Consider the following 144,179-nt stretch of genomic DNA (forward strand, 5'->3'; position numbering starts at 1 on the left):
CCGGAGTAGGTTGGCGTCTTTTATTACAAGGGTCTTTTAGTTGTCGGAGTAGATCACTAAAGGAAAGTAATAAAAAGGTAGATTGGACGTAGGCACTTTAGTATTTGCCGAACCAATTCAAAAACTCGTGTTCATTGTTTATCTCTTTAATTCCGCTGCCTTCTTTCTTTGTTTGTTTGTTTTGTTTCGCTCAAACTTAGAAGTAACAGTTCATCATACTGTCGTATTTGGTCTGCAGTAATACTCCACAAACTGAGACAAATAGATACAGTCAGAACGATTGTTGCTTTCATACTTCAGCAAACATTCATTGTGATACTTGTTCAATCTTTCAATATTATTCAAAGTATCTTCTAATCTCTTTTGTTCACTTAACTTACTTTAATCCAATAAAGTTGAAGTTAAAATTTTAAAAAGAGTACCTAATTCACCCCCTCCCCCTCTTAGGTACTTGAATCCATAAACTCAACAATTGGTATCAGAGCCTCGTGCTCTTGATCGAGGCTAACCGCCTTAGAGTTTGATTCGTGGGTAATGGATTCCGAGAAACACTCCAAGATCCCGGTCTTTACCGGTTCGAATTTTGGATGGTGGAAACTCAAAATGGAACATTACATCAAAAGTATCGATTATCAATGTTGGAACATCATCCAAAATGGACCTCTCGTCATTGAGGAAACCGATATTCTTAACGGTTTCACCAAGACAAAAGAGGAAAGAAATTACAATGAGAACGACTTCAAGCTTGCCGAAAAGAATTCCAAAGCAATGTCGATTCTTCAACGTTGTGTTGGTGAGGGGGAAGTTAGTCGAATCTCCGGGTGTCCTACGGCAAAATCCATTTGGGATTCCCTTGTACTTGCATATGAAGGGACGTCCCAAGTAAGAAAACACCGTATTGACCTTCTCATGCAACAATATGAAATGTTTAGAATGTCAAAGGACGAGTCTTTAAATAATTTTTCTTCTCGTTTTTCTTGTATAATTAATGAGCTTCAAAGTCTTGGAAGGAATTTCGAGTCCGAGGACATCATTCGAAAAATCCTTCGTAGTCTAACCCCTAAATGGCAACCTAAAGTCACCGCCATAGAGGAAGCTAAAGATTTGTCAACCCTATCTCTTCATGAACTAATGGGATCACTAATGGCTCACGAGTTTAATCTCGATAAGCATTCTAGTGAGTCATCAAAGGGAAAGAGTCTCGCCCTCACATCTTCTCCAAGTGATGAAGAAGATGAGGAGGAAGACGAGTTTGCTATGTTCACAAGAAACTTAGCCGGGTTGGTAAATGGACAAGGTAACAAAAAGTTCACTAATAATTACTCGAAAAAACGCTTTCCTAAGAAACGACCTACTTCCACCGTGGGATGCTTTAAATGTGGTGACAAAACTCATCAAATTAAAGAATGTCCCAAGTGGGAGGAAATCAAATCTAAGGAAAGAAGAGAAAAGGTTAAAAAAGACTATAAACATAGAGTCATGAGTGCTATATGGGGAATGTCCGACTCCGAGGAAGATGAGGAACTCATCGAGGAGGAACTTGAGGCTAAAATGTGTCTTGCAAATCATGGTAAAGAAAAAGTCTCAAAAAACCCAAAACTTGAACACTTAAGATGTCTCATGGCTAACCCCGACGATTCCGACTCCGATTCCGACAACGAGGTAAACAATCTAAAGGCCAAGGCTAGAACTTACTCCAAAGAGAAAGTATGTAAGCTTCTTGATCAACTTTTTGATAAGTGTCGGTCTCAAACTAATAAGCTTGACATTATGCAAAATGAGATTGAGGAAATTGCTCAAGAGAACTTTAATCTGAAAAATGAATTAAAAGCAACAGACTGCGTTACTGTCACTTCTGAGGCATATAATGAAGTCAAAAGAGTCAACAAGCTAAACAAACATTTGACTAAAGAACTAGAGCGTCTTAGGTTGACCCCCACGGACATCTCTGACCTTGAAAATGTCAACACAACTTTGGTGATGCAAGTTTCCCAACTAACCAAGGAACGTGATGACATTTTGAAGGACAAAGATGCTCTTGAAAATGAGATCTATGACCTTGTAGTTGAAGTTGTAGACTTAAGAGAAACAGTCTCTAAGACTGTTGCTTCTGACCACGATTTAGACAAGTTTAAAAGAAAAAGTGAATGGTTGGAAAATGAAAATGAGTGTCTTAAAAGTGAGGTTGTTTGTCTCAAGAACGAAATAGAAGATCTCCATGATAGGCTTACCTTCTTTCAAAAGGGTATGCCCGAATGTAGCACTTCTAGCTCTTCTCCTCATCATAGATCCGATGAAATCGTTGATCTAAACCAAAGACTTGACAAGATGACATCTAAGTATGAAGAGTCCAAAGAAAGAATCATTTATCTTGTGTCTAAACTCAACAATCACACCCATGACTTCATTGTTGAGAAAAGATTGTCCATAGAAAGTGCTAAAAATGATGAACTTAAAAGAGAAAAGGAAAAGAATTTGCATCTTCTCTCACGTGTCCATGACTTGACCATTGAACTTGTTAATGCTAAGAACATCACTGAAAAATGGGAAGGAAGTCAAACCGTGTTAAACTTCCTCACGAATCAAACCGAGAAATGTGAGAAATCTGCTGGTTTGGGGTTCAAATGGAACAGTCGACCGATCAATTGTTGCATCCAGAAGCCTAAAAACGATTTTAGAGGAAGGAAGTATGTAGGTCTTCCCGAATATATCATTTGCAATTATTGTGGTGACAATGGTCATGTTTTTAATGGTTGTACAAAACGTTTTGATGACATTGATAAGAACACCAAAGCATTAAAAGAAATGGACATAAAGAAAGACACCACAAGTTATGTTGATCACAAAAAGGGACCCAAATTCATTTGGGTTCCTAAACTCAAAAACTAATCTTGTGTAGGGCTTGGTGAGAGGCGGCCGCAATTGGTACTTGGATAGTGGATGCTCTCGTCACATGACGGGTGATAGAAGCCAATTCCTCTCACTTAAAGCGTATAATGGTGGCACGGTAAGGTTTGGTGACAACAAGAAAGGTGAAGTAATTGGTATTGGAAAAGTTGGTAAGTCATCCTTACTTTGTGTCGACAATGTGCGGCTTGTCAAAGGTTTGAAACATAATCTACTTAGTATTTCTCAACTTTGTGATAAGGGTAATGTTGTTGAATTTCATGCTAATGTGTGTCGAATTTTTGATGCCACTACTAATGAACTAATACTCGAAGGTAGACGTGTCAAAGATGTTTACTTGACTAATTTGAACTCTCTATCCGGTCACACCATGTCTTGCATGAGTGTAATGAACAATGATCCTTGGTTATGGCATAAAAGGTTTGGTCATGTTAGTACAAAAACTCTTAATACCCTTAAAAGACTTGATTTGGTTGAAGGCATTCCTAATATAAAATTTGAAATTGATAAAGTATGTGATGAATGTGCTAGAGGTAAACATGTTAAAAGTTCCTTCAAATCCAAAAGAATTATGAGTACATCTCAACCTTTGCAACTTTTACATATCGACTTGTGTGGACCAATGAGAACAAGAAGTAGAGGTGGTAGTCGTTATGTGTGTGTCATTGTTGATGATTACTCTAGGTTTGTTTGGGCACTCTTCCTAAGCTCTAAGGATGAGACATTTGATGAGTTTCTAATTTGGTTAAAGAAGATTCAAAATAAACTTGGTTTAAAACTTGTTTCAATGAGAACCGATCATGGAACCGAATTCGAAAACTCATCATTTGGTGCTTATTGTGATGACAATGGTGTAGACCATAACTTCTCGGCTCCTAGAACCCCACAACAAAATGGTGTGGTTGAAAGGATGAATAGAACCCTTGAAGGAATGGCTAGAACAATGTTATTAACTAGTAAGTTGCCTAAGAACTTTTGGGCCGAAGCGGTAAATACCGCTTGCTACATTTATAATCGTGTCATGATAAGGAGTATTTTAAATAAAACTCCCTATGAATCATTGCGTGGAAGAAAACCCAACATTTCATATTTTAGATGTTTTGGAAGCAAATGTTTTGTTCACAACAATGGTAAAAACAACTTGGGTAAGTTCGATCCACGTAGTGATGAAGGAGTATTTATCGGATACTCCGATCATAGCAAGGCCTATAAAGTTTACAATAAACGAACCTTGTCAATTGAAGAAAGCATCCATGTCATTTTTGATGAATCTAGTGTGCTTGGACAGGTACAAAACATGGATGATGATGATGAGGACGAGGATGATGAGTTTGAGATTGGTCTTGTTCGAAAAGACTTCGTGTTCACGGATGAAGAAGTTCCCAGCACTGAATTGCAACAGACACAGAGACTGTCACCTTCAAAGGAGAGCAGAACTCGGGGGAACACGTGATACTTCTGATTCCTCTCTGGAAGCAACAGACCCAACGATCGTTGCATCCACCTCCCGAATCAAGTAGCCCAAAACAGTGAGGATGAAGAACCTTCCAGGCCAATAGTAATGTGATCCATTGTGGATCGATACAGCTGAGGGGGAACAAGAAACCATTGTTCCAAAGAAGTGGAAACATCAAAGCTCTCATCCACTCACTAATCTCACAAGTGATCTCAACTCGGGAATTCGAACAAGATCATCCGTCAACCATCTCGCTCACCTCAATGAGTATTGTGCCCATAATGCCTTCCTATCTCAAATTGAGCCTTCAAATGTAACAGTCGCCCTGACTGATGCAGATTGGGTGCTTGCCATGCAAGATGAGCTCAATCAATTCAAAAGAAATGAGGTATGGCACCTAGTCCCTAGACCGCCTAATCGTACCGTCATTGGTACTAGGTGGGTCTTTCGCAACAAGCTTGATGACTCGGGAGAAATTGTAAGGAACAAGGCTAGACTAGTGGTGCAAGGTTATAACCAACAAGAGGGTATTGATTATGATGAAACCTATGCACCGGTAGCTAGACTTGAGGCCATACGATTACTTATAGCTTTTGCGGCTCACAAAGGCATTAAACTCTTCCAAATGGATGTCAAAACCGCTTTCTTAAATGGATATTTGGAAGAAGATGTCTTTGTAGAGCAACCACCGGGTTTTGAGAACAATGATTTGCCTAACCATGTTTTCAAATTAGACAAAGCTCTTTATGGTTTAAAACAAGCACCAAGATGTTGGTATGATAGATTGTCTAAATTTCTTATTGAAAATGGTTTTAAAAGAGGCTCCGTTGACAAAACATTGTTCTTGAAGCAACAGTCAGACGAACTGTTGGTTGTACAAGTATATGTTGATGACATTATATTTGGTGCAACAAATGAACTCCTTTACTTATATTTTTCGGAACTAATGAAATCGGAGTTTGAAATGAGCATGATGGGTGAGCTAGGATTCTTCCTTGGGCTCCAAATTAAGCAATCTAATGAAGGAATCATGATCCATCAACAAAAGTATATTAAGGAAATGCTTAAGAAATTTGGGATGACTAATGGTAAGCCTCATGATACACCTATGGTAGCCGGGTCCAAATTGGACAAAGATGAACTCGGTAAGAATGTTAGTGATAAGGTGTATAGAGGTATGATAGGCTCACTTCTTTACTTGACCGCAAGTCGTCCCGACATTCTCTTTAGTGTTTGTTTATGTGCTAGGTTCCAAGCAAATCCGAAAGAATCACATTTCAAAGCCGTTAAACGAATTCTTCGGTATTTGATTGGAACACAAAATCTTTACCTATGGTACCCCTTATATTGTCCTTTTGATCTTATAGGCTTTTCGGATGCGGACTATGCGGGGTGCACGGTGGATAGAAAGAGTACCTCCGGAATTGCAACGTTCTTGGGTCCTTGCTTGACTTCTTGGGCCTCAAAGAAACAAAACACGGTAGCTCTTTCTACGGCCGAAAGTGAGTACGTTAGTGCGGCACATTGTTGTTCTCAACTCCTTTGGGTAAAACAACAACTCTTGGATTTTGGTATTATTTTTGACTCCATTCCTTTAATGTGTGATAATACGAGTGCAATAAATATTTCCAAAAATCCTATTCAACACTCTAAAACCAAGCATATTGATATTCGTCACCATTTTATTCATGACCATGTGGAAAAAGGACATATTAAACTTATCTTTTGCAAGACCGAAAATCAAATTGCCGATATTTTTACCAAACCACTTGCAAGAGAACATTTTGAGAAATTTAGACTTGAAATTGGGTTAATTAATAGTTTGTGATTTTTAGTGTGAACTTTACAAAATTCCTTAATTGATTAAATTAAATTGGGATATATGTTATTAAGTGTTCTAAGTGCATTGACATCATGTTTGGACCAAAATTGACACCGTATTTGTGAGTCGGTAATCACTCAACCTCATATCTAAATTTACGTTTATTATATGCTACCTTGCGTTTTTATTTCGAGTGATTAAATTTGTCTAGATGGGCCAACTACCTCACTTGCCTCATTAAATGGGCCATTAACTACCCCAAACACTCCTACCTATCCCTACCCGTCCAAACTGCCTAAACCCATTAACCCTTCATCTCCCAAATCCACAACTCCCTCATATCACCTACCCTAACCCACCATGGTAAAAACATCATTTAACACACCCATCAAACCCACAAAAATTACCTCCCCTGTCACATCCAACCCGCCTACATCCAACCCGCCTACATCACCAACTCCAATCATGCCTCCTGTCAAAACTTCTTACGCCTTTCCTCCACAAACCTCAAACCCGACTTCGACAAACCCAGATCCACCTAGCCCTCAACCATCACCAAAACCCACTGACCCTCCATCATCCGACGACATACCCATCTCCACAATGGTAGGACGACGCACTCGTGGTGGTCGGAAGAAAAGCTCCACTGTTCCGAGCTCCTCCTCTGAACCGGTTACTGTTTTGGTTGAAGATGTTGAAGATGAAACCGAATTTGATTTGAACGAAAATCCGTCGAAATCCGGCGAGTCTGACTCAACTCCGGCGAAGAAGAATAACAAAAGAAAAGAAAAAGCCTCCTCCTCTCAATTACCCCCAATATCAGAAACTCTCGAGCAAAGTAATGTTGATAACCCGATTATTGATACCCCAATTGAAAATCCCAGTGAACCTCCTCACAAAAAATCGAAACCATTGAAGAAAAAGCTTGTATATCTTGCTCCCTCCGACCCGGTATCCCTTACCTCGAAGTGGGATCTAGCCATTGTTTGGGCTCACCTTGAGAGTCTCGACCTTCCTACTTCTATTTACAAAAACTGTGAAAGGTTGATGAACATCAAAGCAATTCACTCTCCTCGAGTGTATAATCAAAACTGGTTCGAGCCGCCGGCTTTCCACTCTGTCCGCGACATGGTTTTAGCTCAAGGTTGGGAGAAGTTGTTGGAAATGCGTGAGCCGGTATTTGTGAGCGAAGTGATTCAATTTTTTGCAACGGTACGGGTTGATAAGTCGGGTGAATTTGTTACAGCTAAGGTGAACGGTAAGCCTCTAAAACTGACTCAATCTGATTTCGCTACTGCTCTTAATATTCCAGTTGGAGGCTATGACAAACTCCCCTCTGAAACTTGGGTAGCCTTACCATATGCCTCCCCTCTTAGCTTTGCTCAAACCGTTTGTCCCAAAACTGTCTCCCCCGGACCCGTAAGCAACACCCAAATCCCACCTCCTCTTCGAATTATTTTCAATATGCTTTGTAGGTCAATTTACCCTTCGGGTGATAGAGGAAAACTCACCATTGCTTTACAATATTTAATCTATCACATTGCTACCCATAAGAAGGTGAACCTAGTTGGGCTAATGTTTAAACGCTTCAATCTTATCTCGACCAAGCTTCGTCGACCTTCTTCTAGCTTGATTCATTTACCCTATGGAATGTGGTTATCGGTTGTGCTCAAGGCACACGGGGTTTTAGTGAATACTAGCTTGGGTTCGTTGGATATGTGTGATACCATGAGTGATGGGCAAATGGGGAAGATGTTGCTCAAAATTGAGAATGATGAGTTAATTCTTTGTGAAAATTAAGAAGGACCCTAAGTTGGGTCATCTAGTCAAGGGAACACGGGTAATATGCGGGATGTGCTTAATGCCGTGGCTGAGTTAGGTGCGTGGATTAGGGAAGATGCTCGCCAAAAAGACTTGGCTATTTCAGCTCTTGCGTCTTCTTTGGACCTTATCCGTGGAGAGGTGGATATTATTTCCACCCTTGTGTCAACTAAAGAGATTGGTGAAGATGCTAATGTGGATGATGATCCATTGGGTAGTGGCTCGGATGGTGAACAAGCCTCCTCTCCTTAGCCTTTCCATTTCCTCTCGGCCTATTAACCCTCACCCGTGCCCCTTTATTTTGTTCCACCTTGGTTGTGCCTTTCTAAGACTTGTTTTCTTGCTTGTTATTGTGAACATTTGGTGGTGTATGTTAAACTCTATTTAGCTTTGTTGAACTTTGATTAGCATATGCTTAATCCTTGTTGATGTTGACCTTGTTACCTTGTCACATTTACATGTGTCTTTTTGTGTTTTCTTATGACTATTTGCACTCTAATGCTTGTGACATCTCTATCCTTTTGATGATGTCAAGAGGGGGAAAAGGTAAACTCATGCTTTGAATCTCTTTGCTTATTGATTAAACTAATGGCTTGTCTAACCTTCTTAGCTTGATTCTTGTTTGGGGCAATGTAAAATTGTCTTGATAGTTTGATTCTAGCTTTTGCCCTTGGTAAGGTAATATTGTCCCTTCTCTATCATTTGATCTTGCTTGTTAAAAATCTTGAATCAAGGTGTTTACATTGCTTATACATTCGTTTGGGGCTTGTCATCATCAAAGGGGGAATTTGTTGGGTTCCTTATGTTGATGATAACATGCCCATTTGATTTGTGTACTCTTAGTTTACCTTTTCAGGATTAATGATGCAATCAAGCTTGGATTAAGAAATGTTGAAGTTGTTATTAATCCCATTGTAATTAATCGTGTGTCATCTAATGTACAAGTGAGAAAGTTAAGTATATTAGAGTAATAGAAACAGTCCAGACGACTGTTGCTTTTACACGCAAACAGCTGTTTGGATTATGCCACATCTCGAGAAACTTGAAGTCTCTTTTATCTTTCAAAAGCTTTCACGTGATTATCATTTTACAAAGATAAAAATCAGATTTTTATAAGGAGGTAGTATCCAATGAAGAGTGGTTTGAATTATTCAAAATGTTTCCTCTTTGTGCAAATTCAATCCCTTGGTTTTTAAGAAAACAAAAGTTGCTTTTTGCCATTTTGGTGTTAACTTGTCTTTGTGTGACTTGTCTCACATCCTTTGTTTTCTGAAATTACATGAGCATTTAAGGTTGTCTTTCAAACCTTCTTTCTCTATTCTCACCTTTGCAAAAGACTCCTCTTTGGTGCAAGTGTTTGGGTGGCTACTATTGCTCCTCACATGCAAAGCCTTTGACCCTTCAAAACCCTAGCAATCCCTTCACTCACCTCCTCTATAAATACCGAGTCCCTCCTTCATTAATTCTCCAAGACTTTCTGAATTAATTCTTTCATGTTTTGCAAAGTGTTTCAAAGATTTAAATCGTGTCTCTTGCAAAATCCTTTTAAAAGTCTTCAAGTGTCTTTCAGTTTCTACAGTCGTGGCCACTGTTGCTTTTCTATACTAAACTCTCTTGCTTAAAAGTGTTGATCTTGTAAAAGTTGTCCACCTCTATTCTTTGTTAAGAATGTGTTAGTGGAAACTTGATCCCTTACATTTTAAGTGTGTTAGTAGAGTTTAGGACGGAGTAGTCTTTAACTCTTGACAACCGGAGTAGGTTGTGAGTTGGCAATCGGAGTAGATTGCGAGTTAGCTTGTCATAGAACGGAGTAGTTCTTGTACTAGCTTTGCAACCGGAGTAGGTTGGCGTCTTTTATTACAAGGGTCTTTTAGTTGTCGGAGTAGATCACTAAAGGAAAGTAATAAAAAGGTAGATTGGACGTAGGCACTTTAGTATTTGCCGAACCAATTCAAAAACTCGTGTTCATTGTTTATCTCTTTAATTCCGCTGCCTTCTTTCTTTGTTTGTTTGTTTTGTTTCGCTCAAACTTAGAAGTAACAGTTCATCATACTGTCGTATTTGGTCTGCAGTAATACTCCACAAACTGAGACAAATAGATACAGTCAGAACGATTGTTGCTTTCATACTTCAGCAAACATTCATTGTGATACTTGTTCAATCTTTCAATATTATTCAAAGTATCTTCTAATCTCTTTTGTTCACTTAACTTACTTTAATCCAATAAAGTTGAAGTTAAAATTTTAAAAAGGAGTACCTAATTCACCCCCTCCCCCTCTTAGGTACTTGAATCCATAAACTCAACAAAGCCACCCGTGCTGTGTAGGGTAGGGACACGGTGGAATGGACCACTGCATAGGCCACATCTGAGGTGGTCCAGTGGGGACCCAGGTTTGCTGAGGAGCACCGCGACCACTGCCGGAGTTACCACCACCGCGCTGGTTGTTATTCCATCCGCCGCCCTTTCCTTTCCCTTTATAATTGGATTTCTTCTGCCCGGTATTGTTGTTCCGATATGAAGAATTATTTGAACCCGAGGCAGACCCATCGCCCCAATTGGATTGAGTGGGAGGAGAGACTGCCGGTGCTGCAAGTGCGGTGGCCGGAGCAGATTCCGGTCGCTGTTGCCTGTGTTCTTCTAATTGGAGCATACCGCGGGCATTTTCGAAAGTGGGTAGGGTTTGATTAATGTAGGCACCAACTGTATCATACTTTTTCGGAAGTCCGCGAACCATTTGTAAGACCAATCGCTGATCGTCGACGGTGCTCCCTACATCAGTGAGTTGGGAGCCAATGTCTTTTAATTTTTGACAATACTCATCGAGCGACGAGCACTTCGCAAGCGACATATTAGTGAATTCGTGCTCCAACGCCGCTGCCCGAGCCCCTTTATTATTTTGGAAATGATTTTTGAGACGAAGCCAAGCCTCATGAGCAGTGGACTCCGTTTCAAGAACACGAATCAGGAGGTCCTCGGAGATGGAGCCGTAGATCCATTGGAGGACATGTGCGTCAATTTCGCACCATTCAGCATAGTCGGGGTCGGTCGTGGCAGGAGGACGGGTGCCGTCGATGTGATGAGACACCTTATAACCCTTTGCGTGAAGGGAGAAGAGCTTCACCCACGCTGAGTAGGTGATTTTAACACCGTCGAGCATACGCACCTTGTGCAAGATATTTGTGACGGAGTATACAGGATGAAGAACGGGCTTACCGTTCCCCGATGATTCTGGGATTGCACCATCCTTCGTCATGGCCGTGGCACAAGAGGGAAGAACGAAGGATAGGGTGAAGCCGCAGGTGAAGAAAGGAGAAAAAAATGTTTTGAAAAACCTAAGACAATGATACCATGTAAATGATTGAATTCCCTGAGGATTCTCCTTTCATTAGAAATATATATATACTGTTTTACATCGGATCGGTTACAGTGTGAACGTAATATAAATATATACGATATACAATAAAATCTACGACAAATAATATCTACGTGATACCTAAATATTTACACAATATTTAATCACTAATAAAATTATCAACTCGAAAAATGTAAACTATAGTTTAAAAAATAGAGGGAATAACGAAAAAAAATTAAAAAGTTCATTGTGGTCCTTATTAGCTCTCTTATTTGACAATTGACCACTAGATATACCACCTCTCCAGGGCGAGGTTAGGATTTATAATTGGGGAGTGAAAATATTTTAGTGGGATAAAGAAGTAAACTATGATACTTAAAAAAAAATCGTAAATTTCTAAATTTTATAGAATTTTATTATTTAGGTAAACGGGTGTTTTTATAGTTGAATTGTATATGAACAAATGGTAGTTAAAATTCTCTATAGAGCGTAGCTGATATGTAGAAATCACTATTTAATTAAGGCTCCTCGTACTGTCGCCTGTCTTTGTACATATGCTTCTTCAAGAAAGACTTGTAAGTTGTAACATGCACTAAAACTCTACGCAAGTCTATCTATTTTATCACTTAGGTATAACATCACCAATAATATATATAGCGTATATTATACAAATCGTATGAACAAAACATTACCCTCCTTATTAATAAATGTATTCTTGTACTAATGTTGGATTAGCAAATGAGTCATTGTCACAAAAGTTAATCGTATAATCATGTATATGTTAGCTAGTTTAGCTGATAAAGTCATGAAAAATAGTGCATTCAGAACTTAGGTTAGTTTCCATTAGCATTGAATTTATCCTTGTAGCTCCCGTTACGTTAAAAAAAAAAAAAACAATGTTATTGTTTTATCAAAATTAACCGAAAATATAAAAGTAATTAGGATATTAAGTACTCCCTTCATCTCGGTCAGTAGTATGCATTTGCTTTATTTTCCCCTCACAAAATAAAGTTAAAGTAAGGGTAAACTATTCACTGGGATAAAGGGGGTAGGAAAACTTTTACTCCATATTCACTATATTCTTCTCCTTTCCTTTTTACACAAGAATTAAGAAAATGAATTTGGACCACACAAAATACATTAACCCACATGTAATTTAATTTGTACCACACAAATCAACCCAAAAAAGAAAATATAGAAGAAAACCCGAATAAGGAAATAAGGAAGAATATAGTGAATACGAGGGAGTATAAAATAATGTAACTACGGATCTATCTTCTTTCTTCTCGACCTCGAATGAGTTCTCTCTCCAATTTCACAAAATCTCATTATAGACGAGAGATATCCGTCTATAGTTATAGGCGGATCAAATATTCACCCACTTAAAGCATAAGAGTTAAGACAAGCAACAAGTTGCATGGTGAGGCTCAAAAATGTTACCACTTTAAGCATATTTGACCCGTCTTTCATTTTAGACAAATATATCCGTCTAGAGTAAGACTAATTGCTCCAATTTTCAAGTACATAATTGTATATTACTTTCTGAGTCCTATTGATTTGTGTACCATGTATATTTTAATTAAACGTAAATAAATAATCGGTTTCCATTTATGGACGTTTTACTCATTACTAAGTAGTAAGTAGGGTTAATTCTTGACCCAAAAAAAAGTAGGGTTAATAAGTCTAATAAACTACAGAATAAGAACGCAAAAAGTGAGAAAAGTATAGCTTTAAAGCCTTCAATTGGAACTTTTTATAAGCGTTTAAACCTGATTGACTTGTGTTCTCTTTACCCTTTATATATACGCAAATTCTTATTTTAGAAAGGTTATTTTCCGACTAAAATAAGACGTATTAAATGTAGTCATTTTATGATAAAATGTTATCATAATTTTCTGGTAAAAAGTGACAACTTTAATTATATCATTTTGCCATTAAATGATTACATTCGATTAAAAAAATGGTAATATTTAATCCGTTTTATTTCAGACAGTCTAAAACAAGACTTATTGTTATAATATACTATATTACTCCGTATTAGTATAACTACTCGTAATAAAGTAGCAAAGTGATTCGAAAGCTGTAGCTAAAGGTGCAAAGCAAAAATAAAGTGACAAGAATTGACAAAGTTATGATCGATTTTGGTACCATAAAAGATGCAAAAACTTCCCATTGAAGATGTAACCAAATCCTTCAGAGACATTTGAAAAAATTGGAACGATACAGAGAAAATGTAACCAAAGTCCATATCCTTGGTTGATAAGGGACTTACATCTTCGTTAATTTAATTTGTACTAACGAATATGGGTATACAGCTTCTCTTTTGTAGTAATTAAGACGGTTATCTATTACTCGTACCATATGGAGCAGAAGTACTCCGTAATTATTATTGTTATCATTTAAATAAACTGTATAACATGACATATTGTTATTATGCAACACAAAATCTCATTTGTGACGGCACGTATCCGTCACTTTGGAGTGACGGATACCATTTTCCCTCACAAATGACCCAAATAGAGGAGAGGGGGAAGCACATGGGGTGCCCCACCTTGTCCCCCCTATCCGTTTTGTGAGTGGCATTATCCGTCACTTCCTCCGACCCATCTTCAACAAGACTAATTGATTATGCAATATGCATTATATAATAGTCACACCAAAGTTGGCTGGTGTGAGTGGTAAGGGCTCTTTCTCTTAAACAAGTGGCTAGGAATTCGATTCCGCATCAGCCATCAATATGGATACTCCTAGTCAACACACACACAAAAAAAAAATTACAAAATCGTACTAAGTGTAATTGGGGAAAACTAAAAAGGATGATATAGTAGCTATCAATATGATATTTTGAATTTTTGATTGTTATTACTATTAGGTTGATCCAAATATGGCCACCCCACCACCATGTGATATTGAGGCATCTTGTAATTGAATGGTTGCCCATGTCATAAGAAGTTCTATTTTGGCCTAGCATAGATAAGGATGATATTTTTCTTAAACCGAGGGCGTTCACCCTGACGGGTCGTATATTATATATATTCCTCTTATTTAAGAGTGTGATTTATAAATAGATATTCCTAAATTGTTGATTAAAAGTAAATAGTTAGTGATCGAACCTTCTAATCTCAGGTTATGAGTGGTTTTGCTCATAACTTTATCAGGTAAGCTAATTAGATTTACTTCTAAATATTTTGTAAACGACAATAATTACATAGGTATTTGGAAGGTATACCAACCTTAAAAAATCGGTTGCAACGTAAGAGAACATGGAAGTGTATGGGTAAAACATACTTTTCAATCATAAAAACATTTGATGGGCAAAAACATAGTTTTATATCATGCATTATCTAAAATCTAAGAAGATGACAAATTACAAAATTAAGGATAATGACTCAAGTCATAATGATTAATTAGCTTTTTTGTAATTAAATATAATAATAATAAAATAATTGGATTTGCTCTCTCTAATTGACACAATTAACATCAATTTATGTCCTACTTGAAAGTGATTTCAAAGAGCTAACTTTTCTATTATCACAATTATCCTCACTTTTGTGTTAAGTGTATCTTCGTGAACCACGAAAGTATACGTAGTAATTGACCCCCATAACTTTGTCTAATAGTGAGATTAAGTCCCTCAAGTTTCAATCTTATCTTTATTAATTCAGAAGACAATACTCAATCCAGAGCGTGCCACGTCATTAATTCAGCCCTTTTTTTTTTGGAAATACATGTTATAGTGGGACCCGTTAGTGTGCAATGTATTTAATTCTTCCGAATTCCGGCTATACAAACATGCGACAGATTCCGTCTTAGAACAAATACTATGAAATAATACTACTATGAAATAATTTTATACATTCCGAATAAATGAAATTAATGGCATATAAGCGGAATGAATTACAAATCAGAATAAATGAAACTAATTACAAATAAATGAATTACATAATTTATAAAAAAATAATAATAATAAAATTACATAATTACGAGAAGGAATTACATTTAAGTACGGGATTGAATTACATATAATGCGAATAAATTACATGCATAATTTTTAAAAACTAGATAGTACGATATATTTTTTTTTTTAAAAAAAATATCCTTTGTTATTTTCTCTTAAACCATTGCATGTGAACACGTATTTGTAACAAGTTTAAATATTAATTATGTAGATCGCTGATTTAGACCAACTAGATAAGTATAATAGAAATGCAAAAAAAAAAAAAAAAAAAATACATCCAAAAACATTAATACCAGCCCAAATACATACCCGTGCAATTTTGCACGAGTTTAAAACTAGTTGGAGTGATTAGGCTCCTTAACTTATATGCAAAGTGAAAATCAACCCCTTACTCAAAATCTCATGAGAAATTGATATCTCATACCACAAATATTTTTGATATCTCATACCACAAATATTTAACTTACTACATAATCAAATTACAAAAAATAATACAAATAACAGAATTATAATATATTCTTGTAGAAAAAAAAATATATTTGGGAAAAATGCTAAAAATTTAGAAAGTAAATGAAAATTTTAAAACTCCTGAAAAAACTCTCTATATATTTTTTGCATGTTATTTATGTTTCATACCGTTAACTTTTTTTTATATATAAATTTTTGATAGAAAGATCGCTATTTTTTGCCAAAATAACTAAACCAAGAAATAAACACTTTTGTAGTCGAAATAAAGTCTATTATAAGGAATTTCTCAAGTTTTTGGCAAATTTATTTTTTTCCCCGTTTTTTTTTTTACAATTTTTGAGAAATGATAAAAAAAAATTAGAAGAAAAACTCAGAAAGACATTTTTTAAGAATTAGATTTTTAAATTTTTTATAAAAAATCCTATGTTGTGAATTAGTTTCAAAATATATATTTTTACATTATTTTTTTCTTAGTTATCAATTTTTAAATTAAAAATATATATATATATATATTTCCCAAAATCTAATTATATTTAAGGTTAAATATTTATTTAAGGTTAAATATTTGTTTTGTAGTATGAGAAATTCAATTTCTCATGATATTTAGGATAAGGGTTTGAATTACACTTTTGTCAAACTAATAGGGCTTAATTACACTTTTTGTCAAACTAATGGAGCTTAATTACCCCATTTAAAACTTAAGGGGCTTAATCTCACGATTAGACGAAGTAATGAGGGTCAATTACTACTTTCGCGCTTCTCGAACAAATAACTTGATTAGCTAACGTTCGGGTTAAGTAAGTACGGGCAGGGTCATTTTCGATTTTGCAAGAATTTAGGTCAGAACGAGTCGAGTTTTCGGGTTCAGGTCATTTTTAGGTCTATTACTACCATTTATCAAGTTCTTTCTAGATAATGGTCAGTTTGCCGCAATAAACATCTGGTCGTGTTATATTGTTTCGAGTCAATTCAAGTTACGGGTCATGCTCGGGTTCTCAATTTAGATGTCTAGTCGGCTATGGTCAGGCTATTCTGATCAAGTCAATTTTGCCAGGTCTATAAGTGCAAGAGCGCCTAAATTCGCCCGCCCGGTGTTGTGAGATTGCCTTTGACACTTAGGGTCCGTTTGGATACAATTTTAGGAGGGAAAGGGAGAGGAAGGGGAGTGAGGGGAGGTGAAGGGAGGGGAGAGAAGGGGAGGGCAAATGGAATGTGGTGTTTGGATAACAAAAATTATGAAGGGAAATGGAAGTGGAGGAAGGAGGGAGATGAAGAATGGATGGAGGATTGAAGGATGGTGGTGGTATAATTAGAGTCCAAATAATGTTTTCTTTCCAAATCTTGCCACTCTTGGAAAGATTATAATTTGTTCTATAGGAGGGAAAATAAGTCCTCTCATTTCTCTCCCCTTCCATTTCCTTTCTCCCATATTTTTTATCCTAACAAAGGAAATTAAATTCCTCCCTTTCCCTCCCCTCCCCTTCTCTCCAATTCCTTCAATCCAAACGGACGGTGTGTTTGGATAGTAAAAGTGGAGGGAAAGGGAAGGGAGGGGAATGTTGGGGAGGGAAAGGGAGAGAAGGGAAGGGGAGGGAGAATGGAGAGGTGGAGTTTTCCCTCCAAATCTTGCCTATGTTGGAGGGGAAACATTTTGGCTTGGAGGAAGGAAATGGAGGGATCCATTATACCTCCCCTCAAAATCCCTCCACCCCTATTTCGCTATCCAAATAATGGATATTGCCTCCTTCCAAATCCCTCCCCTTCCTTTCCTTCCAAATCCTTCCATCCAAACTAAGGCCTTAGGTGTGATTCATCACATGTTTTCTGTAGTTGGGAGAGACCACAAATAGACTGTGTATAAGGTAACTTTAAGGATGTAACAAAAGCAATGAGACTAATGACACCACTAAGTAAATAAAGGATGAAGTATGAATATAGAAAAGAAGGCATAAAGTAAAGTAATGGAAAGAAGACTAGTCCGTGATGCTTAGGTGATTAAGCTTCTTAACCAACAACTTGGCCGACCTTAATTATATTCGAGTATATTTTTACATTATTTAAACAAGTTTTGATTGTATAACTAATGCGTCATGCCTACGTATGAGGTATTTCAGATTGCCCTGATTCATTTTTCACCTACAAGGTTAGTATTCTAGATCTGGGAAATTGGGCCAGTTAAGTCGAGTTATTTTCAGATTAACAATTATCAACTCATTTTCTGATCAAGTCTTTTTTTAGGTGGGATCACTCCAAGTCGGGCCGTTTTGGATATATCGGGTCGGGATTTTACCTTAAATTTCTCATTTCAACTCATTAGCATCTACTCCCTCTGTCCCCGGTCATTTGTTGTTCTTTTCCATTTTTGGGTGTCTCAGTCATTTGTTATCCTTTCTATTTTAAGAATAAATTTAATGAGTAATTTGATCATTCACACTCAATTTATTCCACTTGTCATTTAGTAATTGGCCTCCTCCCCTTTCCTTGGTCTTTGTGTCAAAACCAAAGGACAACAAATGACCGGAACGAACCAGTAAGGATCCTATGTCCCACTTTTGTGTCACATTCTGTGTCCCACTCCATTTATCTTCTGACACATCACTTGATTCAAGAATAAAATATGCAATATATAGTATAATTAGTTGATGTATCAGAATATGTATGGAGTAGGATACAGAATGAGACACCAAATGGGACAAATGATCCTTACTGGGAACGGAAGGAGTATAAGAAGTCATTAAGTTTTTTTTTTTTTTTTTTTTTGAAAGAGAAAAAAGAGAGCCTACCGCATCCCAAAGTTACATAACAAGCTACTTCATTAAGTAAACACTAGAAGCCCGATTAGCAAATCTAGTGCTACAAAGCCAAACTTAAAGACTACATTAATATTTTTTGAAATTAAAATTACAACAGTAAGACAAACTGGAGCAACGTAAGCGTGATGATGAATAAGATTTAAGACATGAACTACTGTTTTAGCACATGTTTATCAAATGAAGACATGATGTCTACAACAAAGCATTAGGCAAGTAAAAAAAAAAAAAAAAAAAAAAAACTTTCTAAGAAATTTCTATTACAGAAGCTACTTAAGAGTCTTATACACCAGGGATGGATTAAAAAGAATTCGAGTTTTGGATTTCTAAGACTTCATGAATCGACACCAGCTTTGAATCCTGCGTGCTGCGTGTTTGGGGTTCACGAGTAGGGATGGCAATGGCTGACGGGTCAGATCTGGATGACAGCTTGTTGGATCAAATCAGAATCCAAATTCAACCCACAGATTTTGGGTCCAAAGATCTCATATCCATACACGGAGTCACGGACCCCTCAGTATCGGGTCCAGGTGTCCAACAGTTTCAGGTCACACCCAGAGATTTTGGGTCCAAAGATCTCATATCCATACATGGACCCCTCAGTATCGGGTCCAGGTGTCCAACAGTTTCAGATCACACCCATAAAAACCGACTTATTTGGATGAATCAGTATCTCAACTACGAGAAATGGATTCAAATTTTGATCCACCGGCCCAACAAAGTTAGATTTGGATCCGGATACACATAATCGGTATTGGACCAACGTGGGATATAACCTGGATCTATTGCCATCCTCGAGTCCTCGACTCACTAGGTTGTTGTAAATGAGATTAGCCATCAAACTTTAGTCGGGTCGCTGCAGCTTCGTGTCCACCAGCTCAATAGTCTGCACATGAGCCAATAAATCGACACCATAACCAACCTATGTTCACCCATCTGAGTAACATCGACAGCCCAAACATAGTCGACAAATTTCACATCAAACCGGAGTTTCACTATCCGTCACTCTCCCCAGCAACATCTTACAGTTCTAAAAGGTTTTAGGTTTACAATGGTAAATTGGCAACAGGGTTTTATTTCAGGGGAAAAATTAGAAATTTACGTTACGACTGTCAATCAATCACTTTTAGCTTGGCCGCTGTAAAAATTAGCAAGTTCCACATACTGGCAGGTCAAAGAAATTACTACCGGATGGTAATTCTTTCCTAAGGTCACATAGAAAGAGTATGTAGGGATGAAAAGTTACCAAGCTAAGAAATTTACTTCAAAGTGTGAGGACGAAAGGCGGAGCATCTTTTCTCGGTCCAGCCACCGAACGATAGACATAAACTTTATCGGCATGACAGTCAATGCATTCATCAGTACTTTCATCATTGATAACCTCGACATTCAACCTAGGCATTTCCTTAGCCAATAGTTCGCATGCACTCATTGTTACATTGCATGCCGACATCCAGAGAGATCTCATCGACTCATATCTTTCTAATCCTGAAAGAAGGGCAGAATTACCGAATGGGCAGTCCCTTATCTCCAACCGTCTCAACTTAGGACAACCCGAAAGAACACATTGCATTGCTCGGTCACTACTTCCAGCAAAAGCAACTGAGAGAGTCTCAAGGTTCTTTGCATACTTCCCAATGTATTCAAAGGTCAAGTCGGTTAACAAACCAGAAACGGCTAGTCTTCTGAGCTTCTTACAACCTTTGACAACAGACCCGAAAGCCTCGTCCATCGGCTCATTGGTTAAGTGGTCGGGTTGACCCGGGTTCATGATGCACAGGCGAAAATGAGTGAATTCCGGGCAGTTTTTCACAATGGTTGCTACAGCAGCATTTGTCATTTGCCGGCAGAAATAGAGAACACATTTGAGTTTAGGGCATCCATATGAAACGGAAACAAAACCCGACTCAGTAACCCCGTGATCAATTTCCGCTTCAAAGGGACTTGCGGGAAAAACTCGTAGTTCTTCTAGTAACGGGCAGTTAGATCCAACGGTTTCCAAACCTTTATCTCCCACAGTATCCAGCACCTAACAAAAGTTAACAAAATTAGACCCAAGAACATTCGATACGATAAACTATATTAACACTTTAAACATCCCAGGACCAACATACATCGAAACAGAACTGCCTCAAAGCTAATGGACAAGTGGCAATAAATCGTAAGGAACCAAGGATTTACTAGAGATGACCGTGGAAAATCAACATGATCAGAAATATACAAAGTTACAAACTAAAAGGGTCATCGCCACACAAGGAAAGAGTCTTCATCATAGGTAGAGGTCATTCTGAACAGCTTGTTAATAGGTTTCTAGAACGTTAAGGCGGAAGGAGAAAAAAGTATCCTATTAACTTTATCCGGTGGGAATGGTCATATATCACTTACACGGCGCTCAAAGCCACCAGTTACCATTATTTAGTATTTCCTCTTTTTCAAAAATACACCATTTATTATCCAGGATAAAAGCGAGTTCAAAATCTAGGGAGTCAAATTCCCATTTTAAGAGTTATCTCAACTTGAAAGTAAGAAACCTACCCAAAGTCGGCGAAGATTCGGACAATGAGCAAGAAGTTGAGCAAGTTCATCGCATTGCAGAGCTGCATCGCTCAGATTCAAAAATGTCAGCATTGAGCATGCAGGATAAATAACAGGCAGATAGACTGAATTGGCATCCCACAATCCAGAGATAGTTTGAAGATTCCGGAAGTTATTAAATACACTCTCCAGGCTCGCATATTGGGAAAGGTGGAGCTCCTGTGAGAAGGAACCCGTCCCAAGCTGTGCCAACCACGGAGTATGGACAAGTAACCTTTGTAACTGCTCCAAGGTAATATTTTTGTTGACCTTCAAAGTCCTTAAAGATTTGCACCTAGCAACAAGTCTTTCAAGGGACGCAAAGCTTACTTCAGAGTTGAGATTGGAAAAGTTTAATATTTCCAGTGACGTGAAGTTTTCCGGAAAACAACTCAACCAGCTGCCACTACGGTCATCAATCCCATTTTCCTGAATGTCCAGCTCAACCAAGTTCCTGGTACATAAAATCAAATGTTTCAGCAAAGAAGTCTCTTAAACGTCAGATTCAGAACACATACACATAACAACTTAACAGCAATGTTGCGGTTCTTTCTAATGGAAATTAACAGTTATTCAACACAGTTCTCGATGCAATATTCGTGTCATTCAGAAAAAAACTGTTTGTATTGTTAACACAATTATAAGGTTTTGTACATCTGACACCCTCCTATCCCGCAATTTGCGAGAGCCCTTTAGGCATTGAGGTAATGCTATTGATGATGTATATCCTTCCCAATAGAAAAATCAAGTCACTTGTGAGCAATGAATTATTTGATATATTTTACGTCCAAGCTTCAAGAATATCATACCAAACTTGCCTATAAAAGAAGTACGAACAATATATAGGACATCCCAAATAAATAAAAATAAGGGTACAAAATTTAAGAAATTCGGAGTAAACATGTATGGTATTTTTGTCGTTTACAATTTACATCATCTATCCAAAACAAGAAGTTGAGTACTTGGCAACAAGTTTGAAATGACAACATTTTCATCATGATGAGTTCGTTGAACTCGCAATCAGGAGACAATTCAAACAAATGTTGAAAATCCAACGTTATCCACAATTTCGACACAACCTTGTCATAGGTGAAGTTAACTCAACAGACAAGAATGACAGGATGTTGTCATGAGTGAGACAACTTCCTAAAAACAAAATTTCTCACTCAAATTAGAGAAGTGGCCGATTAATCTAACCCGTGTCGTCTTTTGTCAAATACTATCCTTTTGAGTCTTTTGCAATCACTTAAGCACAAATGAAACAAATAGACAAAGTGACCAAATAATTCTGGCATAAAACACAAATGTGTAACTTTCCAAAGCTAACATTTTAGGGGAGGGTTGGTTTAGGATAATACAATACCATTTCGGCTAGATTACATGCGGAATTAAGTTGGGAATACCTAACCACATTAAGGTGGATACCGACATTTAAGGGGATAACTACAGAACTTATAATCACAGATTAAGGCAAAAGTCCAACCAATAAAGATAGGGAGGAAAGAAAGAAGAACCGAAAAGGAAACACATACTAGTCTACATCTTACTAATGATGTAAAAAGAGGATGAATGCCAAATAAAGAAGGATAAGTCCATCCTTTTCGGGTACGACATTTACTAAACTGCATTCATACACTCCACAGCTACATTAACCAAACAAGTACGGAGTACTCCGAAGTAAATATCAATGATCAAACTACAGTTAGTCTTGCTTGTAACGGTTGTAAATTATAACGAAGGGATGGAAAACATCATCACCCTAAAAAAAGGTGTTGGTTTGGGTGGATTTATACTCTCGTTGTAAATTATTCTTGTTTACAACGGTTGTAAACAAGAATGTGTGAAATCCCAACTCAATCAACTGCACAGATCTATACTATACAGCACAATTAAACCATAAATCAGTAAAACAGAATCAAATACTCGTAAATTTATCGACAAAATCACGTATTCAAGCATTGGAGAAAAGGGGCAGTAAGAAGATCATACTTGCAATGAGTGGCAACAGCAGCAAGACCATCAGTACTGAATCCATCACAGCTAAGAAGAGAAATCCTCTTAAACAAAGGAAAAGACATAGCTAAAAACTCCAAACTTTCATCACAAATACTCATTCTTTTCAATCTAAGTTCCTCAAGAAATGGGTAAACTTTATGAAAACAAACAAGCCAAGGATGAATATCAGCACCCCAATTATCAGGAACTAAATTAAAATCAGAAAACCTAGGTTTTCCTTTTAAAATAACACTCCTAATATTTGGGAATCTTCTAGCAACAATTTCAGGTGTAACAGCATAACAATTACCAATAAACACATGTGTTCTACTCCATCTTTCAGCATTATACCAATCTTTACAAACTAATGAAACTGAACTTCTATCTTTGTTTGATTCCAACATTCCTAAAACATTTTCCAATACTTCATCAGGAAATGATGATATTCTTTGACTATTTTCATCTAAATCATATGATTTTTTTATTTTTTTTGAATCTAACATCTTTAAATTTGCTTAAATTAACAACCCCACTTAAATAAATCTTAAAAAATAACTAAATTTAACAACTTTATTGATAAAAACTTACAAATTTTAGGATAACAAACAAAATTAAGGGAGCTTTTTGACTATTTTCATCTAAATCAAATGATTTTTTGAGCTTTTTTGAATCTACCATCTTAATTTTTGCTCAAAACAAACCACCCCACTTACATAAATCTTAAAAAAACAACAAAACACAAGATTTAGGAAAACAAACAAAATTAAGGGGTTTTTTTGCTCTTTTTTGAATCTACCATCTTCAATTTTTGCACAAACAAACCACCCCACTTACATAAATCTTATAAAAACAACTAAATTAACAACTTTATAGAGATAAACACGCAAAATTTAGGAAAAGAAAGAAAATTAAGGGATTTTTTTTTCAAAGGATGAAGAGGGATTTAGATTAGATGAGGCTAATAATAATGAAAAGTTGGAAAATTTGTCAAAAATAATTAAAAAAGGATGAAAAGTAAGGGATATTAGGGTATGGACCCTACAAAAGAAGAAGTAGAAGCAGTGGTTGTACCTAAAGCACTAAGTGCTTTGTACTTAGGGGTTGAAAAAATGAAAATCTCTTCAATAAATTGAAAAACTATGATAAACCCAGTAATTATTTTCTTGAAACAATTATTGGGTTGTTCTTAAAAATTGAAAAAAAAAAGTAAAATCAAATGTGTAGTTTAGTGAACTCCATTGTTGAACAAAGGTTGAGGAAAATGGTATTGTTTGAAGAGTTAGATGAGCAAATTTAGAGGAATTAGAAAAGTGATTTGAGTGATTATATATATAGGATTAGAGGATTTTGATGAGGGAAGGTTAATGGAAGATGAGATCTGCCATGGGAGAAAGAGAATCAATTGATCTTGATGACATATAAAAAAGAGGGATTAGTAAGAAATTGAAATTGTCATGAGATGGAATAGTTTAATTTTGTTTTATTTTGTGTTAAAAAAATAAAGCAAATGAAAATTATTGAGTGAACGAAGAGAATAATTATTAGTCGGTTAATCTTGTATACTTCGTAATATGGTTTTACATTTATAATGGATACAATATAATCATGTTGTTAATGTTAAAATTAGTTATGATAACAAATCCTTTTATAATAAACTTGTGTTAGGGTCTCTTCTTTTTTACTGAAACTGTCTGAACTGAACTAAACTGAAATTAATAAAGCTTAACTGAAAAGAACTGAACTTAATAAAACTAAACTGAAATGAAGTAAGAGTTAATTTGTGAAGAGAAGAATTACACTGAACTGAAGTGATATTAAGTTCAAAAGAATATGGTCTTAGACTGTCTTAGACAAGTATGTGTGATTATTATTACTTGACCTTTTTTAATTAAATAAATAAAAATGGAGAGATTAGAAGGTAATTAAGAAGTTAATTGAATCTTTGAAGCATCCCAAAAGGCCAAAAGGGATGTGAATAATGTAATTGGTTCCTTCTCTCTCTTGTGTAAGCAAAAAAACAAAGCAAGGAGCTCCACTTAAATTTGATTATTGTTATTGGTTAATTTTGTTATTGTTAAGTGAATAAATAGTTGCAAGAAATGATAGATTGGTTTACTTTTGATTAGTTTACTGTTGTTATTTTTGTGTGGATTTGCTGTTTTCATCTCAAGATCTGTTGATTTAGATCCTATATTCCCACTTCAAGGTAAAAGTTGTCTTCAAAACTACCAACCTTGTGGACAATTGTGGTTGTATGATTAGAACATGGTGGAATTTCTAACCAATAAAATTGGTAAAATTTACGATTTGAGGATGGCAATCTACCTTCTACTCTCCCAATCACTTACAAATTTAGACTTGATAAATGGATCAATTGAGTCGGACGGTGGAATTTCTAACCAATAAAATTGGTAAAATTTACGATTTGAGGATGGCAATCTACCTTCTACTCTCCCAATCACTTACAAATTTAGACTTGATAAATGGATCAATTGAGTCGGACTTGGATCGGGTCAATTTCAGGTTGAGTCATTTCATGTCGAATCATTTCGGGTCAACTATTATCAAGTTATTTATGGATAATAATCAGTTTGCAACAATAAACATTCGGGTGGGATCAGTTCGGGTTCGGATCTAGTTTGAGTCTTGAGTTCGGGTGTCAGGTCGGGCCAATTTCGCCACATCTACTTAGAATATTGTATTTTTTGCTTGATCTTCATAGTCTATGGAGTATTAGTTTGAGCGCTCGTGAGAAACTAAAATCCTGTTATTTCTGACTTAATTTTAGCTCATTTTAATTTAGCTATATTCCATTCAGTTCAATCCAACTCACCACCATTCACTTCAGGTTAATTCAATTTTGTTTTACTTATGTACTTCTCCTTCATTCATTCAGCTAGACTCTATTTAATTTAGTTTAATTTATTTGAGCCAAATAGAATAGGACCTAAAGCGGGACGGTTGGAAAAAAAGGTTGATAACAACTTTCTTACGATTTATAGATAATAAAATAGGTATGGATATATTTATGATCATTTAATTATGTACTAAAGAATGAATAATACGAAGTATTGTTTACCATTTTAAGTGAACTCTACCATTTAGAGGTAATTTTTAAACTCTAGATGATCCAAATATAGTTACGAGCCAAAGTCTTTACTTTAATGAAGTAATTATCTCGAAAGTAGTAGAAGTTAAAATTAAATGAGGAGGGAAATTATTATTCTCATATGGAGTAACTCTATGTTCGGCATTAGTGAAGGTCTTGAAGAAAAGTGAATACTAGTAATTTTCATCCATAAGACCATAAAGGCCCTGTTCTTTTGAACTTAAATTCACTTAATTTAAGTTTACTTCAGATCCTATAAGTTCAGTTAAGTTCAGATTTTATAAATTCAGTTCAGATCCTATAAGTTTAGTTCAGTTCAGTTCAGATCCTATAAGTTCAGTTCGGTTCAGATCCTATAAGTTCAATTCAGATCCTATAAATTCAGTTTAGAAAAGTTACATATAGAGTATTATTTTTAAAAACCGATGTAAAAACATTTGAAATTATTAATTATTTGATACATATATACATTATTATTTTTAAAACAAAATTATCACTCTTCTCATTATTTTTTATCCTAATGTAACCGTAGTATATATAATGTATGAACAAACCACTGCATATAAAGCGGAAAAATGTTATTATCTTACATTCTTACCTTGTGTTTTAGACTATATTTTCTTATCAGTGTTCTCTCTTGGCTGCCCACTAATTTTTTGTAAATTTTTTGTTTAATCTCAATAAAAGTTTGCGGTTTTATAATAATAATAATAATAATAATAATAATAACAACAACAATAATAAAAAGTTGCGGTTTTATAATAATAATAATAATAATAATAATAATAATAATAATAATAATAATATTTAAGTTAAATTAATTTAAGTTAATTTAAATTCGGATCATGTAAGTTCAGTTCAGATCCTATAAGTTCGATTCGATTCGATTCGATTCGAATCCTATAAGTTCGATTCGATCCAATAAGTTCGATTCGATTCGATCCTATAAGTTCGATTCGATTCGAGATCCTATAAGTTTAGTTGAGTTCAGTCAGATCCTATAAATTCAGTTCAATTCAGATTAAATCCGTTTCAGTCCAAAAGAACATAGCCAAATAGGTAACTATTATAAATACCGTTTCTCTTCATTTTCACTCTGCACCACCACCTCCTCCTCTCTCTCTTTCTCTTTCTCTTTCTCTCTCTCTCTCAAGTACAATGGAGATGTTTTAAGATAACAAAAACACTTGGAACCAAAGATAGAAACTAGAAATTAATTAGTTTAGGATATTGAACACATTTAGTAGCCGAATCAGGTGAGGGCTATGTGAGGCTTTAGCAAGGACAATCATCCGTAAACAATGAAAAATTGGAAGTTCATTTGTAGTTAAAATTTTCGATATATATTTTTAGTTTACTCTATCACATCCCCTTATACTAAAAGAATAAAAAAACTGAAAATTTTTCCGCCTAAATGTTTTTAGCTAGAAATCGGGCCTAAGTGTCTAACTTTATCTAGATATGTATTGGACCTCATGTATGCCATTTATGTATCACAATATCTAATCAAACAACGCACTTTTATAGTTGGACCAAATGTATTTTATTCGTTATTATCTCATTAGTCCTATATGACTACTTAAATGTCGTAAATATTATATTTAAAACGTATGCAGATTTTATTCATATTATTAAAATCACTGTGTGCTTTTCACTTTTTTATTCTTTAAATTTTTTACTCCGTATATTGTAACAAAAATTACAAAAATAGTTATATGCTTTAAAAATAAGCATAAGTTTTTGAAATGCTAACAATCTTATTTTTTTTAATCATAAACTTATTCTGAGCAAAAATGTAAAATCACTCTATTTTAATTCTTTATATTTTTACACATTAATAATTGTAGATAATTAAAAATAAAATTCAAAGTTCATTTATATATTATTATTAACTCTAATTATTAAGTTCTCTACACATATAAATCTAAAATACCGTGCACTCGCACGGGCTCTACACTAGTCAGTATATCAAACCAACCTGAAAATTCTCGCCGCCTCTTTACATCAATTCATGATTCCGCCACTGAACTCAATATGAATGTGGTTATTCACCTTTTATATTTCATTCTACACAAATTCTCATTGAAGACGGATAGTGACATTTGTATTTTGTGAGAAAGCCACTATCCGTCTTCAGCTTGTGACGGATAGTAGCCGTCTTCAATGAGATGGACCGTTCATTCTATCATTCAATTTCTTGTCGTTATCCTTATAGAATCTTTCATACATGTAGCTCCTTCCCATCATTTAACCAAGTTTTTGCCTTTAGACAAACTAGATAGGCAGTGTTATACACCGTACGAGTATTTGTTTACTCGATCACCAAGTTAAGCTCTCGATTAACACAAAATACTTAAATGCATCCTTGAGTTGTGTTAATAACTGTTATTTCTACGAACATGCTACTATGGTGCCTAGCTAGTAGCTAGCTACACGAACTACATCATGCATTGTTGTTGGATGAACGGTATATTCTAACTCCGTGCATAATCTTAGTTATGTCGAGAAAAGGCGTGCCTGTTGTTGACCATTTAATAGTTCATGTATATTTCCATGAACAAATGATTATTAGGCCTTTTTATTAACTCAGTGATTAAGTGAAAGTATTTATACACAAAATTAGGTGTTCTTAATTTGATCCTCTTATATTGTATTTCAAAATACATTAAGGTAGTGTTTGGATATACGGAATTGATTTCATTTCCATGATTTCAATTGTAGAAATTGAAATGTTTGAATTCAATTCCAAATCCAAATCCAAAATTAAGTTTGGGAAACCCGTGGAATTGGAATTGAATTGGATGTTTTATATTTGAAAAAATTAAATATTGTCTCGAAAAATATTTGTGATCGGAAAAAATATCATAAATAAAAATATTGTGACGAAATTTGCGTCACAAAATAAAACGTAAGAAGTCATGGAATTGAAATGACTAGTATATGGTAGGTATTTAGAACCCCAAATTTTAACTAGTTTGGAATTGATACGGAATTGAGTCAATTCCAATTCCAAATTCTAGGGGTTCCCAAACACTTGAAATATTTTAATTCTGGAATTCAATTCCAATTCAAGGTTCCCAAACATAGCATAATGGTAATCTGGTATATTTAATGATAATCCAAGGATATCAACAAAACTAACACCGACACCTAAACAACATAAAAAGTCTATTTTTTTTCCTAATTATCCTATAGCTTTGCTCATCTTCATCACAATACCATTTGCGTAATAGTACTCCTAAACTTTTTCTTTTGGCATTGTTATTTTTTGTTAGGTACAACCGTACAAATGATACATGCGAGATGGTAATACTTAAACTCATTATCATCTGATGATAACTTATAATGATCTTTTTAATAACATTTAATTCAGTCACTTGTAATTCATACTCCGTATTAATTAGCTTCCTAATAATTCCACCACCAAAACATAAACGATAAACGTAATAAATTGTTATCGACATAACACTACCAAAAATCAGATACTAGACTGTTCGATTGTGCATGTAAACCAAAGCAGTCACCCATTGCCATTTCCCCTAGTACCACCCAGTATCGACCAATGATCATTGATTCATTATCCGCCATACCCTCGTCACCACCACCGTGTAACAACCGATAGTTGTCCTAACAAAAATCATAACAATAATAATCGTAATAATTAGCCACAAAGAACCTTACATTATGGTGTAATATAGTGTAGGTTAATTAAAGTTGATTAGCCGTCCCGCGTTAAGAATAACATGGGAAGTTTAAGTTAATAAGCTCTACTGAAATGGTGGCTCAATCTAGCTGGTCACCTGACACAACCGTGTGCAATCATGTGACTAATCACGTGCTTACCTCACCCGCACGAGTGCAAGTTTAATGACCCCTCACTATTTCCTAAAACACTAATTAAGTTTAATTTAATTTAATTTAATTTAATTACTTAATCGTACTATTAGTCTTAATTTGGATCTTATTTGTTTTTAGATTGATAATATTGTTAATTTGAGCAAAAATGACGTAACGTCGAGGAGAAAAGTTAGCAAATTCTCGTATAATTAGTCTTATGTAAAACCGATTTATCCATAATTCCATGCAATACGAAGTAGCAGTTTTTGGTGAATACCAATCGGTTTTACCTGGATTCGAGTAAGATAGGATCATTAGGACGGTAAAGTTCTTCCTCATGATCAGTTTTAACATTGTTGCATTCTCATGGCTTGAAGGCCTTGAACCCAAGACATTTGGTTAAATATAAGCTTGAACAACCCGAAAAGCATATGTCAACTAGATTAGTCAGTTAAGTTATGAGAGGTAATGCTCATGAGCTGGGTTAAAATATCCTCAACACCAAAATCGCCCTTGTGACTCCCTTTTGTACCAAGGAAAATAATATTATGCACCAATAAGAGCGTTGTATGTACGACTTAAACTGAACTTAATCTATATTATGCACAACCATGTAGTATCATACAATGGCCTGAAAGGCTGAGATAGAATCAATGGCGAAGTTAGGATTTGAATTTAGGGGGTGCGAGAGATTTTAGGGGAGCGAATAATAAGTAATAATATAAGGTACGTGTAAACAAAAATCGAAAAATTTAACTAAGGACTTCAAAAACTCCACCACTAGTGACTAGACATTAAAGATTTAAAAAACCGATTATATACAACGATCTTATACGAGTGTTTTGTTATTTTCTAACTAGTAGGGAGGTACCGGAGTAGTAGTATGAGATAAGAAACAGCTGGTAACAGATTGTTATTTTTGGGGTTTGAAGCAAGCATGACTTTATTAATTATCTTAGTACTTGCACGTAGGGTGTTCAATTTAATTATGGTGTAATTATTATCATATTATGGATCTTAATTAGCTTTATTATTGATGCTAATGCATGTTAATGAGCTATGAGATACGACAAAAGAAAGTTTTAGTTACAAACTTACAATTCACAAAAGTGAGTAAAGGGGAGATATATCTTTTACTTAGCAATAGAGGAAAGTAAATAAATTATTAACTCCTCTAAAGGGCGGAATTATAATCTGTTATTAAGAGACGGAAAATTTTCAACAAAACTAGTATAGAACAAGTTAGATAAGAAAAAAAAAATTCAAATTAGAACTAAGAATATCAAATTTTCCATTATTCTAGTCGATATGACTGTCCCTGGTAGCATTTTGAAGCTCCCTCATTGAATCCAATAATAACTTTGATAAAAAAACACAAAGGAATTAATTCGTTACTTTCGAATTGAAATCAATAAGGCAAAAATATTGAATATTAGGAAAATGTACAAACGAACTAATTAAGTTTACTGTCGACCTACGTTTTAAAAAGCAAAATGAGCAAATTCATGAGCTACCTTAATAAAGCTTCCATGCACAAACAAAAGGGAATAGCTAGACTCGAACTAATTACACAACGACAAATGTCATTGTAATTTGTAAATTAGAAATATACCACTTCACCTAATAATAATTAATTAGTCTTGCTGAAGACGGGTTGGAGCAAGTGACGAATAATGTCACTCACAAAATGGATAGGGGGATAAGGTGGGGCCACCCTCATATGCTTCTCTCTCCTCTATTTAGGTCATTTGTGAAAGAAAATGGTATCCGTCACTCATTTGTGACGGATACGTCCTGTCACAAATGAGATTTTGTGAATAATAATTTATGGTCGTTTATAGAAAGAGTGAAAATGATGGTAACCTCGTTGCCCGGCCCCTACTGTTTTACCATTTTTGGCTTTGTTGAAAATCAGTAGTGCCGTAATTCATAATTTACAAGTTACTTTTACGAAATTTATTCAACGGCACAATGCATGCATCTATATGTAACTATGTAAGTGCTTTACACCTAGATGTTTATCATAATATGATCATTATTTAGTCCTTAATATTTAGGTAATGGAAATATATAGTCCACTAATAGTTTTTCAGATCAATTCAGAAGAGAAATGAGATTGATACAATGATACATTAAAGTTATACTCCCTCCGTACCAATCCAAAGGTAACATTGACTAAAATGGCACTATTTATCGTCATAGGGAATCTTCGATATTATTCTTAATCTAGAAGACAAAATATAGTCATGTGAGATCTTATTTGATTTATTGTCATGAATACTATAAGAATTCGATTTTTTATAATTTTTAATAATGTGTAACTAAAGATATTCACGTTGCAAAACGTGTCTCGGCAAGTGTGAAAAAGTCAATGTTACCTTTGGATTGGTATGAAGGGAGTACTACTTATAATAGAGCGAGACAAGTGCTCTGCAATCTTATCAATCCGTTATTTCTGTTAAAAAATGGAGAGAATCTCAATTGGCTGATTTGCTCTAGTTAGTTCTAGACCTGTCAAAACTGACCCAACTCAAATAGCATGACCCGTAACAGAATTGAGAACTCGAATCACAAAGCCGCCTAAATTGACCCGAACTCATTCAAGTCGGTTCAAACTATTATTATCGAAAATCCAATATTATCCCTAAATAACTTGAAAAATCCACCAAAAAATGATCTGAATCGAGATAACTCGACTCAAATTAACCGGACCTAATTCCTATTTACATCCTACGGAGTATCATTCAAATCAGTTAGTCTTGCTGAAGACGGGTCGGAGCAAGTGACGGGTAATGCCACTCACAAAACGAATAGGGGGGACAAGGTGGGGGCACCCCATGTACTTCCATCTCTCCTCTATTTGAATCATTTGTGAGAAAAAATGGTATCCGTCACTCCAAAGTGACAGATACGTGCCATCACAAATGAGAATTTGTGCATTCAAATATGGCCATGTTCGACCAATGGTGTGGAATGAATATAGTGTCCAATAAGCAAACGAATGTAAAGAGCAAGTACCAATAGCGTGACCGAGTTACCTGAAGCCAGTTTGCCACCTATTTTCTCATCTGCCCGACTGCCCGACACTTCTTTTGTCGTTTATGTAACTCAATCAAACATTTTGTCAAAATCTTGGCTCCTTATTTTACCCCTTTGGTAATTGACTTGTTTTTTGTCCTGTGGATTTGGTTGTGGTGTCTTATCATGCAATTTTTGCTTTTTGTCTCGATATGCGTGATTAAGAACGAGTTTTAACTTGAGTTGATTTGTAGTTGATTCGTAAGGATGTGCAAAAATAAGTAGAGGAGATCAAGAGATTTTGAATTTACAAACGGTTGTAATCTATTTGATTTTTGTCTCGATACGCGTGATTAAGAAAGTTTTAACTTATTTCTAATTTGTAATTGATTGGTAGGTGGGATGTATAATACTGTAATGTGTAAAAATAAGTAGAGAAGAAATTGAATTTACAAACGGTAATAATGAATCATTTATGCTATTTCCTTTGGAAGGGGTCGGAATTTGATTGAAACATCTTTAAACGATAATCATGATTTTGCAGGATGAATATATAGGATACTAAACGAGGAATGAGACTTGCAATATGCGTCATAAACTCGTAATAATATGCCTCCTCAATTCACCAGGTCATGCCTAACAACTCGACTCATTCAAATCAAGCAACTGAAGGCTAATTCCAAACAAGAGCTACAAAATTTTAAGAAGGAACGACAGCCGAACAATTATACGTTCAAATAACGAGATACGACAAACTAACTTTGCCGATCATATTCATTTGTTTCCATTATAACATTCAAAACTCATGATGACAATGCATCTTAAGTATCCTAACAGCAAGATTATAATTCTTATGCAAAAGAGACCAAAAGGTAATGGTATCGAGACATGATTCCCGCTAAAGGGTTAAAAACATCAACTTCGAACAAAATTTGCCAGCTTAAAGGCGATATCAGCATAGAAAAAAAAAATTCGAGTCACTAGATTATATTTCCAAATCAATGTGTCGTATTGTACTTTTACCGTTCACTGCTTTGACGATCATTAAGTGATTTAGATGCCGCTGGAATCCCTGCCCCACATGAAACGCCTGATCCAGTCTCCAACAACCACGGCTCTAGTACGCGCGCTAATTTGCATGCTGAAATATGCAAGTAACTTATTAAGTTACTCCGTATTATCTTATCGACTTGACACATAAGATTAATGACATGAATAAAAGGGTAAGAAGAGATAAAGAGTTTGAGTACCTTGCATAAGCAGAGTACCACAACCATTGCGTGCTGTGCCCAATAGAAACACCGTCTCCGGGTAGCTGAGGTATCTGAGCAGCTGCTTGCTCTCCTCCCAGTGGCGCAAATTGGCCTAAATGCTTATACCTGTCATTAGCTAGCAAAGTCAGTATCCGAACTTTTGAGGACTTAAACTGTATATCGAATTTCTTGTGTTTTTGAGCAAACACGCGTTTACTTTCTGGTTGATATCACCTCAGCAGTGGATCATTCGCGTAACAGTTAATTTGGTAGTACAACTTAACAAGAGAGAAAAAAGATGCTACAATTATAGAACATTACCTAAAAGGCTTGAAACGATGGCGACCATCTTGTCTGATTCTTATCGGGCCTTCGGGAGTCTTTTCACATTTATCCATGCGATTGAAACAGTCAGCGAGATAGCGACCTTGCTGATCAGCGACCTGTGACAAGATTCAAGGTTATAGGCAGTGATTTAGCCATAATAAACAAGAGCCGAATGAGATGTACTATTGAGTGTTGACTATTTCTGATTCCGATCTTGCAATCTCGCATAAATGTTGACTATTCCTAATTCTGGTTTCGAGATTGAGGGAGGCTTTACCTGAGCAGTTGGAGGAAGATTTTTCATTTGAGTGTCAACTTCTGAAAGGGCAGATCTGAATTCTTCGATGTTCAATTCAACTGCTTCCTTTTTCGCATCTCCTTTGGTATCTTTCATGAGGTCAACAATACTCTTCATTTTCTTATTCTTGAGATAAATTTCAATTTGAGGGTATCTTTCGAGTACATCCTTAACGACTTCCTGCATTTCCTTCACCGTTAGAGTGCCAGAATTATCCTTGTCGGCTTTCTGGAAAATCTCAGTAATATCTTCCTGTAAAAAGAAAAAGGTCAGTTTAATAGATATCCAAAGAGCTGTCAAAAGACTCAACTGACTCTAGTCATTCAGTGAAGTCAGTGTGCTGAAAGAACAAAAGAGTAACATGAACCTACTACAAATATTTCCTGCTTACTTTCTCGCCCTTGAAATGTTAATAATGGATGGCCAATATTCACAATATGAATCAACCCTCTAATTTTAAACTCGAAAATGTAGAAGCTAAGATGCACGTACCATGACTTTTCGTTGTACTATAGTTGCGCAATCACCCAGAGCATATATGTCACGTGTTCCCTCCACTCTTAGCCACTCATCAGTTCCCAGGACGCGCCTGTTGGCCTACAATTGAAAGTAAATTATGGTTTACGCTATGAAGTAACTGAAATCCGGAAGCCCAAGTGAACTTTTGAGTAGCTCAATGACAAATTCAGATTAACATGCAAATTGTGACATAAAAGGCACATACTTGTCCAACTTTACTCATGAAGTCCCTTATCACAGGGCGAGTTCCGATTCCAGTAGACCAGACCATCATTCCATATGGAAAGGATGTTACTTCCCCACCATTCTTGAGTGCTTTAGTTGTTATTTCTGTGTCAGTCACTTTCGTAACCATTGAACCTGTTTTCAGGTCTATACCATCTCTTTGAAACTTCTTTTCAGCAAATTCAGTAATCCTTTTGTCAAACCTGCAGCAAGTAAACAAAATATGAACACTCATACAAGTTTTACACGCATAAATAGACAGTCTTCCCAAACACCGAGTGACAGTAAGCAATTAGTGCTTTAGGTAAGGAAGATATGAAGATATCTAGTGACTTTAACAACCCATAAACAATGAAAAGGAAGAAAAATAGCTGTAAGTACAAAAGAAACAGCTCTTACATATTCAAAATATGATCTGTTGCTTCAAGAAGTGTTATCTTGACAAAATCCTTTACTGTAGGATACAATCTCCCCAAATCATCATGCACATAGTCATGAAGTTCCGCAGCAAACTCAACTCCGGTAGGTCCACCACCAACAATAACAAAGTGAAGTATTTTCTTCCTCTCTTCATCAGTGAAGGTGGACAGGGCAGCCTTTTCGAAACAATCAGTGATGCTACGTCGAATTTTTAGGGCGTCTTCCACCTCCTGTAAATGTGATTCAAGAAGTCAGTAAATTTCGACACTGAGTTAAGGTGTGATTTCTTTGAGATATAGTTATACAAACAAAAACTATTCACCTTTAGAAAGTGGGCGTTCTCCTCTACGCCGGGAATGTTGAAAGTGTTGGATTGAGCTCCCATAGCAATGACAAGGTAGTCATATTCCACAGAAAATTCACCTTTCCCATTCAAAGTCGATCGACAGTTTACCTTCTTGTTAACAGGATCGATGCTTAAGCATTCAGCTTCTTGCAAGACAACATTTGAACCTTTCTGCCAATAACAATAAAAGGAAACTCAGAAGCTAGGGTTGAGATAAACTAAACAATAAGTCATTTTTGAAGTTCGATTTTACCTTCCTAACAATTTTCCTGATTGGCTCAACAATACTACGGGCCTCAACCGTGCCAACTGTAACACTTGGAAGCAAAGGCGTGAATGCAAAGTAATTCCGAGGGCTGATAATTTCAATGTCATATGAAGGATGCTTAAGTTGTTTCAAGAAACTGGTACCAGCCCATCCAGTACCAAGCACTACCACCTTCTTTTTCTTAAAATCAGGCGCAGAGACAATGGCATTATATTCTTTTGCATCGGAATATGCCAACAGACCTTTACCACTTCCACTGACAGAAATCAAATTAATCAAAGAGAAAAAAAAAAAACATTACAAGGGGATCAAAATATCATAAGCAGATCAAGGTAAATATCACAAACAAAGAGAGCATAAATTATATATTACACCATGGAGCACCATCAATATCAAAGTCCCGCAAACAAATTGTCACAAAGGCTACAATTAACTGAGAATTGACAACACGAAAAAATAACAAGTGACTATTTTCTTCAAAGGGGATGCAGTCATTCATCCTCGATTCATCTAGTTGGCAATTTGGCAAACCAAACAACCCGAAATATCCTTAATTGTACAAAACGCATATCAACCATCTAATGTTTGCTGAATGCTTATAGTTATGGACCAAAAGGCAGAGTAAAATAGCGCAACATGAGTCTGTATACAACTTGAATCTAAGGGAACTAGAAACGCTGTAACCAGGCAACTTAACATGTTCCCTAGAAAAAATATCTCTGTAGCTACCATTTCGAGTGGAAAAGGAAATCACAGAGAATGAAACATAATGGAAAATTATACACGTCGAGAAAACAAATCCACGGTTGACATCTGAAAGATGGCTTTACAAGTATACATTATGTTATACTTTAATAATTCTGTTCTATACCATCAATAGACAGCAGAGTAAAATGCGGCCTTAAGCAGTACTTCTGTTCTAACGGTTCTAAGACTTAAGAAGACTATTTCAGACAACAAGCCTACAATCCTTTCTTCTGAGAATGACTAACCGGTAAATCAGCTACTCTGTATAACACACAAGGCAACACTAAACTTCTGTCGTTAAACAGACTATACAGTACAAAGCTACACAAGCTACAGTGAGAATCATCAAAATTGATCTCAGATCACCTATTCTTCGCAAATATTCTTGCGAGGCTGTGATTTCACCAATTACAGCAACAAGCAACATCTACATACATGATTTTGTACCTTTAGACATGATCTCGTTATCTATTAGACTCGTTATCTATTAGACCCCTCGCCTGAACAGCATCACCGGTTCACGTAAGTATTGGATCACCGAGTCTAGAATGAGGATACAATATTACAATAATTACATTAACCGGTGATGAAGTTTACCATGACCGCATTAGGGCGATGTTGACTGCATTTAGCGAGATTAGGCCGCGACAACCTATAACGCGACTGCGACCTAAACCGACATTTTAACACTATTAAGGTATATCTATTATTTTCTCGATAAATTAGACACGTGTTGCCAAACATTCAATACTAAAACAGAGAACCTAATACTAGTATACTACACGTCTAAACCAGCCTGTAAAACATGGGCTCTTGCCAAACTTATTCACGGAAAAAGACAATGAAATATCATTAAAAAGGTAACATATCAATTAATACTATTAATATTTCAAAAATGGCAGAGTAAAATAACGCAACATGAGTCTGTATACAACTTGAATACAAGGGAACTAGAAACGCTGTAACCAGGCAACTTAACATGTTCCCTAGAAAAACCATCTCCGTAGCTACCATTTCAAGTGGAAACGAAAATCACAGAGATAGAAACATAACTGAAAATCATACAGGTCAACAAAAAGAAATCCATCTTTGACATCTGAAAGATGGCTCTACAAGTATACATAAATACTTCCCTAGTTCCCTGTCATACTTTATTATTCTGTTCTATACCTTCAATACACAGCAGAGTAAAATGCGGCCTTAAGCAGTATTGCTAAACTTAAGAAGACTATTTCAGACAACAAGCCTACAATTTTTTTTTTCTGAGAATGACTAACCGGTAAATCAGCTACTCCGTATAACATACAACGCAACACTAAACTTCTGTCGAACTGTCGAAACAGATTATACAGTACAAAAGCTACAGTGAGAATCATCAAAATTGATCTCAGATCACCTATTCTTCGCAAATATTCTTGCGACTTTGGGAGGCTGTGATTTCACCAATTACAGCAACAAGCAACATCTACATACATGATCTCATCATCTATTAGACTCCTCATCTCATTTTTGCACTTCCTCGGAAATTCCAATTCACATGAATTTGGAAAGCAACCAGAGAACCCTTTGACGTATGTCATGAACAGTTCTATTAACGATTAGATTCGATTGTAGTTTCTTATTAATAGAATGTGTTGTCAATTCCAATTCTCTTATTGATACCGGCATAAACGACATGTTACACCAGGTACACTATAGTTTTAAATTACGGCCAAGACACCGATATGCAACCGAGTTATAAAGGTTATGAAGTTACCATGATGTTGCCGGCATTTAACGAGATTAGGTTGATAACGCGACAGCGACCTAAACCGACATTTTAACGTATACCTATTATTTTCTCGATAAATTAGACACGTGTTGCCAAACATTCAATACTAAAGCAGAGAACCTCATACTACACGTCTAAACCAGACTGTAAAACACAGGCTCTTGCCAAACTTATTCACGGAATAAGGCAATGAAATATCATTAAAAAAAGTAACATATCATTCGACGAATCTTGAAATTATCATTTAAATTGCCAGATTTTAACCATTTCTAAAATAATCAACCGAGTAATGATGTCAAACAATTGCATAATTAATCTAGTTGAGCACATTTCAACCTCAAAAAATTAAATAATACAGAGTACGAGATTTATGCATGATAAATAAATCTCCAAATATTTAGGAGATTTATTCCGTTAAAAGAAATCTCCGTATATATTTCGAGAACATTTTATGCATATTACCTAAATATGTCCAAAATCATAACATAAATCAATTTAACCTAATTACATGTCAAAATGCATAAGATTAGTTATATAATTCGCATTTAGATTAAAATCTCATGAAATTCAAAAGCCTAATAATTAAATAAATAAATAAATAAAAACATTAAATCAACAATAATCAACATACATTTATCAATTTCAACAAAATTGAAAAATCAACAATAATCAACATGCATACACGATTCAATTTCAACAAATCTGACAGAATTACGAGCAAAACAAAGAACTAAAGCATAATTCGATCATTTACGATTTAATCACAAATACAAAGCGTAAACAAAACAACATAATTTACAAAAAATAAAAAATAAAAACAGAGAGCGAAGAATTACACGACGGTGACGATTACGAGAACCGTGGAAAGCTTAGGATAATTACGGAAGGGTCTAGAAGCTTTCTCGAAGAACGCATTATAACTCATTTTTTAGAGAGAGGATTTAGAGAGAGAAGGAGAGGGAATACTAGTTACGGCGTTGTGCAGTTACGGTGGTTACGATGAAATGAATTCGCCTATATTTTTGGAGGTATAAAGGACGTGAAAAGAACGCTTTTTATTTGTGTGAAGATATTTTGACTTATTATTAATTTATATTTTATTGGATTTTGTATTTTTGTGATGGCTTGTTGATCAAGGAAATTAGACGCGTGGGCTTTTTTTTAGGGAATGTGTGGTGGTATATGCGTGGGCTACGGAGCGTGCTAGAGGTAGTAAAGGTGACCCGATCTCGATGACCTAATTTGATAAGTTTGACCCGAGATTAAAAAAGATGGATTCGTTTTTTACTCGACATACTTGAATTGGACTTGAATTTAACTCGATGACCTGAACTAAACTGCCCCGAAATGTATGTGTGGGCTAGCTATGGCCCGTACTAGAGCGGGTAAAAGATATTCGAGTTCTTTGTCTGATCTGGTATTGACCCTAAATAAAATAAATCTGGTAGTTCTGAGTTACAAATCGGATTGGGAAGTAACCTCCCATGAAATGATCGACTTAAAATACGACTCGGGTAGGAGATAACCTGACACGAAGTGACCTAAGCCAAATGGCCCTTTGCCGGGTTTAATGAGAGCCGCCTATAGTGTTTAATCAGTACATTGTTCGTTCACTTGAATTCATTACAAGTAAAAGTTAATTACCATTGAATAACAAAATTTTATGTGAAGTCACATTATAGTATTATACCAAAAAAAAGTTCTAAACAACCAATGGCAAATAATCTCATGTCAAAAAACTATTTAATTTCGATAAAAATATAAACATAAATCATTAGATTCCGTAAATTATTCACTCATATTTTAATTGTACTCTCTCCATTCGGTGCGCAATGACTTGACGGTGATGCCGGAAAATCGTACCAGCCGTCAGAATAGACGGCTAGGATACCCAAGCCAAACCAACCAACGGCTAAAAATCGATATGAGCTGCTTAATTTGTTTGACCACGTTGAGAATTGTTGAGCTGCATACTTGCATGTGAATATTATAGTAGCACAAATTCTTATTTGTGACGGAGGTATCCGTCACAAACAAGAGACGGGTACCATATTCTCTCACACAAAACCCATAAGGGTGAGAGACAAAGCACATGGGGTGGGTGCCCACCTTGTCCCCTCTACCCATTTCCACTCACATAATACCCGTCGCAAGATCCGACCCGTCGCAAGCAAGACTTATTGTTATAGTAGTAGTACGAAAAGGACTTGGCGTTAGAATAAAATTAATTAAATAAAAAAAGTGTCATTTGACAATTGACATTTGACAGAAAAATGTAGCTGTAAACTTGCGTTTGAGTACATGTTTGCCAGCATCATCAATTCATCATCGTAGATCTCCGATTCTCATTTTTTCTTGGAATGATTTGACTTGCTTTTGGTTGCCTCCTTGGTTGGTACCGTTGTGACGTAGTCCGTATCTGATACTTGACTTTAAAGCCAATCAATTACTAAATTAAAGAATATTCTATTTTTTAATTTTATTTTTGGGTGTGGTATAAACTCGTAGTCAATATTGTACAAGATTATTATATGCTGGTAGAGTTGTTAAATGTAGTGGACCAAACTGGTCCAACGCGGCTTCATGGGCCGACATCTAACAGCCCGAAAAGCAATAGTGTTGTCTCGGCCCAACCCAATGTCATCCTCAGGCCGAGCTAGTGCCGCAATTTACTTGGTCCGACCCCGTCCAAACACGAATAAAAACCATATATGAAGGCTCAACCCGGCATTGACTTGCTGCTCGGTGGACCAGGCTGAAACTAGATAAAACTGGTCTGACCGAGTCCGGTCCTCATTTAGTGTCGTGCCTGAGCTGCTAGCACTCAGCTCGACCCATCTCTTGGCCTGGCCCAGTGCACAATCCCTTATGGACCACCCCTAGTAACTAATCGGAACAAATTTGTGTTAAAAATGACAACGAGCCGTTTAAAGATGACATAAAGACAATCTGATACGGTCCAATTTGTTAGTTAGACTAATGTATAATCCTTTATCAAAACAACAATGTGGTTTTCCCTTCTCATTTCTAGTTATACAATAGGTGGTCATGGTCTTGTGTGAGTGATAAGGGCTATTATCTCTTAAACAAGTGGTCAGGGGTTCGATTTCTAACTCTTGCGAATGAAAAGCCCAAATTTGGGAGGGGTCAACCCATTAAATTGTCTTCAGTACCCGAAGAAGATTGTCCCAGCTGTCGGTAGGAGGATACTCCTGGTCAACACCAAAAAAAAAATCCAGTTATACAATAAGGTCGCAATAAATTCTACTTGGTTTACTTTTAAGGTATTTCGGATCCTTAAATTCTACTTTGGTTTTCAAAATCGTTTTAATCTTTATTCTCGGTTTTACATTTTAAGTTTTTATAAAATAAATCCGGACTTCGATTTTAAAACCTATAAGGTTACATTGACTTTGTATTATGTTTCACTCTCCCTTTTGTTTCTCATTTTTACCTTTTCTATTTTTTTCGGATTTTTAGGTGTGCATTCACTCATGAACGATTCTAAAGAATGATTCATGTAGCCAGCCCCAAATCATTTTGAGATTAAGGCTCTAATGTTGCTTTGGTTGTTGTATACAATAGGTCGCAATTTTGAATCCACCTCCCTCACTATTGTAATGTGACTGAGTGCGCTTCATTAGAACAAAAAAATCTCAAGTTATGGGCCTTGTGCTTATGTGAATGTAGTTCTCTTGGTCTCTTGGTCGGTAGCCCATACAATTAAGGACTCTTTTGGGTCCAAATGACAAGTCTGCGGTCAGTTAAGAAAGCGATAGAGTGACAACTGAAAAGGCAGTCATACTCGGATGGGCCTGGGCCCTACAATATATTCGTAGCCCTTGGCATTTGTCTTTCAATTACCACAAAGTATATCTACTTATCCTTTTCATGGAATAGTACTCTTTAAAATTTGTGAGTAAGATTTAAAAAAAAAAAAATCTCTCTTTGAAAGATTAAATATTAGCCTAAATATTTGTTTACTATTATATTGGAAATATTTTTGAGGAATAATTTGATAATCCACATAACATAAAAGTCGGATGGTGTGAGTAATAAGGGCTCTCATATCTAAAACAAGTGGTTACGTGTTCGATTTCTGGCTCTTGCGAATGAAAAAGTCAAACGTGGAGGGATCAACCCATTAAATTGCCTTCAGTACCCCGAATGAGATTACCCTAACTGTCGGTAAGAGATACTCCTGATCACTCAATAACAATGCTCAAAAATTGTCCCTTCCTCTTTCATTGAACAAACAACCGAGACAAGGGAGTATAAAGTAAAACACAAATTGTTATATAGAACGGTCTCATGGTAAGAGACCAGTCCATTATCAAGAAGGCCCAATAAAACCCAAAAGACGTACGAAAGAACAATGCAAAACCACCATTCAAAACTGAATTCAGTAACTTCATCTTCTCAACTTCTAAAAACAACAAACAACTAACCCCACTTCACTTTTGTCACCACATCCTCTTGACCCGGCTTTCTGGCTATATTTATGGACGACGACTTCCACCCCGACCTCAAACAACGACATCAATTTCCGCACGCAGCCTGACACCTCCTAACAATTTTTCAGGAGTTTTTACCGTAAACCACTAAGTCGTTACATTAAAACTGTAAGTCATAAAGCTAAAACCCAATCTTCACAAATCTTAAATTGGTTTGAAATTGTGAGTTATGAAGTTAAAACTCTTAAATGTTAAACTAAATATATACGTTCTAATTAAAGTACTCATTTGTAAAACACAAGCTATAGGCGTAAATGCTATTAGCTGCCTTAAAGTATAGAATATTTAACATAAAGCTCAAAGTTCTCAACTTAAAAAGGTGAGTATTCAAACTGTCAAAGTTTTCATCGTTTAAAAGTGATTATGCAAATTATGTCAAAGTTCTCAACATAAGAAAGTGAGTATTCAAGTTAAATCAATAAGTTAAGATTTATAAGTGTTGATTTCAGTTTTCAATTATGGTCCAACAACAAATTTTTGAACTTGATACGGCTGATCGTACTTATTGTTCATCATGATTGCCAATGATCAACGTAGTTGATCGGTGGAATGAAGGGGAGAGAAAGCCGATCAAATTTAATGACGTCGATGGTCATAGGGGATGTTGACCCGTCAGTAATACGTGGATAACAAAAGCGGTAGGGAAAGTGTGGTGTTGGTGGTGGTAGCGAAGGTGTTGATGGTGGTAGCGGTGGTGATTATGGAGAAAGGGGCAGCGGTAGTTTATGGGCACTTTATGCTTCAGTATGAGAGAAGCATTCAATTTTATTAATGTGGATGGATTTAATCGTGGTCCATAACTCCTTGTTGGGCTAACTCCTTTTATTGGGCCCGTCCTATAGCATAGGACGGTCCTATAGGAGAGTTGCTGAAAGTAAAAATACATAACTCAGCATCAAATTACTTGTTAATTGGGTTAATGGCTTATACAAGATGATCAAAGACAGCGAAACCAAACTAAAACAACAAAATTGAATTAATCATTGCATTTAACAATAATTAGTTTAGATCCCGTGTAATGAATACGCGATACTTATAATGTTTTTATTTTTGTATTACTTAATCATACTAAATTAACACCTCATTAATTTTTCTTATTTCGTGTCATTATATTTTGATATGAGAAAAAAAAAAATTGAACTGTGAAATTATTTAAGAAAACAGAGTAAAATTCCACTGTAAAATAATAGTGGTATTTCACTAATTGTTCATTTTTTCTCGTTGTGTATTTAATATTTTGTTTGTAGAAAAAAAAATTAAAACTATAATTTTTTTAAAGAGAATTGAGTGACACAAAGCTAATGATTTGTAGTAGTTTTATACGGAGTATTATTTATACTTTAATTAAAATATTATAGTTTAGTGTTTAGTGAAAATTATATAATTTGATAAAAGATTAATTTTAATGAAAAGAATTATATAATGAAATATATTATAATTATTAATTTACTTATTTAGTAAATACAATTAAATTATCAATAAATACCTTATTTAAAAAATGCTTTTTGGAGGAAAAGTTTGCGTGTTCATCTATTCTTTTAGTAGATAGGAGATTGTCTATTAGACTGGTGTCTTGTGGGCAAGGCTAGAAGTGGGTTGGGTTAAGTTTCCTTGGTCCTAGACCGAACTAGAGAGGATGGGGGCTAGGCCGGGCTCCCTCAAATGCGCCCTGAGCTCAGCCCATGTAGAATTTTGGTATATTACGGCAAGAAGATACTCCAACACCTTAACACGATCTAAGATACTACCGTAGCCTACTAGGGCCAGAATCTTTGGTAATTAATGTCACACGACATGTCTTACAATCATTATGCACAAGGCCATGAGGAATTTAAATGGTTTTGTAATTAAATAATGCGACAAAATATCAAGGTTCCTACCCCTTAATTAAGACTATGGGTCATTTTCATTTAATTATATTCATCCCCACTTCAACAAATTAAAAATCATTTAACTAAAACACCTACCTCTATCTATCTCTTTAAGAAACATGAGTTATTATTTACTAAATATTAATGTAAATATGTAAATACGAGAACATGTATAATGGTCAATGTCGGATGTGTAAATTCAATTTTTTTATTTTGTTTTTTTCTGTAGTTTTACACTTTATTACTAAACAGTATCGGACATAAATGCCCTATTAATTGAGATGTTGATATTAATGATATCATTGGAACTCCTTACCATTTCGATAATTCAGCCTACAGTTAGTGACGGAGTTAGGATTTGTGAGAGAGGAGCGGGAACTTCAGCAGGGACGAATAAGTAATGTCATAAGATAAACTTGAAAAAAATACGAAACTTTTAAACTAAAATTTGCAAAATTTTCATTTTTCAGAAGGAACGAGTGCCCCTACTAGTCCCACTTCCCCCACAATCCGATCTCGGCGAGCGTGCAATATGAGATAAACAAATATAATCTTTAACTTGTTTGTGTATATCATCAAAGTTAGCTATAATTGGTTAGAGTTAGTTATGGTTAGTTTGATTGTTACAAACTCTTTCTCATTTAGTCAAGTTTATAATGGTTTCATGTCTAATTTAACATGATATTAGAACCAAGCGGTTTTAAATAGTTCCTTAGCTCATTTTAATGTTTAAGGGATTAGTTTCCTCAGAACTATTCTGGTAACGTTGATAGATCAATTACTCGATTAATGTATAACCGTCTAATTAAGGAGCTAATTATTATTGTAATGTTGAACCCTGTGATCTTTGTATAGTATTTGAAACGATAAAAGTCGATACTTTCTTAAATAAAAAGTAGACTTATGACATCATTCACCAAAGATCAATCAAATGACAGCATGAAAGCAATCTCATAATCTTTAACCATAATTCAATCTATCTCATTGTAAAGGGACACTATTCGTCTAAAGCTGTAGAGAGATAGTGACCCTGTCACAAAATGCAAGTAGGAGAGCATTTGGAGTATCCATTTTCCACCTACTTTCACTATCCACTCTCATTTTGTGAAAGGGACATTATCCATCTAGGCGTCTACAACTTTAATTAGACGGATAGTGTCCGGGCTAAGGTAAGAATTTGTGACCATAATTCTCTTAACTCCCAAGTGATCCCAATAATTGATGGATCAATCAAATGACAACATGAAAGTGATCTCATAATCTTTAACCGTACTTCTTTTTTGTAATTCCTTAGTGATCCCAATAATTGAAAGATCAAGCTCACATACCCATGTTACCGGATTAGATCATAAAGCTGTTATCTTACCTAGCACTACACTGTTGCATGATTCCTTCTATAAACAATCAACAAATTAGGCAAGAATGTCAACCTTTTTCCATTTTAATTCAATGAATCACCAACATACTACTGTAAAATCAGATACCCAAAATCCACATTCATTCATAAATGATACGTTAAGGCATACCGAAATCGACCGGACAAAACTGAACTGAATTGATCTAAACTGAATTGGATTATGAGAATTGAAATTAACTCTAAAAGAACATCCATGTTGGTCGAAGTGCTGAACATAACTTAATGGAGCTGAACTAAAATGAACTGAACTGAATGAAGCTGAAATAAACTGAAGTAAGGCATTGTTCTTTACGACTGATAGGAGCTAAAGAACTTAGTGAAGTTGAGTTGAACTTAATTGAACTAAATGGCGCTGAGTTGAATGAAGTTGAAATAATAAGAGTTAGTTAAGAGATGAGCTGAACTAAATAGAGTTGAACTGAACTAAAATGAGCTGAAATTAAGTGCGCTTAAGTCTCTATTAAAACGATAGTACCCATTTTAAGATGAAAACGGTTCAAATGTGATCTCACTTGCATAGTTGTATATATAAGACAAATCTTTTGTTCTTTTCTAAACACTCCGCATTTGCCTCATTTACCGTATTTGATCCGTTTTAAGTTTAAGACGTATATTTCTGTCTTAAATAATAATTTGTGTAAATTATAATGGATCCAATACTTATTGAGATTCCATATAATTTGTTTACCCAAATAGTAGGACAAAAAATTGATGATTCTCATCCAAAATTATAGGTATTGTTTGGAAGAAAGTGGACCTAAAAGTTACATTAATGTGCCTTCCTTTTCACCGCCAAATTTGGTGGTGTAACAGAATGAAACGAATTAGGTACAAAGTGCACGTACAAGCAATTTTATCTGGCTTCACGTAGTCTTGTCGCTTGTACAAAACAACTTTATCTAAATTATTTCCATTAATCTTTTCTTTTTCTTTTAAAAAAGAGAGTACAAAAGAAAATTTGATGGGAACGATATTTGAACTGGATAACGACTTTATCAGTTAAACTAGTTGATATATGATTATCTTAATCATTTGTTAAACTACATATATTGGCATGCGATGGTATATATATATATATTGATCATGTAATTTAGTGCTTTATATATAGTCTTGTGAAGAAAATTTTATGTCAAATGACAAATTTCACAAAACTAAAGATTGTATCAAGGCCACTTGGTAAAAAAAAAAAAAAAAAAAAAAAAATTGAATCAACCAAGCCTTACCCTACTTTAGTACTACAAGCTAGTAATGGTGGAGCAAAGGATATTTTATACTTTAAGAATCGTTTGGTTACATGTATGAACTTTTATGACCTATAAAGTGATAGATTACATGAATTTATAAATTATTTTTTTTTGGTGTAATCCGGATTCGAGCTGGGTAGGACCATTAAGGCGATAAAGCTCTCTTTCATGAGTTTTAACACTGCTACATTCCTAGGGCTCGAACACGAAACCTCTGGTTAAATTAGAACAACTCATTACCGTTTGATCTAAGTTCTCGTGGAGTCATGGGTATGAATTTAGATTTCACGTGAATTAAAAAATGTTGTTTGGTTGCATAGAGGAATTGCAATTCATGTAAGCATTTTTACTTATTTAGAAGGACCCATTATAAAAGAATTAGAAATCATGTAAAGTTCTAATCCACATGAATTAAACTTCCTATGTATAAGAGTGATAAGTCTGATAACTAAACAACTTCTTTACTATAACACGGTCTTTTTTCACTTTTTTCACTATAAAATGATAATTTTGAAAGTGGTTGTTTTATACGATGGTGTCCTAGTATAATTTCTGTAATTCCGATACTTCCGAAAGAGACATAAACATTAAACCGGATCTAACCTTAACAATTATTGCGAAATAAACTCCACATTTTATTTTTATTTTGCACGTTGTAATAAATGAGCAATATGGGACCAAAGTCGGGCCTCGTATACCTTCATAGGGATCCTAATTTCTGAAGCATACATACCCAAATAACCACCGTCACTATATTTACTAACTACAACATGCTTACGTGATGATTGGGGATAAACTGCATGCCATGTGATCCTATGGATTCCTATCTCATAATGTCAGACTAATAATCTTTATAAATATTGTTAATTATTTGATTCTTATGGAAATCTTAGTCTAGCATGCTAGAGAATGAGGTAGGACAGATTTTTATTTAAAACGGGTGTATTAAGTTTAAGATGAATCAGATAATATGAATAAGACAAAATTAAATGTACACGATAAGATAGAAGTTTGTTTTGAATGTTTAAGTGGGATGATCTTTAAGTCATTTTAATATTAAGACGGGTACGTTTATTATAAGGGAGACTAACTCGATTAGAGGTATAGGATGGTGATTACATAAGGTGTGAGCTCACTAATCATACAACCAATTAATTACTAGTAATTCGAAATGTACAAAAAGTAAAAAATAGAAAAATAAAGGCAACCTGCATCGCAGTATAATTTGAAGTATAACACGAAGATAAATTTCGAAGTTCATGGTGCCCTAGTGGATTTTTGCTTAAAACAGTATCTCGGATAATCAATGACCGTATCGGCCGTCACTTAGACCATGTTTTTTTGAATTGAATTTTCAAGAACTAAATTGAATTGGGATGAACCGTGTCTAAAAGGACATCAGTTTAATTCAATCCAACTTTTTTTGCTTATGACAAAATGTGACTTATAAGTTGTGACATCTCATAAACCCCTTTTCATCCCTTCTTTTAATACTCCGTATTATTTTAACCGGTAGTAAAACATCGCGAGTTTATGCCGCAAGCCGCATCACCAATGAGAATTTGTGACTTTTGATGGTTCGATATAATAAATTGATGGATGAAAGATTAATTACGAATTTACAAATGCTCAGAACAGAGTTAGTTATCTCAACATTAATTGATTCCAGAATGGAATGTCCTTTACACTAATATAGAATGAAGACAATCAAGACATACATAATACTCCGTAGTTGGATACACCATCGTTGTTGACATTAGTTTTTCAGCAAGTCTCCCTTGTAACGTATATATCCATTACAAGTTTATAACGGATTAAGTATTATTCATGTGGATAATAAGACAAAACAAGACCTGTCAAACGGGTCAAACAGGCGAGTTATGGGTTAGGTCAGGTTTTGACAGGCCGGGTTTCGACCCAACGGTCAACCCGCGTCACAAACTCAAACATTTGAAATTGTGTATTTTAAGGAATATATATTGTCTTGACCCAACGGTCAACCCTCTACTGGTCAAGTTTCAACCCGTTGTTCACGGGTCAATACAGGTTCGGGTTGAAAAACCGGGTTATTTGCGGGTCGGGTCACAGTCGGTTTTTGGGTCGGGTCAAGTTTTGACAGATCTAGACAAAACAGATTGTTACTTTATAATCCTTAGACATCCTGTTTTTGTTTATCTATCTACATGAACAGTACTTAACTCTGCGACGGATATCTCAGTTATAAATAAGAATTTGTGTTAATTATTAGTGCTCCATATTTCATGAGTAACATGACCCCTCAACTTGCCTTGCCGCCGTAAAGTCAAATTACAACTTACAAATCGCATATAATCCGAATAAACACATAGGATTCCATTACGTTTTCACACTATACACACTCACAAACATAAACACAATTAATTAACATTCCTACACGAACACGAGACAAGTATAGCACGAAATGCACTAAAATGGAACTTTATTCACAACAAACACACATCACCATTATCACAATCCATAAAAACAAACTAATGACCATTACCACACGTAACTACCACTCATGGTCGCATAGAGCTAGAAATCAAACTTTACAACAATAAATGTTTCTCTTCCTATTTTGGAAATCAATAAATCTCGTTTATAACCGTCTTTTCAGAAAGAGCTTTTGAGAGGGTTTTTCGAAGTGATGAAAATGATAAATGTTTTCGATGAGAATTTGTGTTTGGAAATAAACTTTAAAACAATAAACTGTAAAACAGTTCACTCATTCAGCTAACCAATGATAATGTGGCAATTACGAAACTTATATGTAAATCGATATGTGTGATGACAGTTTATGGACCGTTGAGAAGGTTTATAGTGTAAATTAGGGAACTTATAGGTGATGGATGAGTCGATGGATAACTCATTGACTGAATGAGTGAATTAATAAGCCAACTAACGAATTACGTTATTTAAGATGATCATGAAGGTCACAGAGTACATTATAGCATAGAGTGCAGGAATACAACATAGACTCTCAAATTGTCGTGTTTACTTTCAAACTAAAGATTCAGGCATGTACCCATGATTCGAAGATGTTGAGTATCAATAATCGACCAACTCAGTAGAAACCGGCAAGCTCCGCGGTGAAAAAAACATGGCACATAATGCAAGTTCTCATTTGTGACGGACAAAATCCGTCACAGTCCGTCACAAGCTTTTTACGTGAGACAAAGAGGTAAGTGAGAGGAGCAAATGAAAGAGGGTTATAAAAAGTCACAAACAAGAACGGCTGATCAACAAAATGAAAACAATCTCCTTAATAATTACATAAAACTTTTATTGCGTGTTACAATTACAAAGAACCAAAACTAGCAAAGCCAACTCTAGACTAGACATCTTCAAGGAAATATTGAAGAAATAAACCTAACAATGGCTTTCACTATTCTAGTAATTTATGCTTAAAACTCCTCATAATTTATCAAAATATTTAACCTAAAAAACCTAAAAATCTAATTTATAATTTATAAGTTAAAAGGAAAACAGAATTTACAGTAAAATCACAGGTTTAACTTAAGATTAAGGTGATTAACTGTCAATATCCATAAATAAACTCCTTCGCGGCCACCTCTGTTCCGCGGCGTCAGTCGCCTTATCGGCGAATAAGGCGACGGAGATGTCTTCGAGTTTTCTCGAGTCGAGTCGTTTCCGGTTCATTTTCCGAGCTTGTTTCGGAGCATTTGGAGCTTCCAAATCGTCGGAATCTTCCAGAGGATTTTTGTCATTCAACATATCGATTGAATTTCTGAATGCTTTTGTTTTTGAAGGTGTGCTGTATGCGAAATGACACTTCTTCGCAATTATTGCCTGTATAAATAAACGAGCGATTAAAATACGTAAAGGTAAATAAATGATTGAGACGGAAAATATACTGAACAGAGAAATGATTAAACTCACCGCATCACGAACTGTTTTAGAAACAAAGAAGAGGCGTTTGAGGTCGTCATGATCAACTCCACAAATTACTTTAATCTGTTGCAAATTCATTTAACAAACAATTAATTAATTAATTAATTAATCGTAGAATATGCTAATAATCTCAAAAAACTCAACTGAAAAATCAGTAGACTAATAATAATTAATGTTAATATTCGCAATTAATTAACCGCGTATAACGTTAATTATCTCAGAAACTTCAAATTAAATCAGCAAATTAAAGTTAAATGTTATTAATCAATTGAATGAAACGATTAATTAACCGCACAAAACGTTAATCATTTCAAAAGTTCAAATAAAATCAGCAAATTTGGTAAAAATGAAGCTAATGTCACAAATTCATTCAATGAACGATTAATTAACGGCGAAAACATTAATTGTATCAAAATTTCAAATTAAAATGAAGGTGAAAACATTGATTATCTCAAAAATTAATTAAAATCAGCAAATTAGGTTAAAAAGTAAGCTAAATCACAAATTCGTTCAACGAACAATCAAAAATTGAGGTAAAATCAGCAGATAAAGCACACAAAACGAACAACATTTCAAAAATTTCAACTGAAATTCAGCCAATTAGGTAAAAATAAAGCTAAAATCATGCTGAATTAGACTTACCAGAAGTTCTTGAGGTAAAGCTTCAAGCAACGAAACCGAATTCGAATTCAAATTCACACTGCTGAAATCATGCTGAATGTCAAATTCTTGAGAACAAAGCTTCTTCAATGGAGTAAAACACTCAAATTCATCACAAAAATGCTGTAAATCGCAACTGTTGTTCGAAATCAATATCCTCTTTCTTCCTAGCGAAAAACTCAAGCTCTTCGTTAACGCCATTTTTTTCCTGCAAATTTCAATTATTAATTCAAATTTCAGTCAAAAATAACTGCATAATACAAAAAATTTGAAAAAAAAATAACAATTTTAAAAAAATGTACTTACGAGAAATAAATTAATGAGTAGATACTGTAACCGCTGCTGAAGATTTGCTGATGAATTATTAGAATTTAAAATGTTAATATAGAAGTTTTAGTTGAACAATAATTTAGCAAAGTTTGAGTTAAATGAGGAATGTGAATATATTTTAGAGAGAGAAAATATACAGAGGTAGAGTTTTAATTGGAGTAGTGTTAGATTTTTTTGGAGGTTTTTTTTGGGGGAGATCTTGAGTTGAGGTGTGTTTTAAAGACTTACTGGCGAAGAGACCAGAAATTTCGGGGCAAAAGATCTTTGCTATGGCGGTTAGATTTAATATTATTATTTTATTACTCGGTTTACGATCCCGTCTCGGTTATATGTTTGGCTCTGTTTGTACTCAGCGGATTAATAATAGCAGAAGCAGATTGATCAAGCAGATTATAAATAACAGATTGGATTGACGGATTTCACGAGTATGTTTCAATTAGCGATTGTTGTATCTATATGTAAATGGTTGACAAATGTAATTTTTCCAATCTAGTAATGTGAATATGCTGGGTGGAGCAGCATATTGGAAGCTCAATCTACTGTTTTAATATGTCATTTACCAAACATGTAAATTACTCCGTAGTAGATTGGTGAGTCAAACATGCTAAAAAGCTTGAATATGCTGAAAATTCACCAATCTATTGTTTAGCAAACACCCCCAAATTATCTATTGAAATTTTCTTGCGTCTTGCGGGATAGTAACCAAACTCCTTATACCTAAGCCTTTATAACATTCGGCCTGATGGATTGCTTTTACTAGTAAAGAGAAAAGTACTTCCGAAGGATACACGAATTTTTTTACTTATTTCACGTAGTTAGATCTGGCAAATGAATGAATCGCGTTGAGTGCGAGTTAGGTCATTGAGGACACTCATTTTAGGTAGGATCAGGCGGTTTTCAGGTATGTTATGAACTATTAGATTGTGTCGAAATATAGTAATTAGTATACATGGATAATAAATATTTGTGTCAGGACGAAGATGGCCATCAAACTAGACCTCTTACGGGGTGGCGAGTTGTATACGGGTTGTCAAAATCAAGAAATACATTCTTAGCTCTGATAAAAGTCATTTAAAAATCTTTATTTAGACAAAGACTTTAAATGCGAATTTTGCAAAACAAATTTAATTAAAAATTAAATCTTATTTTAAATGATTCAAGATGTTGTATACATATACCCATTTTAATACGATATTTATACCCATTTTAATATAATATTAATATTAATATTAATATTAAACCGTCTTACACACAAATTACACTTCTAGATATTTTATGTGTGAATTATCTCTGTGGGTACATACAACTTGATCAATTAGTCGACTACTAGAACATACGCGGTTATATCTTCTTGTACAGTTTCATTTTCATTTTATTCAAATAAAGGAAAATGGTAAAACTAGCCGTTTGAAAGAAAAGCACACGTGGAAGACAATAACTGGTTAAGAAACGAACGGGGGACGGTTCAAGTGACGTGGAAGATGGTCGGTTGTGTCGGTCTTTTCTGCTACGCGGATACTACTTCTAGGTGAACTGCACTTATTTAAATATTATTTTAACTTTTAACAATTTAATTTATTTTTATTTTTATTGGGTTATTTTTTGTGGTGACTATTTAATTTAATTTAATAATTGGTGGACTAGGTGAGATGAATATTGATTTTTGTTTTTTATTTATTTTTTTAAGTTGGAAACTTTTATTAAAGTTATTATTTGTGGCACATGATAGGTGAGTGACTAAGCTAATTTTATAGGTTTAGAATGTTAGTTGACTTGTGGTTAAGATAAGATCAAGTAAAACACTATTTTGTGTTGTGGATTATGTGGACAATTCTTATACCATGCACCCAAGAGTATGGTGCATATTCCCTCAAAAAAAAAAAAAAAAAGAGTATGGTGCATGGTACTCCCATAAGTTTTTTTTAGTTGTAATGTAATTAGTGGGTAGTTATTAAAAGGTTCATATATAATTAAAATGACTTTATTCTTAATCTAACTATCAATTTTAAAAAACAAAAAATCACTAATGTTCATGATATTTTTACTCAATAAAAAAAAATCATATTTGCTATATTTTGAAACTCGTTTATAATATTTAAATATATATTCACAAAATTTAAGTGACATATTCACATGTTAAATTGTGTGAATATGTATATTTTATTAAATGAATATCTGTGAGTAACTCAATAAAATGTTTGTTGTTCTTATGAACAAGTAATTTGTGAACATGTCTGTTATATTGTTTGAATATCTATATTAGTTATGTGAGTATGTGAGTTTTACTTTGTGAATATAATTTTTAATCTATGTGAATATGCTAGTTATGTAATATGAATATCTGATGAGTATATTAATTACGTGATGTGAATATCTCATTGTTATGAATATGTTAATTATTTGATGTGAATATGTGAGTAAAATCAAAATAATTACCAAAATATATCAAAAGTGATTTTTATTTATAGAGGAACGAAAATTATAAATTGTGGTACAAATTTTTATATTTTTCAAATGTATCAAATTTAAATTTTAAAGGTTTTAAGTTTTGATTTTATGGTTTTCCAATAACTAAATGGTGAGAGTATCCTACTCCCTACTCATGGGAGTAGGATATAATTATGGGTAACTCATTTTAGGGTGTGGATTAGATTTGTAATGATAATGTTTAATAAAGGAGAAATAAGAAGATTATTTGTTTCGAGTCAGCCATGTTCTTTTGGATTGAAATTGTCTGAATTTAATTAAATTAAACTTAAATACTTAAGGTCCTGTTTGGTAAATAGTGGATTAATTTCAGCATAAGTAGATTGAAAAAAAAGATTATAAATGACAGATTTTATCAGAAGGTTTGACTAGCATATTATAATTAGCAGAATTAATTTGAGTGTTTGGTAATTGACAATTACAATTAGTAGATTGTTAGTTTTCTTTGTAAAATGGAGAAAAATTTCCTATTTTACAATATACTTGATGGGGCATATTCTGCACCGCTGACCAAGTCAACACACTGAGCAAGGTCAAAGATATCCACAGCAAGTCAACGACTTAGATAGCCTAGCCGATGCATACCATCGGCCTGCCACCTGGGTCTCGGCGTGACAACCTTCCAAAGGACACACATCCGCGTACTCATATCCAAGACCCCTCGGCGGCGAGTCAACATTGTCCGCCGGCCGCTATAGGTCCCTCGGCCGAGGGGTAGATCGATCTTTTCACCGCTAGCCACTTGGCCACTTGGCCACTACGTGACAAAAGGTGAAAGTCTATAAATACTCCTCAACCTTCATTGAGGAAGGGATCTCACAATTATAACCTAAATACACTATTCATCTGGTAATATCTCCCTTATCTCTCTACAATATATACCTAGCCAGGTTACACAGCTTGATCCTTAAGTTTACTGACTTGAGCGTCGGAGTGAGTACGCTTGCACACACCCAAGCCCTCGGTTCGTTCATTGTTGCAGGGAAGGCCGCGAGGGACGATAGAAGCAAGAAGGATTCAACTCAAGACATCGTACTACAAGCCACGGGTGGTAACTAATCACTGCTCTGGAATTATACCCGGAACAATTGGTGCCGTCTGTGGGGAGAAGACACTAGAAGCTAGTCACATTCATTCCCAAAACAAAAAAAAAAAAAAACACAAAAACCCACCCAAAAAGCTAAGAAAATGTCGAAACAGCAAGAGGTGTTCGTAACCGACGAGCCCCTCCACCCAGATGATACCTTCAACAATTCTGAGTCGAGCGGCCCTCCACCGTGAGTAATCCAACCGGAGCTCGGGATGCCGATAATGCCGATCTGTCGCATTGCCCAACCAGGTCACCATCATGGGACATGTGGTTGACATAGCAAAACTGAAAATGGTCCTGGACCTAATTAGCAATGCGTCTGCTCACACTGTCACACCGACAAGAGCGGCGGAAACCACCCAGGAGACCAGGGCCCAAAACGTGACTCCGAGAAATCTGAACGGAGCACTAGGAGAAGTTGACCCAGTCAAGACGCCGGGGGAGCCCAAGGTGGGCGCGGTGGACCTAAGTCCTTCCCACACTCGCGGAAGGACAGCGTCCCCGCCACACGAACGAGGCATACCCCAAAGGAGCCAGAGGAGTCCGACTCAGCAGAGTTGGAGAAGGAGTCATAGTCGAAGAAGGAGCCCCTCCCGCTACGAGGGGAGAAGCCCGGATAGGGATGCGAGGAGTCGATCGCCACGTGTCATTCAACACGTGGTCAAGCAACCCCTCAACGCCTACGTCCTAGAAGTCCCGGTGCCAAACAAGCTAAAACGCCACCCCTATCATACAAGGGGGATAGCGATCCACCGACCACGCCGAGGCTTTCGAGTCTTACATGTCGGTATGGGAGCAGCCCGACGAGGTCTCAGTGCCGAATTTTCCCAACAACTCGCATGGGATGGCTCGGAGAGCCGGTACAAAGGGCTTCCCGATGGCTCGGTGTACTACTACGCCGACCTAAAGGGCGCTTTCCTAACCCAAAGACTCTGCAATAAGAGAAGGGCCGTAGAGACCTCCGACCTCCTAACCATCAGACAGGAGGGGGGCGAGTCTCTACGAAGCTACGTGAAGAGGTTTGATGGAAAGGTCCAGCAGATTCGAGAAATTAATCCCGAGCCGGCGGCCTTCGCGGCGATGAAGGGCCTCCCGAGGGGAGCCTTAAAGAACGAGCTCATCAAGAGCGGAGGCCTAGGCCGGGACGCCGCCAGGAAGGCCCGACCAGGCCATCAAGGTAGAAGACTATCACAAGACCTGGGTAGATCCCGGCGGCCGAGCACTCGAAAAGAGGAGTCACCGGCAGGGACCCAGACGAAGAACGCCGCGACAACAACGGTTCGCGGTCCGACGGAAAACGCCGTGAGAATAACAGATCACGGTCGGACAGATCCGACCGGAGGCAAGACTCGGTGGGCGCCGGGTGGAATTCGGGAACGTACCACCGAGGCGGTATAGTGAAAAACCCCCTCGTCGTATCGCCGGCCGAGGTCTTCGCCCGAGCAAAACGAGGGCCGAGAAGTGGAGAGACCCCCAAGCCAAAAAGTGACGGTGACACGAGCCAAGATCTTGTGAGTACCACGGCCACACCGGCCATTTAACCAACGACGCCGCCATCCAAGAATGCCATAGAGGAACCGATCCGGAAGGAAGCCTCGGCAAGTACGTCGCAAAGGCCGAAGACCGACGCCGGCGATTCAGATAAAAAGTCCGTTTTCGAACGGATAGGAGTGATTCACGTTGTCATCGGGGGCAACGAGAACGGAGGGTCCGCTCATGGGCACAAACGACACCTAAACGAGCTATATCAGGCCGTCAACTTTGTGCCCAACTCAGGGATCCCCTCCGCAAGCATCCCCGACATGACTATTGGAAGAAAGGACTACGAAGGGGTCATCGCCCCTCACAGCGACCCGCTCGTAGTCAATTTAGACATATCCAACCACCTGGTCAAGAGGTGCCTGATTGACACAGGCGCATACACGAACATCATGTTTAGAGAGTGCTTCCTCGGCCTCGGCCTGAAGATCAAAGACTTAAGCCCCTGCACCAACCCGCTATACAGCTTTTCTGGGGCCGGCCTGGTACCACTGGGGTCAATTAGGCTCCCGGTGAGATTCGGCGAAAAGACGTCGCCAAGAACGTCCCTAGCCGAGTTTGTGGTCATCGACGGCTCGTCCGCGTACAACGTCCTCATAGGCCGGGTCACCCTAAGCGAGGCCGACGCAGTGATGTCCATCCGGGCCCTAACACTGATGTACGTCTCGGACCGGGGGGAAGCGCATAAGCTCGTCTCCAAAGACGAGAAGGATGAGGTGATCAACGTCCAGATAGCTGCCCGAGGATGCAACATGCGGTCCCTCAAAGAGGCGAGAAAGTCCGAAAGGGAAGAGTCCGTCCTCCTTGCGGCGGAGGACGACCAAATGGATACAACTAGGGGCTGACTGAGGAAGTGCGCCTGTAATGAGTCGGTAGGGCATCGGTAATCTCGTAAGAATTTATGTAGCCGCGGAGGTGTCCAAATATCTGTGGACACCCCAACGCATGTTTTCACCTAATGAGAAACCATCAAGCCTTCGATCAAAGCGAAATTTTCCCATCGCTTATCTACCAAGATACCGACGCCTCACATCCATACCGACAAGAGCGGCAGTCGTTGCGAAGACATTAGCGCCGTCGCAGTCACCCCAAGTAGTAGACGCCACGGCAGTCACCCCAAGAGGTAGACTCGTCGCAGCTCACTCCAAGTGGTAGACGCCACGTAACACGCTATCAAGATACCGACGCCGGCTCACACTGTCATACCGACAAGAGCGGCAGTCGTTGCGAAGACATTAGCGCCGTCGCAGTCACCCCAAGTAGTAGACGCCACGGCAGTCACCCCAAGAGGTAGACTCCGTCGCAGTCACTCCAAGTGGTAGACGCCACGTAACACGCTACCAAGATACCGACGCGCTCACACCGTCATACCGACAAGAGCGGCAGCCGTTGCGAAGACATTAGCGCTGTCGCAGCACCCCAAGTAGTAGACGCCACTAGTCACCCCAAGAGGTAGACTCCGTCGCAGTCACTCCAAGTGGTAGACGCCACGTAACACGCTACCAAGATACCGACGCCGCCACACCGTCATACCGACAAGAGCGGCAATGTTGCGAAGACATTAGCGCCGTCGCAGTCACCCCAAGTAGTAGACGCCACGGCAGCACCCCAAGAGGTAGACTCGTCGCAGCTACTCCAAGTGGTAGACGCCACGTAACACGCTACCAAGATACCGACGCCGGCCACACCGTCATACCGACAAGAGCGGCAATGCAGTGCGAGACATTAGCGCCGCCGCAGCTACCCCTGTAGTAGACGCCACTGCAGTCACCCCAAGAGGTAGACTCCGTCGCAGTCACTCCAAGTGGTAGACGCCACGTAACACGCTACCAAGATACCGACGCCGCTCACACCGTCATACCGACAAGAGCGGCAGTCGTTGCGAAGACATTAGCGCCGTCGCAGTCACCCCAAGTAGTAGACGCCACGGCAGCCACCCCAAGAGGTAGACTCCGTCGCAGTCACTCCAAGTGGTAGACGCCACGTAACACGCTACCAAGATACCGACGCCGGCTCACACTGTCATACCGACAAGAGCGGCAGTCGTTGCGAAGACATTAGCGCCGTCGCAGTCACCCCAAGTAGTAGACGCCACGGCAGTCACCCCAAGAGGTAGACTCCGTCGCAGTCACTCCAAGTGGTAGACGCCACGTAACACGCTACCAAGATACCGACGCCGGCTCACACTGTCATACCGGCAAGAGCGGCAGTCGTTGCGAAGACATTAGCGCCGTCGTCGCAGTCACCCCAAGTAGTAGACGCCACGGCCACCCCAAGAGGTAGACTCCGTCGCATCACTCCAAGTGGTAGACGCCACGTAACACGCTATTAAGAACCAACGCCGCTTCCCGGCCAATCCAACAAGAGCCATCGCACATTACACTCGCAAAAACATTCAAAGTGTCGTGGAAGCGTTGAAACACAGTTGAGATACGTACTCAAAAACGGCCCCGGCAAAGCCGAGGCGAAAACAAGAAGGGCGCTCAATTAAGAATACAGGAAGACAACTCTGATAGAGATGAGATGAAGACCACGGCCAGGCCGCAGGCGAAAGAAACGAATTATTTATTAGAAGATAAGTTACAAGATTTACAAGTGAGAAGAATACAGATGACGGTCGTCCCCGCGGGGATAATCCGAGACACAACCTACTAAAAGTTGTACAAAAAGCAAAGGCTACAGTTATACCAAGAGATAGCGGGAAGGAAGAGCGAGTAATTGGCCCACGGACAAATGAAATCGATCACCAGAAACTTGTCTCATCAAGCGGCAGACATGTTAGTGAGGAGTCAAAACAGACTGCTTGAACTTGCTCTCTTAGGCTCTTCTTTGCCGCCTCCATCGATATCGGCGACCGCATCTTCCCCAGAGCAACCCAAAGGCTTCTCTCTAGCACCTCGGCCTTGGCCTCGGCATCCTCACCGCCCTCATCCTTTCGGCCTCCTCCTTAGCCGCTCTAGCCCTCTCGGCAAGAGCCGCTTTCTCCCGCGGCCGCCTCCTCTCCATCTTCGCCTTCGCCGCCTCTTTGGCCGCCTCCACCGCGGCTTTCTCCTTAGCCGCGACTCGTCATCAAGCAAAGACGTCGAACCCGTCCCACGGAAGGAGCCATCAAGAGGGAAAAGCTCCCCGATAACTTCCCCGGCAAGATCTTCGGCCAAGTCCCGAACTCGGCGCACGGTTTGGGGAGCGGGACGGTTTGGAGCATATCGACGTCCGCCTCCTTTTGCTTGATGATGGCCTCTTTGCCACGAATCGGCTCGGCTGGGCCTTAAACATGCCCCCGTATTGATCCTTCTGCTGGAGACAGAGGTCGACGCTTCGAGCAAGGCTACATTCCTCCAAAGCGGCTTCGCGGCCTTGGTTGCCGCGGCCTCGGCCTTAGCCCTCTCAAAGAAGGACCTCCTTTTCGGCGTCCTCCCGGAGCTTTCGCTCGGCCAAGAGCGCCTTCTCGCATCTCCCCGAGCTTCGCTCATTATGGAGACTCGCCGCCGACGCCGCCACCGCTTAGTGGCATTACACTCGGAAACAAATCGAGCAATGACCCTCTCCCCGCTCCTTGAGGCGAGCCCCGTAGCCACGTTCCACCTCGCCGCTCCCTAATCGCTTTGTGCCTTCCTCTATAAGTCGGGAGACGGAAGCCTTCCTGGGGGGAGGAACGGCAGTGGTACTTTGGCCACCAGCCTGCGGCTGGGAGAAGGAAACCTTCTGGGATGAAGAAGTGACGGTGGCGCCCTGATCGCGAGCCTGCGCAGAGAAGCCCACCGCCTGCCGCCCAACTTGAGCGATGGCCGACTGCGGCTGATCTGCAAAAATTCAATTAAAGCATCAGTATCAACCGACTTATCAGAACACCTAATGGCACGGCTAAGTTTAAGCCACGGGATAGAGACGGATACCATGCCTGGCCTTCTTGGCCGGAGAAGGCACTTCCTTGCCAGCAGCAGAAGCCCCCCTTTTCCTCCTACAGATAAGGGGAGATCCCTCTGCATCAGAGTCCCCCTCATCAGGAATATCAACAATCTCCACCTTCTTAGGGGAGAGGACGGGAGTTGAAACCGGCCGACGCCGTTTCCGCGTCCGACGCACTACGCCGCTAATCACCCGGCTGCGCCTCCTCCTTGCTCAAGCCCTTCACCCGGCTGTTCCACGAGGTCATTCGGCGACGTCCCGCGATCATGGGCCGAGCCTTGGGATGCAAGTTAGCAACGGTTTTGTCTTTATGCGGCCCATTCTCCGAAGAAGATCCTCAGATAGGTCCGGTCCGAAGTGGTCTGCAAAAGAAACAAAGAATCAAGAAGAGGAAATAAATCGAAGTCCGAGAAAACAGGAGCATTGAGAGCGGTGACGGGCCTCACACCGACCCCACTCACCCCGCGCCAGGGCCGGGTATGAGGCCGACGTAGCAAAGTGGCTCATCCTGGAGAATGATCTCGCGTCGGGAATCCATCTTTTCGGCACCCCACTCTTGTCCACCTCGAAGAGCCTCATCGCCAACCTCTCATCCTCCTTCGGATGGACCTGCGGCATCCATTTTCAGATGTTTCCGGGTGACCCATCTGTCATGCTCCGCCCTAGTCTCACACCGCAAATTAACCTGGTCTTTGGAAGGAGCGGGGCAGCGGATAGTCGTCCGGTACCTTAACGTACACCCACCGACCCTGCCAGTCCTTGCTAGAAGAGAGCTTGTCAACAGAGACGTAACCTTGCTCCGTTTGCACGCTGTACCACCCGACACGGCCAGAGATTGATGGTTTCAGATAATGAAGTCGACGGAATAAATTCACCGTCGGAGCCTCTCCCTTGAAGAGACAAAGCCAGACGAAACCGATTATGGTTCTCATGGCCAACGGGTGCAGTTGGGCAACGGCAACGTTCATAGCCTTAATTATGGCCATAACATACCCATTCAGAGGAAACCGGAGACCATACTCCAAATGCCGCATGTACACACCGGTGTGGCCTGGCGGAGGACAACAGACGGACTGACCCTCCCTAGGGATGACAATTTCGTATCCACTACCGAAGAAAAAATGGCCCTCGAAAAGTTCCTCACCAGAACAACTGGCAAGCTTATGGGACCAAACACGGTCAAGGCGAACCTTACAGGCATCACCGTGATCCATGACGTACTGCCTCTCATTAGGACGAGGCCTTTCCTCCTCCTCACCAAAATCATCACCAAAATCACCGCAAGAATCTTCATCCTCCCATTCCTCCAGAATCTGAGGATCAACCTCTGGAGAAGGAGACCTAGGACCCTCCGACACAGGCCCACTAGGTCCAGCATCGGCAGAAGACATGTTCACAACAAATTACTAGCAAAGAAAAGAAAAATTCGTTTGTTTACCTTCAAAGGAAAAAGTGCTAGCCGGATCAAAAACTCTGAAGATTGGAAGAAAAAAGAAGCCCTTCAGTTTAGCAAGACGAAAATTTTGAAGAAAATTTGAGAAAATGAAATTAGTGACCAAAATCACGGAAAAACTGCCCTATTTATAGGGAAAAAGCCCATAATAAAGGGCCAATCAGAGCACAGCCCATGAAGCAACAGCCAATCAACGAGCAAACACGTGTCGAGCATGCAACCACGGAATGTCAATCGTCGCAACAGTTAAACGTCAATCAATGCAACAGTGACCAAGCGTCTTCAACACGCCCGTTCACATCCCTTCAACTATTCATCTTCCTCAACAAATTCCTAGGTATCTGGTCTCCGCCGGCCACCTGATCAACCAAGCTAGGAAGCACCGGCCGGGGCAATCAAAATCAACCTAACCGACTCTCGGCCTTGGTCACGGCCAGCGTCATATTCTTTTCCACATCGAGTGCCCTTTACGCATCCATGTGGAGGGGGGATATGGTATACGGCACGGCCTAGCAAGAGCCACGCCGATGCACAAGAAGAAGCCGATCTGCGAAAAATTTCTAAAAATTACTTGTGCAGAATACATGCTCAACGTACATCGGAGCCCATACCACGGCATAGACTACGGCGGGGGCAAATTGATGGGGCATATTCGCACCGCCGACCAAGTCAACACACCGAGCAAGGTCAAAGATATCCACAAAGAAGTCAACGACTTAGATAGCCTAGCCGATGCATACCATCGGCCTGCCACCTGGGTCTCGGCGTGACAACCTTCCAGCCGGGACACACATCCGCGTACTCATATCCAAGACCCCTCGGCGGCGAGTCAACATTGTCCGCCGGCCTGCCATAGGTCCCTCGGCCGAGGGGTAGATCAGTCTTTTCACCTGCTAGCCACTTGGCCACTTGGCCACTACGTGACAAAAGGTGAAAGTCTATAAATACTCCTCAACCTTCATTGAGGAAGGGATCTCACAATTATAACCTAAATACACTATTCATCTGGTAATATCTCCCTTATCTCTCTACAATATATACCTAGCCAGGTTACACAGCTTGATCCTTAAGTTTACTGACTTGAGCGTCGGAGTGAGTACGCTTGGCACACAGCCAAGCCCTCAGTTCGTTCATTGTTGCAGGGAAGGCCGCGAGGGACGATAGAAGCAAGAAGGATTCAACTCAAGACATCGTACTACAAGCCACGGGTGGTAACTAATCACTGCTCTGGAATTATACCCGGAACAATACTAACCAATATGCTGGGGTAAACAGCATATTGTGAAACAGCATATTAACACCAAACACTAAAATTAGCATATTGATTGTTCAAACATGCTAAAACCCTTGAATATGCTAAAAATTGGTCAATATGTCGTTTACCAAACAACGCCTAATAAAGCTGGACTAATTTGAACTGAATTTAATAAAGCTGAACTAATCTGATTTAAAGTAAGAGCTAAGTAAAGAGAAGAGTTGAACTGAACTGAATTGAACTAAACTGAACGGAATAAACCTGAACTGAAATGAACCGAAATTAAGTTCAAAAGAAGAGAGCCTAAGACTCAGTTTCACAAGACATTTTAGTTAGCTTATTATTGATGAAATTAAGCTTATTTGATCAATATTTCAGTCAACTTATTTTTATATAGGTGTTTGGTAAATAGTTTGCCTAATCGAATAAACTAACTGAAATGAAATGTTTCGTACTATTTAGGGTAATTCGTGAGAAATAAGTTAGCTTATTTGACCAAATTTCGTACTATTTTTTCAACTAGCTTTTCAATTGTCAAATGTTTTACCAAACAAAACTCAACTCTTATGTGAAATTATCTCATAGTAAGAGACACATCATATAACATAATTGCAATAATGACGATAGGAAAAACAAATATGGACTGAAAAAAAAATACACACTCATGACTCATATAAATATAAATTTACGCAATTGCTAAATCCCGCACACCCTTTTACTAAATCCCACACACTTCGCCCCTAATATTCCATAACTACCCTTCATCATTAAAAAAAACCCTAAAAAGGGTTATCTCTCTCGCAAACCTAACAATTCATCAATAACTCAACAATCACGGATCGTATTTCGATATACATGTAATTTCTCCATTTTATTAACAATTTTATTGATATCGTGTTTGAATTGATTTAATTAATTTTTTTAAAAGGCTCTTCTACAATTAGGGTATGTATGAATTGGACATATTTGATTAAACAATATGCCGTTAGTTGGCCATATTATTATGTTGATTCAATTGAAATGGCAAACCTTCTTTGACAGATAAACATGATGCGAATTGCAACTTTCTGCAAATATTTGCAATGGATCAATCGAAGAAGATGGTGTCTTCCCTTATTTTGGACATTGAAGCATTGAAGCATTTGCCAGATTTGGTTGCTGCGATATTCATTGCCGTCGACCACCGTCGCCGGAGTACGAGGTTGTCTGTTGGTACAAAGTTCGTCTGTTCGACCGATGCACATGGTGCTCAGGTGATTGGGAAGGGACGAAGGGAGGATGAGACGTTTATTTTTTGGGGTTTTCATTCTTTTTCTCTTGGTAGGTGGGAGAAATGAGAGGGGTACATTCGGAATAAGGGGGGAAAATGTGCGGGATTAAGTAAAATGGTGTGCGGGATTTAGCAAGAAATATTGCTGATTCTTACCTTTTGTATACAATATTTTGAGTATAATATTTTCAAATTTTAAGCTACATTATTTATAGAAAATATATTTGTGAAATGGATAAGGATATATACTTCAACATCCATTTTATTATCTTTCCAAGAAAATGTTCTTACGTATTTTAATTAACATCCATTTTTGTTAATGCTATTTCGGTACTAATTAAGTGCAATCAATCATAAATTTTGATGTAAACAAAAATGAAAATTTAACGTACATGTAATATTTCAAGATTAGTTATTACTTTGTTAAGAACTACTCGTTATTATCAGTCCAAGTACATTGTTTTATTTTCGTGTTCCATCTTCTATTCTATAATTCCTCGTCTATTTGACACATAAGTATGAAACAATAAAAATAAGTATTTACATATCATAAAATGATGAACTGTTAGAAAATTAAGATAATAGGACAAGACATAACATAAAAATGAAACAGAGAATCCGAGCTTTATAATTACGAGTATTTCTTCAATTTCACCATAATAATGCCAACTAAAAAATCTTGAAAAGTCATTAATTTATAACAACATTAATTAATACGTGTAGTGAATATGAAACAATATCTCACAAGTAGGTAATTAATTTCTTTAAAGGAAAAAAACAATATCTGAATTAATGCATTGCATGGGAGTATATGAAACTCAGAATACATAATGTCAACCATATGTCAACCACATTGCATTCATTTGCGGAGATTTATCCGCCGATTATACGTAAATACGTAATTCATTCTTTGCACGTAATTACTCGCAATAATACTTAGACAGTCTCGACTTGCGTGACATGTGAATGAAGCAACTTAACGAGAGTATTCATAGCCCGCTACCTCTTAATAAGTTGGTATTCGACCCGCTCTCAAATATACGTAATAGCCTAAAAAACAACTTTAACAATAGATATATCAACAATCAAATGTCTCCCTTATTTAACTTAAGTATATATCCTAGCGATACATGGTAAAGGGCTTATGTGTATTCCGTTTTTTCAATTCACAATGTGCCCTAACCCCTACTATTGTAATAATTTTTGAGTCCGCCACTGAATCCATGGCATATCTAATCGGCTACGTCAGGTTTTTGGAAAACCTACATTCGTTTTTAATTGTAAAACTTGTTTGATTTACAAATTACTTGTACGTATATATGTCTTCAAGATCCCATTTATAGACAGAATAATAGTTATATTTATATTTGACCCCATACCAGCAATCCTGATTACGCCACTACTTTAACCGACATGTTTTACCCTAACTAACTAAGTAATAATAACTCCTATCTTGAAATCGAACGCATCAATATTAAAACCGTTTTGTCCTTTTTCTTCGTTATGCATGCTTTATGTCTAAACATTATCGAATGTTCAACAAGCTTATCGTACCACTATGGCGCTATTTTTGTCAGTGGCGAAGTTAGGGGCGTTAATTAGTAAGAGCCAGGGGCGATTCCAGGATTCGATCGGCGGGGGTGCGGAAAATTAATGAAATTACGAAAGTTGCGGATTTATGTTTTATAATGAAAAATATGGTTATAAGATAATAATTTGTTATGTGATTGGGCGTAATATACATAACACAAATGGTGTAAAAAACATTGAATAAAAAATGTTCACAAGAAGTATTGGAGCCGTGACCTTGAACAAAGAAAAACTACACAAAACCACTAGACAAACATAATTAATATGTTCCCTAATTACACAAATTAAACTAATTTTTTTAACAAAGGGGGTGCGGGTGCATCCCCTGCACGGCTGCACCCCCTCAATAGCCGCCTCTACTAAGAGCACTATCCCTTGATGGAGATTGTAGATTTCAAGGTGTTTAGTTAATTTTTTTAACTTTTTATAAATTTATCTTATATACAGTTATTCACCCTCACTAAGTTCAAATCATGATTCCGTCACTGTATCATACCCCGTATTGGGTTGCTCGATAATTTGCTAATTAATTGCTACTAGTAGTAAATTAGGGGAGTAGAAATATTGGAATGTGTAATATTATCTTGATGGCTAAGCATATTAGCCATATAGGTGCGAGGATTAGGACATTAGGTGGACTACTCCCTCGCATTTCTCGCTAATATTCCTACGCCTAGTAATTCTTTTGTTTGTATTTTGTAATACGATCATGTGAATACTACATATAAGGCAAGATCTCGATTAGTACAGTATAATTGTCGATATTGACATCTATCGTAGATGACAACTAGAATTGCTCAACCGTTTTCTGCAATTTGATATACAAAATTATTTTGTAAATTTCCTTGATAAATACAAAAAAGGAAGCATAGTGAAATTTGGTATAGTATGTGACAAAACACAAATTCTTGTACAAGAGTCTTATACAAGGTTTTTTCATTTTAAATAAGCGCGCTTATATTGCAGGTGAGAATTGAACCCTAACTTCGTGGTTGAGGTAAGACAACTCTTATTGCTTGAGTCAACTCTTATTCTCTAGAATCTTATGCAAGAGTTAATTTGTGTAAAATCATTTAACATTTTATCGTAATATCTTATAGAAGTAATAATGGAGACCGAAATATTCTGTACTATTTACAAATGACTATCATGATTTTGTTACGGGTAGGCCCTGTTTGGTACTCAGCAGATTAATAACCACAGAAACAGATTGATCAAGTAAAACCAGCTTATACAAGTTAACATTTAGAGCATGTTTGACCTAATTTGTAAAAAATGAGTTTTTTTTTTCAAGCTTAAATTTCTAAAAGTGTTTTTCAAAAGCAGAAGTAACAAATTGCTACTTCTATTTTTATGGGCAAAAAGATGGTTTTTTAGTTTTTGAGAATTTTTTTTAGCTTTTAAATAATAATGTGTTTGTCCAAAAAGTGTTTTTAAGTCCAAAAATACTTTTAATAGTCAGGCCAAACACACACTTATTAGTTCAAAGACGTTAAATAATTTGACAAGTTTTTCCATAATTAAGAATTCATTGTCCAAATTTAACGGCAATGAATTATGAAGTTCTCTCTGTTCGAATTATTTGTTTAATTTTTTTTTTCTATTCTTTGCAATAAGTTAAATAAATGTTCGGAGCGAGGGATACCAAGTAATCATATAGTGTAAGTCTTGCTTGCGACGGGTCGCGGGTTGCGACGGGTAGTTTTTGAGATGAAATGGGTAGAGGGGACAAAGGAGGGTCCCCCCATGTGCTTCCCCCACTCAAGGCAAATGGGTAGTTTGTGAGGGGATATGGTATCCGTCTCTTATTTGTGACGGATACCTTCCGTCACAAATAAGAATTTGTGAATCATATAATCCTAAGTATTAAGATTTACAATAATGTAAAGTTGACAATGAAGTAAAAAACAACTGAAATGTGACGGACCGACAGTATTAGAACAAGATTGTTACATTTCATGAATAGAGTGGTATGGGCTGCTAAAAGTTGCTGTCCCTCCATATTACAGAATTATTAGAACGTCCACCAGTGTTTGTAGTATGTTTAAGTATTATCGATTATTATCACCGTTTTTACTAATGTCACTCAAGTTGTGAGGGAATGACATATTTATTTAGGCTCTCTTCTTTTCGGCTGAAAGGAGCTGAATTGAACTTAATAGAGTTGAGCTGAAGTGAACTTATGAATGAAACTTAGCTAAATTGAATAGAGTTAAAGTAAGATTTAGTTTGTGAAGAGATTAGTTGAATTGAACTGCATGAAACTAAATTGAACTGAACTGAATAGCGCTGGGCAGAAATGAAACGAGCTGAAATTGAGCCGGAAAGAACAGGGTAATCCGTATTTACTTATAATCCGTATTTAACAAATTTGATACTTCTATATTGTACTCCGTATAGGTTACACACCTGTCACCTCCACGACATTTTATGTATTCCCAGTGTTATTATTGAGGATATTAATTAAGTCATTAGTCTATGCTTATTTGTACACCGTAGTAACAGCGTAAACCCATCAAATTAATCCGATAAATAGGTTATATGTTGGATAATGTCTAATTCAGGCGGATACGGGTTGGGTTAGTTATTACTGTACAACTAACATTCATAACAAATTTAGTTGTAGACCCCAAATTGACTTTTTAAAGATGTTGACTGTTATTTTCAAGTGGTAGAACTTAGAAGAGTCTAGAAGTAAATGAAACAGTAAAAAAGGCAGATTGTGCGTGGAAAAAAAAAGTAAAGGGGTCAACAACGCGTCAAGTGTACAAAGTACTCATTACATAATGACGGCTGTGTATGCGTTTGCAATGAGGTTTGAGGTGGCGCAATTAGTGGCGTGCTTAGCAAGTTGTCATTAGTAAAATGTTGGTATACACTAATCATAACTTTAGGTCTCATAGTCTTATACCATGGTCGAATGTTTGACCATATGTCATTATTATGATGGGATGTGTATAATAAACTTTATTCTATCATATGCATTTTTTCATTATTTTTTCTAATTCAAATAAATTAAGTTTAATGTGTACATTTTTCTCTAAAATCGAATAAAAAAAAACTTGAACAATGGATTATAATTCCTCTATTAGGGAAATAATTTTGTTATTTTGGCAATTATTAAGACATTTTGTTGAAATTATTAGAGTTTATCAGTTAGTAAAATTAATATACGAAGCTGTTTATCAATTAGGGTTTATAATTGTTAACAAAAGTAAGAGTAAAGATGTATGTAAAAGTTATCGAGTATATCATTAAAAGAACTATGACCATATGATTCAATGAAGATTTGAATCATAACACCAACTTCTATAACTAAAATTTTAGGTTTCAAAGTTAAAACACTATCAGTTATCAAACTAAATGTATTGGTCACTAAAAAAGACAACAAGATTTGTAATTTTGAACTTAAAAATTGAAATTTTTGATTTAAAATCATGATTAATCGAGTTAAAACAATTAATTATCAGAAGTTAGATTTTTGAATTTTGATTTTAAAATTAGTCTTTCTAAGTCAAGTTCCAAACCTTCTAATGGGTGATGGCGTTCCTTGGCTGCCGACCGTTCTACTTTTTCTCTGTAGTTGATCGAATGAAGGGAAAGTAGTTGAGCGAAGGAACAATTGTGGGTCGGCGATATCAGGTATTGGGGAAAAGAATGAGCGGGGTAGCGACGGTGGTGAGGTCGACGGTAGTAGTATCGAGGGCGTGGACTGCGGAGGTGGTAGGGACGAGGATGAGGGTGACGAAGAACGAAGAGTTCATCTATTTGTGTTTCTAGTTTCTACCAGTAGCTTTTAGGTTTCCTACTTTCTATTTCTTGACTCTTTATTTTGGGTCAATCTCTGTATTGGGCTTGTCCTATGCTATAAGACGGTTTTATAGGAGAGTAGCTGAAAAATAAACTTTCGGCTCATTCAATCTATCAAATACAGAGTAATGAACTATTGGGCTGAATTAGTGGGCTAGATGAACAAACCATTAACCAAACCAAATCATCAAATTAATAGCCCACAACCAAGAATGTACAAAATTTAGAAAAACAATTGACGACCAAGATGAGATAGATTTTTAATCGCCAATTCTTATTTTAGACCGTCTAAACTTAAGATGACTCACATCCGATTAAAACTAGGCTGAAAATCAAAATCCGTCGTTAATACACGTCATACATAATTTCTCAGTAAGCCATGGCACTAAAAAACAGGCAAAATCAAAATCAAAATGCAGATGCTATACACAGAAAATCTGCACTTCAGTTTTAATGTTTGGTGGTTTCCTTCTAAGGCTCTCAGACTCGGCTACTCGGAATCAAGCTCGAATACTACCGCCTTTTCTCTCTACAACTTCTCATCCATAAAATCTGAATCTGATTTTTCACAACCATTTTCTTCAGTCGCATCATAAGCGAAGCTCCACACCGAGGCACAATTTTCATAATCTGAACACACGGAAAAATATTTTTCAGGTGACTTGCCTAGGTAAACATTGCTACCTAGAATAGTTGCACAATATTTGGCTGTAACCAACCCATGATATTGTCTGACAAAGATTCGAAAACGATCATCATGGGTTTGGTGATTATATTAGTACTGGAGATTAGAAAGTCGAGTTGGAACTCAAGATCTTTTTTAATGATTCATTGTTCAAACTTGCAGATAACAACAGAAGACGATAAGACGATAAGACTCTAAGAGGAAAGATGATAATAGGGTTTAACAAGTACCCGTTAGGGTATGTGCTTCTTCTTCATCATCGGCATCAGCAGGAAGCTGGAACCTCCGATGTCCCGATGAAGTAACAGCCATCGGTAGGTATGGATGGAATGAAAAACCATTCACTGTATCTGTTCAAGACAGCAGTAGTCAATGTCAGTATTAATACAACAGTAAGTTAGGCAGCGAAAATTCTCTTGTAAACGTAAGTGATTTGAGAACTGAAGCATAAACCTGATGCAGCTGCAAAACTAGATGTCCATTGTCCAGTTTGGAGATCATAAATGTGCACCAAACCATCCTGGTACAAGATGAAGAAAAACAAATCACGAAAATTTACAACTGAAACACTGAAACCTCAAGGCCCAAAGTGGAATTTTCTTAAACCTTAGGGCACCAAAGTGGATAGAAATATACAATTTGAGTAAAAACAGTATTCGTACCTGTCCACCTGTTCCAAGATGTCGACCACAGGGCTCAATGTCAAATGATATTCGTTGATTTGTTTGTTCACTTGATCTGTATAACCTACGTGATACAATAGCATTTAAGGAGTTTACCATGAGGTACATGACAAAGCTTACAGGCAGTAGTATTAACACATAACAGATTCACTTTACATAAGAAGATGTAAAGAAAGTTTATGCGCTTTCGAACCCAGGTTAGCATCAAAGATTCGAAAACCCAAAAAGTACCCATATAAGAATTTGCGAAACCCAACCAGCGCGTCTTGCTTCAGACGGCTATTTCCCGTCTGAAATAAGATGGACAACATATTACCATTTTACAATAAAATGTTGCTATTTTTTGATAACATGTTATCATTATTTTTCACATCATTTTCAGGGTAAAAAATAACAACTCTAGTTATAACATTTTGTCATTAAATGATTACATTCTTTAAAAAAATGGCAACATTTTCTCCGTCTTAATTCAGACGGGAAAACAGCCCGTTTGAAATAAGAATTTGCGAAACCCAATAGGCACATGTGCTTTTCCAAAGGTAAAAGAAAAGGCCAAACGTGTTCCCCAATTGATTAATCATACTATTCACCATAGTTACAAGGCTTTTCAGGGATTTCCCAAAGAAATTCGAGCCGTGCCCAAAATCCTCGAATGAGACCTTATTTAGTGGCCAACCCGCGTAGATGGCTGGTGTAATCATTCGATTGATTGATTTCAGAAAAAGCTGCTAGCTTCTATTCCCTCCGTCTCAATCATTTGTTTACCTTTTTAATTCTTTGTGAGGGGTATTTTAATCAAAGGTAAACAAATGATTGAGACGGAAGGAGCATATAGGGAAAAGGTTAAGGCCTTTGCATGCTTTTCTGTCTGATGTATCAGAAGGCAGAACCAGAACCACAAAGTAAGAGAAGGCAACAACTTTTAAACATTGATACCAGCCAGAAAGTTTAAGAGACAACATTCTGCTTACTTGTACACAACGTCTACTGTATTGCGCACATCCCAGCACATTATGTAAGGATCCTACAAATAAGAAAAATATTCGCTTCAGTAACATCACAAGATTTAGGTTTTTACTTTGTAGAGTATATTACACACGATGAGAGATTGTGAGTGAGATATAGGGTTCTATACTTTTATGTCACCTATTGTTCTCCTTTTTTGCAAGCGAATATACAAACTACTGTATACTCTGATAGAAACCATGAAAGACCTTTCACTAACTCAGATTTGACAGTGACTTATCCCAATTAGCAACTCCATCCTATGTTCATAACTTCATATTGAATTTTTCCATACTAGATGAATTTACCGCCTTTTACTTTTCATATCAGAAAAAAGTTTTCCAGGCCAAAATTTTAGTGAAACGTACATATTATACCAAAAATATGAATATAATTGCATTTTATGGAAATCTTCATCAGGTATGCGGTGCGTAGTAACTAGTAAGAACTAAAAAGTAATAACTACTAACACAGCTTTGCTACTGCTTTTCCAATAGACGGACACTCAAGGACGCTTAAGAGACTTGAATATTGCCTCAACAAAACCTAACTATAGGTTCTTGTGCACAAAACTTAACCAAATGACATGGGAATAAATTCACCTTTCGAGCGCCTGTATACAAGTAGTTGCCATCCTTAGAGAATTGCACCTGAAGCCAAACAAATTGTCATATAAACTCTCTATCACGATGACAACTGACAAGGACTAGATACATTCATCTCACGAGGAACCTTACATGTGTGACCCCACCTTCTTGGCCATGTAACACATAAAGAAGTTCCAAATTGTCTTCCCTGTATATGGCAGTAGTCTGGTCATAAGAACCAGTAGCAAACATGCCAGAATGTGCAGGAGAAAACGCAATGGCAGATATTATACCTGCACATGATAAAGAAGCGGAAATCACAATAAAGGTCTGTACGTGTATAATACCCCCACACCAGAGAATCATTAATGACTCACCGCTACATATTCACAACCAAGGTTCTGAATGACCTGACCCAAAATGACCCATAGCCGAAATGAGCGGACCTGACCCAAGTGACATGTTTGCTAGGTCTACTTCTAAGACTTGGTGAAAATAAAATACTCGGAATAGTTAAGAGGTTCTGTCAGTATGAATGGCCAGAATGCTGTACCAGATTGTCCTTCTTTGGATTTTTGAAGGGTGGAATGCTGTTTGAAATCTCTGCCAGGGCGATGTACATCAAACACCCTTAATGTTTTATTGTAACCAGCAAATATCCTATGAAAGAAATGAGAACATATATATTATTCGAAAAAACAAACATTGCTGCATATATAAAAGCAGAAACTAAAAATAATGAAGATTCAAAAGTCAAAGCTTACTTGTTAGCAGTAGGGTTGAAAGCAATTGAATATGCAGCAGTGATCTCATCCATGGCATCATAAGCTCGATATGTGCATCGTAGCTGCAGTTCATAGTCAGTATGACAGCATGAAATGGCCGATCACATAAAAAACATAAAAGCAACAGTTTTTCTTAATTGACTTCAAAACTTGATCAAAATGGAAAAAGGAAACGCCACGTGAGAATTAGTAAATGAGTCATAGCGCACAGCTTTGTCATATTTACAGGAAAAGTGAGTACATAAGCAAGCAATTAGCCGGCTTGTACTATACGCTAAATACAGGTTAGAAAACAGTTGATTTCGCTACCTTCTGCAGAAGTAAAACAATGAGAAAAAACATAACAATAATGAAACAGCACCTCACCAGTTGTTGAATCCCAAAGATGAATTGGATGGTCACGAGTTGTAGTTGCAAACACACAGCTTGTCAAATCTAGAAAGACAAATTATGTCAGGCAGCATTATAGCATCGACGACTTAACGTCCTATGAAAGACCTTCCTCCACAATCACAAAAATGTGAGCCTGAGCACATCATACTCATGGCAAGCAAGAGGCTCATGAGAAGAGTTGGCTCACGGAATAACTGGAGTCAAACCGGTAGAAGGGATTTGAAAATAAAATGTTTTTTTTGAATCCGATCAAAGCGACATGTAGGAATATACCTGAACTAGACATGTAAGGATACCAGCAATAGTCATACACGGATTCTCCCTCATTGACGACAGGGTTGGCAGTGTATGAATCTGCAGTTTGATAATACATTTCAGAAAGCCATGTTCCTCAAACAAAGACATCAATTAAAAAGTGACCAAGAGTAAATTTGAAATGGGGTGACCTGTTGCAGAACAGTTACAGCACGAAATTCATACACAATATTTGCTAGATGGCAACATAAGTCATTAGACCCAAAATTAATCACCCCAAGTATTATAAACAGCATGAAATCCCGTTTATTCAGGACAGATTACAGTAAGGCAAAGGAGATTAAAAAGGACTATAATTTCTAACAGAAGTATATTCGCACCTTCATTAGGATCTGACGGATAAGATCCAATGGCATTGTTGCTTTCACTATCAGGCCTACACCGAATAGGAATAAGTTAGCTGACATAGATGTCTCCTACTCTGTACACAATAAGATATTACCGAAACAGACAAAAAGATCCAATATTAGACACAAAAAAAATTCTACAATTTCTTGGGAAGGGACTCCTTTTAAGTATGGCAATATGCCCAGGTTCCAGCCATGAGGCCAACCAGGCTAGAAGTTTGCTTATCTTCTCTAATACGATTGCTGATTTGATACATTCAAGCATCATTCACAGGCCCGACAAACGTTACCCAACATGGACATCTTGATGGGAAATGATGAGTGTAATGATATGGCAATCGGCAAATCATGAAACGCAAGAATCGAACCAATACACAAATTTTCTAATTGAGATCCAACTTAGCCTAAGCTACCGCAATTAACTCCCCTTATCTATAATTGAATAATAGTCATAATTGGACAGGCTATCCCAATAACTAAGTCTATGTTAACGTAAACAAAAATTGGTAGGTTTGCTAAATTCAATTTCAAAGACCCTAAGAAACTATGAGCTAACTAGTCACTAGCACATAATACTACACTTGACTAAAAAGCTATCCGATGTTAGCTAGACATGGCCACTCGGGTATGTTTTAGACACAAAGTAAGCTACTTTCAGCGAAATTTGTCCAGCTATTCGCCACAAGCACAGTGCCATTGTGTCATGTGATTGGTTACCGGATTCCCTAAAATCTCAATGAATCGTGAGTCATTCCTAAGTATCTCAAATTCGTATTATGACGAAGTTATAGAAGCGTACAACGAATTAGGCAACCATAGATCACTTGAGGGTACTAGAAAACCAAAGAGACAGAGTTCAACTTTACTAAACAAATTAACCCAACAAATTAACAACTTATTTCAATTCTTCATACAGTCATACCAACTAACCCACCTCAATAAAGACTTTAATTACTCCCTCCGTCTTAATCATTTGTTTACCTTTCATTAAAATACCACTTGCAAAGATTAAAAAGGTAAACAAATCATCGAGACGAAGGGAGTATGTCAAATTCATCATGTAGCAAAGTAAATAACAGAAATACATGACAATACTGATTGAACATTAACATGCATAAAGTTTTCATCTTTAAGCAGAAATCTCAATATACTAAACAAAAAAATTAACTTTTATTAACAAAAAGAAGTGAAAAGAGAGAATTTACAAGTAGAATAAACGAAGGGTATTATCTTCAGAACTTGTTAGAAAACAAGAACCATCAGGTGACCTACAAAAACACCAAAAAATTGTTAAAAAACCAACAAAATTAATCAAAAAAAAAATCCCCAAATAAAAAATTAATGAATTAATGAAATAAATTGCTTAAATACCATTTGACAGATTTAAGGAAGTTGTTATGGTAAGAAGAAGAACGAAATTGTTGGTAAAAATGGTGGGATTTGTAAGGAGAAATATCAAATTTAATTGATGGAAATTTATATGCTTCATTGGTAATATTATTTGAAGGTATATCACCATTATTTTCATGAAATTGGTTTTCTGGGGAGTTTTGTTCATCTTTTTGTTGCTCAAGCTCGTATTGTTGTTCCGCCATTGGAGCTCAATAGTGAATGCTTGTGAGGTTTATGCCCACATTGGGTTTTGAGTATCCTTTTACTGGCAGTGGCCATTATAAAACTGGGTCGAGTTTCTCGAGTCGGGTTTTGTAGCTATTATCAAATGGGTCGGGTTTTGTAGTTTGAATAACCGGTCAAGTCTAGTTTTTTTGTTGTTTATTTTTCCGCCTTGTCTTTATTTTCCGTGTTTATTTAAAAGTCTTTGATTTTCTTTTGTCATTCTCAAGAATGTTATAAAAGGAAAAAAAAAAGTTGATATCGAGTCAAAATTGTATCAAATCATCCAAGGGGTGTACGGTATTATGAGTTATACTTGAAGAATAATTTATTCTATGATCAACCTATTTTCATTTCCTTCTTAAAAAGAGAAAAACAAATTGATATCGGGTAAGAATTATATCAAAAGTACTCTGATTAATTAGTGACACATCATCCTATATAAGAATTCGAGGAATATGAATTATAGCTAAACTAAATGTACACATGAGATCATTTGATGAACTTGGGCCAGAGTTTTTTTTTTTTTTTTTTTTTTTTTGTTTGTTTGTTTTTTGGGGTCGTAAAAACATTCTTACAACAAAGATTTGGTAGACTTCAGTAAAGATTTATGCACATTACTAGTATTTGACCCGTTTTAAATTTAAGACGGATATGACAGACATATGACCGTCTTAAGGAAAACTTAATTGTCTTGAATTACAGTATCAACTCGATTCCGAATTACATGGTACTGCAAGGCTACAAGCAAACTTTATGATTTGCTATGAATGTCTATAAGGCCATTTATATACTCCACATACATTACATTACAGTCAATATATATGAACCCATGAATTTTAAATCATAAGCTCAACAATGTTCCGAAACTCCCCCAAAAAATCGATGATCTCCTTCGAAAATATGATGGGCAAAGCTTCTCAGCTTTTGACTTGTAATTAGCTGGAACCATTCTGCAATAAGCTAGTTAGATAAGGGTCATCCCTGCACTTTGAGTATATGGGAAGCTCAAGAGCCGTCTCCGCCACTCTTCGGTCATCATGAATCTTTGCTATGAGACTTTCAAGAGACGGAAAATTGGCCTGTTATCATTCCATTACAAATCAAACCTGTTAACATATAAACTGAGAATAGCATGGTCAAATTTGGATGCAGTTCAGCAGAATACCTCAGGTCTTATGTAACCAACGACGACCAGCCGTAATTCTTCCCCGTAAAAGTCATCTTCAAACTCGTGAAGTAGCCACGGTTCCTTAAAGCATTAGACGATGTCAATAATTCATTCTACTCGTAAAAAAAGGAGAAGCTCATCATGGTTTACTCACGATAGTCTTTTCAGAATTATTGAAGTAGGGATTCCAGCCAATGCTCATGACCATCTTGTATATGCCTCGTTTAGATAGACCGGCCCAACCGAAGTAAACACCCGATGGATATTCAGAAAGACGGTCCGCAAATCCCTCAATAGATAAATTAGCTACAACAAAGTAATGGTAAGGGTCAAGCAGGCGTCAATTTACGCAGTTGAGAACAATTTAAATGTACCGAGTACAGTACTGGCGCACTGCTGCAAAATAAAATATTTTTTGATTTACTAATAAAACACACAATTATGCTTTCAAATTGGAGTGGCGCGAGGAGATGGGAGACACCATAGTAACTAGGGGGTGGGCATAATCCGGTCCGGTCCGGTCTCCGGTCCACCATTTTCCAAGATTCCGGTTTCTGGTCCGGTCCGGTCCGGAATGCCCGGAATTATTGTTATTTGCATTTTGTTCTTAAAATTGTATTTTTATTCCGGTCCGATCCGGTCCAATGGACCGGAATTTGAAAAAGTGGGTAATTCCGGTCCAACCGGTCCGGTCCGGTCTTGGACTGGAATTTTTGTAATCCGGTCCGGTCCGGTCCATGAATTTTGCCGATTCCGGTTCCGGTCCATGAATTGCATCAATGAAAGATAAGCGAAAATTTGTGAGTTGAGCTTGATGAGGATTACCCCCTCAAGTATTGTGAAGCATGGGTAGGTTGGTGCGGATTGGAGGAAGTATATGAAATTGAAGAAAATTATCAAAATCAAACGATTCGTGACTAATTTGTACCTGTGGGGATGCCGAGTACCTTTGAGCCACGGCCATAGCCCTTAATTACCGGACCGCCAATATGCCAAGTATCTACAGGAAGGGTTTCCTCAATCCCTACAGACAGCAAATTTACAGAATAATGACACAACTCATATTAGATCCCAAAAGTATAGACCGTTAAGTTGATTTCTAGTTTATTAAAAGCTTACAATCGTCAAAAGGAGGCAAGCCCCAAAGCTCTGGCCGAAAATCAAAAAGAGAATTAATGACTTCATCGGCCATTGTGTAGAGATGCGATTGTTTTGGGAGTGATGGTACAGCAACCACACTCATACCAGCAGCCTTCCCAGCTGTAGCACCAGTTCTGAACCAGCAAGTAATAAAACATTATAACTCTGCCATGCATGTAATATGATGAAGGCATGATGCACAAACATAAGTGCTATACTTCACACAACAGTAGAGCAAACGGCAACAGTAACATTACCCAAGTACCTCACGACTCCTGCAAATGACAGGGTAAGGGGCAGGGATTGATGTACGCAACCTTGCCCTTGTGTTAACAACACAAAGAAACGGTTTTGAGGATGACCCATTGTGAAAATAATGGAAATATTGATTACTTCATCAATGAATGTTACGAAGTACTCCTTCTGTCCCGGTCATTTGTTGTCCTTTTCCATTTTGGGGTGTCTTAGTCATTTGTTGTCCTTTCTATTTAAAAATGAATTTGATGAGTAATTTAGTAATTGGCCCCCTCCCCTTTCCTTGGTCTTTGTGCCAAAACCAAAGGACAACAATTGACCAGGACGGAGGGAGTACTTCACAACAAATAAGTGCAGTCAATTTAGTGAGTAATTTTTAGAACAATCCAACCAAGAAAAACCAAAAGAGTAAAGCCTGCACCAAAAAAATTGATTGCTTACACAGACATCTCTCTCTGGCAATTAAGCATTTAGTTTCTAGGACTCAAAAATAGGCATCTTAATCTCATATTCATCTAAAAGTACGCTAAACAGTTTAAGAAGGCCAAGACAATATACAAGGAACCTCGGAACTGTTCTGCACTGGATTTCAGTCTCTAGTCTCTACCATTAGGCCAAGAACTCACAAGTAGAGTATGCTTTCAGTGAATACAATGAAAAGACGATATGTATCTTGCGAGCTTTCATATGTTTTAAGTTTAGGTAAGACACTTACATAGAATCCTCGATGACAAGGCAACTTGAAGGTTCAACATTGAGCTGTTTAGCTGCTTCCAAAAATCTTGTCCCACCAAAATAAATAGTAAGAACTATGATACACAATTCATAAATTGCTCAGCCACATCAAATCTAAAACCACACTAGTCCCACAGGTGCGGTAAATTTACACCCTTAGCCGGCATAAAAGCAGGGAGGAGATACTACAGAACCAGGAGAATGCGCGTAAGAATGAAATATGATTCATCAAGCTAATGTTCAAACGCATATATTTACTCACATGTCAGGAGACGGCTTCGCAGCTCCAACTTCATCAAAGCTGACTATAGCAGAAAATGATTCTTTCCAGCCTACACGAGAGTCGCAGAAAAACCAGGTCAAAGTTGGCAGCCTCAATCATAACGGTAAACATAGATAATGGCCCCAACGGCAATCTTAAATGTATGGGAGACATGTAATGCCACTAAAGGAAGGATAACAACCTCAAACATGACTTACCCGGATGGTTAGATATTTTCTGCTCTATGAATGATTTGGGAGAGTTTGAGGCTAACGCCATTGGTGTACCATGCTTGCGCAAATGATTAATCAGACGGTTGGCTCCTGGAAGAGAACTTATTTTACTCCATCTACAGTCAAAATTGCAATAGTCAGAATAGCAAAACTTGTCGAGCTAGAAGCACCAAGTCGAAAAATGTATATAAGTCATACAAACTAAAAATGTAAATAAGTCATACAGCCACATAACTCTCTTCCTGCGATCTCTCTGATGCACACAAATCCTCTCTTCCTCACTGCACATTTCCACCCACCCAACTCAGGGATAATGCCTTCAAAAGCTCACCCATCCCAATTAAAGTAGTTGCCCTCATAGGCCAGGAAGATGAAAGAGAGGAGTTCCATGTGCGGCGCCGGTGAGGAGGGATTGCATGGGCCAGTGATTATGTGTGCGTAAGCATGTTTGTGGGTAGAAAGAGGGGTTGCTATGGCGGGGCTGTGGGATTGTGGCCGGTTATCGAGGGAGAGATGGCTCAGTGAGTGAACAAGAGTTGGGGTGGAGCACAAAAATTAACAATGAATAACAACAACAACAACAACAACAACAACAACAACAACAACAACAACAACAACAACATTACCCCAGTGCCTCAATGGCTCCCGCAAATTGCGGGGTAAGGGGGGGCGGATGTACGCAGCCTTACCCTTGTGTTAGCAACACAAAGAGGCTGTTTCCGAATGACCCAAGATGAAAATTACGTAGAGAACTGCATCGAAGGACCGCTACTTCACAAAAGAAAGAAGCGCAGCCACTTTAGTGAGCCATTTTGATTTATTCCATTATAATCCATCACCAAAGAGTAACAAGTCTTTGGCTCCATAGGAAATAATGAACAATGAGTACAAAAATGATAAGTAATTGAAACACTTAATCTAACTTTAGTGAGCTTAAGCTAACATCACTGGCAATCTACCCAAATTTTTCGGAGAAAAATAAATCAATCTCAATGTTACCATGCATAATCATAATGCAAATAGCTAAGAATGACAGCAGGGAGAAGTCGAAATCTTTGGGTTACTATAGGAAAATAAAATAAAAAAGATAAACCAGTCCGTTCAGTTTATATATTGCCATTCCCCCAGAATAAATCATAGAGCGTAACAAACTACCCGAGGTATGGCAGCCTCACACGTTTATGCGTGCTTATAGATATTGCAGGAAGTAGGAATCAGAGAATAGTTTCATTACTGATCAGATAGCAGTGGGGTGGTTTCTTTGAGAAATTCCTCTGATGTGCAGGGTAGATCATAAGCATCGACAATAGCAGCAACAGCTTCCAAAGGTGTTTTTCCTACTACCTTGTGAGCCTCTCTCCCATCCCATTGCTTTCCATACTTCGTAGCCAGGAAAGTCCTCAAGGTTTCATTTATTACTTTATCTGTCATCAAATGACAACTAAATCACCAACAGAAGGCACAAACATACATAAGTTCTACATTTCAAGGTTGTGTATCCAATACCATGTGTAAACTCCAAATGTTTCTCACACCTCTAAAAAGTGTTTAAAGGAATCAGCGGGCTTTTGAATGTCGCCTCAATGCCATCAATTCACGCTATTCCAATGTAAATAATTTAAAAACTTCTTCCTAGTCCGCCATTGACAAAACAAATTCTGAACTAACAACCATTTACTCCCTCCGTTTTTTACTTACATGGGACATGGAATAAATTTTTTCTCGCTCGCAAGACAGAGATCAACTCTATCCATAAAAGGCAAGTTAAAAACTAAACTATCAGTTGCTTAGAACACGTGAATAATACAAGTTCGCTTTCTGCTCAAAATATGAATTAAAAGCGCAGAAAAACCCTGTTGAAAAGTACTTGGAGCACAGACAAAGAAACAACTAAACAAATTAAGAACCAAGAAATATTGAGGGGCATATATAGACGAAGGCATATCATAGAAGTTCACCTGTGTTAATCAGCGTACCATCTAGATCAAAAATGACAGACACCACTGATCTCTTTACAGTATTTGTGATCGACATTTTAAGGCTCATACAAAGCTCTTGAGCTTTTGTAGTTTTGTATATGCAAATCTGCAAAAAATACAGAGGTTAAAGAATATTTGCACATCATTACAAAAATAAAATTTCAATTGCTAATCAAGCACATCTCCACATTGGGTACTGCAATACAGAATTGTGAGCTGCCAGAGAAGCGAGTTATCTTCCTTTCATTTTTCAAAGGGAGATAGTTATCCAAGTAAAATGACTTCAAGATAAAAGAGCATCAATGACAGACGCAACCCGACCCAGGACTTTAAGGCTACATTCTCAATACAATAATTTTCATAATAGTCTCAAGGCCCAAGGCAATAGATACAAACTTGCAGAATCTCAACTCTATAACAGTGACAAAAAAATGTATATTCGCTCAATCTCCACAGTCCGCAGTCATCGTAGACATTCCTTTCCATAAGTTGATACATTAGTGGCGGAACAAGGATTTGATGTTAGGGGGCCAAATTACTAATGCATTAAAGTCAGAAAAAAAAAGAAAGTCGGAAAATTTCAGGGATGATCGTCCCTGCTATCCCCTGCTAGGTTCCGCCACTGCGCCAGGCAAACAAACAACTTCCAAAAACTCATCATGGCCTTAATTCAATAACAACTGAGCAAAGTCCCGGAATTTATTACATCATTCAGATTAGCGAGCATTGGAATGATCTAAAAAAGCTAAGTTCTTTACGCTTTTTCAAAATTCCCCTCAAAAAACAAACGTAAAGAATCAGTTGAGTTAGAGCGAATATCTAAGTTATTCAAATTGTGTTTTCAAAATCCCTCTTAAAATCACAACCGAGCAAAGTCCCAGATTTTAATGGATCATTCAAATTAGGAAGCATTGAAATGATCGAATAAAGTTAAGTTCTTTATGTGTTTTCAAAATCCCTCTTAAAAACAAACCTAAAATATCAGTTGAGTCGGAGCGAATATCTAAGTAATTCAATCACAATTGAGCAAAGTCCCAAACTTTATTACATCTATAGATTAGAGAGCATTGAAATTATCTAAAAATGTTAAGTTCTTTATGCTTTTTCAAAATTCCCGTCGAGAAATAAACCTAAAAAATCAGTTGAGTTAGAGCGAATATGAAAGTAATTCAATCAAAATTGAGTGAAGTCCTAGACTTTCATTAGATCATTCAGATTAGGGAGCATTGAAATGATCTAAAAAAAAGTTCAATTCTTTACATTTATTCAAAATTCCCCTCGAAAAATAAATAAACTTAAAAGAATCAGTTGAATTAGAGCGAATATGAAAGTAATTCAATCACAGTTGAGCAAAGTCCTGGATTCTTTTACATCATTCAGATTAGGGAGCATTGAAGATTGAAAAAAATTAAGTTCTTTGAGCTTTTTCAAAATTCCCGTCGAAAAATAAACGTAAAGAATCAGTTGAGTTAGAGCGAACATCTAATTGAGCAAAATCCCACATTTTATGAGATTATTCAGATTAGGGAACATTGAAATGATTCAAAAAAGTTAAGTTCTTTACGTTTTTCAAAATTCCTCTCGAGAAATAAACGTAAAGAATCAGTTGAGTTAGAGCGAACTCTACTTGAGCAAAATCCCACATTTTATGAGATCATTCAGATTAGGGGACATTGAAATGATTCAAAAAAGTTAAGTTCTTTACGCCTTTTCAAAATTCCTCTCGAGAAATAAACGTAAAGAATCAGTTGAGTTGGAGCGAATATCTAATTTAAAGAACAACAATAGCGGAATACAATTAACACAAATAAATCATGTGGTAAGTCTATGGAGTTTGGAATCAAACATTAACATGATGGGATTATGTGATTATTAAGCTTAATGCGTAATTAAAACTGTAATTATGAAATTAAGTAACTCAATTGAAATTGAAATTAGCAAATTAAAAAAACCAATAAAAAGATTTTAAGGAATTAAACTTACAAATTAAGAAGACAAGTGGTAGTTGCAGAAAGGGTGATGGTGGTGTGGTAGGTGGTGGGAAGAACTCATATAAGTGGAGTAGCGTCATCAAATGTGTAAGCATTATATACCCATCGTCAAAACTAAATTATTAAACGTCAAAAGACATCTATATAATAATAAAAACGAATCGGTGTTTTTCTTAAGATGGTTATATTATGAGTTCCTGTATTTTTTGGTTGAAAATGACTGAACTAAACTGAATTTAACTTGATGGAGCTGAATTTAACTGAACGGAACTGAAGTAAGAGTTAAGCGGTTAGACCCTGTTCTTTTCGTCTAAAAAGAACTGAACTGAACCGAACCCAGAACTGAGGTAAGAGTTAATTTGTGGAGAGATAATCTAAATTGAACTGAATGAAGTTAAGATGAACTGAACTGAGCGGCACTGAATGGAAATGAGTTGAAAGTAAAGTCCAAAAGAACAAGGTCTTAATTTGTGAAGAGATAAACTGAATTGAACTGAACTAAAATTGAAATGAACTAAAAGTCTGAAATTAAGTTCAGAAGAACAAAGCTTTAATTTTAGGATGTATAATAACTCTTATTGTTAGATAGAAAAAGATTTTTTTTGTATTTATTAGATCATTCTGCTTTTTATCTCACCTAACTATTTAATCCGTTTTATGTTTAATGCATATATATCTGCCTTTTGACAATGCAGTAATGAAGACTACCCATCTTGGTTTTCCAAATTACTTTGGAGTGGACTCTAATGGGCGTAGTGGTGGTCTTCTTTTGTACTGGGATGACTGTGTAAATATTCAAGTTATATGTAGTTGTCCTCGTTTTATCTTTTGTAAGATGGGCTTTACTGTAACTCAAGGTGTTTTTAGTGATATGTATGTAATGTTCCTGTATGGGGAACCTGTTTTCCAATACAGGTCGGTTTTATGGGATAAAATTTCTAATGTAATTTTGGGTTGTTCTCCTTTACTGGTTATTGGCGATTTCAATCAAGTGGAATTGCATTCGGACAAACTTGGCGGGTCAGTTTCAATAAGGGGCCAAGCTGATTTTACAGCGTGGAGAATTCATAATTGTCTCGTTGATATTCCTTTCTTTGGTCCTCGGTTTACTTGGATGAATGGCCAACAAGATGACAATTATATTATGGAACGCCTTGATCGGGCATATGCAACTCAGGATTGGTTTGATCTTTTTCCTTATACCTCGGTGCTACATTTACCTATTCTTATTTCAGATCATTCGCCGATTATTTTGCGCTTTACACAACATTCAAAGTCACGTAAGCGACCATACCGTGTTGATATTGGTGTCTTCAATTACCGGAAGTAGTTGCTCTGGTTTCTAATGCATGGAACACTCCAGCTTCTGGCTCCTCTTCCTATATTCTATCCCGAAAGTTGGCTACTGTTCGATTTGCTATTATGAATTGGGTTATTCGACACCGGATTTGCTATGGTATAAATTGGTCATCGATTGAGAACGAACTTGAGCTAGCTTCTGCTTCCCTTTCGGATTCTGCAGCTGCAAATACATATCACAACCTGAGATCATCTCATCTTCAGCTCATTTCTAAGCAACATGGGTACTGGATTCAACGAGTCAAGACTCGTAAGGAAATACTAGATGGCCTTCCAACTCGATTTTTATTTAACCGAGTTAAGCAAAGATCTTCCAAGCAGCGTCTGCTTTCGCTTCGAACTCCTGCTGGGAACTGGCTTAATGACCCAATTGAAATTGAATCAGAAATCCTTTCTCATTTCCGTTCTATGATGGGTACATCTCATTCTTCCAATGTCGACTATTTTCAGTCTACTGATGCCTTACTTTCGGAGCTGGATATTCCTTCACTTTCCTCAGAAGAATGTTCTCTTTTATCAGCTCCGTTTACTGATAATGATGTCTTACGTGCGCTTCGTGGTATGGATGGTTCAAAATCACCTGGCCCAGACGGTATTACACCCCGCTTTTATCAGGTTTTTTGGTCCCAGATTGGACACCTCGTGTCTGTGGCCATTTTACAGTTTCTAAATACTGGAGTTATGTTGAAGGAATGGAATCACACACATATTGTACTTATTCCGAAAGTGGAACACCCGGAGATGATTACTCAGTATCGACCTATTAGTCTTTGCAATGTCATTTACCGTATTGCGTCCAAGTGTCTTGCAAACAGACTTAAGTTGGTGATTCCATCAGTTGTATCTGATTCTCAGCAAGCTTTTGTACCTGGACGCCTGATGACAGATAGATGTCTTATTGCACACGAAGTTATGCACTATATTAATAAGACGAAAAAGGGTACTAACTGTTTCGCTGTGCTTAAACTTGACATGAACAAGGCTTTTGATCGGGTTTCCTGGACTTTTCTTATGCTGGTTATGAAGCACATGGGATTCCCGACTTATTGGAGAAATATTATTTGGGAATGTGTGTCTACAGTTTCTTACCGGCTTCTTATTAATGGAGAACCTTCTGAAGCTTTCAGATCGTCTTGTGGTCTTCGGCAAGGTGATCCACTGTCTCCGTATCTTTTTATTATGTGTATGGAGGTTCTTTCGCGGCAACTGCTCAAGGCTGAACGAAATGGATCCTTAACCGACCTCAAGATTTCGAGATATGCACCAACTCTTTCGCACCTGTTTTATGCGGATGATGCACTTCTTTGTTGCAAAGCTACTCCTTCGTCCTTCGAGACTTTGCGGAATTTGTTCAAGGATTTTGAGTATGCCTCGGGACAAATGATCAACTTTAACAAATCCTTTATTAAATTCAGCCCGAATGCACCGGAGGATTATCGAGCGCATTTGACTTCTATTTTGAAGATGAAACCGGTTCCCACCTTTGGTACTTATTTAGGAGTTCCGATTGATATCCCTCGTAAAAGGTTTGAGCTGTTTCATCCTTATATTGATAAAATTACTACTCGCATTGCATCTTGGTCTGCTCTCCATCTCAGCCAGCCATGTAAATTGATAATTATTTCGGCAATCTTGCTTGCTTCTCTAAACCATGTCTTCTCATCGGTACCTGTCCCTCTCAGTGTATGTCGTAAGATTGATGCCTTGCTTGTGGCGTTCTGGTGGCGAAATGATTGGAATAAACACTCCATTCACTGGCTTTCGCAAAATGTTCTGCAAGCTCCAAAGGAATATGGTGGGCTTGGCATCAAAAACTCTCATCTATTGAGTCAAGCTTTGCTTCTTAAGAATTTCTGGCGTATTCATTCACAACCAACGGCTTTACTGGCAAGATATTTAGTTCCGAAGTATGGCCGGGACTTACCTATCCCATTAGCTAAGTCTCGTGTTTCTCAACCGTCATTTTTGTGGTCAGGCATTTGTCAAGCTGTCAGTGCAGCTAAGAGCGGAATTTGCTGGAAGCTTGGCAGTGGACAGTTAATTGATATTTGGTCAAGTCGTTGGATTAACGGAAATGTCCCGTCTGTTATCAACCCTATTCCAGATCCTACACCATCTTCTTTTTCAGATTTCATACTGGAATCGGGAGACTGGAATCCTATCATGGTATCCCGATATTTTTCACCTTGCTGTGCCAAAGAAATTATTGCTTCGGAACCACCTGCTCCACACATTGATGACTTTCTTTACTGGAAATATACAGAAGATGGCGCATATTCTGCAAGCTCGGGTTATTTCTTCCTTTGGTCACAGTCTTCCGCAGCCCGATGTATACGACCTTTTGTTCATAAATTTCCTTGGAAGCATGTGTGGCATAAAGGGGTTTCGCCGAAGTTCGCAATTATGTTATGGCGGATAGCTCATAATATTCTGCCAACAACTGATAATTTGCTAGCTAAAAATGTGCAAGTCGACCCGGAATGTCATCTATGTCGAAATTCGCCTGAAACAGAGGAACATTTATTCCGGTCTTGTTCTATTACACAACATCTATGGAAATCATCAGCCCTCGGGATAAATGCTTTAGCTAACCCATCCATCTCCTTTACTAATTGGATTGCGGACTTCATATCATATTTCCATCGTCAATCAAAGGTATCTAATCTAAACTCGCTCTGCCTTTACTTTTGTTGTGTTCTTCAGGCCATCTGGACTACTCGAAACTCAGTGATCTTCCGCAGCCGTCTGGTTGATCCTGCGTCAACTTGTCGACTTATTGCTGATCTGTTTCATTTACATATTCAATTATCTGAGGTTCGCTCTTCACTGTTGAACTCCTCTTCTGTGTCTACTTCGCCTCACCTTGTTTCGGAACAAACACTAATTCCAGCAGCTGCGGTCTCAATTTCTATCTCAACATGCCGAGCTTCAACAATGTATTGTTTCACCTGCTGTATCTCTAGCTCGGTTTTGGGGTATTCCAAAACAAATGTCATACGGGCAAAATCAAGTTTTGACGCATCTACTAGAGCTCTCCTATTGGCTATGCGGTATGCTCAGTCAGTGAGGCTTAGTTCGGTTTGTTTTCATGTTACTTGTTGTAAACTATCTTCCGTTCTGGCAAGATCTTTGCCAGTACCAATTACTGTGCGGAATTCCTTCCGTGAAATCCGTGCTTTGTTTGTAATGTATCCTCACTGGTCTGTAAGCCTGGCTACAGGCTAACTACATGTACACGTATTTGCTTTCTTTAATATAATCAGTTTATTATTGTAAAAAAAAAAAAAAAAAAAAAAAAAAAAAAAAATATGAATTTGTGAAATGAATATACTCATGGTTGTTGGATACCTAGATGATCAAATGTGCTATGTGGGCCTTATACCCATTTTAATTAGCTATGTTTATATAGCCACTAGTTGGGCCGATCAATTGGGCATGTAAGTTGGGCCGCTAGCCGAGCTAGTTGTTTTTGCCGCCTGTTGGGTCAGTTAGTTGGTAATTTGGTTAACAAATACGGTTTTTCTAGTTGCATAAATTGAATAATCACTTGTAAAAAATAACCATAAATTTTTTTCTAAATTAATATTTAAAATACTTAAAAATAAAAAATTAAAGGAGTTAATAAATAGTACTCCGTAATATTTTACACAGTTGCTATGCACAAATAACATTATACCTCCAGTGGTACAATAACATTATACAATCAAGTTATATCTTATCGAGCTTATGTGTAATTTTTTTGAGCTTTCTTAAAGTTAATTTTTTTTTATGTTTAAGTGAGTAGTTCAGAAATTTTATGGTATAACTCGACTTCTTTAAAACAAAACTTATAGCTCGAATTCTAGAGCATACAACTGGATACAACTGGTTATATAATCTATTAACTGGTTACTATGCCGTCCTCGGTATATACAAGTGGATAATAATTAACCGGTTTTAACTTAGACTGATATTCTTAAACAAGAATTTACGAAAATTGAAACATCAAAATCCACTCGAAGAGTAACTGTGCAGTCCAATGGAAGTCTCCACCGAAAACCCGAACAACAAACCAACTCGTGATCGACTCAGTGAGTTACCCGACCTCGCACTCGCTCACATCCTTTCTCACCTCCTTACCACTGAAGCAGCAAGAACAAGCATCTTATCAAAACGATTCAACTCGCTCTGGAACTCAGTCGACTCGCTCCGATTCTCCGACGAGTTTACCGGCAATGACGGCGTCGTTTTCATCAGTATCGTCGATACTGCGCTAGGGTTTTATCGTCGAACATGCATTCGCGAATTCGAGCTTAATTTTGATTATGATTTTATGTATAGAAAATCCGTTGATTATTGGATTAATTTCGCAATTCAGAAGCAGGTATAATTCAACTTCACACTTTTTATCGTACTCCTTTGTGCGTTTTTCGTAATCTCTTTTATTGTTGAATGAAAGTGATCGGTATTTCAAGTGTAAAAAAAATGTTTGAATTTTGGCCAAGTTTCGGCTAGTTAGATGATTTGTATTGAGTTATTGATCGGAATTTTAAGCGTAAAAGAAATGTTTGAATTCTGGTAAAGTTTCTGCTAGTTAAATGTTACGTATTGAGTAATTGATGTATGGTAGAAATTAGATGATATCGGAATTTCAGTGTAAAAAAAAATGTTTGAATTCTGGCAAGTTTCTGCTAGTTAAATGATTCGTATTGAGTTATTGATCGGAGTTTTAAGTGAAATGTTTGAATTCTGGTAAAGTTTCTGCTAGTTAAATGTTACGTATTGAGTAATTGATGTATCGTAGAAATTAGATGATATCGGAATTTTAAGTGTAAGAGAAATGGTTGAATTCTGGCCAAGTTTTTGCTAGTTAAATGTTCCGTATTGAGTAATTGATGTATTGTTGAAATTAGATGATATCGGAATTTGAAGTGTAAGAGAAATGGTTGAGTTCTGGCCAAGTTTTTACTAGTTAAATGTTTCGTATTGAGTAATTGATGTAGGGTAGAAATTAGATGATATCGGAATTTTAGTGTAAAAGAATGTTTGAATTCTGGCCAAGTTTCTACTAGTTAAATGTTCCGTATTGAGTAATTGATGTATTGTTGAAATTAGAGGATATCGGAATTTGAAGTGTAAGCGAAATGGTTGAGTTCTTGCCAAGTTTCTACTAGTTAAATGTTCCGTATTGAGTAATTGATGTATTGTTGAAATTAGATGATATCGGAATTTGAAGTGTAAGCGAAATGGTTGAGTTCTGGCCAAGTTTCTACTAGTTAAATGTTTCGTATTGAGTAATTGATGTATTGTAGAAATTAGATGATATCGGAATTTTAAGTGTGAAAGAAATGTTTGAATTCTGGCCAAGTTTATGCTAGTTAAATGTTTCGTATTGAGTAATTGATGTATTGTAGAAATTAGATGATATCGGAATTTTAAGTGTGAAAGGAATGTTTGAATTCTGGCCAAGTGTCTGCTAGTTAAATGTTTCGTATTGAGTAATTGATGTATAGTTGAAATTAGATGATATCGGGATTTGAAGTGTAAGAGAAATGGTTGAGTTCTGGCCAATTTTCTACTAGTTAAATGTTTCGTATTGAGTAATTGATGTATTGTTGATATTAGATTTTAAGAAGATTTGTACCGATTGAGTTTTCGTGTGAAGAAAAGCGATATTCATGTAACAAGAATAATATTAGTCGAGGACTAGCATGTAGGGTGGTCGTATGTACTCAGCCTGGCGAGGCTCTTTTGGAATAAGGCATGATGATATTGTGTAGGAAATAGGAATAGTATTGAATAACTTTAACTTCACAATAAAAGAAATACAACCACGTTAGCGAGTCATTTTGTTCTGTTCAAATGGAATCCAGAATCAAAGAATGTTGAATCTCTTTCTCCATGGGAAGCGATGGAAAACTAGAATTTTAGAATTTTTATTATTAAAAAAATTGATTATTTGAACTGTGAGTGCGATTTAATTGCATTTGGGAGTATAAAGAAACATGTATTTGCTGAGCTGAATATGCTGCTGGAGATCAGATGAAAATAGTGGAGTTTTTGTAGGTGAGGTCGCTTCATTTGAATTTCAGACGGATTCATGGGCGTCGCTTTGGAGATGTAAGGTATACATTGCCAGAAATTCTGCATACAAATGCGAATTTAGAGGAATTGGTTATCTGTCGTTGTGATTTTTCTAAGAAGTTGGACATTAGCTGTAGCAGACTGAGAATGTTGAGTATAACCCAAACAAGGATGAATGACGAATTAATTTCGAGGATTTTAGGCGGATGTAGTGCGTTAGACACATTGGAATTGATAGATTGCACGGGATTTGATAAGTTGAAGATTGATTCGACTAGTTTAAGGGTGCTGCGCATTGTTGGGAAGCAACCTCCCAACTTCTGGCTTCTTGAGGAAGCAGATTGTGTGCTAGAGATTTCAGGGCCATATCTCGTGTGCTTGGAAGTGTCGGGTCCATTATACAAGACAAAACTTCGGCTGTTTGATGTAGGGCGTTTGGTGAAGGCGGTGATGACTTTTACTATTATGCCTCAGAAGAGTGATGATACGGATTTGCAGCTAGCTACAAGATTAGATTATGTTGCCACAGAAATTCTTGAGAGCCTTTCTCGTGTCAAGCAGCTAACGGTTGGTGGATCGATTATTAAGGTAATCACTATTTCCCTTGTCCCCATTAGCTGCTGAAAAATCGCAAACATTTGTTAAATGTACCCCATGTCCTCTCTACTTACACATTCAGAAACCCCCAAAACCGCGTAGGCTATGTTATTTAGTTGTTGGTGTTTGTATCTTTGTGATTTGAAGTTAGCATATTAACTAGATCCTAAACTTGTGCAGGGTTTATCAAGTGCAACATACAACCTATCATCTCGTTTCTCTGAACGAAGAAGTCTAACTCTATGCATACCTGTAATTGAATGGAGTCATCGTGGAATAGCAAGTCTGTTGAACAGCTCGCCTAAATTAGAATCATTAGTAATCAAACTCTCGTATTGTTCTGACACGGTATGCTTCGTTTAACTTAGTGTTTTTTTGTTGTTTCTTTTATACTTTCTCATGGCTCATTGTTAGCTCCCTTCAGATTATGTTCTGTTTTTACTCTGCATTCGTTTTGATTCGCAAGATAATTTGTTTTTACTCTGCATTCGTTTTGATTCGCAAGATAACTGACAAATTTATGATCATAGTGTGTTGTAGAGCATGCCGATGTCCCTCCTGAAAACTATTGGAAGTCAAGCCGTACAATTTCGAGGTGTCCTCTCCAGCATCTCAAGATTGTTAAGGTAGTCGGATTCCAAGTATCTTGCCAATCAATGAAGCCCTTGTTTGAATTTCTCGAGTTTTTGCTCACCAACTCAAAGGCGCTTGAAAAGATTGTGATTCATGCATCGCGATATGTGACTCGAGCATCAGTAGATGACGCTATGAAGTCGCTTGTCATCCTCACACCGTCTCGGGATGCTATCGTTCACTTTGAACCTCCTCATCTTTGGGTAGACGCCCTTTCAGTTTACTAAGAAATTGCTCTGCTCTTTTTAGGTCAATAGACGATGTTAGTAAAGGTGAAGTGTCCTCGACTCCTCGACCTCTTTTGGACTCTTTGGATTCTGGTTTGGATGTTGGATAACTTGTCTATCTAAATTTCAATTTTATATGTTTGATTAAAGTTCTTACATATATTAAATAAACGTACGAAATTGAAATGAACGGAGGGAGTATCAGGAGAATTAATTTCACTATTGCTCCACTTTTGTAATTATGAACTGTATTTTTTCCTCGAGTTCTAGTGATGTTATCTTGTACCTTTAGGTAAGTTTCGCTTTGTAATATTGTTTAGGCAAGTCGTAACCTACTTGTATCATTCATTCAATGAAAATCATGTTTCACCAATTCTTTACCTGGTATCAAGCCATATTGATCCTCGCAAATTTTTTCAGAAATCCGTCTAATTTTTTTCGAAATATCCGATGGCATCCCACGTCAATTTGTAACTTCCCAACCCCGATGAACCTAACAAACTGATTTCCGTCATCACGTTTCACAATTATATCCAACATACCGACACTCTTACCTACAAGCAATGGAGTTTTCAAACCAGCTCCACTATGAATGACCATTGCTTGTTTCCCTATCTCGATGGAACCTTGACCACCCCACCACAAACGATCACCAAAGAACCAACCCCACCCGACACTTGTGTATCAAACTGGCTCCACTATGAACGGCCATTGCTCTGTTTGTTGTTGATAAATGCAACGGTTTTCTACAAAAATAAAAAATAAAAATAAATGCAACGCTTCTGTAAAAGACATGATTAATTAACAGCGTATATAATCAACAAGAGGATCCGTGGCGCAATGGTAGCGCGTCTGACTCCAGATCAGAAGGTTGCGTGTTCGATTCACGTCGGGTTCAATCTCCCGATCCTCATCACGGTATTTTTTTTTTCTGCTTTTTAACGTATAAAGCTATATAAAACGGTTTACAAGATGACATACATCAACCAAGGTCGTTGTAGTATAGTGGTAAGTATTCCCGCCTGTCACGCGGGTGACCCGGGTTCGATCCCCGGCAACGGCGTTTTTAAATTTTTTTGTTTAGCAGATGCAGTTTTATGCTTCCTTTGCCTCGAGCACGTTTCATGTCAAGGTTCTCTCTTTCAAGGATTTTTTTTTATTTTTTTATTTTTATTTTTTTTACACAGCCTCATATAATATTATATACCCTGTAATCCCGTATCCATTTAAAACGTATCGCTTTATTTCCGGCCTATCCCTTGCAGTGACTTAAGAATGTAATGGTAATGTACTAAGGGTAGGTCTCATGAGAGACCGTCTCCCACTAATTTAGTGAGAGACATAATAGGGAAAAAATAAATTCAGTGGGTCCCTCACCCCATTATGTGAGAGGTCTTTCAATAACACTATTGAGAGACCGTCTCTCCAGAGTTTTTGTGATAAGGACCTCGTAGGATACCAATACTAAGTTTGAATATGAGTTTTTGATTAATGGATCATACAAATTTTTCCAAACTTGGTTAAACACTGACTTTTTACTTCGGTAGGTTTGGTTTCAGCCTCGATTATTGTCTCTATTTCTTCTAATAAACACAAACTATTCAAATATTATTATTATTATTATAAATCTGAATCATTTAAATCGTCTATTTCTATGTAACTAGTATAGTAATGATGAAATGATACCGATTTACTCCATCGTCTCCAACAGGCCTTTACATACTCGTATAAAGAAACACTCGAGTTAGACGAGAAATATTTATTCTGTAAGAAAATAAATGCATTATTAATTTTGATTTATGTAAATAATTCTTTTCGTCTGTTATTATATTCCCTTTAGTTAGCATACTATGTGTACATACACATGTAGGCATGTTGCACATCTCCTATCCTTAATAAGTCAACTATTGCATTTGATAGGTAAATTATCACCTACTCGTAATTTATTTACCTTTTATATTCATTTTGAGCGATATTTTAATTTTAATTAAAAGTAAATAAATGATAGAGATGAAGAAAGTACATTTGTATGAATCTAGACCTTTGTATATGTTTTACCTTTAAGTACGGAGTAACGAGAAACACCATGACAACCAATTCTGTTTAAGTAAAGAATATGTAAAATCGAAAATAAATCACTTAAAGAACAATCACATTCGGTCATTGTAGAGTACAGTTAAGATCTCAGACAATGATTTGTCAATTACGCATATTGTTAAAACTTAAAACCGTGTATGGGTCTGGGTCACGCCCATACAGAAACGATATTTATCATGGATTGAACTATTCTTTATGTTATCTCCACTCCTTAAGGGTGTGTTTGGATTGAGGGATTTAGAGGGAAAAGAAAGGGAGGGAGAGTTGAGGATTTAAAATCCCTTGTTTGGATAGCAAATGAGGGTGGAGGGAAATGGAGGGGGAGAGATTTGGAGGGATCCAATTTCCCTCCTCCAAGCCTAATCAAAATCTCTCCACAATAGGCAAGATTTGAAGGGAAATTGTATCCAAACACTCACACCCCATTCCCCCTCCCCTTCTCTTCTCTCCCTTTCCCTTCCCTCCTTCCCCCTCCCCTCCCTTTCCCTCCACTTTTGCTATCCAAACACACCCTAAATGTAGCATGTAGGAACTAGGAAGGTGACAGACAGTTCACGTTTACAGCACATCTCTATTACTCCTCTGTAGCATGAATAAAGTAGAAAGTCGTCTTGACTCAAAATATAAATACAATAATGCAAATTCACATCTCAATTACTCCGCTCGACATTGCGGCCGAGGCTGGTCGTTTACCGACACAATGTGGGAGCAACAGGATGTTTCCCAAGTGGAGGGTGATGAACAACGCCGGAAACACGCCGGTTCACGTTGTGCTTCTATACGGTAACGTGTTCACAGCCGTGAACTTGGTTACCGTACAGAAGCGCAACGTGAGCCGCCGTGTTTAATTTGGTTGAGAACGAAGGATGGTTATTTTGCTCGCATAGTTAATCATTCTAAGAAGATTTTAATTTGCTACATCTGGCTATCCAATACCCCATATTTTTGGTAATTTAATTTCTTCCTTTAATTACTTTTCATTTACCTTATAGCTTGTTTCATTTCATTTGGATCTCATATTCATCAATATTTTCATTTCACTCAAACCCACTTATTGCATTGGGCTATTAAAGCCATGCTAGCTAGCTGCCGCCCCAAGGCGGCTGAGGTCCATGACGAGGAGTCTGGTCAGACCAACTTGCACCGCCCCACAAACCATAAGGTGGCAAGCTACGAGCAAGGCCTAGAGTTGCTACACGTTCCACAAGTATATGCTCTTAGAAAATACTTTTGGAATGTGTAGCAACTCTAGGCCTTGCTGCTAGGAATCGCGACAGTAACATGGTTCAAGCGGTGACTCAGCCGGCTCTTTGCTGCAATAACTTAAAGAGGTAATTGAGTTGATTAAGTTCACTTGAGATCATTTCAGTCCATTTCTTTTAATTTCATTGCAGTTCAGTTCAATTCACGTTGTAAATTATAGATGAGATTTAAAGAGCCCTGATACAAGACGGGAGAAAATTGACGAAAGCAGAACATGAAGCTGTAAAACAAGGAAATGTAGAATTCCTTGATGAAAATTACAGGGACACGAACTTCTTGGTTTCGCGAACACCAATGACCAAACCAATAAGATCTTCTATGAGAATCAAATGGGATGATTTGAATCCGTATTAAATGAGATGTATAAGCGTTTTTAATTGAGACTAGTAGGGGTGGTCAACAGTGCGGGTCGGCCGGGTCCGGGCCGGGTCGGGTCAGGTTTTGGGAGATCCGGAACCGGCCCGGATAAGGGTCGGGACGGGCCGGGTTGAGGCGGGTCGGGACGGGCCGGGTCAGAAGTGATCCGTGAGGCGGGTTTATGGGCGGGTCTAGGGCGGGTCCGGGTTTGGGCGGACCGGGTTTGACATTTGGGGACTCGTAACCAACCCGGATATAGGGCGGATCGGGCCGGGTCCAAGTCAGGCGGGCCGGTTTCATCAGCGGGTCACAGGCGGGCCGGGTCCGGGTTAGTAAGGCCGACCCGCACTGTTGACCACCCCTATCTCCCATCATTAAAAAGTCAACTAGTACATTTGATACGAAAAGTGTGTTGGTATGAAATCTGGACCATTGTACTTCGTATATACTTTATACTTTCTCATAATTTATTTAGCTTTTATTTTCTCTATGCGGATATATTAACAAAAGTTAACGAATGATTTGGACAAAGAAAGTGTTAAGTAATAAGAAACACACAAATAGGATTATACATCCAGTTGTACCATAAGCATGGTACAACCAAGTATAAGAATTCGAGCTTACATGTATTCTTTCTGAGCTAATTTAAATTTCATGTTTTTAATGTGTAAATGAATGAAGTCAATACTTTCTAATAAAGCTCATATTCTTTAATATAAAGCTCGGATACTTTGACACAAAGCTCAGGTTCTACACCGTACAACATATACATCTGGTTGTATAGTCCATGAATTGTAAGAAACACCATGGCAAATAATTCTCTCTAAGTAAGAAATATGTAAAATCGAAAATAAATCTAAAGAAAATAAAACATTTATAATCGGTCATTGTAGAGTTAAGATCTCAAAAAATGATTTGACAACTACGCATATTTTTAAACACAAATTTTCATATATAATGGACATATCCGTCGTAAGCTTGCGACTAGTCAAGTATTAGTCATGTTAGATAGATAAGACAAAAGCAGAGGGCCTATTGAGTAGCAATTTGTTTTGTCTTATCCATCCACATGGATAGTAATTGATCCGTCGCAAGCTTGTGACGGATATGGCCGTCACAAAAGAGACTTACTGTTTTTAAAATCATGTATTGATTTGGACAACACCCATTACCCATAGAAGAAATAATCTCATGCCATATGCCCATATCTTATCATTGCGATTGAACTTTTCTTTACGTTATCTTCACTTTGTCAATGAAGCATGTAGGTAGGTGACAAGCAGTTCACATTTATGTCACATCTCTATATATTAGACTATTACTCTATATCAGGAATAAAGTATGAAGTCGTCTTGACTCAATATTAAATCTCATTTCATATAAACAAATACAATAATGCAAATTCTTATTTAACAATGAGTTAATTCGGAGTATAAATATATTTGTAGATCCATTTTACGCCTACAAAGAACGATAATCTCTACAAAGTATTCATAGAATCGTTGACTTGGATTTCTCTACGAATTTCCGGAACGCGAGAAAAAAAAAACGAAGACGGAGGAGGCGATCAATGTCGGAATTAATGGAAGACGAAGTCTACTACGCAGCAGTGGTAGGCAACGTTAACGTATTTAGCAACAAAAATGAAGAGCAATTACTAAGAAAAACTTCCCAAAACAACAATATAATCCACATAGCAGCCCAACACCAGCAAAACCATTTTATACAAGAAGCCCTTAAAAGCCTCCCTCAGACACCGATCTGCGAGTCGCTAATATGTGACAAGAACCGCCACGGGAACACTCCGCTCCACATTGCGGCCGAGGTTGGGGACGAGGCTGTCGTCCAACAACTTTACGAGTATTTTACTACGCCATGTGGCAGTCAGAGGGTGTTCCCATGGAGGGTGGTGAATAAGGATGAGAACACGCCGGCTCACGTTGCGCTTCTGTTCGGCAATGTTTCGGTAGCCGTGTATTTGGTTGAGAAGGATGGTTATCTTGCTGGTGTAGTGAATCGTTCTAAGGAGACTCTCCTTCATCTTGCTATCCAATACCATGTTTTTGGTAATTTAATTTCTTCTTTTACCTTTCATTTACCTTGTTACATTTGATTTCAATCGGTCTCGTATTCATTGTTTTCGTTTAATTGATAAAAGAGGGTGGTAACAAGACGATAAATCAATCACATCTAATCATTAGATCGTTTTCTATTTTTATATTCTTTTATTACTAGAAAGTTTTACATCGGTTAAATTAGCAGTTTATAGACTATAAATCTGTGGTAGTACCTCTTATTGTTTATTTTGTGAGTTTTATTTTAAAGTTTTTGAGTTCTGCTTTAGTATAAAGTTTTTGAGCACATTTACTAAAGGGTTATTTAATGAGAATACTACAACCTATGGGCGCCCTTCTCAAAATACTACAACCTATAATTTAATTAAGAATACTACCAAGTAGGACACCATTCCCCTCATATTACAATACGTGGACGGGCAACCGGAATAACATGTTGTCTTTGTTTTAAACACACTTATTAACCAGCTTCCTTCCTTCCATTTCCTTTACCTGACCTTATTACTCCTCCTTTTCTTAAGTTTGATTTATACTGAACTTTTGCATGATCTTAATTAAATACAAACACACATCTCGTATCACCTTCTTCAACCATTAAATACAAATAGCTAAGAAACCCACCATAGCTGCTCCCGTACACCCGACTCCACGCACCAACTTGCACCAAGTACCAACGCGCATCAAGCAAGCTCACGGAAACCACCCATCGCCACCAATCCTTCTCCTCAAATCCGCCACTTCAGCTATTGCGTGCCGCCTTGAACCGCCGTGCTCCTCCACCAATAACAGTGGTAATTTTCAAAAACCCTAAATCCCCATTTCAAATTGGGGGTAAATTTTACTTCAGATTCTGGGTGGTTATGGAATTACGGTGTTATTATGGCTGTCAAAATGGATGCACAGGGGTGAGCTGCGCTAAGTACAGTCAATTAAGGGGGAATTTATGGCATTGCCCTGGAAATGCCATGAGACTGTGAAAGGAGGGGGGTGAATTTTTTTTGGCTGATGGCTTCTTCAGTTTGGAAAAGTGAGGGATTGGGCTTTGGGAAGTTACTACTTTGAGCATCAAACTTCATATAGGCAGTCATATCGTAATTACTGCATTACTGGATCAAGTACTGGTTTAGTGAACCTGGAACCTTTCTGAGTTAGGTCGATTGGCTTTTGGTAGTGTCATTCTGTTGCCAAAGCCCCTGTTGCAAGATTGGCAAAGACGGTTGTGTCTCTAATCGAGAATTTAAGAGGACAAGACTTGTATGTTAGTGAACATCTATCATTTTTCTCAAGTTGATGTTTAGTAATTGACACAATTTTCATCTTGGATCAAATTCTGGTATAACTTGGATATTGATCTTAAAAGTCCACAGCTTTTGTTGAATGTTTCAGTTAAAAGGTATGGTAGACTTTGGAAAGGTAGGCAATAGGCATTGGGTTGCTTTGAGAAAGATTGAACGGGATTTGGTATAACTTGGATAGTGATCTTAAAAGTCCACCGCTGTTTAAGAATGTTGACGAAATGGGGGTAAATTTTACTTCAGATTCTGGGTGGTTGTGGAATGGCGGTGTTATTATGGTTGTCAGAATGGATGCACAGGGGTCGTGAATTCGAGATAGGTGGTCGTGGATAATGGTGGTGGTGGTGATATAGTGAGGGAGACCATTACCGGTTACTTGTATGAATTTTGTGAGGTATAAAACTTAGATGTAAATGGAGGATTCCTTTATTGTTTGTGTTGATGAGGGTTCTTGGGTAGTAGCTTATTATTGATTTAAATGATATCTTACTTGAGATTATTGATTAACTATTAAGGCTGAAGTTAATAAATGAATATGAAGATGGAGGAAAAATTAAGGAGAAAGAAGACAGGGGAAGTTGCAGGTATTGAGGAGGAAGATGAAAAAAATTAGAAAGGGGGCAAAAGTGGGACCAATGTAATGGAGATGTAAAGGGGAGGGGATGAAGTTTTAAATAAACAAAAGAAAAAAAAATGGGCCCCACGTCATGGTTACATGTCATGGTTACCTGCTGCATCAGGTAAAATAAAGAGGGGTTCTGTTTTAAGAGAAGTGGTACAATAGTTGGTGATATTCTTAGTTAATCCATAGGTCATAGTATTCTAAGAAGGACCACCATAGATCATAGTATTCCTATTAAATACTCCCTCCATACCACACCAATGGTAACATGGTCCCACTTTTTGTGAGGAGAAAAGTGGGTCCATGTTACCATTGGTGTGGTATCACTACTACAGATACAGGCTATAACAACGGTCAAAAACCGTTGTTATATAAAAAAGCGGACGTTGTTAAAGCGTCCGTTGTAGAAGGTTTTAACAACGGTTGGTTTACTTAACGAAACCGTTGTTAAAACTATTAACAACGGTTTTATGTATAAAAACCCGTTGTGGAAAGTGTGACTCAATTTTGGGGGGAAAGTTATAACAACGGGTTGTAATATACAAAACCGTTGTTATAACTAAAGACAACGGGTTGTTTTAAAATAACCGTTGTTGTTTGTTCTTAAAAAATAAAAAAAAAAATTAAATATTACTAGATGCATGCATAATTACGGCTGTTAGAATTCGATGCATGCATTATTACCGACATCACTGTACATATGAACGGATAATATGGAATGAGAAGGGTTAGTAATAGGATTTGAAGCAGCATTATTGAGAGATATGATGATGATTATTATGGCACAACTTCCTAACATATATATTAATTAAAAAGCAATTAACTCAACCCACACATTGCTTAGTATAAATACATTGCATATCTCAACTAACATTTCCATTATCTCATATATTCATCTCCAAACTCTAATCAAGTTAAAACAAACTCTACTTAATCTTTCAAATCAAACTCAAAAAACTCTAACAAAATGAATGATTTCATCCTAAAGACTCTTACCATGATCGAGAACAACAACAACTTCATCCGCCTTTCCTCCATATTGAGGAAAGTTTCAGAGCTACCTTGCGGAAGCTCGATCCGCATCAAGCACGCCAAAGAAAATGGCTTGATTTTGAGCAAAGATTCGATTGCGGCTATATGACGATATAGCAACTGCTGAACGGAACCTCCAAATAGCCAAGGAGCAGAGGACGGATACGATAGAGCACAATAAGATCCTCCATGAAAATATAAGAATTGCATTTTTACATATGTAATTTTTTTTTTTTTAATTTATGTATTTATAAATATATATATATATATATATATATATTAATTATGTTTATCTTACTTCTTCATCTTGCTTCTTCATTGTTTTAGTAACTAATTATGCGAACAATACTTAAACAAATAACATAATGGTCGATAAAAACACATACATGCAAAAGAAATAAATAGAAAAAGAAAATAATGACGATGAAACTAACGGATGGCGAGATTTACCTGATAAATACAGAACGTAATAGACGATGAAATCACAGTGACGGCGAGAAGATAAAGCGACGATGAGAAAGAGAGAAATAGAGAAAGAGAGAAAGAGAGTGTGTATGTGTTTTGTGTTTGTTTGTCTGCTGTGTTTGTGTTTGTGTATTAAGGGTTGTGTTTTGTGGCTGCAGAAGACTTCTGTTTGTGTGGTTTATAGTATGGAAGGTATTGACAACGGTTATTAAACAACAACCGTTGTGAAATATGTTTTAACAACGGTTGTAAAAAAACACCCGTTGTTAAATAAGTTTTAACAACGGGTTTCAAAAATAACCGTTGTGATTACTTTTCACTAACTTTGCGCCAATTTTGCGCCAAATTATTAACAACGGTTTTGCATGTGTAACCCGTTGTTAAAACTAATAACAACGGTTTTTATAACCATACCCGTTGTAATTGATTTTAGTAAAATTCGCGCCATACATTCTACAACGTCTATTGTGATTTTCGTGAATAATCGTTGTTAAAGGGGCGTTGTAGTTGCCTGGATTTGTAGTAGTGTATGGAGGGAGTAACCCTTTACTAAAACATTACACTAAAAAAATATGATATTGCTCAAAAACTATATTTATAAATAGTACTCCCTCCGATCCAGACAAATGGTAACATAGGCAAAAAGTGGTTATTTAAGAAAAGGTGGAAAAGTAAGGGGTAAAGTAGGAAAGTTTGATTGAGGCCACATGAGTTTAGGTGGATTAAATAAGTATTTGGTGAGTGGGTGAGTGGATGATAAAATTGTAAATAGGTAGTGGATGTAAGGGTAATTTAGTCTTTTTTATGCCAAATATGGTATGTTACCATTGGTGTGGTTCATCCATTTTAGGTAAGTGTTACCATCTGTCTGGATCGGAGGGAGTAATATGCTTAGAAAAATGTGTATATGCTCCAAAACTACAAGGTCTGAGGTACTACCTCAGATGCGTAATCCTTTTTCACTTAAATTAGGGGTGAGCAAAACCGGAATTCGATTTTAATTTTAAAATCTCAATTTTTAGTATTCGTATATCCGGAAATCGTAGATATGGTATCCGGTATAACTCGTGTAATTTTTTTTATTTGTAGTTTGTTTTAGTAACTTGAAATAGGATTAAAAAGTAGAGAAGTAAATAACTTAAAAGGTATACAAAAGATTGCGGTTTTATTTTTTTTTTATCAGGGTTTACCGAAATTCGGTAACACCCGGTGTCGCCCTTACACTTCCCATAAATCTAATACGGTGAACCAAATAACTTTGTCCTTAGTCTAATCATGAGATTTAGCCCTTTAGGAATAGCTCAGCAGCACAAATCTTGATAGTCTCTAAATGATGAGAACAAAACAAATACATATGATGTGACGAACACTTCATAACTCAATAGAACTTATACATAAAAAATAAATAAATTAGTTAATAAATTAAAAACCTTAGTACACTTAGCTTGATGTGAATAGAATGATATAGAGGATTAGTGATAAATTTAGTTATACTGACGATAAGGTGGCATTTAGTAAGTGCTTGTTTGGTTCATTCGGGCATGAATTCCCGTGTTAATTTGCAACTTATGGGATTTTAACTCCCTTATACGATTCACATGAAATAGCAAAAATATGTTTGGTTGCCTTAAGAGGAGTTTGTTTTTCCCATGAATTAAACTCCAATGTCTTAGCTTGTTTGGTTACACTATTTCAATTCACATGATTTTGATTTATCAATACAAATATACCCTTATCTAATATAAATAACATCTAACTCTTTTTTTCTAGGGGCAAATGGGTAAAATTTAAAGGAAAATAGATGGGGGAGTTTTCAATTACCTAGGATTAATCAAACTCCTACATCATGTAAGAGTTGAAAACTCACTTGGAGTTGTCAATTCCCCTATTTTGTAATATTTGGGGCAACCAAACAAGTTCCAAAAAACTCAATTCACGGGAATTCTAAATTCCCATGAATTGAATGAGTAACCAAACAAGCACCAAGTCATGGTGGCATTTAGCCATGCTTACGTGACTTTTAATTGGGGATTTAGTTTGCCCTTTTAATAATATTTATAGAATTAGGCAAAATAAGGGGCATAATTACCACTTTCCATTTATACGTGAATTAAAATTTCTATACGGTGTATGAATTTTTGTTCAAAGTATTAATCGATTGACTATTAAATATGAATCTTAAATACCAGAAACGCAAGGACCTGGAACAGATATCTGGCCTATTATCGAACTGTTGCTGCAAATAGATAGTTCAGTTACATGCTGGGAAGATGCAGATGGCGCAACTCCACTTCATGGAGCCACATCACTCAAACCCGCTTATTGTATTCCGGTTATTAAAGCCATGCTGGCTAGCTGCCCCAAGGCTGCTGAGGTCTATGATGAGGGGTCTGGCCAGACCATCTTGCACCGCCTCACAAACCATCAGGTGGCAAGCTACGAGGAAAGCCTAGAGTTGCTAAGCATTCCACATGTATATGCTCTTAGGAATAGTAAGAACAGTCAAGGTGATACACCATTACACCTTGCTGCTAGGAATCGCGACAGTAACATGGTTCAAGCCCTTTTAGCATCTTCCGTGAAACTTGGTATAAAGAATAAGAGTGGTGTCTCAGCAGGGACTTTGGTACGGCAACTTGAAGAGGTAATTGAGTTGATTAATTTCACTCAAGATCATTATTTCAGTCCATTTCTAATAATTTCATTGCAGTTCAGTTCAGTTTATATAATTTAACAATTTAATTTCGTATCATTGGTGAAAGTAGATGAGATTTAAGGAAACTACGACAGAAGACAGGAGAAGATTGATGCCAGAAGAACATGAAGCTACACAAGAAAGAAACATCGCATTCCTTAACGAAAAACTGGACTCCTTAGGAACGAATTTTCTGGTCTCGAGAACACCCAAGGGAGGCAACATCCTTCATATATCAGTCAAAAGGACTGTAACGGCGATACTCCTATTCACATCCTTGCAAAAAATAATAATTCACGAAGATTATTGCAGTTGAGCTATAAATATGTCGACAAGCTGGGAGAATAGACTGGGGTTGATTCCAGAGCCGGGTTTTACTCCCCACCATGGAGACTGAAGAATCTCAAAGGTGACACACCACTTCATGTTGCGACCAGAGCCGGACAAGTTTCTGCTGCTATTGTTTTGCTGCGGTTTGATAACGAGGTGGTTGGCTATGTCAACAATCGTCTTCAGACCCCTCTTCATCTTCTGGCCTCTTTTGATGGTAACTTCCTCATGACCTCATGGGTCTTTTATCCTCTAGGAGAATCAAATAAGTTGATTTGAACCCGTTTCAAATGAGATCTAAAAGCGTTTTTAAGTGAGAATTTGAATCCCGATATTTGTCATTCAACCCAGCTAACTTCTCAAAATTAATAGTTTCAGGTTTTCGTCCTCATGATCGTTATATTAGAGAATTTGACAGGCTGAGAAGAATCCTGATCAAAGCAAATCCTGAGCTACCTTATATGCAAGACAAGGATGGCCTCACCCCCTTTCTTATCGCGGTTCAAGATCTTCGTTTTCACATGTTTAGAGAACTCTTTTTAGAGTTCCCTGACTGCGCGGATATTACAGATTATAAAGGGAGGACAATGTGTCATTTGTTAGTTAACCAACGTCTCGATGAAGAAGCCTCTTTATCATTTCTCAAATTTGAGAATATTTACGACGTTGATATTGCTGAGACAGTTAAAATTACTCGTAGTTGTAGAGATATGACGAGACGCAAGGACAATGATGGAAATACAGCTTTTCATATTGCTATTGCGAATCAACACTTTAGTCTTGCACAATTTTTTCTTGATCGAGTTGACTATGGGGACCAGGACAAAATTTTGGAAATAAAAAACAATGATGGGTTTTCGTGTTATGATTTGATTGGATCAGCTGAGCATCTTCCTTACGAGGTAACTACTCACTATAATTATGTAGGTAAGCTAAAGTTCGTTGGTAAGTCTTGCTTAGGATGAAATATCCGTTTTATTTGGAAAACAGATTTAAATACTACCACATGATGTTTATAACAACAATACTTTTTGGGTTTCCTAGGCAAGTTGCTATGTGATTTGATATCTATTTGACTCATCTTAAGGTTTAAGACGGATACTTTCGCCTTAAACAAGAATTTGTGAAGTTCGGGTACTTAATTATTTGAAAGTCCAATGGTGGTAATCAAAACCCAAATTCAAATCTTTTGCTATTAATAAAACTTGCCTCTTACATAAAACAAAACATGTCCTCTCTTGCCAACATAAAATGGAAATGACAATTTCTCATACGAGACTGTTCTATTAAGAGGACATATTAATTAGTAGTAATTAGATAGTGCAATGTAATATTTTGATGTAATTTGAACTAATTTTTTCATTTTTTTCTTGTTTTAGAATGTTAATATTGGATTTTTGTTTCCATACAGTTTGAGAAATGCCTATATGAGTTAGATAATCTTCTATTTGGGCATCGAAGTTTGTACGGAGTCCCAACAACAAAGATAGTAGAATATGCAAACACAATTGGTGTAATAGCAGCTCTTTTAGCAACCATAACATTCACTGCAGCATTCACCGTACCAGGTGGGTTAGACAGCAGCAACGGAACCCCGCTCCTCCTACAAAAGGCAATATTTAAGGTGTTCATGGTGGCATTGTACTCGTCCGTGATGGTCCTCTTTTGTCTCCTGTGGATCATGACAACTGCTTGCAAAAAAGACACAATCTTACTCCTGGACGTAAGTGTGTTTTTGCTCCAAACATCGTTTTTTGCAACACTTGTGACATTTATGACAGGTCTCTATGTCACAACTATATCAACTTCACCTTCCATTGCTATCTCCACTTGTGTTACCTGCACTTTGCTTATCATTCTTATGCGCAAGAAATTAATCATGTTGACCGTCGTGCCCGCTTGTACAACATTGATCATCTGGGGCAAGGTGCTTGGACGATCCGTGAGTAATCTATGGTCCTCGATTAAAACAAAATATCGAAGTAGATAAAAATGTTCCCGAGTATAATTATTTACTTTATCCGATGTTTCAGTACCATCATACTCACATGAGTCACTTTGCTCAACTTTTCCATGTCTTTGAGAAATACCTCTGTTGTTGGTGTCGCGACCTTTTAAGTAGTTTTTGTAAGTTTGATAATTTGTATTGAAATTAGGTTAATTACAAAGAGTGTGATACATCGTTTATATATAAAATACATGAGATTATAATCCTAATTATGAGGAAGTAGTTTCCTAATGTTAGCCTAAGACTAAGGTAAGTAGATAAAATCTTTGACTAAATATTAACAGAATAATTGAGCCAATTATTCTCCAATATCCCCCCGCAAGACGGACGGCCGGGACGAGAGACCGATCTTGGACATGAGCATATCAAAGCGTGGTCTTGGTAAAGGCTTTGTGAGCGCGTCAGCGAGTTGGTCATCATTGGCAACGGGCACAACACGCATAACACCCGATTGGACTCGTTCTCGAATAAAATGATAATCGAGGGCAACATGTTTCATTCTTGAGTGAAAAACTGGATTGGAGCTGAGGTTGGTTGCACCAAGATTGTCGCAATAGACCGCAGGAGTCGAGGGGAGTACAATATGGAGTTCCATAAGCAGGTGACCAAGCCAAGTGAGTTCAGCGATTGCATTGGCAATAGAGCGATACTCAGCTTCCGTAGAAGAGCGAGACACAGTGCGATGTTTCTTGGAACTCCATGAGATGGGCGTGTGACCAAGGTAGACGATGTAAGCACCTGTAGAGGTAGCATCGTTGGGATTGTCACCCCAGGCAGAATCAGAAAAGGCATGTAAGCTTAGAGGAGTATCTCGTCGAATGGTAATGCCATGGGCAGGAGTACCAGCAAGGTAGCGAAGAAGTCTTTTCAAGGCAGCCCAGTGATGAATAGTTGGTTGATGCATAAATTGGGATAGTTTACTTACAGCAAAGCTGATGTCAGGGCGAGTGAGGGACAGATATTGCAGACTACCCACAAGAGTGCGAAATGCCGTAGGGTCATCAAACAAGAGACCGTCTCCAATACTCAACTTGACCGAGGAGTCCATAGGGGTAGAGCACGGTTTAGCATCAGCCATGTTGGCACGGGAAAGCAGATCAGTGGTATATTTATGTTGAGTAAGGAATAGACCTTTAGGACACGGCTGGACTTCAACGCCAAGAAAGTAGGCAAGGGGGCCGAGATCTTTAAGGGAGAACCGGCGAGCAAGAGCCTGAATGAAGGAGGTGACACGAGATGAGCAAGCACCTGTAACAATGATATCATCGACATAGACAAGAACAAACAAATCATGTGAGTCATTAAGAATAAAAAGCGATGTGTCGGATATCGAATTGTGAAAACCCGATTGCAGCAGATAAGAGCGAAGCTCATTGTACCAAGCCCTTGGAGCTTGTTTGAGTCCATAGATGGCTTTCTTTAGACGACAAACATGAGAGGGGTGATTGGGGTCGATGAACCCAGGTGGTTGCGCCATGTAAACGGTGTCAGTGAGGGTGCCTTGGAGGAAGGCGTCATTGATATCTAATTGGCGAAGCGGCCAGTTCTTGGTAACGGCAAGACTAAGCAACAATCGGACCGTGGCAGGTTTAATGACAGGACTGAAGGTTTCATTATAGTCTAAACCGGGTCTTTGGTGGAAGCCTTTCGCAACAAGACGGGCCTTGTGTTTGTGGATCGTTCCGTCAGGGTTGTATTTGGTGCGAAACACCCATTTACAACCTACAACATTTTGATCAGGTGAAGGAGGCACAAGTTCCCAGGTGTTGTTGTTTTGAAGGGCGTGAAATTGGTCTTCCATGGCGGTACGCCAGGTTGGGAGAGAGAGGGCTTGTTTCGTGGTTTTGGGTTCGGTGGAGGCCATTTGGGCGGATAAGTTGAGTTTGTTGATGGGCTTAAAAATGTTATGAGATGCTCGAGTAGTGTGGGAGTGTCTCGGTGGTGGTTGCGGGTTTGGGGCAGGGGTGGCAGTGGGGGAGGTGGATTGGGTCGAAGTGGTAGTGGGTTGGCGACGGGTATAGACTTTGGTGATGGTGGTATGAGTATGAGGTGTTGGGGGGTTAGGAATGATAGGATCAGTAGTAGGGGTAGAGGATGTGGGTGTGCGCGGGGAGGTAGGTTCTGTAGGGGTAGGGGATGCTGGTGTGGTATGGGGTTGTTGTGGAGGTGAGATAAGTGGGATTGTTATCTCACACCACGACGAGGAGGTAGGGAGTTGAGAAGGCGTGGTGTTAGAGGCAAAGGGGTAGGTCGTTTCGACAAAGCGAACGTGCCGAGATACGTAAATGCGATTTGTAGTAGGGTCGAGACACAGGTAGGCATGTTGCGTAGGGGAGTAACCAACGAAGACACAAGCTATGGAACGTGGATCGAGTTTATGGTGGGTGTAAGGCCGAAGCCAGGGGTAGCATAAGCTGCCAAAATTGTGGAAATTGTGGTACTTGGGTGGGGTTTGGAAAAGGCGAGAGTAAGGGGAGTGATGTCCAAGTGTGGATGTGGGCATACGATTGATAAGATAGACTGCTGTGTGGAAGGCAACAGTCCAATATTGAATGGGCATGGATGCATGTGACAGTAGAGCAAGACCGGTATCTACTATGTGGCGATGGCGTCGTTCCGCAAACCCATTATGTTCAGGTGTGTGAGGAGGTGAGGTGAGGTGTTGAACCCCGGCTGAGGCTAGGTCGGATTTTAATTTTTCGAACTCGCCTCCATTGTCGGAGTACAGTGTTAGAAGTGGACGAGAGAACTGCTTTTCGACAAAAGCTTTGAAGTTGAGAAATGTTTTATGGGTATCCGACTTTTTCTTAAGGGAAAATAGCCACGTAAATTTTGTGTAATGGTCGACAAAAATTACGTAGTACTTGTAATCATCAAAGGAATAGACGGGAGAGGTCCATAAATCACTAAAAACAACTTCAAGTGGAAAACTGGTAGTAAGCGAAGAAGCAGTAAAGGGAAGTTTATGACTTTTATAAATAGAACAAGCATTGCAATTTGTATTATTATTGTTTGACGAATTGTTCTTAAAATTGAAACATGAAACAATCTGATTAAAAACAGCCGAGTGAGGGTGACCAAAACGATGGTGGAGGTCGGCTTGTTGGACAGTTGTGGGGTGTGCTTGCGGAGACGACGGAGGAGGCCAATAGTAGACACCGTCCTTGACGGGACCAGTGAAGAGAGGAACACCGGAGTCACATGCCTTCACAATAAAAGAAGAGGAATTAAATTCAATGATAACATTATTGTCTTTGCAAAATTGTGATACGGAAATAATATTTTTATGCATAGACGGAACATGTAAGACATTAAGTAATGTAAAAGAAGAAGTGGAAGAGTAGGGAAGAGGTGTGGAACCGGAATTTGAGATAGGGAGACCCGAGCCATCGCCGATGACGATCTCGTCAGTACCATCATAGGGCGAATGAAGTGCGAGATTAGCTAGGTCAGCTGTGACGTGGTGAGATGCACCACTGTCGAGAAGCCATGGGGAAGAGACAGGTGGAGGGGTAAGAGTGGTTGGATGTGCTTGTGGCGTGGCTGGAGAGGGAGTTTGGGCAGCGGAAGTTTGGGCAGTGGAGGTGTGGGCAGGGGAGGTGTGGGTTGCAGGGGTACGGGGATAAGGGGGTACACGGATGTCGGGGTAGAGTGCTTTAAATATAGGGCAGTAGGACAAAGTGTGTCCTTGAACATGACACCATTGACACTTACCACGAAACGGGTTTTTGGGATTTTGGTTGGGTGTGGATGGGATTTGAGTGTAGGCAGGGGCACGATAGGTTGAGGTATGAGAGGCAGCAGAGTTACGGGTGTGGGTTGGGTGGGCCATGGGAGTAAAGGTGGAGGCTTGAGCGGTTTCAGTTTGTTGTAACACAAGTTCTTGACGGATTAATTTTTCGTGGAAGTCAGGGAATGTAATGGGTGTGTCTCGGGCATTGACGGCGTCAATGACCGATTGGTAGGTGGAGGGTAAGCCATCGATGATATGGTCAGTAATGTCCTCTTGAGAGAGAACTTCACCGAGTGAGGCTAGGTCGTCAACAATAGCTTTGATTTTATTCATGTAGTCAGTGATGGAGAGGGTGCCTTTGGTGGTATGTTTGAGTTTGTGACGGAGTTGTTTTATGTGGCCGCGAGATGGACGCGCATAGGACGATGCGAGAGCATCCCAGGCTTGTTGGGTGGTGTGGTCACGGTTGAGAAGGGGACTGACAGAGGCTGTGAGGGTGCTTGCCACGGCACCAAAGAGGAGCCTATCTTGCCGGAACCATGTACTGTAAGCCGGGTTTTGAACCGAGGGTTTGTCTTTTTCAGTGAGTATTTTGGGAGGGGGTGCACTACCATCGATAAAGGAAGATAGTCCATATCCTTGAAGAAGAGTTTCAAGTTGAAGACTCCATTGGCGATAATTGGAACCATCAAATTTTGCGACGGAGTGCACGTTGAGGAGCACAAGCGGTTTGCTTGGCTCGGCATCATTGGGAATGGTAGAGCCTGACATTAGGCGAGAAGAAGGATGAAGAAAATAGGGTTGGATCGGAGAGACCTTTCTCCTGATACCATGTAAGTTTGATAATTTGTATTGAAATTAGGTTAATTACAAAGAGTGTGATACATCGTTTATATATAAAATACATGAGATTATAATCCTAATTATGAGGAAGTAGTTTCCTAATGTTAGCCTAAGACTAAGGTAAGTAGATAAAATCTTTGACTAAATATTAACAGAATAATTGAGCCAATTATTCTCCAATAGTTTTAAATTGTTAAAAAGTTGATGATAAGTGAATTTGATGGGGATAAGTTTGTGAATTTTGAAGCTGCTAGATGTTTAATTACCCTGAATTCATTCTGCAAGAGAAGGTCTCACAGTAATCATCTATATCTACCATGTTTACATTGTATGTTCCGACACTATTTGTGTAAAACCGTCTTTAAAAAAACTTCAGATCAGCCGCCAATTTTTTTAGAGTATCTCCAATAGTTTGTTTTTAGGATCTGCTTGCAATATTTGCAAAACTATGTACATGTAGCTTACCTGTGTAGCTTTCATGCATTGTCGCTTTGTCAAACTACATGACTTGTTTTAAAAAAAATAAAAGCTAAATTATCTCATTGGTTGAAAATAAAAATGTGGACTCAAGCCTACAAGATGTTGTAGTCCGTCGTTGGAGCGGTACGTAACTGAAAAGACATTGAATTCTAGATGCCCAATGGAGTTGCTGTAGATAGTTACACTTTTAATAGTGAGTAAAACCGAAAATGCAAGTATGCAACGCCTCAGCAAAAAGATGGCTAAGTACACATTTACACAAGGGTTAATAGTGAGAGTGCTCATAGTTTATAGCATTGTTCGTTCATTCACACAATCACACTACTAATTGTTGGTTGGCGCAGCGGTAGCATGGGGCTGCGCTTGGTAGGGAGATCTGCGGATCGATCCCCCACAACTGCGATTGGGAGGGGTTTAAATACCGTAATCTTTGGACACGCCCCGAAATCTGGATTAGTCGGCCCAATGTGGTTCGGATTACCGGATGGTTTAGACCAAAAAAAATAATCAATGGAAACCGTACTCCCTCCGTCCGAGTTGATAATTACTTATGTTTGAAATCCACTTCACAAATAAAAGCAACAGATAATTAGCTATTGGGACATAGGGATTATTTTGTCGACCTAATCAAAGCAACATGAGCATTGTACATAATCATGTGTCCAGTTTAGCATCTCAACAAGTGATATGTAGCACCACTACTTTCTTGAATGTGTCACAGTTTCTAGTATTAAACCACACTTGGTTGATGGTGACAAGTTTCTTTATCCTTTAATAAGGTACCAATAGTGAGTTTGAATATGAGTTTTTGATTAATGGATCGTAGGAGTTTTTAAAAACTTGGTTAAAGACGGACTTTTTACTTCGATACGTTTGGTTTCAGCCTCGGTTATCATCACTATTCCTAATCAAGACAAATGGATTACAAATATATCTATAGATTTGAATCACATTAATCTTATACTTGTACGTATTGTAATGATAAAACGAAATCAATTATTTCTTCTGTCTCAACAAGCTTTTATATTTTTTGATGAGTATATGTTACCCTCTCCGTCTCGTCATTTATTTACCTTTTATATTACTTGTAAATAATATTTTAGTCAAAGTTGACAAATAATTAGCACGCAAGAAGTAATAAAATACTCGTATAAAGAAATACTCGAGTTTCTTTAAGAAAATAAACAATGATATGTGCACCATCACTAATTCACTACTCACTCATCAGATGAGCTGGATAACAGTAGGATATATGCATTATTCATTGTAATTAAATAATTACAGTATTTTCTTCTGTTATTAAATTCCCTTTTAGTTAGCAAAACTAGATTACTAGGCGTGCATACACATGTAGCGCTTCTCCTACAATTAGAAAGTCAACTACGAAGATTATCATATACTGGTTTTTGGGTGATTTTCGAGATAGTAATTTGATTGTATTTATTTTTTGTATAAAAATTAAAATTTATGAGATTTTTTCATACCAAAATCTATATATATAAGTTTCGTCTTTCAAAGTTTTATAATTTTAAGAGTAAATTATCAATAACTCCCTTTTAAAATACACTTTTTAAAATTTACTCCCTTTTAAAAAAAAGTTTAAAAATTACATCCATAATATTGCAAAAATTTAGAAATTGCTCCCAAACCCCCACTTTTACATTTTATGACAAAAATGCCCCTTATTTTATTTCTTATATGACGAGTACGGTGGTGAAGTTTGGCGGAGGATTGTGGTGGTTGTGGAGTCCTTGGGTGGTTGAAGGGTGGGCATAGTTGTAATGGAATTGGGTAGTAATATGAAAAATTTTAAAAAAAATAAGGGGTATTTTTGTCATAAAAATGCAAATATAAGGGTTTGGTAGCAATTTTTAAAATTTTGCAATATTTTGTGTGTAATTTTTAAACTTTTTTTAAAAGGGAGTAAGTTTTAAAAAGTGTATTTTAAAAGGGAGTTATTAATAATTTACTCTAATTTTAACGATATTTTTGATCAAATTTTTCGAATTTTGACCACCAAAAAGTTAATGTTACCTTTAATGTGAATCGGAGGGAGTACGGAGTATATATATTGGTACGTAAATGAATGATTTGGACAAGGAGAGTATAGTAATGAGAAACACCAAGGCAATCAATTTCTTCAAGTAAGAAATACTTCCTTCTATAAACTTACCTATTTCCTTTTTCGTCTATTCACAATAAATTTCTTATTTTTTTTTTATAAGAGAAAGTTTATTGTGAATAAGAGGTGGTATGTAAGATGGAAAATTATTGAGAAAATATCTTAGCTAAGTCAACATATGTATTCTTCTGTTAATATTTTCCTACTTTCCTGTAACTTCCTCCTTATCTCTCTCCTTGTATTTCTAGGTTAAGTTGTTAGTGCTTCTGATGTATCTACTTTCCTATATATTGTACTCATGTTTACCTTGTTAATTTAATATAACACATTACATTAATTCTCTATATGGTATCAGCCTAATCCGATCCTCACGATCAAATTACCAACATCCTCCGTCTTGTTCATCCTTCACGTTTCGACCACCATTAGCAATGGCAAACCAACTTCAACTCGCCAACCCCGACCAACCGAACCACCCTCTCACCATTGTTACCTTCGCAAACTGTATCCAACTGAAAGACTCCGTTACCTTTCGCCAATGGCGTTTTCATGTCCGTGCTATCCTTAACGGACTTGCGCTATTTTCGTTTCTTGATGGTACAAACCCGGCTCCACCCACCACCCTCACCGTTGACCCTGTTCCCCCGGCCACCGAAACCACGACCAAACCCAACCCTGCTTTCACCACGTGGTACCGTCAAGATCAGCTCATACTTGGCGCTCTTGCCGGTACCCTTGCCCCTCCAATTGCCGCATTAATAGCCAACGACCCAACATCCCTTGATGCTTGGAATACCCTTATCAAGACTTTCGCTAATTCCTCTCGCGGACATCGTCTGCAAATTAAGGATCGTCTTGATAACATCACTCACACCGATAACATGTCCATCACCGATTACATGACTGCTATTAAGTCATGTACCGATGATTTAGCCCAACTTCAACATCCCATGGATGTTGATGATATCACGGCCAAAGTTTTAAGTGGTCTTAATCCCACCAAATATGGCTCTGTCATTGATATTATTCGAGCTCGTGATACCCCGATCTCCTTTGAAGCCTTACACGAGAAACTAATCCAACAAGAACTCCGCCTAAAACACGAACAACCCTCTAATGTCTTTAACCCGACTGCCAATGCTGCCACATCTCGATACAATAATCGATCCAATTACCAAAATCGCACCTCAAACTACACCCCTAAGTCTCCTAATCCACCCGCTCAAACCAACACCTATCGGCCCTTTAAAGGTCGCTGCCAGTACTGCGATGTCGTGGGTCATGTCGCCTCCGATTGCCCTGATCTCCAAAGCAAATATCTCTCCTTTGTGTTCCCTACCCGCAAACCTAAGGGCCCTGCACCTCAAGCCCACACGGCCTCTCATTCCACCCCTCACGCACCCCGCTCCTGGACTGTCGACAGTGGTGCCACACACCACATCACTGACGACCTCCAAACTCTCTCCCTTCATCAACCCTATGACGGTCCTGATGACCTTGTTATAGGTGACGGCTCGGCTCTTCAAATAACGCACACTGGTTCATTCTCTATTCCCTCATCTTCTTCCTCTTTGTTATTCACTAATGTGCTTGTGGTTCCAAATATTTCTCGTAAATTATTATCTGTTTCACAGTTTTGCAATGATAACAATGCATATGCTGTCTTCTCATCTAATTCCTTTTGTGTCAAGGAAACCCAGACATGAGCGGTCCTTCTTCAAGGCCCACTCGTTGATGGGACGTATCGATGGACACCACCGTCTCCACAAGCCTACTCCGTCACTGCACCGTCCCAAGACTCTTGGCATCATCGTCTTGGTCATCCGTCCTCCAAAATTTTAAATTTTATTAGTTCCAAGTTTAAGTTGAATATTTCCGATTTCGCATCTTGTATTTCCTACAATTTAAATAAGAGCCATAAACTTCCTTTTGGCAATACAACTTTACATTCCACTGCTTCTTTAGACTTAATTTTTTCCGATGTTTGGACATCCCCGATTTTATCCTCCGACTCCTTTAAATACTATATTATTTTTGTCGACCACTTCACGCATTATATTTGGCTCTATCCTTTAAAACGTAAATCCGACACAAAACTTACCTTCACTAAATTCCGCGCTATTCTTGAAAAATATTTTAATAAACCGATACGCCAATTCTATTCCGACAATGGTGGTGAATATACCACCCTCACGCCACACCTTAATATTGATGGCATTACTCATTTAACTTCCCCTCCTCATACTCCGGAACACAACGGCTTCGCTGAACGCCGGCATCGACACATTGTCGAAACCGGCCTCTCATTACTTACACATGCCCGTCTACCTCTCACTTTATGGCCCTATGCTTTCTCTACCGCTGCTTATCTTATAAACCGTCTTCTTACACCCTCTTTACAAAATCAGTCCCCTTACTTCAAATTACACAACACCGAACCAAATTATCTAAAATTACATAATTTTGGGTGTCTATGCTTTCCGTGGTTACGTCCCTACAACACACACAAGCTTCAGCCTCGCTCTATTGAGTGTGTCTTTGTTGGTTACGCCCCAACTCAAAGTGCCTATTTATGTCTTGACCCGACCACCTCTCGTGTCTACGTTTCTCGTCATGTCAAGTTTATTGAAACCGAATTCCCTTATTCTCGCTTACTCAATCTCACCACGATTCCATCATCCATGTCATCTCATGATTGGTGTGAGTTTTCGATCCCTATACTCCAAGCATCAGACCCCGCACCCACCCCATCCTCTGCCACGTCCCCTGAATCCTCAAACCCGACAGCAACTCGCCCCTCAACCTCGATATCACCTACTGCCGACACTCCAACTCACCCCTCTTCCTCTGCCTCCCCTACGCCATCTCCACCACCCCCTCCTCCGCCACCACCCCCCTCCCATAACCATGGTACCCGGCTCTCTCATAACATCCGCAAACCGAACCCGAAATACACCAAAGAAGCCCACCTTGCAACAGTACCCTCACCTTACATAACACCCACAACCGTGAAACAGGCTCTTGTTGACCCGCTGTGGCGTGCCGCGATGCAACTCGAATTTGATGCCCTTACCCGAAATGCTACCTGGTCTCTTGTACCACCTGAATCCATTCCAAATACCATTGGTTGCAAATGGGTATTTCGCATTAAATATAACCCGGATGGAAGTCTCAAGCAACACAAAGCTCGTCTTGTAGCTAAAGGCTTTCATCAACGACCCGGTCTCGACTACTCCGAGACATTTAGCCCCGTCATCAAACCCACAACCATCCGCCTCATACTATCCCTTGCTATCACTAATGGTTGGTCGATTCGTCAAATAGATGTAAACAATGCGTTTTTACAAGGTACGTTGAATGACTCGGTTTTTATGGTACAACCACCAGGTTTTGTTGACCCTACTAAACCGAATTATGTTTGCAAGCTCCAAAAAGCGATTTACGGACTCAAACAGGCACCCCGTGCTTGGTATACGGAATTGGAAAAATATCTTATTACTTATGGTTTTCGAAAATCCATTTCCGATGCGTCTTTATTCATTTTTTACCGTACTAATATCAAATTATTTGTTTTAGTATACGTCGACGATATTATTATTACAGGTTCTCTTACCTCCGAAGTTACTAAATTTATCGCAGCTATTTCCACCCGTTTTTCCTTGAAAGACCTTGGTCCCTTGTCTTATTTTTTAGGCATAGAGGTAACCCCGACATCCACCGGTATTCACTTAAATCAGTCCAAATATGTTTCTGACCTTCTAAGTCGATACAACATGAGTGATTGTCGACCCTCTACTACCCCTATGCTAACCCACCCCCCTTTAACCCGTATGCCCGACTCTCCTGCCCACGATGTTACGAATTATCGAGCCATTGTTGGCAGCCTTCAATATTTATCCCTTACCCGTCCCGATATTGCCTATCCCGTTAATAGATTAGCCCAGTTTCTTAATCACCCCACCGAGACACATTGGGTTGCCCTTAAGAAATTGTTACGCTACCTCCACGGTACCATGCATCTTGGCATTATGTTACGCAAAGACACTCCCCTAACCCTTCACGCCTATTGTGATGCGGACTTGGGAGGTGACAAAGACGATTATGTCTCTACGACGGGTTATCTGGTGTTTCTAGGTACCAATCCGATTTCATGGTCATCGAAAAAGCAACGAGCCTTGTCTCGCTCGACCACCGAAGCTGAATATCGCGCGGTTGCGGACACAACCGCTGAAGTTCTATGGCTCAAGTCGCTACTAACTGAACTCAAGCTATGTCCTACAAATCCTCCAGTGATCTTTTGTGACAACTTGGGAGCGGCAAATTATTCGGCAAATCCAATCTTCCACTCTAGAATGAAGCACTTAGCTCTTGCGTTTCACTTCGTCCGAGAACAAGTTCATCTAAAGGCTATTCGAGTCCAGTACATTAATGGTGACGATCAGTTGGCGGACTCGCTAACCAAGCCCCTGCCCAGGCCGCGACATTCTACTTTAAACTCCAAGATCGGACTAACTCTGAGACCGTCCGTCTTGAGGGAGCGTATTGAGAAAATATCTTAGCTAAGTCAACATATGTATTCTTCTGTTAATATTTTCCTACTTTCCTGTAACTTCCTCCTTATCTCTCTCCTTGTATTTCTAGGTTAAGTTGTTAGTGCTTCTGATGTATCTACTTTCCTATATACTAGTTTGGAAGCCCGTGCGATGCACGGAGCTCCCATTAGAATTATCTGTAAAAAAATATATTCTTAAGTTGATAAAAAAGTTCTACTATGTTGTCATTGCTGAAAGAAAAAAAAATCGTGATTGATATAAATGATAACCGATGAATTATTAGTGCTTTTAGCATAAAAGTTTTGTCATCGATTAGTATAACATCAAGTGACATAGTTATAATATGTCGCTAACTTTTTCATTGTTACAGGGACAACCGATTTTTAATTAAATACCAAACACTTTCTCTATAAACATGGTGGAGCTCACCAATATCAACCCTTAATAACGGAGACATATCTTTATGAGTTTTGCAAATTATTTTATAACTACGTAAAACTGAACGATGTTACAAAAAACAGTTTGGTATCATAATTATATATATTTAGTGCGTTGAGAGAAAATGTTAGATCTCTTACAACATAATTTTTTCTCGACTATTTACACTTAAAAGTATTTGCTCTTTATAGACATCTCGCACTATCACTGATTCTATTAAATAGAATGCACAAGCACCTAGTAGTATTATCTGTGACAACATCAGTTAGTGGTTTATTTCATTTTTTAAAATAGTTGGGTTAACAAGTTAGTATAATAATCTTAGTTAGTAGTATATATTTTATGGCACCTCTGAAAACGTTATTTTACGTCACCATGGTCTGGTAATAGAAAACTATTAGATTTAACAAAAAGTCAAATTATGCTATAAATGGAAGCAAACAAAATTCGGGGGTTGATATAGATGAGGACATATTAATCATCAGTTCCTATAACAAAAAAGCAACGAAAGCGTTGTGGCATTTGATATTTAACTATATCAGTTGTATACTAACATTCAGAGATATAGTTGGATTATAGAGTTACAATTCTTATTGTCTTAGCACCATCTATTTTTTACCGAAATAGTCTTTAACTACTTATCCTTAAAAACTTCATGCAAAATATATAATACGACATCTTAATTTGGTAAATTATGAAAACTTCTTTGTAAACAATGTCCTTCTTGTGGCCTTGATACATTTGGTCTCTGTCATCGATGTATAACCTTAATCTCTCGGGTGACGTTGTTCTTGAAACTACATAAAGTTGGCCATTAATAAAAATTGGTTTCGGCAGGTAAATTTCAACATGATTTAATGACTGTCCATAACTCTTGTTGATTTAATGATTTAAATAACTGTTTTTATTCTTTAAACTGTCGTTTTATAACTTTTAATCGTTTTTATTTAAACAATTTTACGACATCAGTTTTGTTTTCTAAACGGGTTAGTGGCTTGCATATAGTAATAATCATATGACAAGAAAGTGAGCCTTCTATTTGATTAAATTTCATTCAGATTTTGTATTTTTTTAATCAAACAATTTTTAGGTTTGCCTTAACATGAAAATATCTTAATTTAAGTCAATTTGTGAAAATAGTGAATTTGGATTTCACTAATTTATATTTGTTCGAAAAATGACGACAAATAGATGGTAAATGAGGTTAAAGGGTTTTGGTTGACATTTAACGACCCATTTATATTATGTAAGTGGGTTGACACGAACACGACACAGATTTAATTGGGCTAGGTTTAGGTTGAGTACTCTACACATGAACCCGGCACGAATAACATATTTACTAAATTAATCCCAAATTTTCTTGATCCTCACATAAATATACTTACACTTTCCAAATATTACATGACACGAAAACACGATACGAAATTAACGGATTAGGGTTGAGGTTTGATGACCTATTAATGTAACTGAATCGACACGAACACGACACGAGATTTAATTGGGTCGGGTTTGGGTTGAAGAGTTCGTGACCCGTTTAAATGTGACACCTGAACCCGACACGATTTGACTTGTTTGTCATGTCTACGTAGCATGGACTCAACATATATTGTCTCTGCTTAAGAACGAAAAGAATCTTTGTATCTAAGGAAGTCATTACTATTCTCGGGTTCAGTACCTTTTGCCGACTTTGGAACCCGTAAGTATCTTCCTTTCTACTATAAATTTTCCAGGGCGATTGATAATAAGACAGGTCCTGTTAGATAATTCTCTTACAGAGTTAATGTTCCTCTACAACGTAAAACGGGCATACCACACTTGGTAGAGCATACTATTATGAGTTATATTAAAAAAATTCATCATGATGTATACTCTTTCCCCTTCTTAAACTCTTCCACCTTGCTCCTTAGAGGTCAAACTTTTATAACTGACCATTAATATGTCAAAAATCATGATCAAACGTCCGCAATAGCAATTGTGTAGAAGCAATACAGAAGATCATTGCGAAGAGGATGAAATACATTTAGTGTGAAATTCCTAAAAGATAAGGAATCTTACTCCCAAAGTCCACACCAACTAAAATACCTGACCAAATCTCGCATAATGAAAATAAAAGCGACGCCTAAAAGTAAGAATGCCAAATGGCGGATAAGACATGACGAGTGTCGGCCTTCTCATACCCGTATTTAATAGAAAAATTACATGCCCCTACTTGTCGCAAGTAAATTTTCAGAACCATAACCGCTTTAACTTTAAGAGATCTTAAAATAGTTTCGTTCCATTTAAATGTCATATACTCGTCTATTCTATAACTTTCTCAAATAATTCTGATATTATTTTACCCATATATAACACCCATGGTTGGCACGATTTAAAATTCAGTTTGAGTCTAAAATTTTATTTATATTCGCTACATCCAATACAAATGCGATATAGTTGGACACTGTGATAGATTTTTCCTTTTGATTAAATTAATTTGCTTTTTTATCTTATTGTAGAGCTAATAATAATTTTCATTCTTATGTAGAAAGCTAACATTTATTTTGAACCAATTACTTATTTATTCTGTTCCTCATGATTTTGGAGTATATATGTACACCTTGTGTTACAATGCCTAATTGCCAATATTTATTTTGAACCAATAGCTATAATGGAGGTTATAAAATTAAAAATGGAACTTGAGATCAACTACTAACAATAGGGGCAAAAATAAGTAAACATTGGCAAAAAAAATATAAAGGAGTAATTAATTAGATATGAGGGAGCTCGGTATATCATGAAAAATCTCATATTTAGGCTTTATTTCAAAGAAATTAGCGTTTGAGCAAAATTTCATTTATCTTAATATTTTTGTAAATATTTGATAGATAAATTATTTACCAAAATAAGAGTAGCATGTGAGAAATAAGTTACCTGTTTTTTTATTCATTCAACTTATAATATTAAATATAGAGAACATTTCTGGCTTAACCAAAAAAACAGCTACCTTTCGGTTAGTTTGCCAAACATTTCTGGCTTAATCAATTAAATTATCATCTCTTAATTTTCAGTTACCTTTTAAGCTACATTTTTAGGTTTCAGTGAACTTTTCAGTTAGTATGACAAATGGAATTTAAGATTAGTAGAGTTAAGTATAGTTTACTCCCTTTTGAAATCCAAATTTTAAAAATTACTCCCTTTTGAAATCTTTTGCTAAAATTACTCCCTTAAGTTGCATTTTTTTTTTCCTAAAATTGCTTCAAAATTTCAATTTAAGTGACTTATTTTCTTTGTTTTTGAACTCTCCTTCCATTTGTCTACATAGTTATACCTTTCAAAGTATAAATTGGCTAACGCACAAACAGAATAAGTTCAAAAACAGACGAAATAGGTCACTTAAATTGGAGTTTTGAAATAATTTTAGGAAAAAATGCAACGTAGGAGTAATTATTTTAGCAAAAAAATTCAAGAGGGAGTAATTTTAAAAATGTGAATTTCAAAAGGGAGTAAAATCTAATTAACTCGATATAGAATATGAATAATGTTTATATTATAATTAATATACCATATAATTGGTTACATTGTGTATTTTGAGCATCACCTATTTATATTAGAATAATCTTATTAAAATAAATTTAATCTACTTATATTAGGATAACTTTATTAAAATATTAAGAAATTCTACTTTTATTAGGAGAATTTTATTAAATGGGTTTCGAAATCTAGTCTTGTTAGAAATTCTAAAAAAGTTGGACTCTCTAATATCGGTTGAAAAGTTTCTGCTTTATATATATGTATTGATTGTACTCATGTTTACCTTGTTAATTTAATATAACACATTACATTAATTCTCTATAAAAATAAATCTAAAGAAAATAGAAGAATTACATTGGGTCATTGTAGAGTTAAGATTCAAACAATGATTTGACAATTACCCATATTTTTAAAATCATGTATGGATCTGGACAACGCCCATGGAAGAAATAATCTAATGCCATATTTTATCATTGATTGAGCTTTTCGTTACGTTATCTTCACTTCGTCAATGAAGCATGTAGGTACAAGACAAGCAGTTCACAATTATGTCACATCTCTATTACTCTATTTGAGGAATAAAGTATGAAATCGTCTTGACTCAATATTAAATCAAATTTCATATATACAAATACAATACCTAATGGAATTTCTTATTTGAGATGGTTATGAGTCGGAACAACCCATATATCTAGTAACAATGAGTTATCTTATTTTAAGTAATGATAAACACCATGGCAATTGATTATCTTCGAGTAAATAATATGTAAAATCGTAAATAAATCTAACAAAAGTAGAAGGAACGCCTTCAGTTATAGACTTATAGTAGAATTAAGATTTCAAATAATAATTTGACAATTACCCATATTGTTAATGATAGAATAATAGGAAATATATGTAATTTATTTACTAGTTATTTGTTTCCTACTTTGTTGGTAATTAGTTGCCTAGCTAGCTGTTAATATTTAGTTACCTAGTTTATAGAGATTAGCTTCCCTAATTATAGGCTAACAATGTGTATTTAACAGAAGGTTCATTTGATATGAGAAACCATCCATTAACCTCTTTCAGTTAATATATGAGTCTGGGTCACACCAGTACAGAAAAGAGATAGTCTTAAACTAAAATAATACGAGTGCGGATTCTCTCTAGTTCAATTTCCTCTTACATGATAATAGAATACTATGTGTTTTTACTTTATTTGTCGGATAAAATGTGGATCGTTAGATCGCCATTAAATGAAATCTTGAGCGTTGAAAGAAAATGGATCGAAACGGAAAAGATCCTAATTGCTCAAATGCAATATTTACCATGGGTTGAACTTTTCATTACGTTAACTTCACTTTGTCAATGTAGCATGTAGGTAGGTGACAAACAGTTTTCATTAATCGCACATCTATTATTACTCTATAGCATGAATAAAGAATAAAGTCCTATTGACCCAATATTTAAATTCATAATATACAGATACAATAATGCAAATTTATATTTGAGATGGTCATCATAAACGTGAAACGGGTCTGAAACAACTCATATAATATCCGGTTAGTAATAAGTAAATGGAAAAATTAGTACTATAAATATGTTATTAGATCCGTCTTACGCCTACAACGAATGAAAATACTTAGGCATGTAGTGCATCTCCTATCATTAGAAAGTCAACTACTACATTTGATATGAAGATTGTCATGTACAAAGATAATACTCCGTACTTGTTTTTTGGGTGATTTTCGAGACAGTATTTTAATAGTATTTATCTTTTGTACAAAAAATAAATTTTATGCGAGATTTTTTCTTACCAAATCTATATATATAAGTTTCGTTTTTAAAGTTTCATAATTTTAACGATATTTTTGATCGAAGTTTTCGAATTTTGACCATCAAAAAGTAAATGTGGAGATGTAATCAAAGCAGGATGTTGACGATAATACGAGGCGTGGCAGGAAGCAGTTTCGTTTTGAGCCATTCTGGGCTGCTGACCCGCAATGTGGAGATGTAATCAAGGATGCTTGGGAAGGAGAAATGGGCTCGAATGTTCCAGTAAAAATACAGTCGTGCGCTACTCATTTATCAAATTGGGCGAAAGAGAAATTTGGCGATATAAAAAGAAGAATACGAGACAGGGAGGCTGACTTGGAATTCTGGCAACGACAACCGCCATCTGCCGACATGTTAGAAAATTGCAGAGCGCTTGTGACAGAGGTAGCGGAGCTTCGACGGCAAGTTGAAACTTATTGGTATACTAGAGCACGTAAATGTGAATTGAAAGACGGTGACAAAAATACAAGTTATTTTCATCACAAAGCGAGACAGCGGAAGAAGAGGAACACTATTCAGGGAATTGAAAATCCTAATGGTGTTTGGTGTACCGAGGAGTCTGATATTGCCCGAGTTATTGAGAATTATTTTTCGGAGCTCTTTTCGACTTGCAATCCAGCTAATTTTGCGGATGTTATCGAGACTATTCCCATGGTGATTACGGCTGAGATGAACGAAAGCTTGGATGGACCATTAATGGATGATGAAATTAAAGCGGCATTGTTTTGTATGCATCCAAATAAAGCCCCGGGACCGGATGGAATGCACGCCCTATTTTACCAAAGGTACTGGAATGTTGTTGGCCGTGATTTATGCGATTTTGTGCGAAAATGGTGGAGCGGTGAAGGAGATATTGAAACTGTGAATAATACTAATGTAGTATTAATTCCAAAGTGTAATTCACCAAGAAAAATCACGGAGTACCGTCCCATCAGCCTTTGTAATGTGATTTACAAGCTCGTGTCTAAAGTTCTCGCAAATCGATTGAAGCCACATTTGAATAACTTCATTACGGAGAATCAGAGTGCTTTCACGCCGGGACGACTAATAACTGATAACGCTCTTGTGGCGTTTGAAATTTTCCATACTATGAAGCGAAGTGGAGAGGGGAGACATGGGAATATTGCTCTCAAGCTTGACATGAGCAAGGCATACGATAGAGTGGAGTGGAATTTCCTTGAGGCCGTTATGAAGCGAATGGGTTTTTCGACAATCTGGATTAATAGGGTCATGAGTTGTGTGACGACGGTGGCGCACTCTTTCCTTATAAATGGGAAAGCCTCGGGTCTTGTGAAGCCAAGTAGGGGACTCCGTCAAGGGGACCCTATATCCCCCTATCTTTTTCTCATATGCGCGGATGCGTTTTCTCATCTTATTATTGATGCGGTGAATAAGGGAAGACTCCATGGTGCTACTGTTTGTCGCGGAGCACCGCGTATCTCACATTTATTTTTCGCTGACGATAGTATTCTTTTTGCTAGAGCAAATTTATCGGAATGCTCAACAATAGCTGATGTGATCAGTAAATATGAAGGAGCATCGGGACAGAAGATTAATTATTCCAAGTCGGATGTTGTCTTTAGCAAAAAAGTTTCTAGTACTGTCAGGAACATGTTGAGTGAGAAGCTCGGGGTTCGAGAGGTCGAGAAGCATGAGAAATACTTGGGCCTTCCTACGATAATTGGGAAGTCTAAGCGGGCTATCTTTGCTGTGATCAAAGAGAGGATATGGAAGAAATTGCAAGGGTGGAAGGAGAAGCTTTTATCTCAACCGGGAAAGGAAGTTCTTATCAAGGCCGTCGCCCAAGCTATTCCTACCTATATGATGAGCATCTTTGCCTTCTGGGAGACGCGATTAGTGATTTACATGCTATGATGGCTAAATTTTGGTGGGGCTCAACTGAGGAGAAGCGTCGGATACATTGGTGGCGATGGGAAAGGTTGTGTCAGCCGAAAGCTTTAGGTGGAATGGGTTTTCGCGACCTCCGAGTTTTTAACCAAGCGCTTCTAGCAAAGCAAATTTGGAGGCTATACTTATATCCGGAGTCACTGGTTAGTCGGGTTTTGAAGGCGAGATACCACAAGCACACGTCTGTCCTTGATGCGTACCGAGGGTATAATCCTAGCTTCTCCTGGCGAAGCTTATGGGGCTCGAAGGCTATGCTGCTTGAAGGGCTAGGATGGAGGATTGGGAATGGTCATAACGTGAATGTATGGAATGACAATTGGGTTCCTAATGGGCGAGCCGTGACTGTACCAGTCCCGAACTTGGAAGCGGATCCTGCTATGACTGTTGATAAATTCATTGATGCCGAGGTAGGGGAATGGAGGGTCGACGAGTTGCGAGCATGGCTGATAGAAGATGATGTGCAGAAAGTTATGAGTATTCCTATTAGTCGAAACATGCCAGAAGATCAATTATATTGGTGGCCATCTCGCAAGGGTGACTATTCGGTAAAGACGGGGTATTGGCTTGGAATGGGCTCTTCGACATCTAACCATAACATCACGGTTGATGGAGTGGGTGACGAGATTTGGAAGATCATTTGGAATTTAAAGGTACCCCCCAAACTTATTCACTTTATTTGGCGTGCTTGTACGGGCATTCTCGCGGTCAAGGAGAATCTATTCCGTAGACATTGCTTTGCGACAATAATACTGTGACTTCGTGACAATGCGAATGAAACGGTGCTACATGCCCTGTTTCAATGCTCGTGGGCCAGGATATTTGGACAAATGAGTGGAATGATGGAAGTGTTGGATAGTCTATCGACCACCTGTTTTGTGAGATGGTTTTTGGAGGCGTTGAGGAGCATTGAGAAGGTGGAAAGAGGGCGGTTCCTTGCAATTTTATGGGCAATCTGGTCAATCGAAAACGCGAGAATTTTTGAGGAGGAGCGACCCAATCCCGATGTTATTACTCTGGGGCTTGTGCGCATGGTCTCGGATTATCAAAGTTGCCTGGATGTGAGCGAGATGTGTGAGAGTAGGAGGCATGGTGATGCTCTTGGAGACAGTGGCTGGAAACGACCGGTGTCGGGGGTGATTAAAATCAACTCTGATGCAGCCGTGTTAAATGATGATGAGATCGGGCTTGGTGTGGTGGGGAGGGATTCGGAAGGAATGGTGGTCTTTATCGCGAGTAGGAGATGCTATGCTCGTTGGACGGTTGAGGTAGCGGAGGCCAAGGCGATGCTTTTTGGATTGGAGGTGGCGAGACGTCTGAATGTGACGTGTATTTCGTTGGAGTCCGACGCCCTCAATGTGGTACAAGCGGTTCGAAATAGTTCGTTTGATAGAAATAGCTTTGGTTTGTGCATTAGAGACATTTGTAGTTTTTCTTTGTTGTTTGATTTGCGTGAAACACTTCATGTGAAACGTGGAGGGAATACAGTGGCTCACCTTGTTGCGCGGTTATGTGCTAACGCGAATGAGGAGCTTTGTACTGAAACTGATTTTCCGTCCTCCGTCCTTACAATGGCGGAGTTGGATTTAATATAAAGAAATCACGTTTCCCTTGCAAAAAAAAAAAAGTAAATGTTACCTTTGGTGTGAATCAGAGGGAGTATATATTGGTAATGAGAAAAACCAATATGTAAAATCAAGACAATCAATTCTCTTCAAGTAAAAAATATGTAAAATCGAAAATAAATCTAATGAAAATAGAACAATTACATTCGATCATTGTAGAGTTGACAATTACGCATATTTTAAGGGTTATGATAAATACAACCCAGTGGGTTGTATTTAAGCAACCAAAAGAGGAAATAAATAGTTAGTATATGCATTAATTTCATTGATTTATGCGTAATTTACTCTCTAATTTCTAAATTAATGCCAAACATAGAAGGTTATTAAATGTTTAAATACAAGTATACAACTCAGTGAGTTGTATTTATCATTTCCCTATTTTTAAAATCATGTATGGATCTGGACAACACCCATAGAAGAAATAGTCTCATGTCAATATGCCATATTTTATCATTGATAGAAGTTTTCGGTACGTTATCTTCACTTTGTCAACGAAACATGTAGCTACTACGTGACAAGTAGTTCACAATTATGTCACATCTCTATTATTACTCTATTTCAGGAAAAAGTATGAAGTCGTATTGACTCAATATTAAATCAAATTTCATATATGCAAATACAATAGCTAATGGAATTTCTTATTTTGAGATGGTTATAAATGTGAAACAGGTCGAAAGTCGGCACAATCCATATATCCAGTTAACAATGAGTTATCTTGTGTTAAGTAATGATAAACACCATGGCGAAAATAAATCTAACAATTAGGGTACTTGAAATCAAACTGAAAAGCTAACTGGAACAAAAGAACTTATTTTGGTGAAATGACCTAGAGTACCAAAATAAACTCATTTTTTCACTTAATTTTCCAAAATAAACTCATTTTAGATTTCAGTTAGCTTTGCAGTTTTCAGCTACCTTTTCAAGTTCCAGCTACCAGGTCGTTTTACCAAACAGAGCCTATGTCTTCTTATTTCTTTTTCCTTTATTTTAATTCGGTATAAAACGTGGACCGTTAGATCGCCACTAGATGAAATCTTAAACGTTGAGAGAAACTGATCGAAATGGAGAGAATCCGAATTGCTCAAATGCGATCCTTATCATGGGTTGAACTTTTCATTACGTTAATTTCACTTCGTCAACGAAGCATGTAGGTAGGTGACAAGCAGTTTTCATTGATCGCACATCTATTATTACTCTATAGTATACATGAATAAAGTATGAAGTCCTATTGACTTAATATTAAATAATCTCATTTCATATATACAAATACAATAATGCAAATTCATACTCTATTTGAGATGGTCATAAACGTAAAACGGGTCTGAAACAATTCAAATAATATCCGGTTAGTAATGAGTAAATTAGTACTATAAATATGTTATTAGATCCGTCTTACGCCTACAAAGAATGAAAATAATCCATATAAAGTAAGTAGTCATAGACTTGGATTTCTCTATTAGCCTCCCATAACCTGTGAAAATTAAAAAACAAAGGCGAAGAAGACGATCAATGTCGGAATTAATGGAAGACGACGTCTACTACGCAGCAGTGGTAGGCGACTTTAACGTATTTAGCAACAAAAATGAAGAGCAATTACTAAGAAAAACGTCCCAAAATAACAATATAATTCACATAGCAGCTCAGCACGAGCAAATCTATTTTATACAAGCAGCACTCGAAAGCCTCCCTCAGACGCCAACCTGCGAGTCGCTAATATGTGACCAGAACCGCCACGGGAACACTCCGCTCCACATTGCGGCTGAGGTTGGGGATGAGGCTGTTGTCCACCAACTTTACGAGTATTTTTCAATGCAATGTGGCAGTAACAAGGAGGTCCCGTGGAGGTTGATGAATGAGGACGGCAATACGCCGGCTCACATTGCCCTTCTCTACAGTAACGTGTCGGTAGCCATGTATTTGGTTGAGAAGGATCGTTTTCTCGCTCGCGTAATGAATCATTCTAAGGAGACTCTTCTTCATCTAAGTGTCCAACACCATGTTTTTGGTAATTCAATTTCTTCCTTCTTCTTTTACCTTTCGTTTACCTTGTTAGATTTGATTTCACTCCATCTCGTATTATTATTTGCACATGACTTATATGTGAGTGTGGTACCGCGAATCCGCGATTTGTGTACTAGTGTACAACCAAGTGGCGCAATCACATTTTCAAAGATGATAAATTAATCATGTCTGGTTTATCAGAATCTAGTTTTTCATTCTATCATTAGTTCATTACTAGAAAGTTTTACATGCATCGGTCAAAGTGAGGTGAAGCATACTCACAGGGCTGTTTGGGAGATTTTTGTGGCCCTGTGTGAACTATCAAAACGGGTTCTAAGGTGTTTAGATTAAGAAAAAAATGAATAAAGATCCGAGTTTTTAATTCACAACTCAAAAAATTATTCTAGAGTAAAGTTCTCAATTAAAAAAAAAAAAATCACTTCTTAAACAAGGAAGCTCTTCTTGCGTTCATTAAAGCAAAATCATCGATTCATTTCCCACCTGTTGTTCAGAAGCGTGAATACTTCGTGTTGGGCATATGTTGCGTCGGTGTTCGCTGTCCATAATAGTACGATATTGTCCGCTTTGGGGTAAACCCTCACGGATTTACTTCTGTGCTTCTTCCCAAAAGGCCTCGTACTATTATATTTTGTAGACACTTATAAAGATGATATTCCATCTTTATTCTACCGACGTGAGATATGAGTTTGCACCCTAACAATCCACCCCTCAAACCAAGGACCATCATCTTAACTCGGACCTTGACCACCACGGAGAACTTCCCACACCATGCAGCCCCATCACCTAGACAACCGCATCACCAAATTTTGATAACCTCTCCTTAAAGACGGGCTTAGTGCTACACTTGCATACCAAACTCCTCTACATCCAATATGTAAAGTATATGTGAATATTATAAATTGTATTGATGATTAGAAAGAGTTACATAGGGTTATATTTATAGTAATTACAAAGACTAATTAAACTAGGTCTAACTTAGCAAAGATATACACCAAAATTAGGGGAGCTAAAATAGGTAACAAACTAACTAAATACAGAGGAAGAGTTTGCATGAATCACGTGTGGTTTGTTCCACATTTGTAGGAGGATTGACTTGAATGATATGTATCATTAACATTCCCGCTCAAGATGGACGGGCGATAGCGAAGACCAATCTTGGAAGAAAGCAGTAGAAATCGTGGCTTATGGAGCGGTTTAGTTAGAGTATCCGCGAGCTGATCAGACCCGTTAATGTGTTGAACCCGAATATGACCTTTGCGAATTTGTTCCTTGACGAAATGAAAGGCAAGAGCGACGTGTTTCATTCGGGAATGAAAGACCGGATTGGCCGAGTAGTGAGTAGTGCTCAAATTATCACAATATATTGTTGGCGGAGCACTAGTTGATAGACCAAGTTCAAGCAGTAAGTTTTGGAGCCAAAGGAGCTCGGCAGAGGTGCTTGCAACGGCTCGAAACTCAGCTTCGGTAGAAGAGCATGAGCCCGCTCTTTGTTTCTTGGCGGACCATGAAATTGGATTACTACCTAAATAGATAATATAACATGTGGTAGAGAGAAGGTCATGAGGGTCACCTCCCCAGTCCGCGTCACAAAACGCATGGAGGGATAGTGGAGCATTGGTGGACAGGTGAATACCGAGTTGAAGGGTTCCATTTAGGTAATGCAAGAGCCGCTTAAGAGCAGCCCAGTGAGTAACGGTGGGATGGGTTAAAAATTGAGCTAATTTATTACCTGAAAAAGCTATATCGGGTCGTGTAAGGGAAAGGTATTGCAAACTACCAACAATGGAGCGATAGTCGGACTCGTTTTCAACAGGGGCAGCGGTATCTTTAATTAAGGGTGGGTGTGGAAGCATAGGGGTTGATGCGGGTTTAGAGTTGTCCATGTTGAATTTAACAAGAAGGTCATAAATATTTGGTTTGATTTAAATGTAATCCATTTTTTGTAGGGGTGACCTCTATGCAAAGGAAGTAGAATAGAGGTCCAAGGTCTTTGAGTGAAAATTTAATTGAAATTTGAGAAATAAAATTTGTAATGTGGGTTTTATGTGGTCCGGTCACAATAATATCGTCAACATACACTAAAACAAATAAGGTTGTGACGGTTGTGTTGAGAATAAAGAGTGACGGGTCGGATAAGGAATTTCGAAAACCTGAGGCAACGAGGTATGTTTTTAGCTCGGTGTACCACGCGCGTGGCGCTTGTTTCAGGCCATAGATAGCTTTGTTGAGTCTGCAAACATAAGAAGGGTTAGTTGTGTCAATAAAACCAGCCGGTTGACTCATGAAGACGGATTCCGTGAGTCGGCCCTGCAAAAACGCATTATTAATATCAATTTGATGTAGATGCCATTTCTTAGTGACAACAAGTGTGAGAATGAGACGGATCGTAGTTGGTTTGACAACAGGACGGGACGTTGATGAAAGCCTTTAGCAACTAGACGAGCTTTGTGTTGCTTAAGACTACCATCGGGATTGTATTTGATGCGGTATACCCATTTGCAACCAATAACGTTTGAAGCTAGGTGAGGGGGTACTAAGGTCCACGTTTGGTTTCGGGTTAAGGCAATGTATTCTTCTTCCATAGCATGGCGCCATTGAGGGTGGAGAAGAGCTTGTTTGGTTGTGTTTGGGGTGGCGTGTGTAAGAGATAGAGTAGCGGCTTTTGCAAATTTGTCATTCTAGAAGTATTTGGGGTTAGGTTTAATAATGTTATTTGATAACCGGGTTTGGTGAACTGGTGGAGGAGGAGGAGGAGGAGGAGGAGGAGGAGGAGGAGGAGGGGGAGGGGAAGGTGAGGGAGACGAAGGTGGGGTGAGGGCAGGGGTCGAGGTAGGAGTTGTTGTGGCAGTGGGTGAGGGAGGAGGTTGTGGGCTGGCTGGCTCACTGGAAGGGGTCACGGCCCACGGGAGGTGGGGTGGGTGATGGCTGCGGCGGAAGGAGAGGTATAGTGAGAGTGCACTATTGGCTTGGGGTATGGACGAGTTCAAGAGAGGAGTCAGAGAGCTTAAGATACGGGAATTCCATTTCAATGAAGCGGACGTGTCTCGAGGTGTATATTTTATTGGTGGTGGGATCGAGACAAAGATAAGCACTCTGTGTGGCGGAGTAACCAATAAAGACACAAGGGATCGATTTTGGGTCAAGCTTGTGAGTAGTATACGGTTTTAGCCACGGGTAACAAAGACAACCAAAGGGACGAAGTTTGTGATAGTTGGGTTCTTGGCCGAATAAGTGTGTATATGGGGCTTGGTTAGTGAGAGTGGTGGATGGAAGTCGATTTATAAGGTAGGTCGCTGTAGAGAAAGCATAGGGCCAGAATTTTGGTGGCATTTGGGGTTGAGTTAGTAAAGCTAAACCGGTTTCGACAATATGGCGATGACGCCGCTCCGCAAAGCCATTGTGCTCGGGTGTGTGCGGAGGGGACGTGAGGTGAGTGACGCCATTATCGAGTAGGGTAGGGTTTAATTTAATGTATTCACCACCGTTATCCGAATAAAATTGACGGATAGGCCGTTTGAAATTTTTTCGATAATTGCTTTAAATCTGGTGAAAGTGAGTAAGGTGTCGGATTTATTTTTTAGCGGATATAGCCAGAAATAATGGGTAAAATGATCAACAAATATAACATAGTACTTGTAGGAATCGTCGGACACGATTGGTGAGGTCCAAACGTCGGAATAAACTAGGTCGAATGGTGCTGTATATTTGAGAGAAGAGATTGAAAAAGGTAACTTGTGACTTTTGTTTATCAAGCAAGAATTACAATGCAAAAATTCGGAAATACGGAAATTGAATCTAGAGTTTAATAAACGCAAAGTAGAATTGGAAGGGTGCCCTAATCGAGCATGCCACAAATGACTCGAGGACTTATTGGTGGCTAAGGCTTGAGGTGGCGTGGTGGAGGGGCTCCATTGGTATGACCCATCAACGAATGATCTTTCAAGCAGAGTTTCCCACGTCTTGATTTCCTTAAAACAAAAAGAGGTAGAAGAGAATAAGGCATAAACATGGTTATCGACACAAAATTGTGAAACTGATATTAAGGGTCGTGAAATTTGTGGGACAATAAGGACATTAGAAAAACGTAAAAGACGAGTAGAGGTAGGGATAGAAAAAGAACCGAGGTGGGAGATAGGCAAGGATGAGCCATCACCAATTACGAGATCGTCTGGTCCGTCATAGGGTGTGTGGAAGGCAAGGGTATTGAGGTCATTTGTAATATGGTGAGAGGTTCCACTATCAATGAGATAGGAAGAGGAGGAGCCTGCGGTGGTGGTGGCAGTGTGTGCGGTGGGGCGTGGTTGTCGTGCAGGAGGTGGAGGGAACACGACATTTGGATAGTCCCTTTTGAAGTCGGGGCAATCATGAATGACGTGACCAGTAGCACGGCAGTATTGACAACGTCCTTTGAACGGGTTTGGGTTTGGGTTGGTGCTGTTCGAGCCACGCTGGAAGTTGGTGTGCTGTTGTTGTGGACGTGATTGAGTGGTGTTGGTGGAAGGTGAATAGCGGTTATTGTTGTGGTTGTTGTAGAAAGGTCGGGTATAGGCGGCGTGAGCGGAGGGGTTAAAGATGGTGTTGGTGTTTGCGGAGGGTTGATTTTGAATGGTTAATTCAAGTTGAATTAATTTTTCATGAAATAATTCAAATGAAATGGGTACATCACGAGCTCGAACGGCATCGATAATGGGTTTGTATAAATTATAGTCGAGGCCATTAATTATGTGGGTGGTGATGTCCTCGGCATCGACTGGCTTGCCGAGTTGTGCAAGTTGGGTGGTGCACGCTTTAATAGCAAGCATGTATTCAGATATGGTTTTTCCGGTGTGGGAAATGGTGCGAAGACGATCCTTCAATTGAAGAATATGTCCTCAGGATGGATTGGCGTAGGTGGTGGCGAGAGTGGTCCAGGCTTCGTGAGACGTGTTGGCGTTAAGGAGGACGGGGGTGACGGCATCATCTTGTGTGCCAGCAAGAGCACCTAATATTAATTGGTCTTGATGAAACCATGTTTCATAGGCGGGGTTGGGAATGGGTTCGGGATCGGGTTTGGCTGTGGTGGCGGCAGGTGTAGTGGTTTTGGGTGGTGCTTTGGTGGTGCCATCAAGGTAGGAGAAAAGGCCGAAGCCTTGAAAGAGACGAGTAATTTGGTAGTGCCATGCGCGATAATTGGTAGGGGTAAGCTTGGTGCAAGACGGAAAAGAGACAGATAGGAGGCGTTTGGTTGGTTCAGCTGAGTTAGGGATTTGGGTGTTGGTGGTTGCCATGGGTATACCGTTGAGGAGAGAGGCAGCGAAGGTGGTTAGTATAGGATCGATAAGAACCTGATACCATGTAAAGTATATGTGAATATTATAAATTGTATTGATGATTAGAAAGAGTTACATAGGGTTATATTTATAGTAATTACAAAGACTAAACTAGGTCTAACTTAGCAAAGATATAAACCAAAATTAGGGGAGCTAAAATAGGTAACAAACTAACTAAATACAGAGGAAGAGTTTGCATGAATCACCTGTAGTTTGTTCCACATTTGTAGGAGGATTGACTTGAATGATATGTATCATTAACACAATATACCCTGGATTGGATCCGAATTCACTTCCTCAGCGCGCCACATCGGCCGCCTTTGGACTAACCATGAACCGCTATTATTGCCTCCATTAAGCCTCAACCCATCTCGCCAGGTCGTTGACGATCTTCTCTTGGACAGCATGCCGTCTCATCACTGTGACACCCATGTCGCCTCTCGCGAACTTATTAGCTCTCCCTCGAGTTATTGGAGTTCCACGCCTTATAGTGTACGTCCACCTTCTAGTCTTGACTTGATAAATCTCTGTGTCTAGCCCAAGTCAAATCTTGGGCTTTGATACCACTTGGTGTGCGGAAACGTGAATACCTTGTGTTCGACTTCTGCTGCATCTGTGTCCACAACCCATAATAGTACGATATTGTCCGCTTTAGGCCAAGCCTCACGGATTTACTCTTGGGCTCCTCCTCAAAAGGCCTCGTACTATTATATTTTATATACCCTTATAAAAGATGATTTTCCATCTTTATTCTACCGATGTAGAATATGAGTTTGCACCCTAATAACACCCACTTGCACTATCCACTATCATTTTATGAGAGAGACACTATTCGTCTACAACTTTAGACATGCAATGTCCGTCTAAAGTGAGAATTTGTGTTTATAAAATACAAAGACAGTAGAAGAATGGTAAAGGAAACTGTTGGTGCGAAATGAACCAGTAACAATGAAAGATAAAAAGATAAAAAATTACAACCGGTTTCGTAGTGACGTGGTATGAGAGCCACTGCCTTGAAAACTACGGCAAGGCCGTGGTAGCGATTAGAAAATGCCGGTAGTTTCCTAAGGATTTACACTACAACACCTAGGCTCTCCCACTCGAGATTAAGAACTTCTGGAACGGAGACAAAAACTTTACCCCGAATTGTTTTAGATAGAAGAGAGGAAGAAGACATAAGAGATGTGTTGTTGTGTGTTTTCTAGAGTGGGGACCTGCTTTATTTATAGCAAAATAGAACATCAAGAGGAGCCAAAACGGTTCTACAAAATCACAGATTTACAGTCAAAGACGTGATTAGTGGAGCTAATTAGCCTCCTTAAACGCAACCACTAACAGTCATAATTGACTGACTGTTAAATCAAATCGAAATGATTATGATTTTTTTTCATTACTATTTCGGCATACAATTTTATGAGACTTATATATTTATATAAATATATTACAAATATGCATTAAATCAAATTGAAATAATTATGGAATATTATATTTCTTGGAAATGTAACTTGATTTATTTATCTTTTATTAGTTTCCAAAATATAACATACTTATATTATATTTGTGTATGCTAAATAATTAACATTTTTATATTAGTTAATACCATAAGTGAGGCATGTTTATTTTAGGAAAAATCATCATATTCTGATATTCTTTAAATTTATACTTCAACCAAAACTATATAATAAGTCTCTTGGTTAGATCTATCATACATCTCTATCGATTAAAATTATATAATATAATTAATTTGTATAGATTTATTTAATTACACTGAAATCCCTTTGATTTCCGGATTATATATATAGTATTGATCGCTTAGAATGTAAAAGACTATAAGTGTAACACCCCATAAACCAAGGTGCCTTACCAAGACCACCCTATCACATGGAGTTGTTACCATCTCGGTTACCCGAGGTATAGTAATCAAAGGAGACCATAAAAAAACGTACTTTAAGTAGAAAAGTTTAATGTCAGTATATCACAAACCAAAACTGATAATTGAAATACAATTTCTCAAACTGAAATCCAACTAAAAATAAAACTATCATAACAACACAGCGGAAGACTAAAGATTCTAACATGTGATGACTTCATCCCCAGCTATATCCCGCGCGTACTCCAAAGAATTACATGTTAATAAACTGCTCACCATACCCGAATGGATCACCACAATTTTCAGAACATTTAAACGGGGCTAGTTACTGAATAAACAAGATAAGTAAACAACAACATCCAATAATACAAACACATTTCTCCAACTCCATCTCCTCACCAATCATCTGGCTACACACTAAAGTGTGTAGCCCTACCAGAATACCCATTGAAACAGATATTCCACTCCGCCAGTTGGAACCCAGCCGTACCACCTAAAGCTCCGCTCAACACCATAGAGCGAATAACCCATGTACATTAATGTGCACATCCCCTTATGACGGAACCACAAGGGGCAAATCAAGGGCGCGAAACCACTCCCACAAGTGACTCCAATCAGCCGAGGGCGCACCTCGCGAACCACATATAAACAACAACCAAAACCACAATACTAATATAAACATGCCAATTCCAATTAACTATCACAGTAATCATGCCAGCAAAACAATCATGCCATCTTATACTTATTATTTACGCAGTCAATTGAGTAGGGAAACCCTACCTGAGACGAAATCACCAACAATTAATGCAGCAGATAAAAAAGGCTCCTCTACGAAATCACCTCCTATAAACAGTAATTACATAATCACAAATTTACACATAATCACTCCCAAAAACCCCGAAATCACCCAATTAGCTAGGTTTTAACAACATTAACTATTTGACAGAAAAACAATATAGAAAACTTACCCACACGATGACGATCTCAGAAATCCAACAACCCTAGCCTTGATTTGATAGCAAAGAGAGAAGAGGATTGAACGTCACTTTGATTTTCTTTCGTAAAAGGTTTAGAAAGCAAAAGTAAAAGTAAAAGGAACTGTCGATAGAACTTTAAATACCTCTCCACGCTTTACTATCAAATCCGGCCGAAAAATCGTAAAACACGAATTACTCGATCGAGTAACTAACATACTCGATCAAGTACCCGCTACTCGATCCAGTTGCCCCTACTCGATCGAGTAACTACAAAGCAGAACACACTCCAGAATGTGACACTACCTTACTCGACAGAGTACCCAACAACTCAAATATCTTACCATAAGTTTTTTTTTGAAGTTTCTTCTAAAAAGAGAACGCAGCGAAACTATATATCCGGTTTCAAATTTTAGCGATACATATCCAACAGGTTTTTACATAATTCGTATCGTATATTTTTACCCATCCCTAGGTTTAAAAAGTCGACACACTTCACCGTCATTATATCACTGTGGCGATAAATTCGATACGGTGGACCAAATAACTTTCATAAATAGGATTATATATCCCGTTGTACTATAAGCATTGTACAATCAAGGTATAAGGATCCGAGCTTATATGTATTTTTTCTGAGTTAATTCAAAGTTCATGTTTTAATTTGTAAATGCATGAGTTCAATACTTTATAATAGAGCTCATATTATTTAAAATAAAGCTCGGATAATTTATAACAAAGCTCATATTCTACACCGTACAACTGGTTGTAATCCATGAATCAAATAACTTTGTCCAATTTATATGTGAATTGAAATTTCTATTCGGAGTATGATTTTTTGTTTAATATCAATCGAACAACTATTAATTATGAATCTCATATACCAGAAACGCAAGGACCTAGATCAGATCTCTGGCCTATTATCGAACTGCTGCTGAAAATAGACAGTTCAGTTACATGCTGGGAAGATGCAAATGGCGCAACTCCACTTCATCGAGCCACATCACTCAAACCCGCTTATTGCATTCCGGTTATTAAAGCCATGCTGGCTAATTGCCGCAAGGCTGGTGAGGTCCATGACGAGCGGTCTGGCCAAACCTTCTTGCACCGCCTCACAAACCATCAGGTGGCAAGCTACGAGCAAGGCCTAGAGTTGCTACGTATTCCACAAGTATATGCTTTAAGAAATACTAGGAACCGTGAAGGAGATACACCTTTACACCTTGCTGCTAGGAATCGCGACAGTAACATGGTTGAAGTCCTTTTAGAATTTTCCGCGAAACTTGTTATAAAGAATAATAGTGGTGTCTCAGCAGGGACTTTGGTACAACAACTTGAAGAGGTAATTGAGTTGATTAATTTCACTCCTGATCATTTCAGTCCAGTTCTAATAATTTCATTGTAGTTTAGTTCAATTCGGTTTACGTGGTATGATTTAACAATTTAATTTCGTATCATTGGTGAAAGTAGATGAGATTTACCGAGACTACGACAGAAGACAGGAGAAAATTGACGGAGGCAGAACATGAAGCTGCAAAAGAAGGAAATGTTGTATTCCTTAATGAAAAACTGGTCTCCTTAGGAACAAATTTTTTAGTCTCGCGAACACCCAAGGGAGGCAACATCCTTCATATATTAATGCAATGCAAATTCGATGAACGTTCAATCAACAAAACTGAAGAATTCATCGGACAAGCAATACAAAAAGTGCCCTTGCTCATCCGTCAAAAGGACTGTAACGGCGATACCCCTATTCACGTACTTGTGAGAAAAAATTATTATTCAGAAAGATTACTGAAGTTGAGCTGTAATTATTTCAACAAGGTGCGAGAAGAGGCTGGGGTTGATGCCAGAGCTCGGGTCTACTTCCCACCATGGAGACTGAAAAATCTCAAAGGTGACACACCACTTCATGTTGCGGTCAGAGCGGGACATTTTGATTCTGCTATAAAGTTGCTGGAGATTGATAACGAGGTGGCTGGCTACGTCAACAATCGTCTTAAGACCCCTCTTCATATTCTGGCCTCTTGTGATGGTAACTTCCTCCCTCATGGGTCTTTACTGTGAAATGAATAATATCTTAAACGAGAATCAAATGGAATGATTTGAATCCATTTCAGATGAGATCTATAAGCGTTTTTAAGTGAGAATTTGTATCCCGATATTTGTCAGTCAACCTGCTAACTTCGCTTCTCAAAATTAATAGATTTAGGCGATCAAACTAGGGATCAAATGGGCTGGCTGACAACATCCCTGATCAAAGCAAATGCTGAGCTACCTTATATGCAAGACAAGGATGGTCTCACCCCCTTACTTATCGTGGTTCAATATCTTCGTGTTCGCATGTTTAGAGAACTTTTTTTAAATTTCCCAGACTGCGTGGAAATTACTGATTATAAAGGGAGGACAATTTGGCATTTGTTAGTTAACCAAAGTCTCGACCATGAAGCTTCTTTATCATTTATCAGTTTTGTGAATGAGGTGACTGAGACATTTGATATTGTTCTTCATAGAAGAGCAATGACAAGAAGCAAGGACAATGACGGAAATACACCTCTTCATCTTGCTATTGCGAATCAACACTTTAGTCTCGCACAAATATTTCTTGGTAACCGGGATCATTGGAACGAATTTTTGGAAATAAAAAACAATGAAGGGTTTTCGTGTTATGATTTGATTGGATCAGCTGAGCATCTTCCTTACGAGGTAACTTACTCACTATAACTATGTAAATAATCTAAAGTTCGGCAGCTGTTCGAGGTTCTTGTTTTAAAGTCCAACGGTGGTACTCAAAACCCAAATTCAAATCTTTTGCTACTAAAACTCGCCTCTTAGCCTCACCTACATGAAACAAAACATGTCCTCTCTTGCCAAAATAAAACAGAAATGAATCAAAGTTGGCTGGTGTTAATGGTAAGGGCTCTCATCTCTTAAACAAGTGGTCAGGGGTTCGACTCCTGACTCTTGCGAATGAAAAAGCCAAACTTGGGAGGGGTCAACCCATTAAATTGTCTTCAGTACCCCGAAAAAGATTGCCCCAGCTTTTTTTCATTTCTCTCTTGTTTTTGAATGTTAATTTTGGATTTTTGTTTCCATCTAGTTTGAGAAATACCTATATGAGGAAGATAATCATCTATTTGGGCATCGAAGTTTGTATGGAGTCCCAACAACAAAAATAGTAGAATACGCAAACACAATTGGTGTAATAGCAGCTCTTTTAGCAACCATAACATTCACGGCAGCATTCACTGTACCGGGCGGGTTAGACAGCAGCAACGGAGCCCCACTCCTCCTACAAAAGGCAATATTTAAGGTGTTCATGGTGGCCGATATGGTGGCCTTGTACTCGTCGGTAATGGTCCTATTTTGTCTCCTGTGGATCATGACAACTGCTTGCAAAAAAGACACAATCTTACTCTTGGACGTAAGTGTGTTTTTGCTCCAAACATCGTTTCTTGCAACACTTGTTACATTTATGACAGGTCTCTATGTCACAACTATATCAACTTCGCCTTCCATTGCTATCTCCACTTGTGTTACCTGCACTTTGCTTATAATTCTTATGCGCAAGAAATTAATCATGTTGACCGTCGTGCCTGCCTGTACAACATTGATCATCTGGGGCAGGGTGCTTGGACGATCCGTGAGTAACATGTGGTCCTCGGTCAAAAAACGATACCATTATGGTTACTGGTAGTAATCTATGGTCCTTGATCAATGTATAGTCTGTGGTCCTTGATCAAAACACAATACTGAAACTTTATCCGAAGTTTCAGCATCATCATAGTCACTCACATGAGATACAATTTTAATATAATGTCATAGAACAAATCTTGGATAACATATGATTTATCTGATGTTTCAGCATCATCATACTCACTTTCACTTTCAAGTTGTTATTGCTTCCGCTACCACGAAAGTTCGAGTAATTTTCATATCAAACAATATTCAAGACCAAGTCCTATTTTTCTGAGTTTTTGGTAATTTGAGAGGATTTTCTCTATGCGTAAC

General features: G+C 37.8%; 8 protein-coding genes and 2 non-coding genes across 10 annotated transcripts; 5 read left to right on the plus strand and 5 right to left on the minus strand.

Annotated features, from left to right (window-relative positions):
- Positions 1-19,633: 19,633 nt before the first annotated feature.
- On the minus strand, positions 19,634-24,672 carry LOC141596036 (protein TRANSPORT INHIBITOR RESPONSE 1-like). Its single transcript, XM_074416034.1, has 3 exons — positions 23,159-24,672; positions 21,131-21,623; positions 19,634-20,624 (listed from the first exon to the last, which is right to left on the minus strand). Exons 1-3 carry the CDS (start codon positions 23,665-23,667, stop codon positions 19,860-19,862), a joined length of 1,767 nt encoding a protein of 588 aa, XP_074272135.1. The 5' UTR covers positions 23,668-24,672; the 3' UTR covers positions 19,634-19,859.
- Positions 24,673-33,802: 9,130 nt separating this feature from the next.
- LOC141596037 (external alternative NAD(P)H-ubiquinone oxidoreductase B2, mitochondrial) lies at positions 33,803-40,401 on the minus strand. Its single transcript, XM_074416035.1, has 10 exons — positions 40,139-40,401; positions 36,770-37,040; positions 36,493-36,687; positions 36,150-36,400; positions 35,731-35,953; positions 35,499-35,603; positions 34,986-35,258; positions 34,703-34,824; positions 34,379-34,507; positions 33,803-34,269 (listed from the first exon to the last, which is right to left on the minus strand). Exons 1-10 carry the CDS (start codon positions 40,225-40,227, stop codon positions 34,182-34,184), a joined length of 1,746 nt encoding a protein of 581 aa, XP_074272136.1. The 5' UTR covers positions 40,228-40,401; the 3' UTR covers positions 33,803-34,181.
- An 11,213-nt stretch (positions 40,402-51,614) lies between these two features.
- On the minus strand, positions 51,615-53,537 carry LOC141596038 (F-box protein SKIP27). Its single transcript, XM_074416037.1, has 4 exons — positions 53,245-53,537; positions 52,921-53,146; positions 52,267-52,341; positions 51,615-52,176 (listed from the first exon to the last, which is right to left on the minus strand). The coding sequence occupies exons 2-4, from the start codon at positions 53,137-53,139 to the stop codon at positions 51,898-51,900; spliced, it is 573 nt and encodes a 190-aa protein (XP_074272138.1). The 5' UTR covers positions 53,140-53,146; positions 53,245-53,537; the 3' UTR covers positions 51,615-51,897.
- An 18,304-nt stretch (positions 53,538-71,841) lies between these two features.
- LOC141596039 (uncharacterized) lies at positions 71,842-78,131 on the minus strand. Its single transcript, XM_074416038.1, has 14 exons — positions 77,843-78,131; positions 77,677-77,739; positions 76,445-76,500; positions 76,083-76,163; positions 75,778-75,851; positions 75,396-75,478; positions 75,185-75,291; positions 74,782-74,924; positions 74,647-74,694; positions 74,011-74,063; positions 73,019-73,103; positions 72,810-72,876; positions 72,587-72,706; positions 71,842-72,301 (listed from the first exon to the last, which is right to left on the minus strand). The coding sequence occupies exons 1-14, from the start codon at positions 78,064-78,066 to the stop codon at positions 72,201-72,203; spliced, it is 1,305 nt and encodes a 434-aa protein (XP_074272139.1). The 5' UTR covers positions 78,067-78,131; the 3' UTR covers positions 71,842-72,200.
- Positions 78,132-78,751: 620 nt separating this feature from the next.
- Positions 78,752-85,958, minus strand: LOC141596040 (bifunctional riboflavin kinase/FMN phosphatase). The gene is made up of 11 exons (XM_074416039.1): positions 85,844-85,958; positions 83,840-83,966; positions 83,116-83,305; positions 81,867-81,997; positions 81,649-81,718; positions 81,367-81,432; positions 80,376-80,530; positions 80,185-80,280; positions 79,411-79,562; positions 79,254-79,337; positions 78,752-79,167 (listed from the first exon to the last, which is right to left on the minus strand). The coding sequence occupies exons 2-11, from the start codon at positions 83,925-83,927 to the stop codon at positions 79,024-79,026; spliced, it is 1,176 nt and encodes a 391-aa protein (XP_074272140.1). The 5' UTR covers positions 83,928-83,966; positions 85,844-85,958; the 3' UTR covers positions 78,752-79,023.
- Positions 85,959-86,548: 590 nt separating this feature from the next.
- On the plus strand, positions 86,549-90,435 carry LOC141597542 (uncharacterized). Its single transcript, XM_074418009.1, has 2 exons — positions 86,549-87,131; positions 87,215-90,435. The coding sequence occupies exons 1-2, from the start codon at positions 86,549-86,551 to the stop codon at positions 90,433-90,435; spliced, it is 3,804 nt and encodes a 1,267-aa protein (XP_074274110.1).
- A 719-nt stretch (positions 90,436-91,154) lies between these two features.
- On the plus strand, positions 91,155-95,108 carry LOC141596041 (F-box protein At5g03100-like). The gene is made up of 4 exons (XM_074416040.1): positions 91,155-91,573; positions 93,256-93,861; positions 94,051-94,218; positions 94,401-95,108. The coding sequence occupies exons 1-4, from the start codon at positions 91,229-91,231 to the stop codon at positions 94,728-94,730; spliced, it is 1,449 nt and encodes a 482-aa protein (XP_074272141.1). The 5' UTR covers positions 91,155-91,228; the 3' UTR covers positions 94,731-95,108.
- A 448-nt stretch (positions 95,109-95,556) lies between these two features.
- TRNAW-CCA (transfer RNA tryptophan (anticodon CCA)) lies at positions 95,557-95,628 on the plus strand. The gene has a single exon. It is a non-coding gene; the product is annotated as a tRNA-Trp (tRNA).
- Positions 95,629-95,721: 93 nt separating this feature from the next.
- TRNAD-GUC (transfer RNA aspartic acid (anticodon GUC)) lies at positions 95,722-95,793 on the plus strand. The gene has a single exon. It is a non-coding gene; the product is annotated as a tRNA-Asp (tRNA).
- A 33,408-nt stretch (positions 95,794-129,201) lies between these two features.
- On the plus strand, positions 129,202-129,966 carry LOC141597543 (uncharacterized). The gene has a single exon (XM_074418011.1). It carries the CDS (start codon positions 129,202-129,204, stop codon positions 129,964-129,966), a length of 765 nt encoding a protein of 254 aa, XP_074274112.1.
- Positions 129,967-144,179: the final 14,213 nt, after the last annotated feature.

This window comes from Silene latifolia, chromosome 8 (assembly GCF_048544455.1).
Source record: "Silene latifolia isolate original U9 population chromosome 8, ASM4854445v1, whole genome shotgun sequence".
NCBI classification, from domain to species: Eukaryota; Viridiplantae; Streptophyta; class Magnoliopsida; order Caryophyllales; family Caryophyllaceae; genus Silene; species Silene latifolia.

What these genes read in the sequence shown, in the direction of transcription:
- LOC141596036 (XM_074416034.1), bottom strand. Translation starts at nt 23,667, where the DNA reads ATGTTAGATTCAAAAAAAATAAAAAAATCATATGATTTAGATGAAAAT. An exon ending in GCTGTTGCCACTCATTGCAA is followed by an intron (nt 21,624 to 23,158) that starts GTATGATCTTCT and finishes TTTATGTACCAG; the next exon opens with GAACTTGGTTGAGCTGGACA. An exon ending in CGAATCTTCGCCGACTTTGG is followed by an intron (nt 20,625 to 21,130) that starts GTAGGTTTCTTA and finishes AACTTTTGTTAG; the next exon opens with GTGCTGGATACTGTGGGAGA.
- LOC141596037 (XM_074416035.1), bottom strand. Translation starts at nt 40,227, where the DNA reads ATGAGTTATAATGCGTTCTTCGAGAAAGCTTCTAGACCCTTCCGTAAT. An exon ending in ATCTTCCTCCAACTGCTCAG is followed by an intron (nt 34,825 to 34,985) that starts GTAAAGCCTCCC and finishes ATCTTGTCACAG; the next exon opens with GTCGCTGATCAGCAAGGTCG. An exon ending in CATCGTTTCAAGCCTTTTAG is followed by an intron (nt 34,508 to 34,702) that starts GTAATGTTCTAT and finishes AGCTAATGACAG; the next exon opens with GTATAAGCATTTAGGCCAAT.
- LOC141596038 (XM_074416037.1), bottom strand. Translation starts at nt 53,139, where the DNA reads ATGGCGTTAACGAAGAGCTTGAGTTTTTCGCTAGGAAGAAAGAGGATA. An exon ending in CTTTACCTCAAGAACTTCTG is followed by an intron (nt 52,342 to 52,920) that starts GTAAGTCTAATT and finishes AATTTGCAACAG; the next exon opens with ATTAAAGTAATTTGTGGAGT. An exon ending in CTAAAACAGTTCGTGATGCG is followed by an intron (nt 52,177 to 52,266) that starts GTGAGTTTAATC and finishes TTATTTATACAG; the next exon opens with GCAATAATTGCGAAGAAGTG.
- LOC141596039 (XM_074416038.1), bottom strand. Translation starts at nt 78,066, where the DNA reads ATGGCGGAACAACAATACGAGCTTGAGCAACAAAAAGATGAACAAAAC. An exon ending in ACCCTTCGTTTATTCTACTT is followed by an intron (nt 76,501 to 77,676) that starts GTAAATTCTCTC and finishes TATTCGGTGTAG; the next exon opens with GCCTGATAGTGAAAGCAACA. An exon ending in TGTATACAGGCGCTCGAAAG is followed by an intron (nt 74,064 to 74,646) that starts GTGAATTTATTC and finishes TCTTATTTGTAG; the next exon opens with GATCCTTACATAATGTGCTG.
- LOC141596040 (XM_074416039.1), bottom strand. Translation starts at nt 83,927, where the DNA reads ATGAGCCTTAAAATGTCGATCACAAATACTGTAAAGAGATCAGTGGTG. An exon ending in TGGTACGCTGATTAACACAG is followed by an intron (nt 83,306 to 83,839) that starts GTGAACTTCTAT and finishes ATTTGATGACAG; the next exon opens with ATAAAGTAATAAATGAAACC. An exon ending in ATAATTCTGAAAAGACTATC is followed by an intron (nt 79,338 to 79,410) that starts GTGAGTAAACCA and finishes TAATGCTTTAAG; the next exon opens with GAACCGTGGCTACTTCACGA.
- LOC141597542 (XM_074418009.1), top strand. Translation starts at nt 86,549, where the DNA reads ATGAAGACTACCCATCTTGGTTTTCCAAATTACTTTGGAGTGGACTCT. An exon ending in TACACAACATTCAAAGTCAC is followed by an intron (nt 87,132 to 87,214) that starts GTAAGCGACCAT and finishes GGAACACTCCAG; the next exon opens with CTTCTGGCTCCTCTTCCTAT.
- LOC141596041 (XM_074416040.1), top strand. Translation starts at nt 91,229, where the DNA reads ATGGAAGTCTCCACCGAAAACCCGAACAACAAACCAACTCGTGATCGA. An exon ending in ATTTCGCAATTCAGAAGCAG is followed by an intron (nt 91,574 to 93,255) that starts GTATAATTCAAC and finishes GAGTTTTTGTAG; the next exon opens with GTGAGGTCGCTTCATTTGAA. An exon ending in TCTCGTATTGTTCTGACACG is followed by an intron (nt 94,219 to 94,400) that starts GTATGCTTCGTT and finishes TTATGATCATAG; the next exon opens with TGTGTTGTAGAGCATGCCGA.
- LOC141597543 (XM_074418011.1), top strand. Translation starts at nt 129,202, where the DNA reads ATGAGTGGAATGATGGAAGTGTTGGATAGTCTATCGACCACCTGTTTT.